Source organism: Dryobates pubescens, chromosome 21 (genome assembly GCF_014839835.1).
Source record: "Dryobates pubescens isolate bDryPub1 chromosome 21, bDryPub1.pri, whole genome shotgun sequence".
NCBI lineage: Eukaryota > Metazoa > Chordata > Aves > Piciformes > Picidae > Dryobates > Dryobates pubescens.
In genome coordinates this window covers 17,826,524-17,945,268 of record NC_071632.1, presented here as the reverse complement: position 1 = coordinate 17,945,268, position 118,745 = coordinate 17,826,524, and the positions used below count along the sequence as shown (strand labels likewise).

General features: G+C 41.9%; 1 protein-coding gene across 1 annotated transcript; it reads right to left on the bottom strand.

The window, feature by feature from the left end:
* Nucleotides 1-20,725: 20,725 nt before the first annotated feature.
* MINDY4 (MINDY lysine 48 deubiquitinase 4) lies at nucleotides 20,726-75,162 on the bottom strand. The gene is made up of 17 exons (XM_054171356.1): nucleotides 75,100-75,162; nucleotides 72,917-73,036; nucleotides 72,116-72,246; nucleotides 70,602-70,916; nucleotides 59,978-60,036; nucleotides 59,498-59,625; nucleotides 58,289-58,405; nucleotides 57,102-57,190; nucleotides 54,751-54,852; nucleotides 53,406-53,469; nucleotides 52,061-52,126; nucleotides 51,758-51,825; nucleotides 40,895-40,958; nucleotides 38,917-39,078; nucleotides 28,922-29,102; nucleotides 25,162-25,234; nucleotides 20,726-20,889 (listed from the first exon to the last, which is right to left on the bottom strand). Exons 1-17 carry the CDS (start codon nucleotides 75,160-75,162, stop codon nucleotides 20,841-20,843), a joined length of 1,851 nt encoding a protein of 616 aa, XP_054027331.1. The 3' UTR covers nucleotides 20,726-20,840.
* Nucleotides 75,163-118,745: the final 43,583 nt, after the last annotated feature.

Here is a 118,745-nt window from a genome sequence, read left to right as displayed (position 1 = left end):
TCAGAACTCTGAGTTTACTCATCCAGCATCGAATTCTTGCAGCTGCCCACAGGTAACCTGGTCTTGACAGCAGGAAATTTCATAAACTCCTCTGACAGGAATCACAAGAAGCCTTCTGCGCTTCCAGACGCAGCCTGTGATTTGTCTGTCAGCGTTATCTTCCCCTTTCCTTCTCTCTGGAAGCAAAACACTGCACAGAATTTGAGCACAGAATCTGAAGCAGTTCAATGTAAGCTGAAGCATCATCAGAGGCTTATTCACCAAGAAAATGAACTTTTCTTTCTACTCTGTGCTTTTGATGCTAAGCAGCTTTTGAACAAACGAAAACCCACTCAAGTTTTCATCTGTAGCTTTCCTGACAAGTGAAAAATTGACTAACTCCATGAAATAAATGTTGCTTCTATTTTATTTTTTTTTTTATTATTGTTTTTTTTCCCCTTGCATGTTTTCTTTCTGTGGTACAACTGAGATTTGGCTGGGACAGAGCATCATTCTGCCAGGATTATGCGGAAGGCGTAGGATTGATGGTATTTCAGATCCAGTCAAGGCAATTAAGCAAGCTTTGTTCTATTTTGAATTCACAGAACACGTCCATCACCTCAGAAGCAGCTTCCAGAAAGTTGTGTTTTGTTTGGTTTGTTTTGATCTCAAACCATGTTAGCTCCAGGCTGATTTCCAGAAATGCAAGTTTCAGACCCAAATGAGGCCTTCTGCAAAATCATCTGATCTAAACCTCCAGGTCTTTGACAAGAGTCACCTGTTGAGAATCACAGACTCACCCAGGTTGGAAGAGACCTCAAAGATCATCAAGTCTAACCTGTCACCACAGACCTCATGACTAAACCATGGCACCAAGTGCCACATCCAATCCCCTCTTGAACACCTCCAGGGATGGTAACTCCACCACCTCCCTGGGCAGCCCATTCCAGTGGCTAACAACTCTCTCAGTGAAGAACTTTCTTCTCTTCACATATCAGGCCTCCTTGTAAGCTCTTCTTCTTCTGGAAGTTCTTTTTCTCCCTGTAAATTCTTCTTCACCTTGTAAGTTCTTCTCCCTGTAAGTTCTTCTTCTGTCCCTGCAAAACTACTATTTACAGCAGTATCTAGACTCTAAGTGAAAAATAAGCACCAAGAGAATCAACAGCTATCACCAAGCTTGTTAGGCAAATGAAAAAATAAAACCATCTCCAAAGCCTTCCAGGGTTCCAATAGTGCTGACCCATGCCGAGGTAAATAAACCTCAGGTGCCACCAATGAAACAAATATGATCCATAGCTCTAGCTTCTTTTTTCTGTTCTGCTGCAAACTCATTCAAACAATATCAGGTTAAACCCAACTCAGCCTTCTCAGAGCTATAATAACCCCAAAGCAAATTACATCCTCAGTTTGTTGACAGGGGTCAGAACTCTAAATTCCATCATTTTGGTGTAGTGCCAGGGATTTTTGAAAGCCACCAAAAAAAAAAGTGGTAAAACCCTAGGAACCTTCCTATCCAGCTTAACAGATGCAAATCATTTTAGTACAACTACAGCCTTGCCTGGGCCTGTGTGCACCCTGGAGTCTCATCTGTGTTTTATTCTGATCATGTAAAATAAAACCTAATGGAAGTTACCACAGATTTATGAGAGGAGAAAAGAGATGATTTTTATTTCTTTTCCAAATTGTTGTGGAGCCAGCAAGGGATAAGAATGATATGTGCCAGATACTGTGATTTGCAGTTTAGGCTGTGGTTACTGAGCATTGGTTACTATGGAAAAGGCCTAATTGCAAAGAATTTGCTGGCTTTGCTGTACCATTATCCATTTCATTATTATTTACCTACTAACCCTTAATGATTCACTATTAGGAAGCCAGGTTCCATGTTTTCATTATGATACGTCTCAAGTGGAATGCTTATGTCTGCAGGTTGGTAAATGTTCAGGAAGGGGGGAAAAAAGAATCTGCAGATCAGATCACTTTCCTTGAGATGTTGGAGTTTGGAATAAAGCTTCAAACTCAAGAAGGTAAATTTTCAGGGTTTGTTTTTGTTTGGGGTTTGGGTTTGTGTTGTTTTGTTTTTTTTTTCCTTCTGGTGATTTAACACTGGCACAGACTCTTTTCTGATGTTTGACATGCAGCAAACCCACATTTTCCATTACAGTCTGCAGCTGGATCTTTACAAGGTGATTCTTTCCCACTGCTTTTCTCTGGTGAGGCCTCATCTGTCCAGCTCTGGAGTTCTCAGCACAAGAAAGACATGAACCTGTTGGAGCAGGTCTAGAGGCCACAACAATGATAAAGGGCTGGAGCATCTCTGCTCTGAAGAAAGGCTGAGAGAGTCAGGGTTGTTCATCCTGGAGAAGGCCCCAGGAAGACCTTATTGTGGCCTTTCAGTACTTAAAGGGACCTAGAAGAAAGATGGGAAGAGACTTTTTAACAGGGTCTGTTGTGACTGGACAAGGGGTGATGGTAAGAGGGAGATTTAGAACAGATAGAACAGACAAAAGGAAGACATTTTTTACACTGAGGGTGGTGAGACATTGGCACACATTGCCCAGAGAGGTGGTTGATGCCCTACACCTGGAACCATTCCACATTATGTTATCTGGAGCTCTGAGCAACCTGATATAGTTGAAGATGTCTCAGCTGACTGCAGTGGGTTGAGCTGGATGAGCTTTAAAGGTCCCTTCCAAGCCAAAGCATTCCATGAATCTATGATTCTTTGATTCTATGATTCTCAGCTGACATTCCCTCAGTTACCAGTGTGCTTTAAGGAGATTCTCCAGTCAGCAATGGCACAATTTGCTGTGAATAACAAAAAAAAGGGGCAAATTCTGGGAAATGTTTTGCTCACCTAAACTCTTAGTAGAGGGGAAACTGGGGCACTGGGACTCAAAGCATGGAAGCCATCCACTGGACTCCATTATCTGCCAACAAATTCTTCCTGCTTCCATGATGCAGTCAGTAGAGAAGAATGTGAAATGTGAATCATTTGTCAGATATAATACCTCTCTGGATATTGTTGGAAGCATAAGGTAACTATACCATAAGTTAGGCATCTCAATCAGATGTGTAGATGGAAATCAATCTGGAGCACAAGGGCAGAGAGGGAGTAGGTTCAGATTGGATGTTGGGAAGTTCTTCCTCATGAGGGTGGTGAGACACTGGCACAGGTTGCCCAGGCAGGTGGTGGAAGCCTCATCCCTGGAGGTTTTTAAGGTCAGGCTGAATGTGGCTATGAACAACCTGCTGTAGTGTGAGGTGTCCCTGGCCATGGCAGGGGGGTTGGAGCTGGATGATCCTTCAGATCCCTTCCAATCCCAACAATTCTATGATTATACCAACAGTCCCCATAGCTCTTTACAGATCTAAAATTGTGAAAATCAATTCAAAATGTCACTTGTTGTCCAGAAATGTCTTTATGAAGCGGGGAGCTTGGATGTCTCGGGGGTTCTGGTATTAGAGCAGACTCTGTGTGATAGATTTCTGTTCTCAGTTCTCATTTGTACAGAAAAAGCCAAGGGAGAGGTTGATTAAATGCAGCAGATAGAGAGTAATGATTCTTTTTGCTCCTTGGCGTGAGAAGGCTCCAGGATTACCCATTCCACACAGCTTCCCTAAAAGGAGAAGAGGAGAGCATGCAGTGCTCTCCATAAATTGCTTCCCAGGGAATGGTACAGGAGTGTTTAGGCAGTAATGATTCTCTCCTGACTCCCTGGGCAGGGAAAGGTCCCATTTGCTCTGGCCCAGACTGACTCTTCAGCACATTTACCTTGGTAGCAGCACTGCTATTTTCATATCCCTATTTTCTGGGGAATTAGGGATTTGGTTGTTTCAGTTCCAAGTTTTCTTGATGTTTTCTTTTCCTTTTTTTCCCCTCTATGAACTTTGGTAAATAGTCCTTCATTTGTCAGGTCCTGACTGATTATTTTCACCTGGCTGATGACTCCACATTTTTCCTTCTTTGGTAAAAACTGCATAGATTTAGAAATTTATTCCCTAGTGGAAAAACTTTTTGCTCTAACTGATAAAACGAAATACTTCAGTATAGTTTATTGTTTAGTCAAATGAATAGTTGTGTTTTTTTCCTGATTAAATCAAGGTTATATTTTATCTTGGAATCCCTAACTGCTCACCCAAAAGTGGCCAGATGATCATTAGTGCGGGGTTGTAGTTAGGGTGGGTGATGGTCTCTTCTCTCAAATGACTATAGAATAAAATAGAAATAGAAATAGAAATAGAAATAGAAATAGACCAGATCAGACCAGACCAGACCAGGCTGGAAGAGACCTTCAAGATCATCGTGTCCAACCTATCATCCAACACCACCTAATCAACTAAACCATGGCACCAAACACCCCATCCAGACTCCTCCTAAACACCTCCAGTAATGGTGACTCCACCACCCCCCCAGGCAGCCCATTCCAATGGGCAATCACTCTCTCTCTGTAGAATTTCTTCCTCCTAACATCCAGTCTGAACCTCCCCTGGCACAGCTTGAGACGGTGTCCTCTTGTTCTGGTGCTGGTTGCCTGGGAGAAGAGATCAAGCCCCACCTGGCTACAAACTCCCTTCAGGGAGTTGCAGACAGCAATAAGGTCTCCCCTGAGCCTCCTCTCCTCCAGGCTAAGAAACCCCAGCTCCCTCAGCCTCTCCTCACAGGGCTGTGCTCCAGACCCCTCCCCAGCTTTGTTGCCCTTCTCTGGACACCTTCCAGCATCTCAACATCTTTCCTAACCTGAGGGGCCCAGAACTGGACACAGGACTCAAGGTGTGGCACAAGAGGAAATGCCCTCATGTGGCTGAGAAATAAGAAAGGAAACCCAAAATTCAATCAACAAAGATTTTCCCAAATATCCTTCAGTATATCAGGACAGAGATAGATGTAAGACAATTGGATGGTGGTACTCTGTATGTCCTTGATTTGAAGTTAGGCCTTTTCTTCTCTGAATTCCTCCTGCCCTTACTGCAGTCACTTGGGTTGCTGTTGTCATTTTAGTTTTTTCTCTCATTTTCACCTTACAGAAGAGCAGCCAGGAAGTTTTGGTTACATACTTGCAATTTTGCCTCTTTTTTTTATTATTATTTTTACATATAGCCATATTCTCCTAAAGACTCCACATGGACTTGGCTCTCCCTTTGCATATTTACTGTGAGTTTGGGAGTGAAAACATTTAGAATATCACAGTTTGTTCATCTGTTTGTTTCACATGGGATTCTGAATCAGTAGTATGGAACTGCTGCAAATGTGGGGAAATGTATTCTTTGTCTCATCATCACTGTAGAGCTCCAGTGCTCTGAGCAAATGGAGTGCTCTGCTTTGTAACTTGCTGTGCTCAGAGATCATTAGAAGATTGGAACACAAGCCCTCTGAGGAGAGACTGAGGGAGCTGGGGTTGCTTAGCCTGGAGAAGAGGAGACTCAGGGGTGACCTTATTGCTCTCTACAACTACCTTAAGGAGGGTTGTAGACAGGCAGAGGTTGGTCTCTTCTCCCAGGCAACCAGCACCAGAACAAGAAGACAGTCTCAAGCTGTGCCAGGGGAGGTTTAGGCTGGAGGTTAGGAGGAAGTTTTACACAGAGAGAGTGATTGCCCATAGGAATGGGCTGCCCAGGGAGGTGGTGGAGTCACCATCACTGGAGGTGTTCAGGAGGAGACTTGATAGGGTGCTTCGTGCCATGGTTTAGTTGATTAGGTGGTGTTGGATGATAGGTTGGACTCGATGATCTTGAAGGTCTCTTCCAACCTGGTCTATTCTATTCTATTCTATTCTATTCTAAAAAAGCTTTTTTTCTCCCTGAAGTGCTCAGGTACAGAAGGCTCAATGAGCAAAATAATTCAGAATGCTGGGATTCCAGCACAACAACTTGCTTTAATCTATTTATGTCTTTATTGGGACCCTGCTAGATGTCTTTTCTCTTGCTTCCTTCCCCAAGCTTAATCAACTGATCCTTTTCATCACATGTGAGCAAGTTAATAACAAATTGTAGTGTTGTTTGCAACATGGAGTGCATTCAGAAAGGCATGCACATCTTAATTCAGGATGCCACATGCTGCCAGGTTTGGAGTTTGAGACTTCAGCTCTGGAGAATGCTGAGGCTTTCACAGCTCTTACTCCTAATTTACACAAAGGGCAACTGCATCATGGCTTAGTGTATTTGTTAGAGTAGCAATCATTTTGGCACACACTGGCACCCGCACTGAGAGCAAAATAATGTCACCAGAGGCTGTTTCCTACACACTGTGCTGGAACTGATCAAAAATCTCAGCTGGAAAGCAGCCTGCTGAGGCCCGAGATCATAAAGAGCTTCTCGTGCATAAATGACACTGATGATGCTGCTGGAACCAAGTTACTTAAACACTCCACAAGCTCAGAAAGAGCATGGAAGGGAGGGGGAAAAAAAAATCAACCAACCAAAAAACCCCACAAAAACCCAAACCAAATCAAACAAACGAAAAGCAAAACACCACCAAACAAACAGAAAGCAAAACAAAACCAAACAAACAGAAAGCAAAACAAAATCCAACCAACCAAACAAGCAAACAACAACACCAACCAACCACAAAACAACAGAAATTAGATTTGATTGTGTCAGTTTAGTTTATTTTGTTTCCACCAGCCTATGGTCTGCACAGAAATGCCACTGGCTATGACCTGTGGATAGAAAGGGGGAAGAATAAGTAGAAGATCTATATGGTCCCAACTGCAAGCAGCAGGTCCCTTGAAGCATCTTCTGCAGTCACAACCATCTTGCATGCTCTGCTCCACATTCAGAATCCTATTTGTGTTTTCCTAAAGCAGCTGGAAAAGGCAGTACAGAGGAGGCACCTGTTCCTCTGACCCTAAAAGATGTGTAGGGTGAGGAGGAGTTCAAACAGAACATTTCAAGAACCAAGTTAAAATTGACAGCTTCTACCTCAAAATCCAAAGAGCATTTAACAAACTCCTGTTATTCAGGCATCAGTGTGTGTCAGGGATGCTCCAGACCAGACCCTCACCTCAGACACAGACTCACAGCCCCAGAGGACCACAGGTATTTCACAAAGGGATGAAAAATCAAAGCTCTTTTCTTCACTTTACTAAGACAAGGGTGGTGGTGATGTGACCCTGTGACTTTCACATAAGCCTACACTGGAATGAAGGACCAGAGGACCTTTCCTGACATACTGTGTCCTACATTCCCTTTCAAGAACTTGGATTGTTGGAGAAACAAGTTCCCATCCATAGATTCAGAGCATGGAAAGGCCTCATGAGGTCCCAGTTGTTAAAACAAAACAAAACAAGACAATTATTAGCATAAAATCTATTTCCCTTTTCTCAATAGCTTAAAATATGTATCCAGAAGCTTGGTCTCTCCCTTAGTGGTTTACATCACCTTATGTGATTAAAAGCCAGCCATCATAAACACAGTGAGGGTGAGATGGGCAAAAACTGGGGGGATCATAGATGAGGATGACAGATCATAGAGGATGTTGGATCCAAGAACCCAGTGGATGTGAAGTTGCCACAGCTCCACATCTGTTCAGCCAGCTGTAAGGCTCAGCACATACTCCCAAGAGATGCACACACACTCACAATTTCTCCAGTAGTTGCTTCACACCTACAGACCCTCCAGCAGCTAACTTGCCAGCCCTCTGATCCCTCCAGGATTTGGCCCCAGAGCCATGCTCTCTCCCATGCCTGGCTCCCAGACCTCTTTACCCCTCTCACCAGCCAGACTGGCTGGAAGTTTGTTAACACATTTTGTATACTCACCTGCACACCCACACAGGGGACTGCAGTTCCTTAGGGAAACAGCCACACACCCTGGTCTCCAATTCATGGGTTCACAGACATACAAACCATGTGAGCCATGGCCCCTTCTCCAGCTGCTGGCACTCAGACCCCATACACACATGTGGATGCAGCATAGGGAGCCCCTTGCCCAGGGAAATACTTGGAAGTGGAGTTGGATAAGAAGACAGGACAGGCTGAGCGTGGCCAGCCCTGGTTTATACACATTGGACTGGTTTTATATCCTTATCCCTCTGATTTTGTACACTTGCCCCTCCCTGAGCCACACTGATTGGTCCTTCCTCCAAACATCCTGTAATAACTCACACACCTTCTTACAATTCCCATAAAATCATGCCCCACAATCCTCAAATGCTCCTCCCTTGCATCCCACTGGGTCCTGTTCCTGTGAAGGCAGTACTGCTCACAGCTTTCAAGACCTCCTGGGAAGCACTTCTTTGGCCAAGCCAAGCCATCTCACTGGGTCTGAGCCCTAACCATGGGCTGATCACCCTCCCTGGGTAGCCCCTGGCTGAGTCAGAGTACTCCGTTGGCACCAATTACACACTGGTGTTCCTCCGCCTATTGGAGGAACATCAGCATGTAGTTCCTCAGCTCCTTGATGAGCCTTTGTGTTTATGGTGATTAGCTCTTAATCACATATGCTAATGGTTAGGGAAACACCCTGCCTGCTGCCTAGTTTATTGCTCTTCTGGCCAGCCCTTGCATGGAACCTGGCATGATTTGCCCATCTGCTAATCCAAAAGTATCATGCTCTGCTGCTTCCCATTGACCAGACTGCATTAAGCTCCTGAAGTCTGGGGAATCCTATCTGGCCAACATCTCATTGTGCCCTCTTCCTTTCAGCCACCCTATGTCAATCACCCATATCTGTGATGGTTTTAAGATCCTATAAAACCCTTTCTGATATACAGCTTCTGTCTCATTTGTTATTGTGTGCCTTTCCCTTTGGCTCCTTCCCTCCAATTCAGACACGAGTCTTTCCTCTGGGTTCCTTCTCATTCACTTTGAGTCGAAGATGTGTGATGCCTGTGACTCTGCCCTGTCCATGTCCCTGCTCAAAACTCCTTTTCCCTGGAAGATTCACCAAATCAGCTGGTGAAACTTCTCCCCAGCTCAGTGTGAGATCCAAGGGGAAGAATGAAGAGTGAAAACCAGCAGATATGCTAGATTTTGCAGATGGGTTTGACAGTAAAAAATGTCAATTTTGAAGCAGGTTTCAAAGCAAGCTTCAGAGGTTTTCCCTCTCCTAAATCTCCTCTGTCCAGATTCATTCCAGCAGCCATGAAATCTGCACATAAAATTCTTCTGATGTCCTCAGGACTGACTGCCACCAGGGCAAGGCAAAGAAAATGCTCCTCATTACAGAGTTCTGTAGCATAAAGTTTAGCAGCAACCCTGACATATGCTCCCCAAAGCTAACAGCCAAAGAAGCCACCAAGAACAGATTGCTCAGCTTCTCTCTTTGTTTTACCAACCAGTTTAGGGCATTCTTTCTCCCTACTCTGATGCTTTACTACATAGAGACTACACTCAGAAGTGTGGCAGTGGCACAACCCCACTGAAGTCAGAGGATTTACGCAGTCTGAAGACCTGGCCCTACATTTCACCTTGGCCTTTCCAGCAGGCTGATTTAATTTAACCCAAGGCCAGGGATTACAATTAAAAAAAAAAAAAACAAACCAAAACAAAACTAACAAAACCCAAACAAAAAAACCCCAAACCAACAATTCATGCCTGATTACATTTGTGCTTGTGACCTACGCCTGTCCGAACAGGAGTTGGACAGGACAAAGCACAATGCACTTCCTTGCTTTTATTGCTTTCCTTCACTTCATGTCATGCCAAAGAAGGTTGATTTAGGAAGCTCTAGTAATTAACTGCTGATGTTTTTGACTGCTGTTCCCAAGAGGCTTACAACAACTTGTAATGGTTGTTCTGTAGGAAACTCTTTCTGGACCGATTGTAGATAACATATATTCCCCACATGGCTTGGCTTCTGTTCGATCATTTCTTAAGCAATGAACACAGATTTTCCTTTAAGCAAAAGTCCCCTTGTGCCCTGCATCCAGAAGCCTCATCAATAATTCTTCTCCTCTCAGACCATGCTGACACAGTGCTATCAGAGTCTACAGAAGAAAGAGGTTTCTTAATTCAGTTACAGGTCAGATACAGGATATGCAGGATGGACAAAACAAGCGAGGAGAGCAAAGATCAGTGCTGTGGGTTTCAGACTGCTCTTAGCAGTCAAGAAAACTTGAAAGGAGGAAGCACAAGAGCAATGTGTATTTGGAGGGCACAAGCTCTTAGACTAATATAAATCTAGGCTGGTGCAATTGGAGGAGACTCCAACAGCTTCTAACATGGTCTCATGGTTGTTTATTCTCTCACTCTTCAGGAGCTGCCCAGGGAAGTGATGGAGTCACCATCCCTGAAGGTGTTCAAAAAAAAAGGTGTACTTATGTCACTTTGGGACATGGTTTAGTGGGCTTGAAGGTTCTGTGATGCTTCCCTGTGTTTTTAACTCACTGTTGTGTTAGAGATTAAAGGATGCTTTATTTCTGTTGCAGAAAACCCAACAAATTCCATCCAAATTTAAAAGAAATACAATAGTCATTCTAATTCCTCTTTCTCTGCCCTCTGCTACTCATGCACACAAGTATTTTTCACAGCATATGGCATGCAGCCACCACACATCCATTTTCTCTCTTAGATGACTGAACAGTTGGGTATCCATAGCTATCTTTAAAAAAAAAAAAGCCTGTTTTTCATATTTCCACCTACTCCATTTCTCTGCTGCTGACACTGGAAACTCCTGCAAAACAACAGCAATGAAAGCAGAGCAGATTCTAATGCGTGCCCTGCGCTTGCTGGCTTTGCAAACTGGAATCAGAACTGCAATAAACCTGGAGGGTTCCTCACAGAACTGGCCTGACCAAGAGCAGCTCAGGAAGGATATTGTGCATGATAGGAATTCAGCCCTGAGAAGAAGGATGTCAGGCATAATAAAACTGCTCTGTACTGAAGTGCTCATAAACCGCTGGCTTTCTTCACACGCCACTGCTACTCATTTGTCACACTGTCCAGGAGTGACATTTACCAGCTGCAATTTGCTGTTGTGGTATTTTCCCCCTTTTACTTCTATTAACCAAAGGCAAGCAACACATGACAGCAGATTTGAAATCATATCAGAAATGCATTGCAGCCACTTACAAACAGGAATAAGGAGATGCATCACAGACAGGGACATACAAACTGTGAATCCTCTTTCAGCCAAAATGCTACAGCATGCAAGAGTTATCTTCCATGTGAGATCAAGAAAAACACAGAGCACACTGAAAGCTGATTTGCACTTGGCATGAGTTTGACCCTTAATGTGTTTTTCTCCTTAATTTCATAGAATCATAGAATGGTTTGTGTTGGAAAGGACCTTTAAAGGTCATCTAGTCCAACCTCCCCGCAGTCAGCGGGGACATCTGCAACTAGAGCAGGTTGCTTAGAGCCCCAGACAACCTGACCTGGAATGCCTTCCACCACCTCTCTGGGCAACCTGGGCCACTGTTTCACCACTCTCACTGTGAAATTCTTTTTCCTCAGATCTAGTCTAAGTCTCCTTTCTTTTTGCTTAAAACCATCACCCTTTTTCCCATCACACAAAGCCCTGCTGAAATGACTGTCCTCACCTTTCTTACAGTGCAGGTCTAAAGCTGTATCACCAAGAAGAAAAGAACAAAATCTGATTGACACTGATATCCATGGTTTGTGGTGTCCTGCAGCTCTGGATTTTTTTATTTCTTTTAATTTGAGTCACTAAAATTAATTCACTGTGGTTCCTTCTAGCACCACATGACACTTTTTTTCGCATCGAGGAGCCAAGCCCTACCAAACCTCACTAATGTGACCCATGTCATACACACAGTAACTGTGATCTTCAGCTGGGGCTTTGGCACCTCTTTGAAATGACCCTTGCAGGAAGCTGGATGTCCTCAGGGGAACTGTGCCACACACATCTGCACAGGTGGAGGCTGTAGACCACTCCCTTCCCTTAGCCAGAAACTCTGTTTTCCCCTTGCTCCCTGCAGCAGAACTCAAGGTCTGGAGACCTTGGCTCACATCCACACCACTTAGCAAACCAAGTACATCTCAGCAAAAGGTATGTTTGTGGAACATAACTTTTAACCTCCCATTCTTTGTGTATTGTACAGAGAGGAGCTGAACAGCTTTATTCTTTTTTTGGTTACACATTCCTTGCTAGTGTTTTGTCACTTGATAAATATTTGCTGAATTCCAGGGCATGGAGGATTTTTACAAATGCCCAGAATATTTCCTAGATTAATTTGGATCTCCTTGCCAAATGATAAGATATTGATAAGGAAATAAGCAGAACACTCACATAAGGTGCAGATATTGGGGAAGGGGGGTGGGGGTGTTATCAGGATTTGGGATTGTGACACAGTCCTAGTGCTGTTATACAAGGCATCCATGCTTACAAAATCTCATGTCCACAACACCTTCCAGGTGTCAACTCTGATATGCCTCCTAAGCACCCATAAGCAACCAAACTTATCATCATCTCCTTTTCCCAAATGTTCCAAATTCCTGCTGCTCAATCCTATGATTTATTTCACAAATAGATGTTTCTCTATCTCACAGCTAAAAGATGAAGTGGAAAACAGAGGTAAGAATGGTACAGGAGCCAGAAGGAATCTCTAACCCATCATCTCATGCCCTTGGACTCTGCCCATCTGCCCAGCCCATCAAGGTCCCTCTGCAGAGCTCTCCTACCCTCTTAACAGATCAACTCCTGCCTCCAGCTTGGTATCATCTGCAAATTTACTGATGATGGACTCAATCCCCTTGTCCAGATCATCAATATAGATATTGAACAGGATGGGGCCCAGCACTGATCCCTGGGGGACGCCACTAGTGCCTGGCTGCCAGCTGGATGTGGCACCATTCACCACCACTCTCTGGGCTCAGCCTCCAGCCAGTTCTTAACCCAGCAGAGAGTTCTGCTGTCCAAGCCATGAACTGACAGCATGGCCAGGAGTTTGCTGTGGAAGCTTTTGGGTGGGGATGACCAACTTCAGACACATAAAAGACCCTTATTTTGAGACTTTGGATGCTTACAAACACCTACTAGAAAGCAATGAATGGACAAGCTGTGAAAAGGAAATGTGTTGCATCTGAATTCAGTACCTTGATTGCATCTTGGCCATTTAGCCTCCATAGAAGAATGAAGGTTTGCAAGTTCAACTTCAGAGCCATAGCATGTCAGACTGCTGCTTCCACATTTACTGTTTCTGAGTAGCTGAATCTAGGCTCTGAGCAGGCACACCTCAGCTGAAGCCAACTCATAATACTCTTCTTTTCATAAATCATCTCAGGCTTTTTAAGCAGGACCTGAAATTTGAGGCACCCAAATCCATAAGCTGCTACAAGACAATTCATTCTGTGCAGACTAAGGATGTCCTATGTGAAGCATGCTGTGAACAGCATGTTATGTGTACAGTGCCATGGAAACCACACACTGGCTGACACTCACCTTGATGCCAAAAGCCAGAGATCAAAGAAACAGTGCTCTAGCTTGAGGGTCTAGCAAAAGTCCCAATGTTATTGTTCTTAGCAATAGCTAAGAGCTGTGTTTTTAAACACAACTGCCATGAAGTGTCAGCTTTTGTGGTTTAAGCATAATTCCTTCAAGCAGAAGGAAAATAAGAAAACCCACAGCAGATGAAACTTGAAATCTTGGACCACTGGTAAATATTTGCCTTAGGAAAAAAAGTCACTTTGCATACTTGAGAGGGGTTTTGCTTTTAAAGCCAGCACTAGTCAACAACTATTGTTAATGAGGAACATCACAAAAATAGGCTGCTTTCAACTGTAACAACAACCCTCCCCACCCTGGTTGAAAGGGCAAATAAAATACCTGATTGGAAATGGCCTTTTTCCTTCTCTAGTCTTATAAACAAAGCTGCTAAGGAGAAACCGCTTCCTCATTTCAGAGCTAATGTTGGGTTTGTTCTCCTTTAGCCAATGAAAACAAATAAATGAAGAGTGCTAGTATATACAAAGTCTTCTTAATGGGATGAATTTTCCTTAGTTTATGCAGCAGACTAGGCTCTGGATTCTGTGGGCACACAGGGGCAAGCATTTTCTTTCCATGAAGAAACCTCTCTGTCTCCTACATGAAGTTATTGATGAACCAAAAACAAAATACCCCAAAACAACATACATCAGTCACAAACATCCTGCTGCTTAAGTTATAAGTTTATGTGAACATGATCTATAGAGACAAACAATTAGAAGCCAAGCTTTGGTGTGGGTTAACGTTTTATCACCTGCTCCACAATGACTGTCCATACATGAGGTATGGTCGATGGGAAATCATTCAGGGCAGTTGCCTCCGTAAGTAAACTTACCTTGGGACAGGGCAAAAAGTTACCAAAATGATGGAAATCTACCTTTTGTATCATTATGTCTTTGAAATCATACCCCAGATCATGCAGGCACTCTCAAGAACTGACTATTTCACTCCTGAATAAAATAACTGGTTCCAGCATTTTCAGAAACCACCAGTGACTTGAGGTCCTTGGGGTTTAATGGAGCTCCCAAGCACCACCAGCAAATTGTGCCTTCTTCAAGTACTTCAGTTTCCACAACTGAATCTTTTAGAGCCCTCAGGCCACTTATCACTTATGAAAAACTTGGCTTATGGCTGTGTCATTTTTCCAAGCACTTCAGCTTGCCTCTAATTTCTAAAGTGACCTTTTCCTGCCACTTCGAATTAGCCCATTAGATAGATTAGGAACATAAACAAAAGCAAATCTGCCTCAGGAAAGTGAAGACTTGAAAACAACAGACTCTAGTTGTCATTTTTATTCCACCGGGGAGCCAACAAGCCAACAAGGTGTTCAAGAGGGTGTTCAAGAGGGGATTGGATGTGGCACTTGGTGCCATGGTCTAGTAGGCATGAGGTCTTGGGTAACAGGTTGGACTTGATGATCTTTGAGGTCTTTTCCAACCTTGTTGATTCTATGATTCTGTAAGTTCAATGTCCTAACATCAGAGTGACAGCAGAGATTCATTCATGGTAGTCCATCACCAATGTTTTCCCAGATTTGACCAGTGTAAAGGTAGATATGTAGAAAAACACCAGCAGGGTGACCAAATTAAGTCTGGATTTTACCCACAATGATTTATTTGCAAGTGCTCGCTGCTATAATGATAAACCATTCTTTTCTGCTGTAGAGTAGACCTACTGACAGTTGAGAAACCTACTCAGTCTGTGCAGACACTCATCCCCCCCAACCCCCAAACTCTGCAGCATGTCTGCTCTGGATCAGCACAGTGCGACTCAGATCAGACAAGTAATGAGCTCTTTGTTGATTGCACAACCATTTGGGTAGGAATAGAATAGAATAGAATAGAATAGAATAGAATAGAATAGAATAGAATAGAATAGAATAGAATAGAATAGAATAGAATAGAATAGACCAGGTTGGAAGAGACCTTTGAGATCATCGTGTCCACCCTATCACCCAACACCATCTAATCAATTAAACCATGGAACCAAGCACCCTATCAAGTCTTGTCCTAAACACCTCCAATGATAGTGACTCCACCACCTCCCTGGGCAGCACACTCCAATGGGCAGTCACTCTCTCTGTGTAGAATTTCTTCCTAACCTCCAGCCTAAATCTCCCCTGGCACAGCCTGAGACTGTGTCCTCTTGTTCTGGTGCTGGTTGCCTGGGAGAAGAGACCAACCTCCGCTTGTCTACAACCTCCTTCAGGTAGTTGTAGAGAGCAATAAGGTCTCCCCTGAGCCTCTTCTCCAGGCTAATCAACCCCATCTCCCTCAGTCTCTCCTAATAGGGCTTGTGTTCCAAACCCCTCCCCAGCTTTGTTGCCCTTCTCTGGACACGTTCCAGCAAGTCAACATCCCTCCTAAACTGAGCATGGTGGACATGCACACAGACAGTACCTCACACTTTAAACTACCTTCAGACTAACTGGCTCGAGTGTCTGTAGTTGTCTGGGTGGAACACCATTACCTTATCCCACTACAGTTCCTCTCAGAGGAAACCCAACTTCTTCTAGTTATTCTACTGATGTGATGGGGCTCATGAAACATTAATCTCCCAGATTAATTCCCACTGGCAAACTAATTATTAAAAACAAAAAAAAGTAGAGGAGGAAGCCTGGGCTCTTACCATTAGCATTGCTTCAACTGTTGTACTTGGATGGGACATGCTGTGCAAGGCAGAGTTAAATATACATTTTTGTCCAAAGGTGGCATACATGACACCCTATCAAAGCAATACCTCTGCTTGCACACTCATCTACACATGCAAAATGCCATGCCTGTTGTTAGCTAAGGGGTCCAGTTACAGCAGAGGGTGTTAAGTTTTTCATGCCACAGAAGAGAATGAAATCAAGGCATTATGCAGACCAAGTGCCAGCGTCGCCGGAGTGTCGTTTAATGCTTAACTATCAAACAGTTGCTGTTTTGCTCATTTCAGGAAGTCACATTCATTGGGCAATGAAAAAGAAAATGAGAAACAATGAAGAGGAAAACATAATTAAAAAAGGACACATGCTGCTGGAACAGGATGTGATTTTACACAGATCTGTGCAAAGGTTTTTGCATTGTCTTGTATCGTTTTGCATTGCCCTGTTTGTTTAACTCAAAAAGCCCTGTAATGTCTTAAGGGAAATGACTTCTGGTGCTTTATATCAAATAACAAAATGTAAGCCACCTTCTGGATGCAGAGATTGAGAACAGAATAGAATAGAATAGAATAGAACAGAGTAAACCAGGTTGGAAGAGACCTTCAAGATCATCGCATCCAACCTATCATCCAACACCATCTAATCAACTAATCAATGGCACCAAGCACCCTATCAAGTCTCCTCCTGAACACCTCCAATGATGGTGACTCTACCACCTCCCCAGGCAGCCCATTCCAATGGGCAATCACTCTCTCTGTGTAGAATTTCTTCCTAACATCCAGTCTGAACCTCCCCTGGCCCAGCTTGAGACTGTGTCCTCTTGTTCTGGTGCTGCTTGCTTGGGAGAAGAGACCAACCTCCGCCTGTCTACAACCTCCCTTCAGGTAGTTGTAGAGAGCAAGAAGGTCTCCCCTGAGCCTCCTCTTCTCCAGGCTAGGCAACCCCAGCTGCCTCAGCCTCTCCTCATAGGGCTGTGTTCCAAACCCCTCCCCAGCTTTGTTGCCCTTCTCTGGGCACCTTCCAGCAAGTCAACATCCTTCCTAAACTGAGGGGCGCAGAACTGGACACAGGACTCAAGGTGTGGCCTAACCAGTGCTGTGTACAGGAGCAGAATGACCTCCCTGCTCCTGCTGGCCACACTGTTCCTGATACAGGCCAGGATGCCATTGGCCCTCCTGGCTGCCTGAGCACACTGCAGGCTCATGTTCAGCCTACCATCGACCAGTACCCCCAGGTCCCTCTCTGCCTGGCCACTCTCCAGCCACTCTGACCCCAGCCTGTAGCACTGCCTGGGGTTGCTGTGGCCAATGTGCAGAACCTGGCACTAGAAAGGATGCTCTAGCAAATCTTAAGAGCCTTCTCTCTTGCCTAGTAAGGACACTGGCACCAAACTCCTGTGAATGAAGATACTGCTCTAAGGCTCCAGGAATAAGGATGGTAGAAGGAACTTAGCAATGCTGAGGTTCTTGGCAATCCAGCTTGGTGGAATTACTCTACACAGGTGGTAGTTTGCTGAAGTGGTCCAAGTACTTTATTTCTGCCTTTGTGAGTGAGGGCATAGGTGAACCTGGAGTTTGTCCATCTAAAGTACTTGAGAGGTGGGCAGTGGATTTTGCAGAACTACATGTGGACACAATGACACATAATTGGTAAGACAGATTTGCCTTGCTGAGGTTCTGTTGTTGTAGAAATTAAGTTTAAAAAAAATAAAAGCAAAGTACTCTTATAATCAGTGGTGAAGGAGCATCAAAATTCTTTGCAGCCTGTTCTATAGAGCGGGTCAGAGTTCATGGCCTCTCCTCATCTTCATTGACCCTTCAAGATAAACCATAAACCAGAGTCTGCTTCCAAATCCAATTCACTAATCTATATTTCTCTTATGCCAAGAGACAATCCTCTTAGGCTCCCTTAATACTCATAATCCTGCAGTCTGGCTCATAGTTCTTCTCATCCTAAAGTGAAGATACATCACACTCAGATATCTCCCCTCCTCTGAACACAGAACAGCTGCTCTGAACACATCTGCACTGTGGACATCCATACTTCAGTCAGATGTAAGCTGGCCTGTCACCGGGCAGCTCCCTCTTTCCCCAGATGCACACTTATCTTTGCTGCTATTCTATCAGGGAGTGGAAGGTTATCATCAAACTGACATACTTTAAAGCAGTACTTTAAATGGTCTAGCTTTGCTGGACTGGAAAACCCAGAGAGGAATTTATTTGTTAAACCTAGCTCCAAAAATCTTCCACCATTCATCATGCCTGCCCTATTTTTCTGTTCAAATGCATTCTGCAAAAACAAACAAAAAGCCCCAACAAAAAAATAATAATCTTATTTTACACTGCAGATGTGAGGTAGGTGGGAAAATCAAACTATATTGCTTCATAAGGCAAAGTTTGGAATATAGCTCATAGAAATTTCAAGAGGAAGAAAGGCTTTGGATCTGGCACTTGTGACTGTTTGAGATCTGCCACTCCCAGAAACACTGAAGCTTACTCCAAGGCAAGCTCTATCTGGGGAACTGGAGTGCCTGAGGTATGGATGATGAGTGTATGTTATAAGCAGTAATGAGTACACATTTAGCTGACCGTACAAACACATCCCCATATACACAAAGATGAAGGAGTCTGCCAAAGGCCATGTGGCATTCCTGTAGCAGAGTCGGGAATGAGCTCGGATCTGATGCTGCCTGCGCCTCAAAGGCTGAATGGGACATCTTAATCTCACAAAGTTTAAAGACATTTGCCTATCTCAGCTAAACCAAACAAACTGCAGTTCCCTGAATTAAATAACTGAAACCTTGAGATCTGTTACTGCATACAGATAGTTTGATGTGAATGGGAAGCAAAGGGGGAGACAAGTATTCATTCAAAGACTACCCAAACTTCTCTGGTACTCTGTTATGGCTTATACTTACGCTGGTTTTCAAGCCTAGCTCTTGTGTTAACTCCCAGAGAGTTGCATCTGCATAGCCACTTTTGGTATCTGCACACCACACACAGCAGGACAATGGATTTTTGTTGGGAACTGATTTTTGGGAAGAGCAACTGTTTGGAAAGGGTCCTGTTTATCAGGACTCAGAGGAGTTTGCATACTGACTAGGAAGATGCTGCAATGACAAATAAAAGTAACATTTATTTATTAAACTCTCATGGAATATTCACTCACTTGTGGGAAGAACAATTCTAGAAACACCACCTATCTGCCTTTTTTTCTCCAAGGCATTTCTTCCAATCTTCAGTTCAGCAACTTCTTCTGATTTTGGTAAAGTGCCACCAAAATATGTCACTAAGGGAATTAATTTCAGAATACAAACTGCTGTTTCACCACCTCGTGGTGCATCTCCACAGTACATCATTTCAGTACATGCACTTTATTTCATCATGAAAAACAGTTATCTATAACAGATAGGCACCATTTAAATTTCAAACCTAACAGCTCTTCTGTTTTCTTGTAACTATCAGGAAGCAAGCCACAGCTCTTAGCTATTACTTTGGTGTAAATAAACCCTAGTATGTAAGCAGTTAGAATGGTACAAACATAAAGACACTGATACAGCTATCTCTCATCCAGAAGGAAAATTGGGCTACATCAGTGTCAGGCACTGTGCATTGGGTTGGACTGAGCTGGAGTTAATTCTCCTCACAGCATCTTTCTAGTGCTGTGTTTTTGCAGCAGTAGTTGATAACATAGCAGTGTTTTGGCTGCTGTTGAGTAAGTATCCAGGCTGTGTCCTTTCAACATTTCCCTGCCCCAAGAGTACATTGAGGGGGCAAGATCTTGGGAGGGGACATGGCTGAGCCAGCTGACTCAGACTGGCCAAAGAGGTATTCCATACCACATGACATCAGCTCAGGTATAAGAATGAAGTGAAAGAAGGAAGTGTGGGGATTCGTCCATGGTGTCTATCCTCCCAAGTAACCACCAAGCTTAGAGAGCCCTGCTTCCCAAGACCAACCATCATCCTGCTGATGGGAAGTAGAGACTAACATCTCTCTCCCTGCTTTCTTTGCTTCTGCATGGTCTATTGCTCTTTGCTTATTAATGTTATTAAAATTGCTCCTATCCTATTCCTGGCTTCTGTTATATTTTTTTTCCCCTCTCCCCCTGTCCACTTTAAGAGGGGGTGCGACAGAGCGGCTTTGGTGGGCATCTGGCCTCCAGGCCAGGGCCAAACCACCACACACTGTTACACACCAGCTGCACCCAGTATAAGGAATTTACTAGTGTCATTATTCTGATTACACAAAACCACAGTCCTCACTGCAAATTTTATGACACGAGAACTTTGCAGAGATCAGGCTTTATCTGAAAAGCCACTATGGGAGCCAATCTGTTTAGTGCAAAAGAAGACTTAACAATATCAGGTAAAGAAGTGAACACATATTTCTTGGGAGTTTTGAGGAGGAAGAACAAGATGGTACAGAGAAGGCATGTCCAGTGACAGAAATCTGGGTTCCACATCTTTCATCAGATGTTTTGAAACAATAGCAGGATACAGAGTGGATCCAGAAAGAGACCTCAAGGGGACGTTGACGACTTCACTGCTTCATCTGTAACCTTGATTTCGTGGTGGAAACTCAGTTTACTCTCAGAAGCTGTATGATTAAGGCAGTGACAAGGAATTTACGTAAGTGTTGTTTATTTTATAAGCAAAATATCTGAAACACAAGGTGATTGAGGTGAAACTCTTCCAGCATGCAAACCATGCCATTCTTCCTCATCATAAACTGCACAAGTCTTGCCCTACTTCCTGCATTGGTGGGAATAGGAATGTGCTAATTCAGTCATTTCCTTTTTGTCTTTACAAATAAAGTACAGGTCAGGTCAATCAAAAGATTGGTTTAGTGCCATGCCAGTCAATAACAGCTCCTTGCCACCTAGAAAGGAAAGCAATGGTTTTACATCAATCATTTAATCGCATCATTGTAAAGGTAACCCAACATCCCTCAACAGCCCAGTGAACTGTAGAGAGATGAGGATGGACTCATTGGGGGTAACTAATCACATCTCAAAGGGAAAGGAACAGAAGTGAGGTATTTGTGCCAAGGTTTCAAGGCTCCTTACTCCTCCTCCAGTCTATTCTAGGCAATGAGGGATCCTCAGTAGAAGGTGACTCAGAACAAGTACCTTTGTTTTGCTTGTACCTACCAGGGTGGGTACAAGATTTAACCACATATAGCCAGATGAGTTGCAGAATCATGGAATGGTTTGGGTTGGAAGGCACCTTAAAGATCATCTAATTCCAACCCCATTGCCATAGGCAGGGACATTTCCTACTAGATAGGTTGTTAATGCTGGCTTTGAAAACTTCCAGGGTTGAAGCCTTCACAACTTCTCTGGGCAACCTGTTCCAGTGCTTCACCACCCTCATGAAGAATTTCTTCCAAATGTCTAAACAAAGTCTAGCTTCTTCCAGTTTGGAACCATCACCCCTTGTCATATCACTACATGCCCTTGCCAACAGACCCAAACCCCTTCCATGTCTTTAATTCCTGACTCTGTATCAGCTTCTCCTGCGCAGATGCCCTCTCCAAGAATGTGACCAACACTGGATGCAAAGAAGGTATCGATCCTACAACTGTTACCAAATGTTTCAAGTCATGTCAGAAGACAAAGATCTGAACAAAGACTTGGTGAAATCAGGGTGGTGCTCTCTGATGACCTTCCAGTGTTGACATGAGTCAACTAACTGTGTGGTCAGAGTCACTCACTGCATGAATCGCACCCTTCTCTGTGGCACTTCTCAGGTTTGCAAGCTCACGGTCCATATATTCTGAGAGTTAAACTGTTGCATTCCCAGTGGTAAGCATTCAGATGTGTTGAAAATCTGTCTCAGAGCGCATGTGCACAGTCATAAGACATTGGTGAGGGGGTGAGGACAGCACTGAGTTGCCAGAGTGCCCCATTCTTTCTGTCCCTGAGGAAAGAATGTGTCAGCAAGGATATGGCAGCTCAGGCCTTTCTCTGAGCAAGATAATTAAGTGTAAAACAAAACTAAAAGCTGAACTCATGCAGCAGTCGGTGCAAAGTCTCAAAGGAAGTGACCATCTGAAGGCTGTCATCAGATTTTTCCTTCTTCTTTTTTTGTTTTGCTGAGAAAATAAAAATAACAACTTTGCAGAAAGACTGTGCTCTTCCCAGGACTCAGTGAGAATACACAACAGTGATGCCTCACATCTCAAGCTGAAAGCAGAGTATGTTCTAGCTGGGGACATTCAACCTAGTTTGGTAATCACCAGTTGTGAGAACTATCCCTCCCAGAGGTTCAGAATATCACCCCCAGAACAACCAAAGGCAGGTGGGAAGTACAACTTTGTCCCCATTTCATGTCCTTCTGTTCCCACTGGATTTTTCAGGTAATGCCATTAAATTATCCTTTATCATTGTGTACAATCTTCCCAAGGCACCACCTTCTCTCTCACCAGGGCGATTAAAGATTTCAGAGGGATCCACAGAAACCCCCAGAGAGACCAAGAGACACCAAATGAAATCTGCTCTGAGCCTACACTGCACTGTGAAAATACTAACATGCATGGATACCATTTTTGCTGTTATGGCCCAGGGTGTTGCTAATCATGCTGCAGTGAGGAATTGGCCTTTTTTAAAATGGGCTTTCAATAAAGAGCTTAAAGAGAAAATGATATTTTGAAGCAGGATTCAAGATCACTTTCATAACTCCTGTGTTTATTTTCAAACCATTTTTGCTGAGCCATCTGTAGAGTGAGAAGCAGGCTTTGGCTGTTTGCTCCTGTGAGACAGTTCAAAACTTTTCCCACCGTCTGAGTATGCACAGGAGAAGGTGTTAAATTGTGAGGATCCTCACTCACAGGTGCTGAGCAAATCTTTTCTTCTCAGAGAGAAACAAACTGTCTGGACAATTCTGCAAGATCACTTCCCCAAGCTATTGTGCCACAATGTAATTCAAATGAAATCCAGATTCTAGCTGCTGATTCAATTATAATTCATCAGATTAGCAATATGCAAACTACATTTGACCCATGAGGTTCATCTGCAACCTCACCCAAGGGTCATGGAGTTACGGGAACCCAACGGGAACCCAAGAGGAACTGTTTCAGGCCCCGAACAATGCTCAGCCTGGAATAACACTCAGAGAGTATCTCCTGTACTAATCATTTGGTGTTGTTTTAGAGCACATCCATAATTCAGGATGAAATGTCCATGCTCTCCTCTTTTGTTATTCACTGAATTTCCACTGGATGTCTTACTTCAAAGCCAAATAGATGAACTAATGTATCATCCAGCCCCACTACAACAGGGAAAAGCTAGAGGGTTAACAAAATATACCACTGAATTCAGATGACAGTATCAGATCAAAGCTTTACTGCCCTCAGGCAGAGCTAACAGATGTTATTTCCTCCAGTGCAGAGAGGCGCCGAGGATCACGACTCTGCTATGAGAGTGTTCTTCAGGGAGGAATGGGATCAAACGTCTGCACGGCATCTCCCAAACAACCCAGGGATGCACATTCCAGACATCTCTTGGTCACAACCTGACTGCTTCTACAGATGTCTAGGGCTGAAAGCCACAACGAAGGCACAAGTGCTTACACTGACCCTTTGGCTGGTGTCTGCAGGTTAAAGTGATGCCTGCTGGTGACAAGTTGTAGCCATCTGATGTGTTACCTGCTTTAAACTCCTATCTTCCTCTTCTGACATTTTATAGAACAGGGACTGAAAACCTGAACCTCCTCCCCCCTGCAGAAACAAAACAACTTTTCTCCTCTGATAATAATAACAAATACAGCTAAAACCAGAAACAGCCTCTTACATATGCAGTTTTCCTTTTGGGAGAGGATAAGAGAACAAAGAGCAGGCAGATGTTGGGCATATAACTCATTGCACTACAGGATGGTGATGGTTGGCTGTTGGGTAAACACTGGGTAAAGCTGTTCATGAAGTAAACCAGAACTGAGTCATATGAATAAAAGGAAAAACTCCAAACAACATTTGGAAACAGCCATAAATCTTCTCAGATCTGATTGTTCAGATTGTGAAATTTTCCACACTGCATTTTTTGGATGAGAAAGGTTTGATAAGGAGCTTCAGCATGAATGCTTGGTCAAAATAAGTTAACAGATCTTTGCTTTCTTGCTTGCTTGATTATAAATTAGTTTATGCATGTTTTCTATGGTTGTATGGCAGAAAGCACTTCATTTTTTCCTCCCAATTTGTAAAATATTGTTTAGTTTGGTTTATTTTACCTTTTCCTTATATACTGTTTCATAGTTGGAAGAAAAACTTCTTAAAAACAACAACAAAAAAAGGCAGCATGCAAACCCTTTAGCAAGGCCATGCTTCAATAAATATGCTCAAAGTAAATGAAGAATACTGAAAACAAGGAGTCAGACTGATCAGGGTAAAGCAGCCAGGCCTGAGAATGGAACAAACAAAATAAACTGGCATTGGAATTTGCTGGTAATTTACTTCTCCAGTAGATTAAAGGGGGGGAATCAACTCCAGTATGACTTGCATAAATTGGTTAAAACTCCACCTTTTAATATCATATGGACCTCAAAATGGCCATGAAAATCCTAACATGACAGGAACTAGCGTGGTACTTAAGAAGAGAACATGACCTAAGATCTGTCAATAATGACTTCACAAAACAGAGTGTTTTGTGATCTTGTGAAGCTCTGTGCTGCCCATGGATGCGTGGAAAGCTTGAGACAACCAAGACTGCTGAGCACAGGGCTTTAAGCATCGGGAATAATACCCAGGTCCCCCAGTGCAACTCTGTTTTTCAGCAAAGACTGATGAAAACAGAAGAAACTTTTTCCTTTTCTCATTATACCTCTACAATAGGAATCAGTCACTTTTGGGAATCGAAATTTAGATCTACTGAAACCAAACTGTGCACTCAAACTGAATTTGCCTTAGTCAGTTCTTTCAGTGTAGTGAAGAGTCCTTTAAAAACAAAGTGAAAATCTTAGTCAGTTTGATGTTAACTACAGGAACACACAAATGTGTAACACATGCTATCACAGCTTGGTGTATCCAGATCTTCTCTGATTTTTCAGCAGTACTTTTGCAAGGTGACTTGCTGCAATGTTTTTTACCACCTCCAGCATTGCATATATTATTTATATCAACTGTGAATATATCTGTATGAAAAACTGGAGTTTCACTTACTTTGTCCTAATGCAGTGCTCAACCGGCGAGGTATGATCATTTTGTTTCCCTTCAGTGCACACCTGAGTCGTGTCTGCAGAGACATCACAGACATTGTTAGTGGCCGAATTATATTTCTATACTCATAGAACAGTGCAGGAATTTCTGGGAACTCCACCTATGGGCTGAAATATGCTGAAAGGTGAGCATTGCTGACACTTGAATACCATTCCATGCCCACATTCACACCATCAGGAAGGAGTGGTCACGAGCAGGGCCAAGAATACTCAGAGTAGATACCATGACTATGGCTCCTTGCAAATAGCATGGGCTTGAGAGACAACTGTGCAGTGAACAGGCTGGCATCTAGGCTTTGTCATCTCTTGAACCCTCTTGGTTAGTGGTCTATTGCTTGTTCATGTGATGGAAGGCTAAAGGCCTTTGGTGACTGAGCACACTGAAAAGGGGGTGGCTGAAGGCAGATGTTGTTGGGAATGATCCCCAGATTGTCTCCCATATCAGCTGGTTTGGACCAGAATCTTGTGCAGAACTGTGCTGACAACATCACAGTAAAGATGATCATGGGACAGTGTTCAGACTCATGCTCTGACCTAGGTTAGTTTACTAATAGAGATTGTTTCAAGGAAAAACATGAATTATCAAGTGAAAGAATAGGCATAAGAGTGGTCATGAGGTTTTTACTTTGTGACTGATGTCATAATTACCAAGAAAGCAATTGTTATTGTTGCTCTATACTAGGGACAGAGGTAGTCTACTCTTGAATAGGAAACTCAAGTCCAGTCCAAGCTGGGTTAAGATTCATTCACTCTTGTCCCTTGACTTTTGACAAAGCAATGCACAGATGGGAGAAGATGATGCTGTGTTGGATGTAAGAGAGCTATCAGAGGCTGTGAGCATTCCTTCGGGATGGAGAGGCAATTGTGCTGTTCCGGGGAAAACAGAGAGGTCAGTGTCTCAGACACTGGATCTGTCAGCAGTGAAAGTAGTCACTGAACTTCCCAGGGAGAAAACATCCTGTGACCAGCTTGGATGTCAGTCTGCTCAGCTGTTTCCTGTTGTGGACTGAAACATTTTAAACTGCAGCAGACTATGATTTTTTCTCTTTCTATTCTGTCTGTCACCCAGCCAATGGGTAGGCTGTGAGCAACAAATGGATGCCAAGACAGGGTGTAGGATATGGCTCTGCTTCAGTGAGACTGATGTAGACAGGACAGGAGGCAATTGCTCCTATGTTCACAGCTGCCAGTTTCAGATGTATCTGGCTTCCTCATGTCATAGAGATAACCTGGCTCTCCTTTTCTCATTGATGTTGTTGGTATAAATACATGCAGAAAGCTCTAAATGGCTCTAAGGGCTGGGGCAGTAGGAAATGGCCAATATTTAAAAGCCCATGAAGCACTGGAAGAGTTCTCCTAGATCCTCAGGAACTTAGAAGTACACAGGAATCTTTAAAGGGCCTTTTTTAACCTAATATTGAAGAGTTTATAATGGTTCATTAGAGGTCTCCAATAGTATTTGGACTTGTCTGGGAATTCTTGATACCATCATACTGATCTTCTCACAGTGTGAAGCAACAGCCACTGTCCACACCATGGTGTTGCTACCAGGATAGCCATATGGCACAGCTGCCTTTCCCAGTCATTGCCAGCTTGTTGAATTTTGTCATTTTTAGACTTCAGTTCTTTCAGCTAGGAAGGAAAAATAAATCCCTGCTCCTAGGCAGGACTTTCATACCTCCTGTCTATGTTTTGGCTAATGGCTATGACTATGAGCAGCAGGGCAAATTCTCAATGCAAAGTGGCAATTGTTATTACCCCCCAAAATGTAATTCTGCCTTTACTTTCTGGCTGTTTTGCCTTTCTTGCCCAGCGTAATTCCTTCAAGATTTCCTGAAATGTGGCCTTGATTATAAATGTTCTGATTATAAACAAGATTCCTATTTCTAGGAATTCACTTTCTTGCTGAGAAAAAGAGAACAGGTTTGACAAGCAGCACCAGCGAGAGGTGGCTGTGCAGCACCCAGGACCTCCTGTTGTATTTCTAGGTGACACTGCCTAACCATCACAGCTTGCTGGTATTTCCCCAAGGGAAATGCCAGTAATACTTGGCATTCTGATGCCTCCAGCTGGTCCTGTATGCATGGTTAGGTGTATGATCAATGTTACCTTTTGGATGTAAAGCAATCTCTCTTTTTTTTTTTCCCCCTCCAGACCTAGCAAGGGATTACTGTGAAGCCAGAGCTAGGAATGCTTCTTTTCTGGAATGATAAAATTATTTGCATTTACAGCCTTTTGCAGAATTTCACAGATAACAAAAGATTTACTAGAACACGTCCCTGGAAGAGGTTATAGCCACAACAAAAAGATATCTACCTCTCAGTGCAAATTTAGTCTTTGAGGAGAAACATACAGATATGTCATGACAGGCTGAACAGTAAAGAGAAAGATTTATATTATACTCTGAGAACTTTCTCATCCACAGATCTGAGTGCTTGGGGCTCTGGATTTTGGAAACACAACTGATTTATTCATGATGAAAAGATAGAGAAAGGCACCTGGTTTGCACTCTGTGTTGCATGGTACAACACAGTAGTAAAAAAAGATGTGTCTCCATCTCTCTAGTCCTGTGCTGCACTGTATCATCTGTGTCACTTACAAAGAATATTTTATCTGGGACAGATCATGTGGGAACCAGCTGACAATTATGGTCCTGCAAAGGTTAAGCATTTTTGGGGAGATAATATATAATGGGATCACTACAATAGGATGACAGGGATTAAAATTGAAATAAGAGGATAAATCACTGGCAGAAAGGTGATTGAATTCGCTACCAGATCTTGTGAGATGCTAAAGCGCTCAGCACTCCCAATGCTTTGCCACATGGACTCAATTAGAACATACACCACCTATGTATAACTCCTCCTGTCTAAGAACCAGAGTGTAAGAGCAAATAAGGAATTATTTCTGAAGAGTGGACTACAACAGAGTGGCTCCTTAAGATTCAGAAGGAATTTGATTAGATTGTATGAATATATCAACGGAAAGAAAAAAAAAGATAAGTAGGATATTATTAGCAAATAAGAGTTTAGTGGTCAAGAATGTCTTAATATGGCCTTAAGTAGGAGCTTTCTAAGCATCAGAGTACTTGTCCAAATGCCTTCCAGTTGGAGAGATGTAATTACTGTAAAAGCAGCTGCAAAATTTGGTGTGGTTTCCTGAAACGACGAGTGTAACAAGATGGACTATCTTTTGCATGCATGCATTTCCAGGTTGGCTTACAAGCAGGTATGACACTAGACTTTGTGGGCAGTTTACTGCCATCTTCTGAAGTAGCTGGCTGTGGAGGCAAGGATTTCACACTTCCTCACCCTCCCTGCTCATTTCATTATAGGCACGTGGGGTTGAGGAACAGAAAACTTGAACATTCTGCCTGTAGGAATGACATGAGAAGATGTGAAGGAGAATGGGAGTACCAGGCCAGGTCACCACCTGTTCCTTGGAAATGTGTCACTGGAAGATTTACCAGTTTGTGTCCAGTAGCACATGCTCACTTTAAACTCTTTCTTTGAGTCCATGCTCTAAATTTCCTTCTGAAAACTAATTTCCATTTAACCACCAAAACTAATTACAGAAGTTAGGAAACAGGCACACAAGCAATCTTTAATGCCTGAGACCATCACTGTATTACTGGATTCTTCCTTCAAACATGCTGCTATTGCCACCACCAGAGATGAGATGCAGAGTTAGTGAGTGGTACATACCAACTGTTAACCGTATTTCTTCTTCCTGGTTGGCCAAGCCATCATAATAACACAGATCAAATCTCCGTCCTGTTGTGCAGTCATCTGATAAATCCTCCTCCAAACAAAAAAGAACACTGAAGTGGTTTTCACTGCCTACCAACCAAATTGGATATTTAGGGGACTTCAAGTAACTCCCAACCTAGATAGAAGAAAGATATAAAACATTAGAATGTCGTGGGGGAACAGGGGGAGAAACAATGCATCGTGGAAAACGTGAGACCTGGATAGCTCTGGTAAATCGTGGAAGACATAGATCAAGTAGCAGACCTTGAGTTACAGGCAGGCAATTAAATCTGGCTGTAGTATTCTTACATGAAAAAGATCATATCCCAGATGACTTGAGCCAAAAGAAATGTTTTCTTTTACACTAGCTATAAAATCACAGGGAGTTTAGGTCAGGAATGCTACACAAGATCAGTGAGATATTGTGCTTTTATGCAACAGTACCTGGAAGCCAGATGAGAGATGCCATAGAATCCCAGATGACATGAGACACCCCTGTGTGGGCAACTAAGCCTTTCACTTTTGCATCTTCTTCTAGCTTCACAGTCCAGATACATAAAATATTTTCAGCTATGACAGAAAGTGCTTCTTTGGACTCATTATTCTTAAAAATTCAATATTCTCAGCTAAACCCCCCAATACTTCCTTTAACAGATGCCTTTTCTATGCCTTTTCTAAGCCTTTGCTCTCCTTTGGAAAGTTAGAAAGTATACTTATTTATAAAGAAGTAATAAATTCCATGTGTAATTGCATGTAAATGACTTTCATACTCAAGACCCTTTAACTAGAACACTCAAGAGCTTTAAACTAGAACTGGGGGGTTGGGTAGGAGGTGGCACCAATAGGATTGCAGTAGATAAGCCAAGGGTTGGCATGGCATTACCTGAGGGTAGCAACCCTAGTGGAAACATTTACACTGCTCTTGAGATTGCAGAGAGCTTAGCAGTGTATCTGAAATGTTTGCATATCAGCAAAGACTATGAGAAACAAACAGGATAAAGTGGAAGCACTGGTCAGCTCCCAGAGCTACAGCATCATTGGTATTAGTGAGACTTGGTGGAGTCCTGTGACTGGAGTGCTGGGATGGAGGGCTACAGGCTGTTCAGGAAGGGTAGACAGGGTAGGTGAGGTGGAGGTGTTGCACTATGCATAAAGGAGAGGTTTGATTGCACAGCCTTTACAGTTCGCGATGGTGTGGTGGAAAGCCTAAGGGTGAGGATTACATGGTTGCAAAACAAGTAGGTTGTACTGGGTGTCTACTACTGATCACCCAGCCAGGACATGAGTACTGATGAATTATTCCATAGGCAATTAGGATACATTTCTGGAAAAGCAGCCCTTGTCTTGTGGTAGATTGCAACTTCCCAGACATCAGCTCAAGTGGCCATGCAGTTGGACTAGATGACTGTTGTACACTTAGCTTTTCCTGCTGCTTCACCTCATAGTCTTTAAGGTTTAAGTCCAGCAAAGAATTAAGACTAATTCTATGTATTATATTTAGGGTCATATCTATTTTTTCTCATGGCATGTATGTTTTTATGGCAGGCATATATATGCTTTAATATCTGTAGTGTGTTAAAGTGGAGGGATGAATCTATGGGTTTGAAGCTTAATATATGCAGATATGAAATGAGTCATGGAAGTTTCTTGCATCTTCAGAGGTCAGTGAATATCCTGTAGTGTTTTCTTCACCTAAGACTAATGTGTTCTGAGAAAGATACCATCCTCCTATTGCATGCTGCTGCTATACAGCTGCAGCACCAGTTAATGATATTAGCCTCTTCAGTAGTAAATAATTGAGTAAAAATAGTGATTAGATTGCTTAGTGTAGCATACAAACCTTATTTCTTCCAGCTAGGCTTTTAATATTCAACTACAAACTATTTTTATTATCAGCTATATTCCTGTCGCTGAGAGCTGTATTCCCAGTTCAAACTAATACTGCTTGTTCTCCCTCTGAATTGTTGGGGTTTTTATCTTTAATAAATTCTTCAGGGAAGCTAAAACCAAAATACAACCTTTTGCTTTCAGTGGAATGTTTCTGAATACAGCTCTGCTTATTATCCTTATAGCAGACAGAATTACTACTGTACAGGAATCTCTGTGTAATCATCTTTATTTTATGACCAGTTTTATGTGTCCTTTCCTAAACAGACATTGCACTGCTGGCATGCTACCAATCTGCAAAACATGTAAGATCTGTTTCTGCCTCTGTGATACTGACACATAGGCCAAAGAAACTTTGCCAGTTTAGAGGCTCAGGTAGTTTTGATGGGGCTAGCATAGTAATAAAAGTGATATGTAACCTTAAAAATCATTGATGCCTGTTGATGGCTTTACCACTCTTAGGATTTAAATCATGCTTCAGCAGATGCAGTGGGTGCTAGTGGAAACTGGAAGAGTTTTAACAGAAAAATTCTTTGTGTGTTTTCTAGATGCAGATTTGCAGAAGCAGCTCCTGCAGTACAGCCCTCAGGTCTTCACCTCGAGCATACAGACGTAGAAGTCACCTAACACGCTGCTAAAAGGCAGAAGCCAACATACAGGCTGTTGTAGGTAAATATCAAAATAGCATCTTAAGTGATAAGGAGTGTGTGATGAGGTTTAGAATTCATATCTGAAGAGTTCCATTAGCGCAAACCCAATTCTCTTCCGCAAAGAGAATTTCTTCTGTTAGATAACGAGGCTATAGCTAATTAGGTAACTGTTCCCTGACTCATTACTGTGCTATTATTTATTTTAAATACCCTTTTATACAACAGTTTTGCTTTTTATGTAAATTCTTGGCTTAAAAGTAAAGAAAATGGTTTTTTTTTTACAAACGTACTCATAACAAGACTTCTCAAGACGGGAAATACGCAGATGCCACAAAAGATGGCAAATTAGAGGAGTGAAAGATCACTCTCACAAACATTCATCTTTTACTATGCAGACAAATCAAAGCCAAAAAGGAACAGCCAGCCTTCTCCTCAGAATGTGTGCTTCCTACACAGGTCTGCTAAATTAACTTCCAAGCTTTGTCAAACAACATTTGACAAAAGAAGATCAGAGAGATACTGAACCGTTTGGAAACTCACAGCCCCTCCAGTTCCTTACTCACATAACAGCCCCACTGAAGTCAGGACAAACTGTTCAGATGAACAAGGCCTGTAGGAACATTTTCCAAATGGTTTCAATTACAATGCTTGAAGGTGAGGGCATGAACTTTAAGACAATAAGGAGAGCATAAAAACATTGCAGGTCAGATCCCCGTCTCCCATAAATGGGAAGAAGCCTTCGTTTCAGTCAGGTCAGTTATCCTAATTGAGGAGTAGCTGCTGCCTTTAACATCAGGCTGCATTCTAGCTGTTGGCTGGTCACTGCAGGTTTGCTTTTCCCCAAAGCCTCTGTCCACTCACTGTCTTACAACCTTTGAGGGGCCTCTGGTTTTCCAGGTACCTCAGGTCATTCCTACACTCCCTTTAAGGTCAAGCAGCATCTATTTCTAGGCTCACTACCTCAGGCTGGCCCCTAGTATTTTTGTCTGCAAAATCAAACAAGGAAGGGATGAGCATTTTCAGAAATTTAGATCCCCCTCTTCATCACCTGTTAGTGGATTTGACTGGACTCTTACCAGAACCATTTTCAGCCTATCATAGCTTCACAGAATGCTTTGCTCTGGAATGGACCTTTAAAGGTCATCTCATCCAACCCTCAATAAAGGACCTAAACTTAGATGAGGTAAATCCAGATCCAAATGCAGGTATTTAAAACCTAGAGAGACATTTTGTGTTCTGTCTGCTTACAAAGCATGCAGAACTCTTTGAAACACGGGGAGCTTGTTATTCTTACTGCCTTAAATAAAAACTCTGTGATTCTGTTTTATTTGGAAGGCCACTGACAAGAAATCAATGCCAATATCCCAGCAACAGTAACTGGCCTCTGAGAAAATAACTGTCCATGGGCAGGTAGGAGGACAATAGGACTTCATTAAAGAAAATGTCTGTTTCAGGCTGGAAAAGGGAGATACAAAAACAAGGAATGGAGAACAGACTTTTTAAATGGCCAGAGCTTGCTCAGCCTTGTTCCAGTCAAACTGGTATGTATCATGTGCTTTTGCCCACAGTGGTGCTCACAAATGCCTCCCATAAATAGCAGGGTCCTTTGCCTAACTCATCTACGTGGCACAGTATCTACCACAGCCATTACTGAAAAATAAGTGGAAGACCAAACCCAACCATCAGTTTCCATTTGGCTCATGCATATTTTTGTTGTGGGTTTCTTAAACGAGATGGTTAAAAGCCTCTTTCTGAACCTCCCCCCTCCACAACCAACGACCTGGCTTGAATCCAGTCCATCTGACCGTGCAAGGCGCCTGTTTAGCAGACATAAGGTTATAGGAAGGATGTTCTACAGGGCAAATAAACAGGTGAGGTGCCAGAAAACAGAGCATGTGTGCTGAATTTAATAATTCAAGGAGGTCTTGTTATAGCACGGAGTGTGCTGGTTCCATCAAAAAGACCAAAGATAATATTTCCCATCTGTGGAATTTTAATGAAGAAATTCTGTTTATTTATGGTTCTCTCTCTTTTTGAAAAGAAATAGGAAACATGAGCATGACTTTTTCTGACAATGCCATGTGCCATGCTCCTCATTTTCAGAAATGCAAAAACTACATGCAGAAGTCTCTGGAAATGCTGACAGCTCAGGCAGAGACTTGGACATTGTGAAGAATCAGAGTAGGATGAGTTTGGGAGGTCAGTTGATAGGAGGTTTAACTACTCTAGCAGAATAGGTTAAAATCAGGAGAGAATCAGTGAAGACAAAGAAGAATTAGAGACAAGGTTCAAAAGAGTCCAGTAACTTTCTTGGGAGGCTTAGATTGAATATTAGGAAAAATATCTTCAATGAAAAGCTTGTCAAGCACTGGAAGAGGCTGCCCGGGAAAGTGGTGCAGTCACTGCCTGTGGAGGGATTTAAATGACATAGAGGTGCTGCTGAGGGACATGGTTTTGTGCTAGACTTGGCAATGTTAGGTTCATGGCTGGACTCAATGATACTAAGGGTCTTTTCCAATCTAAATGATTCTATGATTCTACCTTATGTACAACAGCACATACCTAAAGAGATTTCAAAAAGCATTTCAGAAGAATGGCCAAATTAATCATATTAACTGCAAAATGAGAGATTCAGAAGACTTGTACTCCCTTTCCAGTTCAGCCACCAGCTTGATTGATGACTTACTGGGATAACTTTTGTTCCTCTGTTTCCCTCCCTCCTTTCATGCCTCTTTATCAAAGCACACATCTGCTGATAGGAAATGACACATAAATGCTAGATATTATTACTTATTGTTATTATTATAATTATTGTAAGAATAATAATAACAATAAAATTTAATACAGATGTGAATCAGATTTGTTTTCCCTTTTGTCACTTTTAGTCTCTTCAATGATCTGTTATAAATATGAGGAGTATCTGTTTCCATCTGTTTCCAATTTTAACATCACAATAAGGTTTGAAAAGAGCATTTCATTATTCATTTTTATTCACCTGCAATTTTCATGTGGCATTTAGGACAAAGACTCTGATTCAAATGCATGGATTTTCTCACTCACAACTGCTATAAATTTGCCCTTACCTCTTCTGTGCCTCATCCCTTTCTCTGAAGTCTGGTCCCTGTTGCACAAGCAACTCAGCTTCCCTGAGACTACTGTCAAACTACTGCATGCTGCAGCCCAGCAAACAAAGGAAAACCTGCACTAATTTTATGTGACTAGCTTTTTGAAATGTTTCCCAGGAAACCTAAAAGCTGCATGTAGGTTTCTTAGTTACATGTGCAAGATCAGATGGAATTAATATAGCTTTAATACAGGCTTGCCACAACAAAAGGAAATCCAAAGATGTGCAACTTGCCTGCTGAAAAGCAGCAGAATGAGACTTGGAGCTTGTTCCATTAAACTACAGAATCTGACTACAAAACTAAACGTTTGCATATGAAACAGATTGAATGAACCCATCTGTCATTGTGAAACTTCTTGCAACAAGTAATTACCTAACAAAAAATATCCTGGGTACACTGATACACGAGGACTAAGAGTGATGATTAGACATTAACGATTCCAGACAAATCACACGCAGCACACATCTTTCTCATCACCATGATCCACTGGAAGAGATTAATGGATCAGCAGCAGGGGGATTCTTCAGGCAACCACTGGAGAAAAAAAAGACTGATCATTTTGTTTTGATTTGCTACTGTAGAAGTTTGAAAGAAGGATTAATCAGTTCACGTGCCCTCACGATGTTTTCCACGCAGAACACACACCAAGGCAATCGTGGATTATATACAAACACTCCACATGTTAGACAAGGGAGATAAAGTTTTATAGAAACCTTTCTCCATGTGGATTTACTGCATCTAGTCTGGAATCTTTCATATCTCTTCCTAAATGGGTTGGTAAGCTGTAAGAAGTCTAGAGCAGAGCAATAAAAATAAGCTCTGGACAGGATGTACTGATGAAAAAGGGAGGAACTGTTACATCAGCTTGTAAATGTCTAGCGGATGGGGATGAATTGTTCAGGGGGCAGCCTGGATTAGAAGTAAGAATGAGAATCAGAGGAAACGAAGCAAATGAACAGTCAGATGTAATAGTTATGAATCCAAAGCACAAGCTGTGTAGTAGATAGTAACATTTTCACAGTTTCAGGTACCTTCAAGTCTGTACTGCACTTCTTCACATTTCAAAGTAGAGACATAAGAGAAAAAAATATATCTAAGATCACAGTTACATGCACTCTAATCAACTAACAAATGACCCTCTGAGCAAAAAGGCAGGAACTTCATGGACACAGATTTTGAAGAGAAAGCCTACTATTTAACAGGACATAAAAATATCCTGAATTATCCCCTGAGAGACTGGCTGGATATGACCTAAAGGGAGTTTTCTGACTCTAGTGTCTATGATTCACCATATATCATGCCCAGGATTTTCTTACTCCTGGAAATGAAAAAAAAGTCAACCAAAAGTGACAATCCTTTTCCATTACTGGTTTCAGCTACCATCCTCATAGCCACAATGTAATTGGATGCTGAATCCACTTACTTAAACACTAAGAGGAAGAAAAGAGTCAGTTTGAAGGACTTGCAGGCAAATGCTATTCTCAGTTCCACTACTGCACAAAAAAAGGGTGACATTTATTTTTTCTTCTAAATTGTTCCAAACTTTCATCTTTGTAACAGAAAGCAGAGTCTGGCCTCCCGTGCTGAAGCCTCAGTGAAGACTCCCCAGACTTCATTGTCATCAACACATTCATCAATGGTCTGGAAGAGGGAACAGAGTGTATTCTCAGCAAGTTTGCTGATGACACAAAACTGGGAGGAGCAGCTGACACACTGTCAGGCTGTGCTGCCATTCAGTGAGACCTGGGCAGGATGAAGAGTTGAGGAGAGAGGAACCTCCTGAGGTTCAACAACAACAAGTGTAGGGTCCTGTATCTAGGGAGGAATAACCCCATGCACCAGTACCAGTTAGGAGTTGACTTGCTGGAAAGCAGCTGTGCAGAGAAGGACCTTGGGGTTCTTGTCAACAGATTTATCATGACCCAGCAATGTACCTTTGTGGCCAAGATGGTCAGTGGTCTCCTGGGGTGCATGAAGGAGAGTTTAACCAGCAAGTTGAGAAAGGTTCTCTCTGCCCTAGTGAGGCCACATCTGGAGTACTGTGCCTTGTTCTGGGCTCACCAGTTCAAGAGACAGGGGACAAATAGAGAGAATCCAGCAGAGGCTACAAAGATGCTAAGGGGACTGGAGCATCTCTGTGATGATGAAATGCTGAGAGACCTGGGGCTGTTTAGCTTGGAGAAGACTGAGAGGGTGTATTATCAATATGCTTATCAATGTCTAAAGGGCAGGGGTCAAGAGGATGGGGCCAGACACACTTCAGCAGTGCTCAGCAAGAGGATGAGGGGCAACAGGCACAAACTAGAACACAAGAAGCTCCACCTAAACATGAGGAAAAACTTCTTTACTATGAGAGTGACAGAACTCTGGAACAGGCTCCCCAGAGAGCTTGTGGAGCCTCCTTCTCTAGAGAAATTCCAAACCTGCCTGGATGTGATCCTGGGCAACCCGCTCTGGATGACTTTGCTTTAGCAGGGGGGTTGGACTAGATGATTTCTACAGGTCCTTTCCAAGCCCTACCATTCTGTAATGCCAAAGTGCACCAGAATCTGACTTTTGCCCTACTCCTTAAGGCAGGCAGTGCACCATGTGCTGAGACAGACAAACTGAAATGCAGAGCACTCACAGATGTTCTTAATAAAAAGCAAGACAATTTGCATCAGATGCCTAACTACTGCAGACTGAAATAAAGGAAACTACGTCTACTGGAGTTTCTGTAACTGATTAAGAGTCATCAGCTTGGAAAACACATCGATGCTAATGAGTCCAGCTCCCATGCAGAAGCACACTAGCAGAAGAAACAGGACCTCTCCACTGTATAATATGCAGAATAAGTGGAAGATGGTGTCTGATTCTCTGGGTAACTTTTTATTTTTAGAGGGCAGATGGCAAAGAAGTAGGTCATACCTACACTGACCTCACTTACCATTTTGCTCCCTAGAAGTAATTTTCCACACTAGAGAATGGAAAAAACGCTACAGAGGTGCATAACTATTTTTTGAGGGTTTAAATGTTACATGGTTTGTAGAAAAGGACAAGGAGCTTGAACTAAACACAGAAGCATTTTTAGTCCTGTTTGTTCTGAATTAATCTGATTTGGATACATTGACAGGCTGTCTTGACTGAATTTAAGCCTTATTATAACCTTATGAATAACTTAAAGAGCTGCTTTAAATCAAAGTAACAAAAACTGTCATTTGTCCGTAGCAGGAAAATGTGTCTGACTTTAGCCATATGGGAAACAGCTGAAACCAAGCTTTGTTTTCAGTCACACATTTGTATCAGTACAAACAAACCCTTTGCTAATCACTTTCAAATTTTTATAGAGGCACTGATTGCAAATCCAGATGGGACCATTGCAATTGTCTAACACGAGCAAGAGAATTTCAAATGACATCCTTGCGTCAAACACAAGATTGTCTGTCTGAGACAGAACGTGTCTTCAGGGAAGGTAGTCCATCTTGACCACAATTTCTGTTGGCAAAGAGCCAGTGAAACCCTTATACAAAATTTTCCAGAGCTAAATGGATGTCTGGCACTTCTTTGAAATTTCTAAGCCATCTTTTCATTTTCCTGGTGACTGCAGTTAAAATATTGCTTTCCAAGATATGCTAAAGGGAACACTCCCATTACACTGACAGCTACTTTTGATTTTCTTTACTGCTAATACAATATAATCACCATTACAGCAGGGAGTAGAGATTAAAATCAATCTGGCTCCCCATCACTTGTGCAAAACTGAATACTTACAGTGAGTTTCAGCTTCTCATTTAGTTGCTTACACGTACATGACTAAGATACAGGTGTCCACTTGTGAGCAGGGGGACTCAATTCCACTATGGTCAGTGGACACCTAATGAATACTGTCAGGGAAACTTACTCAGCTCAGCCTCAAGTGCAGTTAAGTTTTGTCAGCTGAACAGCTTTTAGCTCCACTGACTGCAATGAACAGGTCCTAGTTCATGTATATAGATCTAAACAGCAGCCCCTCAAATAGAAGTGTTAATCTGTAAACTGACCCTCACATCAGATCAGTTAGAAAAGAAGACAGGCATGTAAGATTTCAGATGCTGCAGACTACCAAAGTCACTTAGCAAGGGGTGGCAGACCTGACGCAGAACTAACATCCAAGGGGAGACCATGCTCTGCTTTGGGACATCTAAAATAGCATTAGGTACCTCTGAGTAAGCAAGTAAGTCTGTAATTTCTTCATTGCTGTATCATTCCCAGCCAATCTTAAATGTAATTGATTCGTTTTTACTTTAAATCAGAAGAATGGAACACATACCTGACAAACATCGTAGTGCTCGAAGACAGACAGCAAACCAATATCACTGCGGCTTGTGATACCTTTCAACATTGTGATATTGCCATTTCCAGAGTCCAGATACATCACGTCGTTGAAAACATTGGACACAGCTTTGCCAGTCAGAAGTAAGTTCACCAATTCCTGTTTGTGACATGTTTAAAAAAACAAAAGGAAACAGTAGTTACATGTCTTGTCTCTACCAGACATCAGTACAAGATTGAGTCAGGACTCAGAAAGTTATGCATGGAACAGACCCACGACTTATGTGGTGGCTTTAAGTTTAGCTTTAGAAGTAAGATTTCTTACAATATTTTTTTTCCCCCAGATATTCCAGTCAAATGAGGAAGTATTAGTGGAGTTTTCAGTGTTCATCTCTCCAAAGGCAAACTGCTGATGCTCAATGAACTATTACAACCAGTTCTCAACCTTCTCACATTAGTGTTGGATGGGGGTTTTAAATTAAAATATTTTAGTGTCTCTTTTTCACTACAGTGAAAGTCTGCCCAGTGCTAACTGAGGTTATTTTGTATATTGGACATGATTTGTTACCAGATTTTTTTTCCTCACTGATTTTTTCTGGATGAACTTAAGCCCCATTCAGTAAGACATTCGTCCATATCACTAATGTACTGAGACTTACTACAGCAGATTGTTGATTGTTTCCTCTCCAACTGAACTTAAAGAGTGTCAGAAGCTCCATACATGTGAGCTGGTGTGTGTGCATGTGAGTGTGCAAATGGGCATAAAGTTCAAGGGCCAGAGACACCAGACATTTTGCTTGCATGAGATCCCACAAGAGCCAACTAGGATGTCACAGCACACAACATCTAGCAGCAGACTGTGCAGCAGCAATGAACCAACTAGGTATTAATAAATAACATTTATCAAGAAATACTAAGGGAAATAAGAAGAGGAAAGTTTCCAGACAAAATGGTCCAAACTACCATGCCTGAAGACATGATTAGTAGTGGCATTGCCAGTTTGGACTTGATTGATGATTTTAAAACATTGCACACATTTACAGCCCCATGTTTCTCCTGCAGGACTCCTCAAAGTTTATAGGTTCTCAGTGATGTTCTTAGGACTTCATATCCACCAGCAATATCCCATCACCTTCTTAAGGAATTGCCACAGAACCACAGTATGAAAGCCTTCCAGCAACAGTACAAGAGAAGAACATGAAGCTTGGAGTTTTGAGCCAAATGGCAACTACTTTCAACAGCTGTGGACCATATTCAGACCACACAACTGTCCACGTCTTAGCTTTAGGAGAATCCATGTCCCAGAATTGTGGGACCTACATTCCACCTCTGTGTCCAAGGCAAACAGTTTCCAACTGGGTGGATGCCTCTGCAGGCAGTGAGAGACATTTGGTACAGGAAATGAGCTGGAATATAGACTATGTAAAATTGTGGTCCTAAGTGTCAGACAGAAATTGAGACTGCTTATGATTTCAAGCACCACGTCTTTTAGACACACCTATAATAAGTCACTGTCTCCACTTTGAAGTACCAGTTAGCTTCAGTTAGCATTAGCTCAGTTAGCTGGGCAGTGACCATTTACAGTGAAGCTGTACAATTGGACATGCAAATTCAGTCTCCTTTCTGAAATGGCAGAGAGGATACTCAGTTTGCAGTCTCAGCAGTATCTCAGCACTAAAACCAACTAAGAAGTTCAAAAGAGGCAGAGGAGAGGAGTACGAGCACAGGCACACACAAGCATAGACACATGTGGACCAGAGAAACAGGATAAGCATTTTGGTATTGGCGTCCTCTGGAAGCAAGGACACCAATATGCCACCACACAAGGAAAAAGAGAATAAAGGGCGAAGGTGCTTGACATTGTGGGGAAAAAAATGGAAAACATAAGGAACTTAAAATAAGAATTGCATCTCCTTGCAGAGGTCAGTTCAGGTGCAGAGGTGTATGGCATCCCCAAGCTCACATGCTCACCTTACCTGAGTACAATAGCCGTTGCTGCCAATCAGTTGGTTTGTAAGCACATCGAAATCGTTGCGCACCCTGGGAAGGAGTGGAGAATGGTGAAGCACAATTGCTTTTTATTTTTTCCATTAGAGTTAACATCTCAGTCTTAGGGGAGAAAAAGCCCCAAGCTGTACACCAACTATAAATGCAGCTCTACACTTTGAAATTACGTCAAATTGATGGTTTTGCACCAAACCCAAACTGCACCTGTGGCGAACAAAAGTTTCTGGGGAAGGGGAAGGGGAAGGGGAAGGGGAAGGGGAAGGAGAAGGAGAAGGAGAAGGAGAAGGAGAAGGAGAAGGAGAAGGAGAAGGAGAAGGAGAAGGAGAAGGAGAAGGAGAAGGAGAAGGAGAAGGAGAAGGAGAAGGAGAAGGAGAAGGAGAAGGAGGAGAAGGGACTCCAGATGCACGCATTTGCAATACCATTGTGTGGTTCTTTCTGTTTTATGACATCATAGTGAAACTCCATGTAATTGAAATAATGATAATTGTGGAGTAATATCTCCCCAAACCAAATTCCCTCTTCCATAACTCTTGGCATTATTGAATTAGTGAATGGTTGATGACCTAAAAACCGAAGGTTGTAACTGTGATAATTTTTATCCCGCAGATGCAATGCAATTGCAAACATTGAGAAAAAAAAGTGTACCATACTCTGGGAACTCCACAGATTAATTCTAAGGCTCTTAAAAAAGCTATTTCCTTTCAAGTATGAAATATGTTGATCTCAATTGTTTTTGCTACACTCTTATTTGGATATTGTTCCACAGGTAGAGAGAATGTCTCAACGATCAGTAGTTAAAACTTAGTTTTTCTGCATACATCTTGCCTTCTAACTCTCATCTGACTTGCAAACTCTTTTGTGCACCAATTGTTTGTGTTTTCTGGCAATTAGCCCAATTAACCTTTTTTTTTTTTTAATGAAAGCATTTTGTTTATGATTTGCACTGAGGTGGTCAGAGCAGAGCTAACTAGAAACGTCCCCTCAACACTGCTAAGCGTGCTTTGTTAAAATGTTGATTTCTTAAGTGAAAAGCTGGGCCATTCCCTGTCTCCACCCCAAACTTCATGCAATTATTTTCTCATGTGATTTCTCTGAACTCCAAAATCAGAATGTAATACATAATTTGCAAGATTTCCAGCCCTAATGATACTTAAAAATCATTCCAATCAAGTCAGAATTGCAATTCCCTTTTTAAAAACAACTCTTTTCATGATAGCTTACAAGTTGGTCTCAGTCATAACAAAGTGCCATAATAATACCTCTTGCTGGTGTGAAATCAAAGAAAAGCCCAAGGAAAGTGAGCCTGTGATATGGAAAATTCTCTCACGCAACATTGCAAGCAATGGATGAGGTGATAATCATCTTTGGATTTTGGCCATTTGTTAGTTTTAGAAACAGTTTCATCTTGCAAACGCCATCACCTTGCTTGAAACGAGTGGACTATACAATATGCGTCAGTTAGGGACGATGGGACATATGACAAAGACAATAGGAGGAAGTCCTCATTTCATCTGTAGGTACAAACAATATGGGAGTTCAGAGGTGTATCTCAGATTTTCAAGAAGAAGAATATCTGCCTTTCACATCATCTCTGCTAATGAGGAAACAAGCGTCAGGCATATAGGCTGTGAGATTTACACCTATTTGAAACGGCTTTAAGATTATTACTCATACCTGCCAAAGGCTTTCCAGCTTTTGTGCAGGTGAACTTACTGTGTTATAATAAATGGTGTCGGCTTTTAAGTGCAAGTACACTTCCTGCACTGTAAAAATATCAGCTAATGATAACAATGTGTTGTCTTCTACCAGGCTGTGAAGATACTCATTGATGGCATGCAAAGCTGAAGCATTTGTTTATACTGGTGCCTTGGTTATCTCATGTCAAAACAGACACAATGAATAAATTACTACTAACACTCCTTTATCCCTGCACATATGTTTTCATAGTTTTTAAATCACTTTAAAACAGAAAATCCCATCAATCTTAAGCCAGAAGACTTTTAAGTATCATGGTCACCATCAGCAATGAGTTAAAGGCTTGACTCTTCTGAATCCCTCATTCTTAATCTACAGCCCCTCAATTCAACATTACTGTAGAGCATGAAAAATAAGTTTAATACCAAACTGATCAGTGACGAACTCTACCCAGTAACCTTCCCCACACTGATAACTCTGAATCCCTTTTCTTTATCACCTTTACAATTCTTAAAAGATCTCTTACTTTCACATTGGCAAATAACATTTCATTTGGTATGATATCAAATACAAAACCCCCTTAATCCCTCTCCATTAACTCTTTGGGTTTTTTTGCAGTTCAAAGAGCAATTCTCCATTTGCCAGCTACCATAATTGCATGCTTTACTGGAGTTCAAGTAGAATTCATCTATTTCATTTCCCACTTTAAAAAAGCAGCTCTTCTAACAAAGCAGAATATTAGTTCAGTCTGGTATGATTTATTTTCTGTTAAATTAGACTGCATTCCCTGTCATTTTCCATTTATCTCTGTAGTTAGATACTCTCTTTTCAGAATTTTGCCTACAGCTGCTCAACCTGCTAAGATAAAGGTTGAGTTGCTTGATCTGATCTGGTGAGCTCTATTGTGAGAAGTTATTAAGCATCATTGTCGTTGTACCTGTGATTTTAGGTGCTAGTTATTTCAGCATTCAGAAATGGAGAACACCCATTTGTCCAGATGTACTGCACCAGACGTGAGTCTGATGGGTGTTTTAGCGGGGCAAGCACTACAGCATGCCAAGGAATGTAATCTCTTAGGACTGAGCCCATTCATAAAGTCTGGCAAAGCAAGAAACAGCTCAGAAAGTCTTACATAAGTTTAGGGATAAGATTTGGCAAAAATACACCCAGTTGTTTTCCTGCCCTTTTCAGGTTCAGTTCTATCTTGCACAAAATTATTTCAGTTTCCATACATAGATTCCAATTATCCATCCTGACTTTAAACCATGTTCTTCTTACTAAAGTGCTAGAGCTCTTTTTCATTCCTTTGCACTCTAGAGATCAGAAAATTCTCCAGAGAATAAGCTAATAAATTTCCTTCTCTTCAGACGTGTTCCCCAACTTTACAACTCATCCTGATCTTTCTAGAAGGAAGTGTCAGGGCAAAAATTTGATTGGTTTTTCCCCTTGTCGCCATAAGAAATCTTTCTGTTGCATATCCACACCAAATTTGCTGTCATCCAATATATAGTGCACTTCCCTGTTACGTGAACCAATGCTGGGGACAGGTCTCCTGAATTTTCTTTAAAAGGCAGAAAAAAGTCTCATGTTTCTCTCCATTAGTTGTGCAAATTCCAGGTTTTTGCCCATTACCAACATACCAGTCCCTTATGTAGAAAGACATCAAACAGAATCTGCACAATTACCTCTTTGCCTTCCTGATCTTTCCCTTTTTTGCTGTTAGTTTCACTTTTCTCATTTTCCTTTACCACTAATCTTTGTTCCATCTTCTTCAGTGCAACAAACTTCTTCAAACCTAATTCAGCTCTTCCTCTTCTTTGCCTTTGCGGTCATGTCTCCACCTGGGTCACATTCCTTACCTAACAAGCTATATAGCTTCTTTTGTTTGCAGATGTTATTTGACAGATGCCTACATATTTGTGCTAGACTCTACTCCTTTCACAGTATCACCAAGGTTGGAAGAGACCTCAAAGATCATCAAGTCCAACCTGTATCTTGTCTTCAAAATCTCATTCTACCATCAGTTCTAACCTTTTATCTCTGGGTCCCCTCTTTCTCAAATGTTACAAAGTGACACTTCATATAACAGATTCTACTGCATATCCACTTCTGGAATAATAGAAATTTCTATCTTCAAATCTTGTTGTCACATCCTAATTCAAATATTGCTAAAGCTGTCTCACTTATTATCCCTGTCTTGCTTTAGTATGAAGGAAAAACACTAACTTCTTTCAAGCAAACTCCCTTCTTTATTCCCTTTTAGCAGGTGAAGCTGCAATATGTGCTTCATTAAGGCTCTATATTTACAACATTATTTCTTAATGTAACAAGCAAATCTTGCCCAGTGAACACTCCAGCAAGAAGGGCCTCTGTCTAATTCACACCACAGAGACAAGGAAGATCCTGAAGATCATGAATTGCTTGCAGCCTATTAACAGGAGGTACAGAGGTTCACTTTAACCAACCAAACAAGGACTCAATTCTTCCCTACCAAGGACTGGATCCCATGTAAAGTCTCCTATTTACTCTCCTCCCACTGTTTTTAGTAAAGCTATTCTCATGCTTCCTCTAGGTTGTAGAATTACAAGCGGGTCTCAGAGAGGTCTGAGACTCTCAAATATGGATTTTTCAGTTAGGTCAAGCTGCTTGTATTTTAGCACAGTAATATAATTGACAGCTGTTTCCCCTTAAAAATAGCTGCTTCCCTACCTTTTTCAAACACCAAACGATGAAGCTGTAAAATCTGTGATGACATGGATTTGTATTACATAACAATAAACACAGAGTTAAAACTGCTCCCACACGTAATTTCCCTTTGCTGTTGGTTTCCCAGGCATTCTCAAGTGGAGGGGATCTGACTCTGAAAGTTTTCCCAGAAAACTAGCTCTTAGAAAAAGCTATTTCCATCAAGAGCTGAGTATGCCCCATGTGACAGCATCCTGTGTGTGAAATGGTAATTGCTTTTACCATTGGGCAAGCCAAATGGTCACTTCACAGAAAGCCTTGCATGAGAACAGTAGGTGCATTTTAGGTGAACTCTAAATTAGAGATTGGCTCTGAAGCAGGAAAAGGTGTCAGTTAAGGAAAGCGGATTCAGGGTGGAGGACCCATTGTTCCACCCATAATTCATGCACCAACAGAGCATCACTTTCCTCTTCAATGTCCTACGTGACAAAAAGAGTTTAAAAGGCAAGGAACCTATCAGAATCTGGGTTAAAACACAGTCAATGATGACACAGAAAGGATATCTGAGATAACTTTGTCCCATGTGAAACAAGGATGAACACACCTGCTTGCCCTACAAGTTAGTACAGACATGGTCAGAGCTCCTGAGGAGTGGTGGCATGCTGAGGTCACTCTGAATGAGGCTTGACTCTTTCTAACTCCTTGGCAAAGACAGCTTTCGATCTTTATTACAGCCCATAAGTATAATTGAATCAATATATGATATATAGATGATGTGTATATATATATATATATAACCAATACTTCTCCCAGTGAAATGCTGTCCTGTGGAGATGAGTTAAATCAGAACTTTGATGTTTTTTTTAAAGGAAGATTCTCAGAATAAGTTTTGCAGCCAGACAAATAATTACAGAAGTAAAACAGATATATTTGAGCAGAGCACAGGGCATAATAATGATAACAACGAATAGCTCATCCAGCATCCTCAGAGCATTTCAAAACCAGATCCCCTGGATGAACAAGTTTTCATTCGGGAAGGTAAACTAGTTCTGTAAATGCTGCAGCTATGCAGTCACTGACCCTTTAGCCAGTCTGATCAGGTTTTCCTCTCACATGAATATCAAACAAGTTAAAATATCCATTCCCTTTAACATGCCAAGGACAGCTCAGCCTCATTTATTACAGGAAGGATATTTTGGGGATGGAATAGGTTCACTGGACAGCTATTAACATGATTCGACGCTTGCATGTGGTTACTTCACGGAAAGGTTAAAAGGAAAAGTGAAGGAAATTTAACTTTCCTAGTTCAGTAATACAGTACCACAGGAATGAAGAAGTGCTTACAAGCACAGAACAATGTTTTACTTGTACGAGTCCCCTTAGTAAAAAACTGTTGACAGATTTCAGAGAACTAGATAAATCACTAGCAACTAAAGGCAGTCTTATCTGGTGTGACAAGTCCCAGACTAAGAAGGAATCAAAATTCAGGTTGCTCCATTTAATAAAAAGGCATTGGATATTTGCAAACCCAAACCAAACACAAATGACAAAAACCAACCAACCAAACCAAATAAGCCAACAACAACAACAAAACCCACAAACATAAAAACCATCCCAAACGAGACCAAGATTGCCACACTCAGAAAGGAAAACAGCACAAAGAATTTTGAAACGTGGCTGTACACATTCCTGGAGCAGCAACTATTACAGAAGGATATTTATTAGAGTTGCAGGATCACAATAAGGGAAAAGGTGTTGACATGTGTTTTCCTAGGTTTTCAAGTAGCCAGCCATAATGAAGAACACAGCCTCCTGTTGGTTTGCAAAATCACTCTCCTTAGTCTGCCCCCACAGATAAAGGCATTGTTTTCTTTATTCTCAGAGAATAAAGATTGAAAAGACACCCAAATGACCAATGCTGACTGCAGAATTACATTTGTGATCTGCTATCAGTATGTCATAAAGTATCCCCTAAGCTGACGAAAGAGAATGCAGACTCTGGTGTCTTGAACTTACTGGTCAGCAAATCTGTGAGCAGCACAATGAATCTGTGTTTCAGAAGAGGCTCTAGTTATTTTCTCCAGGTAGTTTGCAAACTGCTTTTGCACAAAGGAATTCAACCTTAGGAATTTTCTCATGCGTTATGCTCTGTGCTGTAATAGGTTCTAGCAATGATGGTTTTCTTCAGTAAAGTTATTGCACAGATTAAGGACAATTTGGCAATGAAAATATACAGTGTGACTGGTTGGTAAGAATGAAATTTAAAGAGGGCTTTTCAATGACTGGGTCGGAATCAGCCAGATCCCAATTTAGCAGTGGTTTTGCATGAGTAAGCAGAGTGAGGAAGGTGCCAAGTGTTAGAGGTAATGAGGCAGCATCGAGCAGAGAAAACCTGTGCGGCAGTTCCAGTATATGTTGTAACACATTATGCACATTCAGGAAGATTAGTGCTTGGAGCTAGTACAATACAGCCACTATATTGTAATTTTTCACTGGCTGCAAAAAAAGCCTGTGGGGTTTATTGAAGCTGCCATTACTGGCTTAGTGGAAACCTCTCCTGAGTATTCATAACTTTCTTACATGCAATGGTGAGGTCCACGTGGGGGGCTTGTGGCCCACTTTTAAACTCAGTCTCTCCCAGATACATGGAAAATATCTTGTAGCCCTTAAGAAGAAGAGTTGAGTACACATTATGCACATTCAGGAAGATGAGTGCTCGGAGCTAGCACAATACAGCCACTACTTGGTAATTTTTCACTGGTTGTAAAAAAAAAACCAAAAAGCAAGAGGCTACAATTGTTAGTGCCTAGCATTCCTTCCTGTACCAGAAACAACAACACGTTCTCAGCAACTTCCTCAGGAATTCTCACTCCTCGTTGGCCATTTGTTATCAGTTGTACCAGTGATGATCGTTAGCGCAGGGAGCTGTGATAAACTCATTACCAACATCTACAAAGCAGCGCAGAGGGCTGCACTTCCTGGCATGCGTTCCCATTCAAGCAAGATCCTCAGCTTGCCAGGGGCTCAGGACAGCTGCCCCACAGACCTCGCGGCAATCGGCCGTTTCCGTTTACAAGAAGAATCAGTAACAATGTCAGAATTATGGAGCCAGACCAAAAGTCAGCCTACCCCAGCATCCAGCCAGCAGCAGGAGCAAACATCAAGGCAGAACACTGTGACCGTTTGAGGCTGTGCCTTTAAGGAAGGGACATTCTGGCTCACACAAAAACAGGGCAGATGGAGATCGCATCTAGGCAGGTAGGTTTAACGGTGGAGGTGTGTTTGTTAAAGTAATTGGTCTCCATTTATTTGAACCGTGTCAGGCTTTTGGCCGCCTCATCTCCCAGTGCTCAAAGCTACTTATCCTGGGGAAAAAAACACTGTGGCTTGTTTTAAAAACAAAGACCAAGCCCCCAAGTTTTTGGACTCTCAGGACTAATGTATAACCACTTCTTATTAAATGTTACTCATGGATTCACAGAATGGTTTGGGTTGGAAGGGACCTGGAAGATCATCCAGTTCCAACCCCCTGGCATTGGCAGGGACACCTTCCACTAGACCAGATTGCTCAAGGCCTCATCCAGTGTGACCTTGAATGCCTCCAGGGAAGAGCCATCCATGACCTTCCCAGGCAACCTGTTCAGTGTCTCACCACCCTTATTCTAAATCATTACTGTCATCATGGATGTCTGAATTTTTATCACTTTTTATTACTTCCCAATGCTGAAAAGGAAAGATTTCAGCTGTCCTCATGCAGAAGTCAGTTCACACAGCTTGAGTGTTGGGTTCACTTCTCAGTGCCAGAGTACAGGAAGGACATTGAGGTCCTGGAGAGTGTCCCTAGAAGAGCAACGGGGCTAGTGAGGGGTTTGGAGCTGGGGTTGTTTAGTCTGGAGAAGAGAAGGCTAAGGGGAGCTCTTATTGCTCTAAAGCTGCCTGAATGGAAGCTGTAGTGAAGCTGGTGGTGGTCTCTTCTCCCGGGTAACTAGTGATAGACAGGAGGAAATGGGTTTAAGTTGTGCCAGGGGAGTTTTAGATTGGACATCAGGAAAAAACTTATTTACTGAGAGAGTGGTGAGGCATTGGAACAGGCTGCCCAGGGAGGTGGTGGAGTCACCATCCCTGGAGGTGCTCAAGAAGCATGTAGATGTGGTGCTTCAGGACATGGTTTAGTGGTCATGGTAGTTGGGTTACATTTGGGCTCGATAATCTTCAAAGTCTTTTCCAGCCTAAGTGATTCTGTGATTCTATGATACTGTGATCTAACCTCTTTAGTAAAATGTGCAGACAAAAATCAGGATAGCTGAAACTCCCATTGAATGTAAAAAGCTCCACTAATTTTCTGTCAAAAAGCTGATACCAAAAAAAAATCTCAGGGAGAACTATTACAGGATGAAAATTCCATTGTCTAAACCAACTCTCACTTGCCTTCAACTCTTCATCCAAAACTATGCCAGTTATGTAAATAATTACTTGCAATGCTTGTAACACTCACTTAATGGTACATATTTCTTGATATGGGCAGCAAGTTCTTTGTCTTGATATTTGTAATATCCTAAGAGAAGCACTATGGCCTAGCCATGCAGATCTGTTACTGAAAAATGCACAAACCGAAGGTGGTTTGCACTTCTAAAAAAATGTATGCCAAAGCCAGAAAACACATTCTGCTGGATCTAGTGACAAAGGAAAAAGTCCTGCTTCTTATAAACAAAAGATAGGTATCAATGCAAGGTATTACACAGTACCATGCTAGAAGAGTAATGGTACTTTAAAATGGAGTTCTGTGAAACAGACATGAATCTTCCTTGAAACTTTATAAACAGCTCTGACATTGTGGACCAGAACTGTAAAAATATTTAGATACCTCAAAATGCAAATAGGCAGCATAAGGAATTTTCATGCTCACTCTAGACACTTAGCTCCCCCAAACACAAACAGAGATGATTGATTGGCCTTGTCATAATCCATCTGTTACAAATTGAGAGGTGATGGGAAAAATAAGCTCCTTGCTTGTATTATTAAAGAATGTGTACCACTTTATAGCAAGTAAAGCCATGCAATCAATAGCAATTAGGAACACTGCTGCTTTTGGTGATCTTACCAAATGCCAAATGAGTTGTTACTTGCTCAAATGCCTCCACTAATCTAGAAATCTCTGCTGTAACTAGCTCAGAGAAGTGAGGATAAATGACATATGCTATAAAATGATGACGTAATTTGTGTTACAGAGCACGGTGGAGTCAAGCCAGTGGCCTGCAGTGTTACTGTAAGCAAAAGAAAGGAAGAAACGACACCTAAACCAAAAAGCAACCTATAAATGTTTGCAACAATCTCAGCAGGTGAGCAACTGAATGCACATCACAAATTTGGATTTATTTTCAAGACTTATTTATTTTCAAGACAATGCAGAGACTGAAGAGATCAAAGCTTACATAAATCAAACCCATGCTGCTTTCAAGCTGCTCTATTCATGTCAGTTGTTATTGCAAGCTGTCAGGGAACAGTTCTTTTCACTTACAGATTACTGTAGGAGATTTTTCACAAAAGTGGAATTTGACAAATTGAAGAAAGCTTTCATATCCTGACCCACCCTGATATTGACGGTACCACAAGACTACATTTAATCTCTATAAAAGCACAATTAAAAGGAGGCTAAAATTCCCAGAATTGCTTCACTTGGAAAAGACCTCTAAGATCATCAAGTCCAACTGTCTACCTAACACCCCCATGGCCATTAAACCATGTTCCCAAGTGCCACGGCCACACGTTTCTTGAACACCTCCAGGGACAGTGACTCTACATCTCCCAGGGCAGCCTGTTCCAATGTCTCTTTCAGTAAAGAAATTTTTCCTAATATCCAACCTAAACCTCCCCTTGCACAATGAATGAGTATTCCTTAATTAGAGCACAGCAGATTTATTACACTGAGACCAGACTGGTGTCCTACTTTGCTTAAAACCATCTACAAATTAGGTGCCTAATCCATTTGATGTTAGCCTTTCTTTATACCTGTCATTGGTGGGGAGATTTGGGCATCACAAACAAATTATTCATCCCTAGCTAAGAGAGATACCTGAAATATATGACATAAATAACCCTCTAAATGAGTCTTACTTTCAGCTGTCAGGACAAGGAGTGCAGACAACAATTAGACATGATGCCTGATGTTTAGATGGAGTGACTGATTATCAGATAGGGTGGACCAATCACTGCCGCTGTAACAGCATATATATATGTGTGTAAATATACATATATACTCACAAGTGTGCATGTATACAGCAAAAAAGCCAAGATTAGGTGAGTAAATCTACATAAATTCCCTACATTTGTCAGAATATACCTCAAAGATAGGTTAATAAGTCCAGAGAGTTTAGTACATCATGGTCATTGCCTCACTTTGCACAGCTTGTTCTCTTTGCAGTGTATGAAACGGGGATATAAAAGACACTCACAGATTGATAGATCTTGATAAAATGACAGACACAGTCAGAAGGATGCACCCACATGGACCAGTTTCAAACTGAAAAAGAAAAAGACTGGGTTTATTTTCTTTGTTGTCTACACTTTTTTGCCCAATCCTAAAGAAATGCAAATCAAACTAAAAGTAGGAAGGAATTGTTTCTTTCTGTTCTAAACTGCAAGAGATGTCCATGCAGTGTGTGCAACAATGTTCAGAGGACATCAGATGAGACAGACAAACACAGAAAGACTGGAAGTGAACTGTAATGTGTTTAGTATCTTTCTACACACAATACCTGTTGAATGGCCTGCTGAAGAAAGGCAATCAAATCTTCGTATCCTGTGGCACTATGTAGTATTAGCTGGGAAGAAATTTAAGAACAACAAACAGATAGTAACCAAAACCATAACAACACAGTTTTATAACCTGAAAGCTGAACTAAAGCAGACAAAACTGACTGGAAAGACCTGAGTTAACAAAATGGAATAAGGAGCCAATGAAATCCAGCTCTTACTGTTGTTACTTGGTGTAGTATCTTATCTCAGCACTTTGTGTATTTTGAGGTTTTAAATATTGGTTCTTGTTGGGTTTTAATTCATTGCACAGTTTGATTCAATTTTAAGCACTGTTTAATCAAGAAAAAAAAATATTCCTAGAAAAAACATGGGAATAATGTAGCTTTAGAAGACACAGAACGGGCAAGTAGCTCAGAGTTTTGCCAAAGCACTTCTCATACTCAGAAAACTCACATTTTACATCAAGCTCAAGACAGTTCACAGACACAGGCCTTACTTCAACATTCTTTGTTTATTTCTACATCTCTGGATTTTGACAGATATAATGGTCTAGCAGTTAAGGAGTGAGGAATGACCAAGCAGTCTGGGTTATATTCCTTTCCATCATATTTTCACTGTCCACATGACCTTTGATAAGCAGAATTTAGAGGCAGCACAACGGTGTTAGTTACACACTAAATGAATAGAACATTCTAGACCATTCTAAAATAGTCATCAGCTCAGAATTATGTTAACATATTCATTAAATAATCTATCTTGTCACTTGGGAGAGCATATTACAGCCAAGGTTTTCTGCTGCAGTCAGGGTTTTAACTTCCAGTCATTTCCAAACTGTTTGGTTCTGAGAAGTTGTTGACACATCCATTCCTCCATTAAGAGGCTGGTAAGATTTCCTTACACCACTAACGCCTGGGGTTTGAGAGCTTCAGCTGGAAATAAAGGCATAACTGGAAAGTATCTTGCCATTTGGAGCTTCTGGAGGAAAAAATAAGGCAAAGCATTCTGTGTAAGACATGAAGAAAATGCTGCCTTTTAATGCTGATGGCCATGCTGCTTGACTTGCAAGGATTCCCGTTCACTCTAACTGCATATCAATAAAAGTGGGCATAGTTTATAAGCTTGAAAGGTAAATGGAACATAAAGGACTTCAGAGAGCCCAATTACCCACAGAGACTGGGACAATTTGAGCCAGACAGAACACAGACTACATTTTTCCTATTGAGTTTTGAATCACAATCAACTAATGTGACATAAAAGATTTTAAAATACCAAGAAAGCAATGGAACTCAGATTTACTGCACTAAAAGAAGAAAAACTAGAAAGAGATTATATGGAGAATATTACAGTTTCTAAGATTCCATCTGCCTTGTACTTTCCTAGGGGAGTGAACTGCTCTCTTCCTGATGGCCTGAAAAGGATATTCAGACAAAACCAAAGCTCAAGTTAAAAGGAATAAAATGGCATTAAAGAGAAATGAATATGAACTGAACAATGAGCCAAAGATTTTGCATTATTGTTTGTAACCACTTTCTCAAAACAGGGGCTCTTGTATAAGAAGTTCTGTGCTCTCTGAAGTCTATCTAATCTGATCACAAGTTTCTCTATACAGAAAGAGGATCAATATAGGTTTATGATGTTAATGACAGTTTTTATTGGAAAAGAGTATTAAAGTGATGACATTAAAACAAGCAGGGGAATATATGTACAATATCATCACAGAGGGAGCATTTTATAGATGCAGAAGATGCAAAATAGCACTTGAAATGTTTTTAAATTTGCTCTGTTTCAGATATGAAGAAGGACTTCTGTGCCCCAAAGCTTCTCTGTTATTTTTCAGCTGTCTTAGTTATCTAATAAAAGAAATAACCTCTTCTCATACAACCTGTCTCACTTAACAAGGTCACATAGGATCCAGTACAGCCAGTTAGTGATCTAAAAGTTGGATGTCTTGTGTACCAGAAGCTTAATTGCATAGCATTAAACCAAGCAACTAGTAAGCAGCTACAGCAAAAGATAATGAATCCCAGCCATAACAGAATATCCTGCAATGCAAAATTGTTGGAGTAAAATGCTGTATCTGGGAAAATAACTCTTGGTAAGGGTTTCTGGGGAAATCTGAGCCTTGGTGAAATCCACAGGACTTTTCACAGCAATTTCAAAGAATTCAACTATACTGTTCCAGAAGCTGGGCCAGCAGAAGTGACATTTTGCTTGTCTCCCTAAGCCATTTCAGACTGCAAAAATACATCTTCCAAAACTTTCATTTTGTGAACTATCATAGAATCACAGAGTGGTTTGGGTTGGAAGGGACCTTTAAAGGTCATGCAGTCCAACCCCCCTGGAGTGAACAGAAACATTTTCAACTAGATCAGGTTACTCAGAGCCCCATCCAACCTGACCCTGGAATGTTTTCAGGGATTAGGTATTTACCACATCTCTGGAAAACCTGGGCCATGGTTTCACCAATCTAATAGTGAAAAAAAAAAAAGGTCTTCCTAGCAGCTAATCTAGTTCTTCCCTCTTTTAGTTTAAGACCATCACTCCTTGCCCTGTCACAACAGGCCCTACTAAGATGACTGTCCCCATCTTTCTTATCAGCCACTTCTAAGTACTGAAAGGCCATACCTATGTACATATATAAGAGACACAAGTGTATGAGCATTGTGCAATAACTTCTTCTCCTACTTACAGTGCTACAACTGCTTTTTCATTGCCTCCTGCCCGCCACAGTATGCCTGCAATGGCCATGGTGAGGCATTTGGTCCTGTGAACTTCCAAAGGCTGAAGACAGCTACAGTCCAGGAAACAGAAGAAACAGACAAGAATCACAACATGTATTGAGAATTTTACTCATTAGAAGACAAACTGCCCTGATTACAGCATACACATACTCATAGCAGGTTTGTAGCTAGAAGAACAAGAGTATTTTTAGAGGCTATTTAGATGTCATGATGCCAAAAAATGAAGCTGCAGCAAAGTGCTGAGGAAAATTAGCATTTAAGTGTTTAGGTATCTCAGCTTCTTCTATAGTCAAGAAAGAGACAGCTTGGATTGCCAACTCAAAAATTCCTGCGAGTTGAAGAAGGAGCTACTAGTGTTACTGAGACTGCATACAAGCTATAAAGGTACAGCTGAATCCAACCTTTCTCTGAGGATTAAGCATCTCAATGAAACACCACTGCGCACACAGCATGAAGATCTCAGCACTGGACTAAGCAGGTGATAGGAGGATGTGGTGCTACTGTTCAGCACCTAAAGAGCTCTAAAGAGGGAAATTCAACTGAAGCCATCAATGGAATAAGGGCTTTCTGTTAGGTGAACTGGAATTTTCTCTAGTGGCTTCAAGAATGGCAGTCTTTGAAATCCAGATATTACCCGGTTTAGAGTGTCACTAGCATGGGAGATTAAGTCAAAACATGCTCCCAGCATTTGAGATCTAATAATTCAAAAGACTAAACAAGAAACACCAATCAAAAAATTAAACAGACTTTCAAGTTCAGTGTCTGCTTTGAGTATAATGTTTCTAGATAATCTAGATCTAGATAATGTTTCCTTCATCTAGAGAATGTTTCCTTCTCTGGAGGATGTGAGATACAGGAAATAATTGGTGAGAGTTTGCAAGTGAAAAAAAAAATAATCATAACTTTCTCTTCTCTCTCTGTGTCCTAATACAGACATTCGCTTATAGGAAGCATAGCAACCAATTTATGTGCCTTAGAGAGGTAGCAGAATAAGAAGAAGACATAATAATTATGTCAAAGAAGCCTGAAGTCAAACACCTCCTGTGAAACGGCTAATAATTTGAGAATGCAGGTTAGAGTTTGAAAGGAGTCTCAATTCTCTCATTTCAGCCTCTGAGACTTCCTCTTCTTTCTGCCTGACTATAAGTTTCTGCCCATGGCAAACACATCAGAATTAAAATACATTTATCTCCTGAATAAAACAGTCCATCTTGCCATTCATTGTGAGGAGCCTTCAAGCTTTGAGTATTTCTGTGCATAAAGGCAAAGGGCTCCCCTGCTAACCTGAAATTCCCTGGAGAATTTGTTCATACTTCAGCAGCATTTTTCATTCACAAAATATGTAAAACCAAAATCTTTTCAGGCCATGGAGATAATAGGAGGGGAAAAGCAGGAGAGACAAATATTGCCAAGTAAACAGGATAGGCTGTAGCTGGCAAGAGTTGGGACACTTAAACAGTCTGTACTCAATCTACTTATTTGGGTGCCACTTCATTTTATGACATTTATGACCACTGAACCATTTTAAAAGAGAAAAAGGTTAACATCTCTGTTTCTATTAAGAATGATTTGAGAGTCAAAGGCATCAAGGAGCAGATGATCAAAGCCTGTCCTCCAAGCTGAAACAAATTCTTGGTTTCCACAAGCAAAACTAATTTTTCAGTGAATTCTGTGGAGATTCTGATCATAAAATCTAAATGCATACTTATTTTCTTGCATGGAAGTTTCAGAGGACAAGAGTCTCACTCTGCCTTGAAAAAATCTACTCCTATTTCAATCTGAGTTAAACCAGTAAACTTTGCATAGCTAATTTTTGCACTTTCAAAAAGGCAAATTCAAACTCTGTTAAGGAGTTCTACTGTGCAAAACCAAACACAGTAGGACTTAAAAAACAATAAATAAAACATGCAATTTTAAGTTTTCACCTTCCCTGAGACTCTTAGTGTCAGAAACTGCATTAATTTCATTGCCTTGCAAACCTTGATTACATTTTCTTTGGAACCCTGTCTTCATGAGATCTCAAGATCAAATGATTTTCACTGGCCCCAATTCAAGCTGTTAGTTTTTGTCAGAGGTTTTGGAGTTAATCACAAGCAAGCAGTTATACAGATAAACCAACAAGCTTTAAATTCCTACAGTTGTAAAGGAAGTGAATACAAGTAAAATCATGTGGTACTTTCTCTCTTAGAAACAAAGAGGAGTTCAAAATCAAAAAGCTCCTGATCAGCTGCAGCAGGGGATTATATATTTTTTTAAACTTCTGTATGGAAAGTATTTTTGATGTCAGCTTCTGACTTACCAAGGGTCTTTATTGCTGTTACTGTCTGCAAAGATAAGCTGTTGTAGGACACAAGCTTGAACTGCAGCCAGTACTCCACATGGGCCACCCTGAGAGGAATAATGGGACACTCCATGAGCAAAGAAATTTGCACTGTTTCATGGTGGTGAAAACTTTTGCAAGCCACGTGCTTCCATTCACACTCTCTTTCCATTCATGACTTCTTTGTAGGGCTTTGTAGGGTGCAACTCTACAACGGATGTCTGATTTTTGGAAGCAGCTACATATCCTGTGCCCTGTGTGTGGTCCCTGGTCTGAGCATATGCATCAGCCAGATGAGAAACCAGGCTGACCAGCTGCATCTGGCACACAGAGAAGGACAGTCTGAAGCACTGCAGTCTCTGTCTGTAAGCATCAGGTGCCCAGGCAAAGTTCATAGATAACAGATCAGTGAGTCTCCCACTGAATACCAGAGAGATTTTTGTTACCACCAAAAATTTCAATGGATTGGGTCCATGCTTTCCAGCTATTACATGCTGGTTTTGCCAGCTCTGGTCACTATAAGGACCTACTGAGAACTTTAGAAAGGGCCACTTGATAGGTGATGCTTAGAAACTGATGAAAACGTTGGTTTAAGCAGGAGCTGGCATCTTGTGGCTGCAGTCCAGAACTGCAGAAACATAAATTCAAAAGATGTGGTTCCACTGGGACTGCAAAGGCATTTATTCCCTCTTATTTCAGGAAAGAACCTCACCATGTGACCCCCATAGCTGTAAGAGGAAAAAGTCTCCTTGTGTTTTCCCAGGCAGTTCTAGCTACATCCTTTCATTTTAAGTCGGATCAAGCCCCATCATAAGCTTATTAAACTCCATCCCCATATATCCTTTGCCTCTTAAACTCTGCCCTTCATTTAATTTATTCTCTTACCACCACTAGTTTTCAGCTGAAATAGCTTGTCTTCCTCCCTGTGAATAACTCCCCATCACACACACGTATGAACACTTTCTGTAGCTACCTTAACTTTCCACCAGAAATATTCCATCCATCTCAAGTCTCCTCACAAGGTGACACCATCCAGTGATAATCACAGAAGTTAAAGATAGAGAAGAGTCCTTAGAAGACTTTTTTTTTTGTACTGCTGAAACACAAAGCCTTTCCAAACTCAGTGTACAGAGTAGAGATTACTTTCAGGGAGTCATTTTCAGTACCTTTTCCTGCACAATGCCGTATTTTAAGGGTGGTGTGTTATCAAATGTAAAACTCTGTATTTTCCATTCTTCACTGAAGCAGCAAAGACTAGAGCCAAACAAAACATTTTTTAATTCCTATTAAAAATAAAGGAAGAAAAAATAGAAAGAAAAAAGTTATCCTTTTAAAAGTAATCCAAAATACAGGTACATCTTCAACAATTTGTAGAGAAGAAAGGAGGAGCGTGGAAGGGTAGTGACTAACTCACTGTAACCACCTTTTTCTGTTTTATATGTACTGTAAATAGCAACACTCAAATGAAAAGGAGCAATTTTTTCCTTTTCCTGCAATATTCCTTCAACTCATAATGCTGGGTGCTGCTCACCAGAGGAAACTGTTTATGCAGATCTGGGGCACTGTTTCCCATGAAAGCAGTATGGAATAATTCCTTGCATTTAACAGCTAGAAAAGCACAGACTACTAATGGCACATTAGGGAGAAAAGGACCCTGCAGGAACATAGTATGAAGAAAAAGCAGCATGTTTTAACTGTCAAAGTTGCTGGTGTGAGAGAAATGTTACTCAAATGTTTGACTGTTGTATGTTGAATTGCATTATCAGCATATGTCAAATTCAGATTTTGGCTCTGAACAACTGCAGACCACCACTATTCAGGAATGGCTAAACTGAAGAAATGGTGTTTATGCTAAAGGAAAGCTGAGCAAATAAGAACAGACTGCTGAGCATTTGTACAGCTACCCAGAACTCTTTGATTTGGAAATGAAATGGGAAGTCATGAAGCCAGACTCATTATCTTTTTCTTTCTGTTCAGGAAAGAAAACATGAACAGTTCTATCTCTGCTCAAAGTAAGGAATGATAAGCAAGGGAGAAATAGTGACAGAGAATAGTAAACTTGTTCTGAATCACTGTTAATTTGAAGGACTGGAGAATAAGCACATGAATGTGTCTGCAGACATTAATAAAATGATACAGGCTTTATTAATTGAAGCTGTTATCTGTGCTTCCAGTGAGCTGATGTATACTGGAATGCTTTTCTGGTATTGCTCTGAATTTTGGACAGGTATCCCTACAGTACTTTTTCACCTGAATATAGGGAATATACTCAGGAATGAATACAGTACACATTACATCACACACTAACATGCAACTTAGAGCAATCCACGGCAGCTCAAGTGAAGCAACATTTTCACACACCTATTTGTCTTTACAATCACTGTTCGTCTTACTTTTGCAAGAGAAATATCAATTGCCTCTGATGCTACTTCAAGTGTCGATAATGTTGCAAGATCCAGGTTCTTACTAACTTCCCCAGCTGTTTCTTCATCCTCAGCATGAACTGAAAGAAAAAAAACAAACTATAATCATATAATGTGTTGAATGCAAAAAATTGCTTCCCCCAGCAGGCTCAGTGCCAAGGGGTCATCAATATGACAACACTTCCTTGTCATATATCTTTTAAAGAAGGAAAATACAGTTTTAGCCAGAAAGGACAAATAATAAGTACATGAGCCAGCTTTTGTTGGATTGCTTCTTCAGACTTCTTTGCACAGTCTTTCCCAAGAAGTTAATAACAATGCAATTACTCTGAATCAACCAGAAGTACAAAAGAAGCAATGGATGTGTGCTTGGTTACAGCTGCTCTGAAAGAGATGATGGCAAAAGCCAAATTGAAGCTTTAAGGAACTTACCCAATTCCAGGACATCTTTCACCTGGTCTTCTTTATAATGAGTGGGTGTCGGAGACTTCCTGTATTAAAATGAATCAAAACACAAATGACCAAATATTCACTTTTAATGAGAGAAGTTGTTTGAATAATCAAGAACAACTATGGAGTATTCCCCCACAAAGATGTAATTTCTTCTGTGCGTAGATATACACAGTTGGGGTGTGAGGGGGTGTTTAAGGAGGGGGGGGGGGGGGTGTAGAGATTGATAATAAAAGATGCAGATAAAACCAAATTCAATGGTTCTCACTTTTACCTTGTAAAATGTTCTGTACAAAGGAGCTCAGTCTGACTAACATTTTTGTATAAAGAAATAAAGGGTGTTAAGAGCAAAAACTTTTTCAGTGGAAGAAAGCTGAACTTCAGAAGCTGTCAGGAAAAGCAGCCAGTGGAAAGCAGCACATTGCAACTGATTCAGCATTTCAGTCCTGTTCAAACACCAGTTTCACTTCATTTAGGTATTTTCAGTATATGTCAGATCCTGCAAGCTGATATACAGGGGCAGATTTTATACTGCCCTGAATTTCAGGTGAAGATATTCATGTTTATGTGAGTACCCTTGAGTTTGAAGGATCTGGAAATAGAGTCAAATTTACATCCCTCGTGAGAATCAGGATAAGATTCACATTAGTCCTTGAAGTACTTGAAATATCCAAATAATATTAGTAGGAATAGGTGTTAAGACTGGCTTCCTTTATTAGACTATTCTTTTAATTCCCTACTAAGTAGCAGTTGTTCAACTACCTTTGTCATTTATTTGTATGTTACACAAATAACAGCTTAAAAAGTCACATAAACAGTTACTAAAATGGCTAAGCATTGAAATTTGGCTGTGAAGTCAAAACTTAAACAGAATGTTAGACTTCCAGAGATGAGATGGGTTTATTCTTCCTGTTGAATGTGTACCAAGACAAGTTCAGAAAGAAAGGGAAGTTTCAGAAGATGGGGGTTTGTATGTGTGTGTTTGGGGTGCTGTTTTTGGGGAAAAAGGTACTGCACTGACGGTGCTTTCAAAAATAGGATGGAGTAATTTCCTCAGCAACATTCTTGGTAAGCACAATATTAATATAGCAACAACTGCTGTCATATCACATACTTTCCATTAACTTAATTTCCTTTTTCAGTGTGTGAAAGATGAATAAAACCAGAACACAGACATATCACACCCAGGACTCTCCCAGTTTAAAAGCATTTTGGCACCTTTCTTACTGATAGTCTTTGATACTATAAAAAAACCCCAAAGAAACACTTCTCTTTTTCTACATAAAGAAGTTAAGGAATTTATGTAATAAAATGTGGTTGACAATTAAGAAAAGACAGAATTGTAATTAATCACTCATGTTATTAGGGATTTGAGGTAAAAATAAAGAGGATTCCCAGCAGGTCAACATAATTAAGAGGACTGAGAGGAAATTTGTATAGTGGCATGAGCAGTATTGAGCTTTCACTGAATATAACATTATTTTCATTTAATGTTTAATGTACACTTTAAAACACAATCACATCTCCCCTTGCTGCTTCCAATACTGAATTTCAGCTGCTATTTCTTTCTTGGCTACTTGCTCCTATTTTCATCTGACCTGGTCAAGGAAAGAGCCTTGATGATACTGTGTTTGCCAATAAAACACCTTTCAGCCAAGAACTCATGTCAATTAATTGAACCTAAACATAGCCACGATTCACATTTTAGTTTTGCCTGAGATTAGAAGCCACTTTCCCCTGTTTCTTAGAGAAAAATATGTTTCTTCCTAGGTCAGCCCATTTCAATCTAAGTTTTCAAAACCAGAGCTCTTAACACTTCAGAATGCAGCACTACACATTACAGCATCCTATCCAGCCTCAGATGCTGCTTCAGATGGGCTTGGGTCTCCTATAGGAACTGTATCACATCTCCTAGCTTCATGGATACCGTAGAGTCTCAAATAGCACTCCTACATGCCTATGTCTTGACACTCAAGCCACTCCCTACACCAAATTAAGCATCCTTGACTCATTGTTGTCCCAAACACTTCTGGGGAGAGTTTCATCTGAAAAGATACATACATGGAAAATAAAGTCAGTAGTACAATTCATAGACAACTCATCTGGCATCAGCTTTTGTAGCATTACTGCCTTCTGGAAAGTCTAAAAGATTTTGTTTCTATCCTGATTCCAAAAAGAACCAAGCCTGGGATGCAAAGTGCTTTGAATTCTCAAGGTACAAGGAAATTCCCATCAAGCTGAGGAAAGTGCTGACATCAAAGATTGATGTAGGGTGTTTTCTGGTTAAGTGGGGTATTTTTGCAGGTGTAGGTTCCCCCCTTAAGTTTCTCAAAAGACTGTCAGGACATTGATTGCAATTTCCACTTTGGCAGATGGTTACTGTTCCAGCAAAATTTATTGTACACGTAAAACCATACAGTTAGAATACTTAGGAAGGGGGAAGTCGTCCATCATGGCAGGAAAATGGGACAGGAAGAAAATATGTCTCAGGGTAAACATACCATACAGTGCTTTCTCTAAATATTTGGATGTTCCTATCTGACCTTGGTGCACTGCAGAAAAACAAATTTACGTAGAGCAGTTGAAGTCACAGAGAAAGCACTTCTCAGCACAACAGTGCCTGTATGTTCCATCACTTCCTATTTACACTGCCACACAGAATTAACCAGGTTGGAAAAGACCTTCAAGATCATCAAGTCCAGCCTATCACCCAACACCACCTAATCAACTAAACCATGGCACTAAGTGTCTCATCCAGTCTTATTTTAAATACTTCCAGGGACGGTGACTCCACCACCTCCCAGGACAGCTCATTCCAATGGCCAATTACTCTTTCTGCAAAGAACTTCTTCCTAACATCCAGCCTAAACTGCAGAATTGTTTTAGAATCATAGAATTGTTGGGGTTGGAGGGGACCTCAAGGATCATCCAGTTCCAACCCCCCTGCCACGGAGACACCTCACACTACATCAGGTTGCCCAGAGTCACATCTATCCTGGCCTTAAAAACCTCCAGGGATGAGGCTTCCACCACCTCCCTGAGCAGCCTGTGCCAGTGTCTCACCACCCTCATGGGGAAGAATTTCTTCCTAACATCCTCCAATCTGAATCTACCCATTTCTAATGTTGGGGTTTTTTTTCCATTCCCTCTAGTCCTATCGTTACCTGACACCCTAAACGTCCCTCACCTGCCCCATTTTGCCCCTTTTTCCCCTCAAACCCAGAGCACCTGGGCTCTATTGGAGTCTCCTCCCACCCCAGGTGTGGCCACTTGGCCCTCCCCACCCACTCCCCTATTTAATCCCCCACAGGAAAGGCAGCAGCCCTAAGCTGAGCCCATTTGGGCTGAGGATCCTCCTCTCGTCACTGGTGAGTGCCCATGGTGCGCACTGGGTGATGGTGGTGGTGACAACAAAGGCCGGGGGGCCTGGTGGCCCCCCGGTTGTTAGGGCTATGATTGATGACTCCTCCAGTATCATCCACGGGTGCTAGCTGGGCCTCCTTACTGAGGCTGAACTCTTCTGTGTGGTATCTTGGCTGGTGAGGCTCTTGCCCCCAACTCTGGGATGGGTGCAAAAATGGTGATGGGGGAGCAGGAACTGTTTAGTCATATGGTATGATTCTAATTACACTTTTTTTTTACCTGGAGGCCCCTTGAGTCTGCTCTCATCATTCACTAAATCTCTGCTTTTGTGCCTCATTTACAGACCATTTCTTCCTCCTTACTGCTTCTTTTCAGAAATGAGGAAGGAAAGGATGGAAAAAAAAACCCAAAAAGCAATAAAGCATTCACTGGCAAATACATTCACTTATCAATCAACTCTGAAGAGGAAGCCTTCAGGAAGAGGGGCAGGTTGGAAAGTGAAAATCTCTTCTTATGAATCACAAGGCAAATTTCATAAAGAACAGATAACCACAATGGAGAAGATGCACTCTTTTTCTGTGTTTCATGGTGGTAAATTCACAGCAGGTCAAATAAACAAAGGGGCTTAAAAAATGAGCACTGATCAGTCAGTTCCTCTAGGACACTATGTAAAGCACTGGGAAGGGTTTCTAGACTTCCAACACTCAATCACTTACAATCAGTGGAGGTGAATACCACCCTCTGTTCTTTTTGTCCTACATCAAGTGCCCACTCCATCTGGGTTTGGCCTTCAATCTTTAGGCTATTTACTTTTAAGGATGTGGAATTTTCATGGCCTTATGTTTCCTGTCAGAAACCTCAGATTTTTAACGGTCCAAACCACTGTAACATGACAAATTCTAGCAAAATAAATCTCCCTGAAAGATAGTATCATATGTTAAATTGGAAGAAAAGAAAAACTGAGTGAGGAGTGAGATAGTTCTCTATCTTCTTATAAAAATGAAAGAAAGATGCCTATAGGTAACAGCCTCTTGGTGAGCACACACACTGCAAAGAGCAGTTTTTACCTCCTGGGAAAGTAACCACAGGGAGGAAAAAAACACAGAGGGGGAGAAAAACTCCTTGTGCTACCTACTGGCAATTGATTGTTTTTAAGGAGCAGGTAATTTCTGATGCTGCTTCCTAGTCTGCTTACCCCAGTGCTTGTATGGAGACAGCGAAAGGAAATGGTATGAAGCTCTACCAGTGAAACAGGATGTTCTTGTTTTATGTGAGATCTAGAACCCATCTATGTTTGAATGAACAGGGGAAATTCTCAATTGACTGAATGCTTTATGAGCAATGGGCTGGACCTTTCCAGTTTTACATCCTCTCCAAAAATAAAGAAATGGTAGAGAAGCCATTTGTCACTTCCAGTAATTGCAAAGTGCTTCTTCCTATGGGGTGCTGGAAAAATACTAAAAGGGGCAAATGGCAGCACACACAGATGTTGTGTCAAAGGCTCTAATGCCATAAATCCATTGGCACACAAAGTCCCAAGAGTTCACTACTTTAATTTTAGGTTCTCTTTTCTGGTCCAAGCATTATGTTATAAAAGATGTTATGCAACTCCAGAGACCTGAAGGTTTTCGCTCCTGAGTAACTTGGCAGCTACAATCAGTAGATGTAGCTACTTCAATCCATATTCCCAAAACATAATCCCATTTTGTTTGACAAGCATTCTTCTGATTGCTAATTGCAAGAGTCAGATAAAGGCTTATTCCCTAGCTGGCAGTTGAGCACAACCCAGGAAGGTTTGGTCTGTCTCTCAGGGAGGGCATGGGCTGCACTATTCTTACTGTGCTTCCTGCCTACAAAGCCACACTGAGGCGCTGACGAAAGCCTGAGACAAACCATCTGCCTCCTCGTGTGGCTGAAGGACAACGCCTGGTGCCACACACAGATCACAAATAGACAAAGATGGAAGGAAACATACAAAGGTAATTGAGCATTAGGCTGCTCCAGCTCTGCATTCCTTTCCATTCTTTTATCTGAAATGCTGCACTCTGACTAAACGCCTGCTTCCTAGAAATGCCACCATTGCCCAATACATCCTCTTCCTCTCACAGTGGGAAAAATGGAATGAATTCCTCAGCCATTGCTCACACAGACTGCATGTCACTGAGTGCACTGGCATATACTGAAATTGGAGTTTTCTGACTGGTCTTAAAGAGGCTCTAGTTTATAGCAATAGGGCCATCTGAGCTCAGATCTCATTTCACAGAACAAGGTTATCGAGGTGATGAGTACTTTCAGGAACTGCCCAACATCTCAGAGGACCAAAACTTTATTACTTACCAAAATGCTAGGTATTAGTTTAGACAAAGCAATCTCATCTGACACATTGATTGTCTATAGAAAAGTGAAATATTACAGCCCACTGGGCAAAGAGTGAAGAATTCTCTATTCCTAGAAAACCTATTTTTACTCCAAAATGCACAGTAGGAAAGACTGGAGCCAGTCATAACTGTTGGGTAAATAATGTCCTTTACATAACTTTGCTGTATGTACTTTACATAACTATTTTTCCTTTGAGTTGGAAATTCAATTTTATTTAAAAGTATAATTAAAACTGGAATGTTCATTAGCATTCTTTATGTGATCTGACATTCATCTATCAGCCTTCATAAGGCCCAGGCTTTTCCTGTTTCAGAGGTAGCTCATGTTTAAAAGAAGGCAGCTGCTTTGGCTCTCTTATTTCTGTCATGTATCCAGAATCACAGAATAGACAAGGTTGGAAGGGACCTCTGGAGCTCACCTTCTCCAAACCTCTGCTCTGCAGAGTCAGCTACAGCAAATTTCTCAAGGCCATATCCAGTCATAGTCTGAGTATCTCCAAGGACAGAGACCCCACAAACTCCCTAAGCATCCTGTTTCAGGATTTCCACACTGAAACATCACCTCTGTCAGTGTAGCCCAGAAACCTCCTGGATTACCTGTGCTCTGCTTGGTGGCTTACACTGATGGAGGGAACATCAAACCCTCCTCCTGAACTTGCTCAGAAACTCATGGCCAACATTCTCTGCCAATGTTCTAATGTGAAGCAGCACTGTTGGTGGCCAGGAATGATGCAGGATAAAAATGTGTGAGGATTTTGGCAGTTGCAGACATTCCATCATGTATAACTGACAGGTGTAAGTTTAGTCCCCACATAGAAAATCAGCTTGTGGATCCCTATTAGTAAAAAAAAGCATGAATATTAATCCTTTAAAGACTGCAACACCATAACCATGAAGTACCATTTTTTAAGTCTCACTAATCTAAAAGAATACAAATAATCTGCATGTATTTTTAAAGGACTACTTTGAGGATGATTAGTATTTTGTTTCTAGCTCCTAGCTTCATAAAAATTAATTTTCAAGGACTTGCTGTTGGAACATATGAAAAGGAAAAGGCTGACTTTTCAGTAATGCAATGAGTTCACCTAGAAAGGCCTCTATTCAGGATGAAGAAAGTCACAGGTGGTTCAGCAAGCAAAATGAAGCCATTTACTCCTTGTCAGTCTTAAATAAAAGTGCAGGGGGTTGAAGGGAGGTACCTTTTCTGTGGGAATATGTATTCCCTTACCACAGATGATTATATTGACTTCACAATTACACTATAAAACACACCAAAATGCTGAAGAGACATTTTTGCCTTATATTGAAAGTAAGAAGGCCTATGCCTGTGATAAACTACAGTGACAAATCTCCTTGTGATTGTATAGTACTGAGAATCACACAATGAGCAGCACCTGACTTTTTAACTCGGTGTTAGTGAGAACCACAGTGTGACAAAGATAGAGCAGCAGTTAAATACATGGAAAAAGTATAAAATAAATCAATAAACCCTAATAGAAAAAAATTACCAGCATAATTTCAAAGCAGGAAAGACAAAAATAAAAGCAGGCAACATGAGTCTTAGACAAAAAAATGCCTAAAGGAACATGAACAATGCTAGAAGTAGTTTAACAGAGGGATACACACAACAAGGAACAGAAAGATGACTTGAAAATCAATTTCAGCTATTTATTACTGGGAAGAAAAAGGGAAATGCAAGACAAATATAATGGGCTCCTAGACACTGGAATATATTCTCAGGGAAAAGGCCTCACTTGTGTCATTTATGACTGAACCAGACAGAATCCTGGAAAAAATATTTCAGCAAATATATATATGCATATATATAGAGTAATGAATAATCTGTCATAGAAACAAATGACCTTAAAAGGTCTTTTCCATCTGTAATTTCTAAGATTCTGTGAAACATGAGTAATGTTCCACTAAGGAATTTGGTATCTATGGCAATTCACTAACTCTACTCTATTTGTGTTAGAACGCAGAGCACTTGCTACAAAAAGGCTCATTACCAAATAATGAGTGATATTTTTGGGAACCACCAAAGAGTGCCCAGCTGAGGTGAGCTCAGTTGAGAGACTACTGCAGGAAGAGAAATTCTGGCTCTAAACCCACTGGCACTTGCTTTCCCGGTGGTGAAGTGCATCAGGGATACTTAGGTTTTGGTTGGAAAGGCGTTTGAAGCCAAACTACACAGTCGTAAAACAGTCCCCACTGTCTGAAATATCCATCTGTACTGGCACACTTTTGAAAGGAAACCACTAGCTCACATTCAGTTTGAAGCCAAGCCTGATGGCAAAGCAAAGGAGGCTATGGCAGATGCAATTAGAACTGGCTGAGTGACTGCTCACAATGAAAGGATGAGTGGAGAATCAGTTACCTTCCCTGCACCCAAAACTGTATTACAGATCTCTGTCTTTGGACGGTAGAATCCACTGCTGTATCCTGCTCACTAATGGCAGGAGGAAATTTTTGTTCTGATGTAACAACATTCCTTTTTTTTTTGGCCTTTCTGAGAGCCATTCCCTTTTAGTCTCTATGAAATTGGCAAAATGTTCTGAATACATCCTTTTGCTCCCATGGGTTTTTGATTCCAGTTTTAAACTTCTGCCTCCTTTCATTGCTCTGGACCCCTCACCACAGGAAAGACATTGAGCTGCTGGAGTGTGTGCAGGGAAGGGCAACAAAGCTGGTGAAGGGTCTAAAGAACAAGTCTTAGGAGGACTGACTGAAGGAACTGGGATTGTTTAATCTGGAGAAGGCTGAGGGCAGATGCCATTCTCTCTACAACCACCTAAAAGAAGGCTGTAGTGAGGTTAGGGTCAGTGTCTTCTACCCAAGTATCAGGTGATAGAACAAGAATAAATGACCTGGAATTGTACCAGGGGAGGTTTAGATTGGCTATTAGGAAAAATTTCTTTACTGAAAGAGGCATTGGAATAGGTGGCCCAGGGAGGTGGTGGAGTCACTGTCCCTGGAGGTGTTTAAGAAATGTGTAGACATGGCACTTGGGAACATGGTTTAATGGCCATGGTGGTGTTAGGTAGACAGTAGGACTTGATGATCTTAGAGGACTTTTCCAACCAAAACAATGTTATGATGATTCTGTGCCATTTTGCTTGGAATTGGAAGAGATAGGTTGTTGGTTTTATACATGAAAAACAGAAGCGCAAACATCACAGTATCTCCTTCTTCATCTTCTTAACCACCAGAAGTGAAACTGTGGTCTATGGATATTATCTGCCCACCTAATTCAGCTTAAGGTAGTTCTCCAACACTGCAGAACTGCCCAGTTAGAATGCAGCTGGCCAGCTGAGGTTTACTCATTTAGAAACTACTCAGCTGAGAACTGGATGATTTCCACATCGCTACCACACCTTACATTGATAGAATTAAGATGCATGGAAAACTAGGAGAGCACTTCAACTTCAGAGGCTGCACAAGCAACAACTGTAGCATGTCTCTGCAGCTGAAAGAAAAGCTGTTTCTCAACTGCTCTGAAGTGGGTTTCCTTGCCTTTCCTCAATTTTGTTTGCCCAAGTTGTGAAACATGAGGCAATCTTGACCTTCTAATGCCATTCAGCCTTCCCAAATAACTCATTACTTGCCACAGTTTCTCTGGAAAAGCAATAGAAAAAAAGAATATCCCAAATCCTGGCCATCAACTTTGACAGCTTTTTTCAGTTTGTTTGGTTGCTTCTTTTTAATTTCTAAAGATCATGAATTTCCTGAGGTAGCAAACACCACCTCTGTACTGTTAGTCTCCATTTGATTGATTCACTAACTTGTTTCCAGTTTCCTAAAAAGAAACAAGGAACTGCATGAATGGCAATGCAAGTAAGTGATACAGAAGTCTTGCAAGAGCCAAGCCTTATATTCTAATGACTGGTGTTTATTTGGATTCTTACTGCCAGTCTCTTTTACCTTCCAGCCTCTGTTAGTTTCACTTAACTTCAGGAGTATCAGTAGTCCTGATTTTAGCGAGTTTTCAGCAGCTCAGAGCTCAGCACGAATTCAAACGCTCTACTGGCTGTAAAGCAAGTCATACAGCAAAACATCCTCGTTTTGCTTTGGAAACAGATGACATGGGCTCTGCTTAGGAAATAGCTCCCTCTTCTGTTCCTGCTGAAACCAAGCCAGTCCTCTGAAGAAAAACTTTCAAACCACTTCCTACAGCGATGAAGCACAGTACTAGAGTGCACTGCACAAAATCGTGCACGGAGGCAACCCTCTTTCAGCCCAACTTCTCCTTTCCTGCTCACTCCACAGTTACTGTGTAAGGTTAGGAAATGTCAGAACATCCAACTACAGCTAAGTGCAATTAGTACAAGAGAAGACACTTCTTGGTCTGACACAGTCTTTTCAGAGAGTTTTGCACAGTCCAAGGCGTCATTGACACTCATAAATCATGTACTACATATTAATTGATTACAAAATAGGCATACAGTTACTCTTCTCAGCTTTGCTGAGGAGGTGTCAAAATCCCACTGATGCTGTATTCTTTAATTCAATGAATGCTGGGCATGAAGTAATAAACCAGCCTGAAACTGGAAATGATGACATCATGGGTTAGCACTACCTTACATGTTGTGTCAAGCTACCTGAAACAAGAGTTGTATGGAGTCAGATCTCATTGCTTCTGCTTTCACAGTGATTTGGGAGATGGATCTCTGCATTCCCAGAGAATGGCACAAGACTTATTAGATCCTTCTGAAAGCAGACAGTGAAATGTGGATGGATCTGTAGGTACTGGTACCAGTTCCGCAACAGCTCCCCTCAAGGAATTCAGAAGTCACGTGTCAGTCACTCCTATCCCTGCATCAGATTTCCTCAACATTTTCATATTATTATCCTACAAATATTCTTACCTTAATCCTGGAAACCATCTCACATGTTTCTTGGGAGATTTTTCTGTTTTCTCTGTTTCAGACCCTGAATGCCTGTGAGGGTCACTCACTTCAAGGCTTTTTTCACTGCTGTCTGTAGGACAGGTTGAAACTGATTTTCTTTCCTCTCTTTCAGACAGCATTTTGGGCACAGAGACACGTGAGGTTTTGAGGATACCTCTTAGTTTTTCAGCGGCTGAAATGTTACAAATGGTTGACAGAGTCTTTGATAGGACCTCCACATTTACTTGTGAAGATCCTTCGCTTTCTTGGAACTCATTCCTTGAGACACCGTATCTACAAGGAAGAACAACAGCAAAACTTTCTTATGCATATGTAAACTGAAGGGACAACAAGCAGTCTCTGGGAGCTGGAAATCTCGGGATTGTTACTCTGTAGAGGATTTAAAACCATATAGTCCACTCCAGTATAAAGCAGAGCAGCCCCTTAAAGCCTCACTTCCGGCGCAGGCAGGGCGGCTCCGAGCCGCCAGCCGAGCACTGCTTTGCTCTCGCCTTTCGCTGTAGCGAGCTCTCAGCATCTGCGGGGGGCACCCCCATTTTGTTAGGGGTCGGTGGAGGGAGATGAGCCCTGCTGGCTGCTGCTCTTTGGTGTCAGAGGGGGTGTTAGCGGGTTCCTCTGGAGGAGAAAGCTGTTGTAAGAAAGGTCTGCAGGCACGGGAGAGGCTCGCAGGATTAACGGGACAATTTGCGGTGTTCAGGGTAAGGGGAGAAAACGAAACAGGTACCTAGATCAGAGGCACCGTGAAGTCAGATAGTATGAAACAAGAGAGAGAGAAAGTCACTGATAACATGCTAAAAACTCCTGTGTCTGAGAAAGAGAAGCAACCAATTATCCTTTTGTCCCCTTTTCAAGTGTTAACTTCCAAAATCTTGTCTGTCTTCCCCTGTAAGGAAGGGAATGCTGAGGTTTCACAAGCACTGCTGCTCTGGCTTAGCTACTTAGTGCATGCTGGTTTTAGGAGAGGGATAAGATTTGCATCAGTACCCTGAGAGTCAAGGCTGGGAAGGTGAATTACTCTTCTGTGCCCATTTTAAAAGCTTTCTATTGCAGCACAGGGCTGTCAATCCACCTTGAAGCACTAAGAAATGAAGATGGAAATAACTTAAGCGACACTGTACCAATACTGCATTTAAGACTGTAGGCCTTGCTTTTGACTATGTAAGGCATAAATATACCTGGAGTTTGAGTGCAGGTGGTTAGATTCTAAATAGACTTCAATTTGCAAGGTGTAAGAGATGAGCTTTCTATGTGCTTTAATGACTGAGAGATGTAATTGAGATTATCAGTCTTTGTAATTGGTATGGAACATAAAAGAGTATTTTGGAAGAGTGGTTTGCAAAGAAGGTTTTAATTTAAAGCTTTATATTACTAGGATAAAGGTAGCTGAAAGTATAAATGATAAAGCTTTTAACATTATTTCTCTTATTTACTTTAAAAAAAATAATATGCAGGGCAAAGAAATAAAATCATACCTGTCTTGAGTTTCACTTTCACTAACAGCACTCCTATGTGCATGGTCTTCGCCTGAGAAGTCAGTCTCGTGGTGCTCAAGGAAGTAATTGGTCATAATTTCAAGGAGTGTTTTCAGTGGTTTCCCCTTTGCCTATTGCAAAGTAAAATAACGTTCTTGGTGACTGCTGAAACTCTCTTTTAGTCTTGCTGCAGCCTAAGACAGGATCTTCTTTTTGCACTGTACAGGAGCTGACATGTCAACAATTTTCTAGAGTTAGCTGCTTTTGTATCTACCTAGATGTGACTCTACAGACAATCCAGGAGACTGGAAGATACCAGCTAGAGGGTGTAAAGAGCTTGAAGGTGTTGCTGTGTTAAATCAAGTAAGTACAATACAGAAAAACCAACCTGTTAGGGTCATTCCTTAGTCTCATTTTAACTAAACATTGCAAAGTATGGTACCTGTGCTAGAATGCACCTTCTGTTGTCAGGTCAACCTCAGAAGAGTGTAGAATGAAATGCAAGGAGTTTTAGTACCTGACTTCAGTGTTTCTGGTTGATTTTCTCACAACATGGTGAGAATCATGGGCTCTAGGACTCTTATTTATGTGCTTGGGACAACTTAAGGATAGGGCAACACTCCAGCACAGCTGTTACACTGTTTTTCAACAATATTCTGGGAGATGTGTGCCCTTCATTAAACAAACAAACAAAACCCCAACAAAACACACAAGAAAAACCAAACCAAGCAGACAAGGTGGTTGCCCTAGTCTCATGGTACCTGATACCACATTTTCAGGGAGCACAATCTGTTTCCTTACTTTGTTCTCTTTGTACAGGGAGTGCAGATGTAGGACCCTGCAAAGTTCCTTCTTGTTATTGATGGTCCTTGAAGAACATGGAAACTCTTGGTCCATGACAGCGATGGTTTTCTTCGAATGCTGAGAAAGCAAAGTGTCAGTTTTTAAACTGCTTGAGACCCTATGACTTAGCAAGGCTTTTTTTTCTTGTCTTTGTTGGATGTAATATGAAACTTCTGGATGCATTAAAATAGCAGTAATTAGTAACGAGCTGAACCTTAGAATCTGTACTTGCATGGTACAGTTTTGCACTACTAGATCCCACAGATGGGAAGATAATTAAGGCAGCAACAATGTCTGTGAGGTGGAAATGATCAAACATCAACATAAAAAAATAACACCTCCATGCAGGTGAGTTCAGCTGTTTAAACAGCCTCCTATGACTTGCCTTGTCTGTATGAAGGCCCTTGCTAATACCAGGGTTTCTGGCTCTCGTAGTTCCAGAAATAGTTTGCTTTTTCCATCATGATGTGCTACAGCTTGTCACAAATGTCACTTCGATGGGGAATTATAAAGCCTCAGTATCAGCTGTAGTCGGTGTCTTGATGGGTTCAGAAAAAGTTTCAGAACCATTAGCATCACTTGAAGTTATTCCAGTCAGCCTCAGGCTAGAAATCAGTCAGATCTCTCTGGCTTCTTCTGGTTTGGGGTCTTCAAACTTTTTCAACTACTTTTTATCTGTAGCCAACATATACAGATACTTCAGAGACAAAATCTTTGGTCATCTCATTTTCTGGAGGGAGAGGCTGATCTACTGAGAAATCAGTTAGATCCAAAACTCATTCCAGTGCTACAACAACAAATCACTGTTTTGAGAGAGAAACTCCTGATTTCTTTGCTGAAGGGCTATTGTTACAAGAAAGGGTTTATTTTTTTTTCTGCAGATTGTCTGGCCCAGATTTAGGGAATAAGTTGTGGCAAATAAAGGATCATTATCACAGTTGGCTCTCCTGTATATTAGAGATTTGAGGGGAAGCAAGGGAACATTTGTGCAGAATCATGAATGATCATCAGTGCCTCTTGTTTTGACTCCAGAGTATAGAATATGAAATAGATGCAATAGTTCAATACATAAAATGCTAATAAATTAAGTGTAGGGTGGTCATGTAAGCTGTGTGCTCTGTTTTACCTGCAGGGCATTCCCTTCCCTTTTACACCTTTAATCAGTTTTCCATTTACACGTGTCTCAGTCAGAAATGTGACTGTCTTTCATTTGAAAAAATCTTTGCAATCAATTGAACAGCCTTTGGCCTCTCAAACTGCTGACAAGCAAATGGCAAATCATGAATTCTGCATCTGAAATTCTTTTGGCAAATGTTTCCACTTTATTCACAAACACTGAAAACATGCACTTGGAGCCTGGGTGCAAAACAGATGAAAAAACCCTGAGGTTTGTGTTGCACTGTGGCCGTGGCTGTTCAATTTCTGACACAACCTAACTCATTCCTGACAGTGGGGGAGTGGCTGGGCTGGCCATCAGCAGTATTTCCTTAGGACTGATCATCAATACAGGGAGGTACCTCATTTCACCTGGAAATGTGGGGATGCCCTTTCTTCTGCTCAATCCCACGCTCCCCACACCCACGTACAAGACAAAAGGGTTTTTTTACAGTATTAAGTTTGTGAAAAGTACAGTGGCCTCTTTCCTTCTTTTCTTCTTGTCCCCTTCCCCCAGATAAACCTGCTGCCTGAGAAGCTGTTAAAGAAAATTGGGGGTGGGAGGGCTGGAGAAGGGAGGTGGTGTTACAGTTCCTCTACCACCAGTACCTTTTGCCTATTGTTTTCCCGGTATTTGTCCTGGAAAGCTGTGTATGCCTCTTGCTAAAACAAGAACAACAGTGAGACAGGCGAGTAATGAGAAATGGTAATGAGAAACTTTTTCCTGATTTCGTCTGGAGTTTGGCAGGGATGTGGCAGGCTCTCTCAAAACGAGGAGAAAGCTGGCTTCCGTCCTCGGTGCTCAAACGGCCTTGTGGGAAATGTAGTGCAGCTCTTTACCCGACAAGCTTGGTTTGGTTCGGGTCTAGGTGCTTTAAGGCTGGCAGAAGCACCACTCTCCGCACCCCCTCCCAGCGTTCCTCAGTCGTTGAGCACTTAACCTTTTCCGTGTGTCATTCTCGAAGGAGAAAATCGAGACCAGTTACCTTTCTACTGAGAAATTCTCTCACGAGTGACAAAGCCACTTCTTCCACAAATGACTCGTCCATCTTTAGCTTCCGAGCAGGCTTTCTTCTTCACGTCTATGGCACTGCAGCTCTCGGGGCGGCGGTTCAGCGCTGCAGCCCCGAGGCGGCAGCAGGGCTGCGGGCAGTCTGCTCGCCGGAGCTGTGTTGCTGTGGAAACCATGTCATCGGAAGCAGGGAAAACTCCTCCTCCCGGGAAGGAAGCCGATGAGAGACTTCCATGGCAAGGGCTTTTCCCGCTTTTCGCCTTAGGGATAAAATGCCCACCTCTGCCTGTCTCACAGCCCCGGGGCTCCTCCTGAAACTGATGAAATTAACGTTTGCCTCTTTTCCAGTGTCCCAGTAAGGGTTTGCGCTGCGACGCGTTCAGAAGTTTCAAAGAATCGATAGGTTTAAGGTATTAAAGTGACAGATACAACAGGCTGGGGTTTTCTGCTGTTAAATGAACTGACTGCAAGGGATTGAGGTCGAATTAAGACATTCTGGGTACCCTGTGACACAGTTGGGAATGCAGATCTTCGCAGTAGCTCTAGTATAGCAGAAATGGTAATGCAGCAAAAGTTCAGCTGTATGGTGAATGCAGAGTTCTGCCCAAGGAGCCTCTGTCTTGGATGAAGAGGTGCACAGTCCATTGCCCATCCTTGTCTCTGCTAAATCCACAGTCTTTCCCCCCCAGAGTGGTGTTGCTTTTCTGATTTATTTCTTTATTATACCCTGTGGTGGGTTGAAATTTTCCCCAACATTAACTTTGCCAGACCAGCACAGTTGGAAACAGATGGAAGCTGTCTCTGACTTGTAGGTGATATTTAGCGTGATATAAGCGGAGAGTTGATTAACAAAGTCATGTATGTTTAGTGTGAGTACAGAGCAAAGGGGAATGATAATTTCTGTCAGTCACTTTCCCTTGATTAACGGCACTGCTCCTTTTAATACAGCCCAGGATGCTGTCAACTGCCTTTGCTGCCAGAGCCTGCTACTGGCTTATGTTCTGCTTGCTATCTATCAAGACCTCCACGTCCTTTTCCACAGACTATTCCAAATAACCACTACCTCCTTCATGCACTCAGAAGGGTGTTCCAGGAGGTCTTGTTTCACCATTTCTACACAAACAGAAGGAAAGATGAACAGCCTGTTTGTTTCTTGGTAGAACTTCTAGCCTTTATTGAGGACAGGAGCAATACTTGTCTTTCATCAGTGACTGAGGAACTCCCTGGTCCCCAACTTTTCCAAGATGATAAAGAGCAACCTTGCTGTGATATCATACAGTTCTCAGCACTCATGGGTGAAGCCCATCTTGTCCTATAGAAGTGGATGAGTCAGCCTCATAGATAATCCTTGACTCCAACCCTCTCCAAGCTCATGTTCTCCTTGGAAAGAATCTCAGAGACATGAGAGAATTGGTCAGTGGCAAATGAGGCAAAGAAACGATTGGCTACTTTAATCTTATGTGACTTTGCCATTACCAAGTCACCTGTTCCATTGAGCAAAAGACCCACATTTTCCTTGGTCAGCCTGTCATCACTAACATGAGAGAAGCAGCAGTTCTTTTAGCCACTTAAAGTCTCCTACAAACATGAACTGTGAGTGGGCTCTGGCTTTTCTAACACCGCCTCTATAAAATTTGGCAGTTTCTCATTCCCTCCATTGTAACCTGTAATCTATCACAGTGCTTTAGTCATTCAGGCCTTTTGTTTTGATGTGCTCAGGAGCTCCCTTGATTGTATCATTGCTGCCCATGCGAATGAGCAGCAAGTGTCCAGGGGCTGGATGAGCCTTGTCAGTCTCTCTTCAGCATCCCTGATTCAAGCCCAGGAGAAGCAGCAAATCTCCCTAGATGGGGAGGTGGTTCTTTGTCTTGTCATCTGGTTCTGGGGTTCTCCACATTAAGGTACCAGATCCCAAGGTAGGGAGTCTGAAATAATTTGGAGTCCTGGTCACAAATACTATGAGCAATTATACCAGCCTCCTCTAGAGGAGTGGTTTGATTCTTGGCACGTGCTGAAATTTCCTTAGGAACAGCAAGAAAATGGCCCATTGAGACTTCACAGGAGGTCTCAGTTAATTTTCAATCATCATCTAGGATTACTGATAAAAGTCAACACTCTGGTCCTTTTCTTGCTGAGAAAGTACTCCTGCTAGTTACCCTCCTTGATTTTGTCACGGGACTAACATTTTGTCTACATGACATGGGTGTGGATTCCTCCTTGGAACTTCTAGGGGTCTGTGTATGTCCTTGGTCATTTGAGTCCTTTGGAAGGAAGAGTATGTATTGAGAGTACAGAGGTACCTGAGTTGGTTTAAAGAGATTTCCTGGATGACATGGTAGCAGCTTGGCTGACTTGACCAGAATCTGGGGTGAACTAGAACCCTTTCTGCTTAAAGGCAAAAGAAAAATTCAAAGTACTGTATGTAGCTATAATTTTACCCTGCAATTCAAATCTCTTTTCTTTGTGTCACCTGGTATAATGGCTTGATCTTTGCACGTCTGCATTATATAGATACAATTTTCTCTCCTTTGTGATTCATGCTCTCTTATTCACATGAATAATTGTCTTTCCTTGTTCTCTGTATTTTTTTCCAAGAGAAATTATTTCATGCAACAATACTTGAAATGCTACATTTTAAGCATTAAATTAACCTTGGATGTGAGACACAGATCAGCAACATTGTATTAGGAAAAGATTTCTATTAAATAATTGACACATTCTTTTGAAGCAGTGCTTGAGATCTTGAAGGCTGTAACACCCACTTCAATTTATAGAATTTGAGCAAAATGATGCATTTAGCTTGAACTTGGTTCTTTAGTGCAGATGCTCATTAGAAAGAACTTCATTTGAGCTCTACTATACATTGTATTTAAGAATGCAAAGTAGTGTGTGTTGGCTGTTGACTGTTCTGCAGCTGCTGTGAACAGGAATATGGGCAGTTGCTGCTGGTGAGCTGGAAAAGTATTAAAATGCTTTTAAAACTCCAGGGTGGTTGTTCTAGGAAGCACTGTGGTGCACTTTGCTCATAACCTGGAGGTGGTATTAGCATGTTTCCAAGCATGGATGCTCTTTTGTCATGTCCTGAATGTGATACCTTCTCAACCTTGAGGCAATGGAGCTTATTAATGAGTTATTTCAGAATACAAATATATCATGCCCATGGGCTTCTCTTTACCCCAAAACTGACTGATAACACTCATACAAGCCCAGCAGCTCAATGAGGCTTTCCAGCTAGAGGGAATTTCTGCATTTACTCAAAATTTGTTCTTTGTTATGTATTCTGTCACTGTCAAGAAGGTCACTCATGAGCCCATAATTCTAGGATACCTTCTGGAGTGCTTCTTCTATGTGAGAGTTGTTTTAGCAGCACTGCAGGCTGCTGTCAGAGCAGCCCTTTGTAAAGGTGGATAATGTACTTTTGCCAGCAGTTTTGCTGATTCATACTTGAGCTAATGCTGCCCAGTTCTGCTGGTTTATCGCCATTACCAGTTTGGTCCAGTGTTTCTTGTGTAGTGAAGATGATTGACTATAAAAGGTGTCAGAGATGTGAGAATCTTGCCAAGGTTTTCTATCAGAAAAGAGCAGTGCAAGACATTCCTGGAGTGTTTTTACCACCCCTCAGATGCTCCTGGTACGCTTGCTTCATCAAGCACTCCTGTTGATTCCTCAGCTGGCCTCCTGCTTTTAATGATTTTACAGAACTTTTCATTGTGGAGTTGAGTATCCATTGTAAGATGCTGTTTGAATTGTTTTCCCCCTTCTTAATGTCCTGTTTACTTTCAACCTGCCATGTTGTATGGCTTTTCTGTTCTCTGCATGTGGGCAAGCTTGGCAGTTCTTTAAATTCTGACCTTTTCTTTCTGACAGCATTCTTAACTCCCTGTTGAGCCAAGCAAGAATTAATTGTTGGAGGTGTTTTGGTGTTGTGGTTTTTTGTTGGGTTGTTTTTTTTCCCTTTGATGCTAATTCAGTAGTCTGTATAGTTTTTAGACTGTTTATAGATTTGATTGCTCCTGCTTTTGGGGCTCTTCATCTTTTTCTTATCTAATAGCTTTGGAGTTACATTGTTCTATTTCTTCTATTTCTTTTTTATCTAGTGCTTTCTTCACTCACCTGCTCTTTGCTATAGTAACCTAATTTTGTTGTGATCACCACTAAAGAGCAGCTCTTCTGGTGATTCTGCTTGCACTGGGAACAATTTCTTCACTGAAAGGATTGTCAAGCCCTGGAACAGGCTGCCCAGGGAAGTGGTGGAGTCACCAACTCTGGAGGTGTTTAACAGACCTGTGGATGTGGTTCTGAGGGACATGGTTCAGCAACAGAGTTGGTAGTGTTAAGTTAGTGGTTGGACTCAGTGATCTTAAAAGTCTAGTCCAGCCTAAGTGAAACAGTTCTAAGGTAGCTTTCTGCTGTTTTCTTGAATTAAACCACCAGACTCTACTTAATCCACGTGTGGATTCTGTTTATCTTGCTATCTATCATTTAACAAGCATGGTAAATCAAAATGTTCAATAAAGCTTGTTTTAATAACTGTCTTGTTGGAGACGATTTGGATTCTTCCAGTGTGGTTTGGCTAATACTTTCTTAAGAACTTTATTGATGTGGGATTGAAAAGCTCTTTCATTTTATAAAAGTGGGGGTTTTTTTCAGCATTCTTTAGTCCCCATCACTTTAAGGAGAAAAGAAAAGAAAAGAAAAGAAAAGAAAAGAAAAGAAAAGAAAAGAAAAGAAAAGAAAAGAAAAGAAAAGAAAAGAAAAGAAAAGAAAAGAAAAGAAAAGAAAAGAAAAGAAAAGAAAAGAAAAAAGGAAAAGAAAAGAAAAGAAAAGAAAAGAAAAGAAAAGAAAAGAAAAGAAAAGAAAAGAAAAGAAAAGAAAAGAAAATACAAAACCAGACCAGTTTGGAAGATGGATAGGGCTTCAAAAAAGCATTTATTTCTGTACTGCCTGGTAGCTGTGGCTGTTCTCTAAAGGTCTGTGCAGTTCTGCATGTTTCAAAGGACAAAATCACAGATGCCAGATGCAGTTTGAAACACAGTAATATAAGCCCTTGTATAACTCATGAAGTGTGAGTTGTGGCATTGTTTCAGCTGCATCCGTCTTTTTGTCTTGCTGCTTTGAAAAATGAGTGCTGGTTTAATGGGAGCCTCAGCTTTCTGCTACAGAGAAGGTATGAAACACAGGTAGGAATTAAATTTCTTAGAGGCACACTTAGGAAAGCAAACAATATCTACTTTCCTAATCCCGAGTTTTATAATTGCATCTGGGGCCTTGAGAGTAAGCAGCTGTGTGATTTTCAATACTGTTGTAATACTTCGTAGAGGAAAAGTGATGGGTGCTTTGTTCTTTGTCAGCTGTGGTTTTAGGAGACTCCTGAAGCATGCTTCACTGTTAACTACACGTGTGTGTGTGTGTGTGTGTGTGTGTGTAATGGCATGTATATCTTTTGAGTAAGCTGCTGGTATTAGTTTCCTAATATCAGGTTGTCACACTCCTGTGAATACTGCATTTTAAATAGTTAAAAGCTAATCTAGTCAAAAATCTCTGGGACTATTTGCCAACGCAAGATGTTAAGCAGCAGGAGTCAGAGTCTTACCTTAATGTCTGGAAAATAGTTATAAACAAATTTGCATCATTAGCCTGTTGGAAATGTGGAAGCAATACGACTTAACAGCGGGGCTGTACTTGGGGTGTTCACACAGCATCTGCTAACAGTAGGCTTTGTTGCTCATTCTTTGCCCAACTCTTGTGAAGCTGATTGCCCTATTTTTCTTGTATTCTCCTTCTTTTTTTTTCTTTCATCTTGTCTTACTGTACAACTGCCCTGGTGTCTGCTGAGATTCCTACAGAACTTTGTTGTCCCACAAGCTATAAAACGGGAGAAGAGAGAAGGCACAGAGGCCATAGGTAGATGTGTTTTGTATCAGCCAGCCTCTCTTCACTGCAGTCTATTGTAGATGATTATACTTCAACCAAACTCTTGTTTCCTTCTCGTGGTATACATTCGTTGTTTGCTGGAGCAGTTGTGTAGGCATAGAAGTATTCCTGAGTCCATACTGCCATGGAACGAGCTCCTCTGGCTTGATGCTGGTCCCCAAATGGTGCCTCTGGTCACCTCTGGAATTTGGCCATCTCTCACATAACTCCCTCTTCATCATATGTGAAATCCAGCCATGCTTCTCAGTGCAGGGTATGATTTCCTCAGCAGTCTCTAATGTTGTGTCCAGTAGTTTTTCTGGTCTGTTCACTCAAACAGACCTCAATGTAGCTCTCAGTCTTCTACTTAACAGACCTTAACAGAAGCACTGTAAGTTTGGTGGGTCACATGGGGGTTTTTTCTACAATGTTCTGCCTCTTAAAGACCCAGAGAAATCGATACACTTTGTTGGAAGGTTTCACTGCTTCTAAATTCTCTCTCGTGACAGCAGTATGACTGTGTGGAAAAGCAAAAGTGTATTTTGTTATTTAACTAAGGAATTGGCACTGTTGTCGGGAAAACAATTAATTCAGGTCCGGTAGTAAACAACAATGTGCTTTGGCACGTAGACTGAGAGAGAAATAAAATGCAGAATTACAGGAACCAAAGATATGCTCTGACTGCCAAGACAGTTTTCAAATATCCTTTTCCTCTTCTAAGATGTTTTTCCCTTCAGATACAACATTTGCTTAATGCAAGAACATGAATCACAAGAATACAGGAGATGTTTCAAATGTTTCAATGCTTATCATTGTCAGCAAAGTAAACTCTTGCCTTGACTCTGTGACACTTTTGCTTGTTTTTTATGGATTCTGTAGGACTTCCTCTCCAGATTAACTTTAACTCCTTATCTTCCTCTAAAACCTTTACCGTTGAGCAGTCACTTCTTGCAGAATCCAGTTGTTCAGACTGAGATATAAATGAGAGATTTTTGGTTGAGATTGAGATGATCTTTCATTGTTTTTTTATTTCTCCTTTTCTTTGGGAGAGGATATTAGGAAGGAGTTAAGATCAAGCAACCAGAAGGCTCTGACTTAGCAACTTTTGAGACACCTTTAAGGCTGTTCTGAAGAAACAGATGTTCTCTCCTTTTTGTAGTTTTGCCCTCAGATTTCTCTGTCTATTTCAAGCTTTTCCTCCTGCTCTGTCTTTACAGTGATTTTTTTGTCTTCAGGTATGAGTTGATCACTATCATCGCACACTAAAATGTTGCTGTTCTGTATCTTTTATACACAGTGACACTGATGTATTGCCACAGTTAAAAAGTCCTGGTGTCATCCTGTTGTCCCTTTTTCTAAGGGAAAATACCATAGAATCATTTTGGTTGGAAAAGACCTTTGGTAACCCAGTAGTGCTAATTCCACCACTGAACCATGTTTCTCAGCACCACGTCTATATGTCTTTTAAATACCTCCGTGGATGAGGACTCCATCAGTTCCCTGGGCAGCCTAAGACATCTCCCATACACTTACAGAACATTTTGTCTGCCTCTTCAGCCTTGCTGGGTAATCTATAACAGACTCCCACTATGACTACCTGCATTATTGGCCTTTCCCTTGATTCTTTGCCCATAAAGACTCAATCTTTTTGTCACCATTATTAAGCTCTAGACAATTAAAATGCTCCCTGGAATACCAAGGCTACCCCACATGACTAATAGCTGCACGCCTTTGGAGCGCAGTTCTGTCTCAGGGAAATCACAGTGTTCCCCCTCCATCTCTGCAGGGCAGCTGTTTGAGAACAATGCTCCACATGCTGCAAAACACTCTTCTCTTCCCCTAAAATGTACAACCAGCTTCTAATTATTAAAGAATGTACCTGCTGTGGTGCTGCTCACTTTTTGTTTTCCTCTCAACAGTAAGCAAACTGCAGAGGGTTTTGCTTCTGTCCTTGAAAAGCTTTTCCTGGTGTAGTTTTCAAAGGCTAGATGTCTCCTTCTTTTCCTTTTCTCCCACAGCTTGCAGCCCACTGCACACTAATGTTGAAACTAAAGTGTGTGCCATCCCACTGCTCATCACACTTTCTGTCATCCTCTTCCTAGGCAGATTGAAGAGAGTCACTTAGCCCATTTGCAGGTGATAAGCATTGATTTGCAGAAACCCTCTGCTTGTTTATTTTCATTTCAAAGCTGGAGTGCATCATCATTAACAGCATCAACCTATGCTTGGAATTTATTGCTTTATTGAGAAATTAAAATTACAAGGGCAGGAAGAGGAACTAAAATCAGAAAGGCAGCAGGTAGCTGCATGCAGACTGTGTATGTAAATGGACTTGCTTCTGAAAACCAGGTCATGAATGAATTGGGAATTTCTTACAAATCCCATGTGAAATGCTTCAGATTTTTAGCTAGTGCTTTTCTTTCTTCTTCTCTCTTCTTTCTTTTGTCTTACATGATGCTATAGAGTAAAATTTTAACTGGCAATTTACTAGGGGGCTTGGACTAGATGACCTTTGGAGGACCCTTCCAACCTAAACCGTTCTGTGATTTATAAATACTGAAGTATTTATAGTCTGCAAAACAAGCAGTAATTCACTGATTTGACCTTAACTGATCAACTGACTTCAAAATGCAGATCAACATATTTGAGTATGCCTAATGTCTTGTAAGATCAGAGATCCAGATGAGTAAGCATTTGTTGAATACTATCACAGAGTTTAGACCAGTAAGTTTTGGCTTTAATATGGAAAAGGCAGAGCAGTAACACGGTTTATGAAAATGCTGAGTGTAACAGGAAGGACTTTTTAGTTCTTCACTGCAGTCTTACTTTGAAACACTAGGGTGAGCTCATGGTTCATGGTTTCTTTTTTTCCAGATGCTTGTTTGGAGAGCTGAGCCTCCTCATCTTCTTCTAGCCATAAATAAAAGATAAACTTCAAACAAAATATTACCTTAGACTCTATATTTCCACTTTTTTTCCCCCTTTTTTTCTCTAATTGAAGTTGAAACAAAACTTTAATACGGGGTTTGAATGATAGTCTCAAGAATGAATTAGCAAAACTCTTTTATTTCTTTACAGGTCCTCTTCTTCTGCTTATCCAAACCCATCTATTATTTTGGCCAGTAACAGTTGCAGGTGTTTCAAAACCCATTTAGCATAGACTTTTTTATTCTTCCCCCCCCACACTCTGAGAGCAGCACAGTGTAACACTAGAATAGTTATCATGCATTTTTGGGATATTTTCACTGTCATAGTGGTCCCAACTATTCTAAATTTCCGTTGTGGCATTTGGGTGAAGGAACCGCAAACAGTAGTAGCATTTCCGTTCTGTTGACTGGATGAGCAGTTCTGGCATGAATAGCATACTTGTGTGTGTACAGATAGTCTCTGGAGCCTCAAATATGCACCCTTGAGATCTTGAAACTTATTTCATAGGAGTAATTTTTTGGCTAAAAAAAAAAAGAAAAAGGAATGCTTGGGTATTTGCTGAGAGCCAATACAAGGGGATGTCTGTCCCAGGCTTCTGCAGGGATTCAAGCCCAGTCGCATTGGGTTACGCTAATTTGGATCGCTTCCAGTCCAGCAGTTTACAAACACGTCTAGATTTTTTTAGCCAGGCTCCATGGAAAATTAACTTTAGTGAGAGATCTGCAGAAATGACACAATAATTGAAAATGCTTAATGGCTGAAGTTAGCCACAGATTTGCAGGCATTTACCTTGAGTCGTGTGTATGCCTGTATTAAGAACAATCGTGGTTTCTGTGGCTGCTGTCCTGGCTGGATTTTCATCCCTCAGCACTGCTGCCACCAAATACAAGGCAGCTGCACTGTGTATTTGCACCACAGCCCTCGATTATGGCAAGCTCCCAAATGGTCTTGTTAAATGTGTTTGACACAGAATTGGATAACTGATCTAGACCCTACTGCAGGGCATGGAGTCCAGCTTTTGGAAATAATTCCATAATCTGGACTACTAACTGGATAAAATCATGAGTTTGTTGGTTTTTTTAAGACTAAATGTATCCAGGCTATTTCAAAAGAAGGTGTAAGAAAATCCACAGTGAACAGATCTGGCAAAAACCTTACTTCTACTCTTATATATGCTTTTACTGGCACCATAGACCTCACTTTGGCTGGATTTTCCTCATACTAACAACAGTTCTGATAGTGGGGAAATCTGTCCTTGTCTAAAAGAGAAGGACCTTGTCTAGAAGAGAAGGATCAGAGGCGACCTCATTGCCCTCTACAACTACCTGAGGGGTGGTTGTAGCCAGGTGGGGGTTGGTCTCTTCTCCCAGGCAACCAGCACCAGAACAAGGGGACACAGTCTCAAGTTGTGTCAGGGGAGGTTTAGACTCGAGGTGAGGAAAAAGTTCTTCACTGAGCGAGTCATTCGTCATTGGAATGTGCTGCCCAGGGAGGTGGTGGAGTCGCCGTCCCTGGAGGTGTTCAAGGGGAGATTGGACGTGGCGCTTGGTGCTATGATCTAGTTGTGAGGTCTGTTGGAACAGGTTGGACTTGATGATCCTTGGGGTCTCTTCCAACCTTAGTTACTGTGATACTGTGATACTGTGATACTGTAAAAGATCTGAAAAACAAAGAATCACATAAATTAAGTAAGGAATGACTTAAATGAAGTCCATGAATGGAAGGTGCTATGAATTGGAGAAGTTATATCTCATGCATATCTCACATGCATCAGCTTGGCTGCCACAGGTTCTTGCTGCACAAGTGAGCCTCCAAAGGAGGTGATTACTTTGGATGTTACCATTTCACCATTTGCTTTCTCCACGGTTTCTATGAGACTGAGGGAGAAATCCAGATGCATCTTTAGCTTTCAACAACAGAGGCTTCAGGAAACAGGGTTGTAAGTGCAGGAAATCAGAGTATTATACTGTGTACTTGCTTCCAAAGAGGTGTTTATAGTTGGTTTATTTTCTCTGATTTTTTGTGGATGTCCTCAAAGTTTAATTCTGTATTTATTGAGACCTCAACCCTCCTTATGTTTATGCATGAGCAATTATCTATTTACTCCAGAGTGCATGAGAGGCTGTAAGGTTACTGTCGCTGCTGCCATTCCTTTGAATGTCAGTCCTTTGGATTGCTCTGTTTTACAGTGTTTGTTTCCCTCTAACAATGCTGCTCACTTGATGAACAACTGTTCTCATTAGTGTTATGTTGTTTAACAACAATATCTAATTGTTAGAGCCTCTGCTTCTGCCAGTATTCATCCAGGTGTGTGGGGAGGTTGTGTTTGTCTTACAGGATTGTTTAGTGGAAAGCTTCATAGAAGTGGCATTGGATTGGAAAGTGGAGTAGGGATTAAATAACTGATTAAAGTAAGAACATTCAATTGAAATTAGGCACAGAGAAATTTAGGAGGACGTGGGGGAAGTAAAAATGATTTTTAGTTGAGATTCTGTAGAAAAAGGAAGGCCAAGTCTTTCCATTTCAGACAGTCTGTAATTTACAGTTAACCTACAATTAAACCTTCCAGATGTTAAGAATGTTCATCTTCTATAGCATCAAACTTCTATTTTGACTCCAATGTCAGTTTTGTTCTTCCCTCCTCCAACAGACAGTCCCTGAACCTCGAATCTCCTTCAAAATTCAGATATTTAAAATTTGGATTTAAAATGTTTGGTGCCTGAGGGCTATTCCTACTTCACATGTTCATCTCATTTGAATGAAGACCTTGAGGTCTGTCCAACCATCAAAGGTATTGGAATTTGCTGGTCTGGAGAAACATTAAAATCTTTCATCAGGAAGAAGGGGAAGGTAAAATTCCAATGGAAATTGTGTCCTACCTTTCCAGCAGCCCTAGCAAGCATTTCACTGTCTCGTTTCCACGCTTACTAAAGGCATGCCTTCAGCATTAGAAGCTTGTTATAAACTACAAACACCCATAAGGCAGCTTGGAAACATTTGTGGCTCCAAAATGTTCTAGCGTTCTCTTTAGGATCAGCACTGAAACTTCATCAAAAATATCTGCAGACTTATGTTCATATTTTTTTTTTTGATAGAAGCTAATTATAGATACCCAAACTAGCTGAAGTGGAGGACTTTTTATTTCTTTTTTTCTTTTTTTTTTTTTTTCTTCTTTTTTTTTGGTGTGTGTGGAGGCATAAAGCCAAGCTCATCATTACAAGGTTGCACAGTTTGTTGCCTGCGTAGGCCCGGGGAGCAGATGGAGGGAGGTATAGGGACTCTCTCAAGTAGAGCTGGCTGGGAAACGGTACATCTGCTTTGTGAAAAATAGGGAGGGTTTTGAAATATGTGTGGAGCTAGACGTGGTGCTTCCATGAGAGATGGGGAGAGAAAGCAGCCTTCCTCCAGCAGCAGGCTTTGCTGCTGAGGACAAGCTCATAGTGTTGTCAGATGGTGTATTCACAGGGAGACTTGAGCCCAGGTGTCCTCTCTGAGTGATATAACATAGTGGGGGGCTGAGAAGAGCGTGTTTGTGTGCATAATTTGTTTTAAAGCTTTTTTCGGTTGTTGTTCTTCATGGTTTTGAGCAATTTAAGGAGGACAGTGGCTTTAAGCCTAAGATGTCACTGGAGAGTTGCTCTACCCAAGTTTGTAATGAATTCTGACTCTGTGATTAGCTTCACCTCAGGTACACCCACTTGATGCTGAAGAAGTTTCAGTGATCCCAGCACTAAAGATTCTGTTCATGGAGTTTGACATGTGAGCAGGAGGAAGCTATCTAGCTTGTGTCAACCTTGCTTCTACTTAGCAAGGATGTTAGAAATACAGAACTGCAGCATTCTGCTTGTTAGAGTTACAGAACTTTAGGCTACATGGTGTCTCTGGAGGTCTGTAGTCCAACCTGTGCTCCATGCAGGATTGATTTCAAAATCAGATCATGTGGGTTGAGGTTTTCATCAGCTGAGTGCTGAAAATCCTCAGGGACAGAGATTCCACAAACATTCCAGGCACCTGACCTAGGGCTGCACCAGCCTCATTATAAAAATAGCTGTTCCTTCACTTCCTCCCCAAATTTCCCCTTACTGCAGTTTGTATCCATCACCTTTCAGCATGCACTTCTGAGGGTAGTCTGGCTTTGTCTTCCCTGTATCCTTCTACTAGATAGATGAAGGCAGACAGACATTTGATTCCTTGCAACAATCTTTCTTATTTTATGCAATTGGAACAGAAAAGGAGGATGAATGCAGCCAGAGGAAAACTCATTTTAAGATGACCATATATTCATGGACATTTTTGACTGTTGACCTAACTCATCCAATAGAATAGACATCATCAGCCTGCTCATATCCCACAGGCTAATTCCTCTGAGCAACACACATGAGAGAGTGGAATTTTCTTGCCTTTTATTTGAAATGTTCTAAATTAGATAATTACTTAGAGCCCTGACAGATTTACAAGAGTAATTGCCTAATTTTATGATGCAGCACGACTGAAAACAAAGATTACTTGATGTAAATCATGTCTTGAAAAGGAAGGTCTTGCTGACTGTCTGACTAACAGCTGAGAAATACAGTATCTGAAGTCCAGTCAGTCACAGTTTATCATCTGACCAAGCCAGTTCCTAGGAAGCAGCACAGAGGAACTGGAGATGCATGAAGTATGAGACCCCTTGCTACATACAGAAGGAAATGGGGGAAGTGAAGGACTATAGAGGGGACACAAGTAAGGGGATCTGGAGAAAGGATTTAAGGATCTTGATGAATCCTTCATGCCAGCCAGTAAGAGCTGAGTTCAATTTAAAACAGTCTCTTTTTTATTCTCCAGTTCCAGTCATTCCACACAATTCTGGCAGTATTGACCCCAAGACGAATTTGATCTACTGTAGCTAGTGCAAGGATCTCCATCCTATCTCATGTTGACTGGAAGCATTTGTGGACTGTTAAATTGCTAAGGTGCTGTAGAACAAGCACCTCTATTGGAAAAAAATATCAACATACAGAATTGTAGGACATTTGTCTCTTGCCATTGTCACACTCTGCTCAAGTGTTTTTCTGACTCTCCTCCCAACCATGCAATGCCATAACGGCAGCTGTAAAGCAGACAGCAGGTTTTTGTGCTATCTGGCCCTTCTTGGGAAACTTGATGTGCAAGTGAGAAGTCCCAGGTCCTCCTTACACATGGTATTTTGTCTCCTTGCAATGATTCCAAGCCAGAACAGTACCCAGCTAAATTTTTTATTTGCTTTAGTACTGCTCTCAACACATCAAAATGGATTTTGGAGCCAAGTGGTTTTAGCTTTGGGTCAGTGTTATTGTCATTTGATTGTATTAAATCACTTCAGGGACAGTTGTTCATGTTGTTTGCAGAATGGAGATGCTGGGAGAGCTAATGATGGGCTCTTCTGCACATCCACTAAATGTGCACCAAAATCAAGCTGCATTCAAAATAAGAGGGCCTTTTACACTAAGAGCTTCTCTCCTGAAGATGAGATCACATTGTAACTCTGCAAGTGCTGCTGTTTCTGTGCCAAGTGAATCCAGTGGACTGAGGACCACGCACGACATATCAGAGAACCTAAGGAGCTAGATAGAGTTCTTATTGCAATAGGGATCATTTGGCTTTGAATAAGATGCCAAACTTCTGGGTCGCTGAGGTAGATTGTCTTGCCAGTACATGAAGAAGTTGGCATTTAGTGAGTGATTTGTGCCATCTGTTCCAGAGAAGAATCTCAGATAGTTACCTTCTGGAGGTGCTCATCTCTCCAGTTACTGGTAATGAAGTCTAGAGGAATAGCTGGGACTCAATAGCCAGATTCACCACACTGACTGAGCAGCTGGAGCTTACTGTTCACCTAAAGAGGAAGAAAATTCAATGCAATTACTCCTTCTTGCATCTCCTTTTAGTTTACTGGGCAAACTTTGGGCAGGACAGACAATTAAACAAACATGATATGTCAGTGAAGATTAAAGGAAGAATGTAAATGTTGCAGAAGAGTAACAACTGGTCTCTTGTCTTACTGAAAAAAGAGATTGTCTTTATCTTGAAGCAGTGATTTGTAGCACTTCCAGTGACAGAACTCAGAGATACAAAAGTCTATGATATCTTTTGGTGTCAGAGTTTTTACTGATTGCCAAAGAATTCTAAGTGACAGCCTCCCATAAAATAGAACCCTGCGTTGCTTAGGGTTTGGGGTTTGGTTTGCTTTTTTTTCCTGCTGTGGCTCTCTAATACAGGGCTGTCTTTGCTGCTGCCAAATAGGACGTCTAACAACTCATGATTTGTAGAAGATTGCGGGAGAAAAGAAACTGGAGCTCTGTTCCACCCTGGCTCTGGAAGATGAGGACAGCTGAGGAACATTGGCAGAGCCCCCTCTTTGTGGGGAAAGACAAGGAGACAAGCAGACATTAACAGCTTTGATTTAACCGTTCTGCTTTACTAACTCAGATGTCTTCTTGCTACTGCTCTGATACTGTGTGCTGCTATGTCTAGACATCAAGATACCGACACTGCTGCTCTTTTAATACTGCCTACTGTTGTGGTTCCTCTGCTGAACCAGTGTTTTTTCAGTACCAGCCATCCCACTGCAAATTGCTGTGCAGTAGAAACCAAGCACAAAAGCAATCCTTTTCAAACATAAAACAGTTTATTTACCCACATTAATTCAATGACATTTTCTCATGAGTGTTTTTGGGCTATCAGTCTCAGAACTGAATGAACTAGGGGAAAAATGCACTAGGTATGTTCAATGTAGATCACAAAATAGGATAGAATAGAATAAACCAGGTTGGAAGAGACCTTCAAGCTCATCGTGTCCAACCTATCATCCAACACCACCTAATCAACTAAACCGTGCAACCAAGCATGGTTTGGTGCTAGGTGCCCAGGTATCCTGAGAGGATTGCCTTGCAAAAAGTAGATGTTCTACATCTTTCAGAGACCAAAGATCCTTCCAGCAACATCAGGCCACTCAGTCCCTGATGGACTAATTTACTTCTTTAGCAAACAGGTGGCTCCAGGGTCCACTGTACTAACACAAGACATGTCAATACTGTCATCTACCTTGGCTGCTTGCATTGTAGGGCTTGTGACTGACCATGTTAATTAATTCTCAGGCCTTTTATAGGAGTCAAAAATTAGCTCCTTCTGGAATGAAGCATGGGTTTGATTCATTCTAGGATTTCCATGATCAGCAGAGGTATACCTGACCTTCACTGGTCCTCCTGTGCTACCTCAGCAAGCTCTGTGTTCTCAAATCTTTGTCATGTGCCTTCCAATTTACATCTTAAAAACATCTGGTCAGCTGCTGTTTAGTCTGTTCCCATCAGTATTTTGAGTGGTGAAAAGCTGTTCCCTACAACAGGCACTGCCTCACAGCCCCAGTAGTGCAACCCAGTTGAGTCAAGTGCTCCTGAAATGAACCCACCCATTTGAGAGGAGTTTCTCTGAGTACCAGAACAAGGGGACACAGTCTCAGGCTGCGCCAGGGGAAGTTTAGGCTCAAGGTGAGGAGAAAGTTCTTCACAGAGAGCGTTGTTGGCCATTAGAAAGTGCTGCCCAGGGAGGTGGTGGAGTCACCATCCCTGGAGGTGTTCAAGAGGAGATTGGACATGGCACTTGGTGCCATGGTGTAGTCATGAGGTCTGTGGTGACAGGTTGGACTTGATGATCTTTGAGGTCTCTTCCAACTTTGGTGATACTGTGAAACCTTGGATTGCTTTCTACATTTATCAATATAGAAGTAGCAACATGGGGAAAAAAATCAGTAAAAAGCCACCCAAAACTGCTTTTGGTGTATTCAAAGAAGACTTGCTCTGTATAAATTCCATGCTATTGCTGCTGCAATGATAATCATTCCAAATGCACTGCTCTATTTCAGATAGGCTTCCTCAGCACTACTTTAAGTCCTTTAAATCACCCTATATTGTCTGACTGCCACTACTGAATCACAGTCTGAAGCTTCTCTTTCCTTAAATCATCTTAACAGAGGTGTACTTAAAATGCTTTACTTGTGTACCTTCTCTGTGAACATAAGCAGCAGAACTGAACTGCGGCCGAGCGCTTTCCCTCCAATTAAAGCCACCGTGTAATTTGTCACTGCTTATTAACAAACTCATATCTCAACAAGTGATTTTTCATATCATCTTTTAATTGAAGCTGATTTGTGTCCCCATGGAAACTCTTGAGATAAAATCCAATCATCATAAGCCCATAATCAATCACTCTACCACGTGAACGGACTGGTGACTGCAGGTTATTTTTTTTTCCTGACTACTTATTAAGAAACAGTTTTAAATTTCCCTCTTTACAAGTGAACCTCTGCTCTGATAATGCAGCTCAGAAATCAACCTGAGTCTAATCTCTTGGAGTTTACAGCCCAGTCAGCAGAGCAACGATGCTGGCTTGTATGATCACTGGAAAGTGAATTTATACCATACTTAAAAACTGTCAGGAACAAAGAGTGGAATAAATGTGTGATTTGTTTTTCTACTGTGATCATTTTTGATGTATTTTTGCATTGCAGTGGCATTGACTGAATTTCTTTCCATTGCTTTTTTCATCACCACAATAAACTGACAGTAATTAGGGGATGGATGAATGGGTATGATTCCAGCAGAAGAGCTCAGCTGACCATGTGTGCAAGAGACTGTCAAGTGTTGAATAGAATAGAATAGAATAGAATAGAATAGACCAGGTTGGAAGAGACCTTCAAGATCATTGTGTCCAACCTATCATCCAGCACCACCTAATCAACTAACCCATGGCACCAAGCACCCTATCAAGTCTCCTCCTGAACACCCCCAGTGACGGCAACTCCACCACCTCCTCGGGTAGCCCATTGCAATGGGCACTCACTCACTCTGTGTAGAACTCCCTCCTAACCTCCAGCCTAAACCTCCCCTGGTGCAGCCTGAGACTGTCTCCTCTTGTTCTGGTGCTGGTTGCCTGGGAGAAGAGACCAACCTCTGCCTGTCTACAACCTCCCTTAAGGTAGTTGTAGAGAGCAATAAGGTCACCCCTGAGAGGATTATGCTTCTTTTTAATGATAAAGTAGTGATTTATGGTTCAAAGACAGTTTATGCTGTGCATTAGGAGTACTCCTTTACCAAGAGGATGCCCAAACAGTGAAACAGACTTCCTAGAGAGATGCTGCAAGCCTGTCAGTACTTAAGAAGCATTTGGACAATGCCATTAATAACATGGTTTAACTTGGCTAGCCCTGAACTGGTCAGGCAGTTGGACTAGGAGATGACTGTAGTTCTCTTCTAACTGAAACAGTCTCATCTCTAATTTGTGAGCTAATATTTTGTGTGTAATTTGGGAAAGGTAAATTTTTTGTTAACAAGTTATTTTTTCGTTAACGAGTTATTTTTTCTTTAGTTTCCTATCTGTTTCTCGTTAATATCCGTAACAGGATTGCATGAGGCAGGAAGGGGATCGGAAATCCTTAGTGTTCCTAAAAGTGCTGTGAAAGTCAGTGGCAAGGACCTAGCCCACATCAACTCTTTCCTGAGTACTGGGAGATCAGAGCCATTAGTAGTTTCCAAAGAGCCTGTCTGGGAGAGGAATGCTATGAATGCCCTGAGAGCAGGAGAACTTTGGTCAGAGCTGAGCCTTTCTTGAAGCAGAACCTGAAAAGAAGATGTAAAAATCACACTGCGTGAGACTCCCTGTGACCCTCTACTTGCAAACTACTTATGCTTCTGTTTTGGGATGAAGTTTGCTCTGGAGACAGAGTGCATGGAGATTGTGCAGTAACTTTCTTCTTAATTGAAAGAGCAGCATTGACCCAGGGACTTGCAGTTGCTCAGCTGTTGTAGAAACGTGCCAAAAAGATGCAGTGCAGCCTGACTGAAGGGCAATTCATGTACAGTGAGTAAATAGGCCTGCCCATGCCATCAGCTCTGTGAGCTTAGAGGGCTGTAGCTGGACACAAACCAGCATCTGTGTTGCAATTTTCTTTGGCTGCTTTTGTAATCTAATGAGTGAAATCATGTAGCCAAAGACTGGGATTGTAAGCTGTTGAGTGACAGTTTGCCAAGCACACTGTAATAGTAATTAAGACACAAAAGGTAATAAAAATGTGGGTAATTACATCATGTGCAGCATGGCTCAACTGCTCTCTGCAAGAGCCAGAAAAAAATTTCTTCCCTCATGAAGTGTTATTTTCTTGACCTGGAGGTCTAGTCAGGTATTGTGTTTTTCTTCAGAGGATCATGTTCTTCTCTCTTCGAGAGGTGATGTGTCAGAGAGCAGTGATTTCTCCTACCCAAATCATATTTTTGACATGCATTTGTGTGCCCTGAGGAACATGGAGGGTGTGATACACTCTTAAAATGATCACTAGCTGCTATTAGAAGCTTGGATGACGAAACATCCATTTTCAACTATTGTAATAGGGTTGATCATTGGCAAATCTTGCTTTGGCTGTGGATGAAAACACCAGAAAATTGTTTCCCCCCCACCCCCTGATTTGTGTCCTTCCTGCGTGTGGTGTATTTGCTGTGACTGGTGTTCTGGCTTCTGTCGACCTTGGCAGCTTGAAAGCAAATGGCAACTTTGTTCTGCTACTGCAAATCTCCTAGTTGATCTTGTCAGTGAAAGCTGTGTAAGTAGCAGGTTTATTATCCAGATAACACGGTAATAGAATTGCTAATAGGTACTCCCAGGAGTTAAGCACTTACTGCCGTGGGGCAGTAAGCAGAGGAAGGTGTCTTGTAACTGCTTCTTGAGCCTTTGTTTTACTGTGATACAAAAATACCAACGTCTGACTCCTGACAGTAGGATGAGATCTAATCCTTCTCAATGCTCTGTGAAGAAGAAAGATGCTCGACTTTTAAAACCTTTTCCAGAATGAAACCTGTGGTTCTGAGTTATTACCTCTCAGTTTACTGTTACTATTCTAACAAGCAGCTTTATATGCCTCCCAAATGTCAGAGGAAGATTGCTGACTTTACAGAGCATTTTAATCCACACCAAATGTTGGAGCTGGTCACCAGAGCTTGACCTTAGTGTAAACGTGTACTACTACTAATCTATTCATATGTCTGCTCGTGCTAGATAAAAGCAAACAAACAAACCAACCCACAAAAAACCCCAACCCAACCCAAAAAACCAGTGGTCAGGAGCCAGAACACCACTGCTTTAGAAATGGGATAATGTAATTCCAAGTGAATCTGCCTACGAAATGCAACGGCAGTTTCTCAAGCCTTCTCCCAGGCAATTGGATATCAAATGGGGAGTCAGATAAAACAAAAGGATGGAGATTAGGATACTGAGGACTGTGATCCAGTCTTGCTTTACTCAAACCCAACCCCTGTGCCAGAGTGCTGCCAACTAAGTACATTGTGGCATAACCCTAGAGTTACATCAGTGGCAGACCTTGCAGCTTTCCTGAGAGTGGTAGTTTTTATGGTCATGGGTACAGAAGGATTTAACTGTAACTTAGAACTATGTGATCAATTCAGAAGAGACAGACATTTTTAATTAGCTGTAATTGAATTTGGGAAGGATTACATCAGTGGTCTGAGATGATAAATCACTGGGAGCAGCTAATTGTGCTGCTGCCTGACTCAGTTGTCACAACTGCTCTGCCTTTCTCTGCCACATTTTTATAATTGGGACTGGGATGACTGAGAATTTCCATCTCTGCCCTGGTGAGAAGCTCCAGGAGGGCCTGACAGAAAACAGTGGCTGCCTGAGGAATCATGTTCTCATTCTCAATGTGTTGTTATTTGGTGTGAAAACTGCCCAAACTCGGGGCTGCCTGCCCCATGGAGCTGACCGCTGGGCATAGTGATTGCAGTGGGAGCTGGAGGAGGTGGAAGCAATTGAATTGAAAAGAATAAATACAAGCAAGAATGAATCAGCCTCAGATGCACTAAACTTCATAGTCCCTCTCCTTGAGACCTGCACTTCTTTATCACTTTCTCAGACTGTGATATGTCATAGTGTACTAGAAGTTGCAATATTAGGTATGAGTTATACTGTGGATTATGCTTCCTTGCCCTTCCCAGTGTTCCCAGTGGGAACAAAAAGGAAAAGGCAAAAAGAGAAATCCATGCCCAGAAGGCATGCTAGAATCTGTGTCAAGAAGTCAGTTAGAAGTTTCTCCTAACACGCATCTTGCTGGAGCAGAGCAGAATAGAGACTGCACCACCACTTTCCCTGGAGATTGGGCAGGATGCAGCAAGATGCTCTTGAACCCTGTCAAGGAGCTGCAAGGATCACAGATGATCAAAGTACAACCCATTGGTTTATTTCTCTCTCCACTTGCCATCCCATTGTAGCACCCTTCCACATTACTCTCTTCTCAGCCAAGATGAAGGTGCTATTGTCACTTGGGTGTTGTGTGCCTCCATTTCCCCCAAGCCCATCGGTGCTCTGCACTATGCAGGGTCTCCATGATGCTGTGCAGGCCACAGGAAGCATTAAAAATAGAACTGTTCACCTCAAGTGACAGTGCTAGGGTGAGCAAGTTCGCTTTTCACACTAACACTAACTGGAGTGTGAATGCATCTATATGCAGAGGAAATGGGGGAGAAGAGTCAGTCACCTTGGCTAGCCTCTATGTGCCCTCTATTCAAAAGTAAGTCTTCATACTGCACTTGTCACTCATGGTTATGGGGCAGGCATGGGACCTGGGTGGTTTAGTGGCTCAGGCAAATACCTCCCTGGCTTGTGCTCTTCCTTGGGATGTGCCTGGTGCAAGGGTGTGCTTGGGAGGGCTGTGACACCCTGAACGTGGTACCAAGACTGAGCTGCACCACTGGAAAGCATGGGTAATTCCTGATGTATATAGTTCTCTCACACAGGGCCCTGGGGGAGCTGTTTTGAAGTCTGCAGCTGTGCTTTCATTCAGGGCATCCCTGTTAAGTGCTGTTCTCCCTGCAGAACCCTGTTGTGCCTCCCAGCCTACCAACATCTGCAGAAAAGCATCGTGTTCACTGGGAAAAGGAATCTTGGAGGGGAGAAGCCATTGCAGGGTGCAGCAAGCCCCTCAGTCCTGTTTGGTTTTTATTTCCATTCTGTCATTAGTATTGAATGTTTTAATTGTAAGTAACCACTTAGGTGAACTTTCATTGCATGCAATGATCTGATTTTTTTGTCTTGATGTTTCTCATCTCTTATTCAGGTACCCCACTGAAAGTGATGACTTGGAGTAAAACCATTCCATCTTATCAATTATTTCTTTTATGAGCCATAACTACCACCAGTTTTGTCACAAAGATAAAAACTTGTTCCTTGGATCTTATGAATTATTGACATTATAATTTTAATGTTTCAAAACATTAGATGTCATCACAGCTGCTGCAATTTCTTTTGCCTGTAAAGCTTTTCTATCAATACCACTTATGCCAAACAGTCTTTGCCCTTTCCTGGCGGGGGGAAAGGTCTGTTTAGATAAGGGAGTTGCTTTCTGGGTTAGCCATCTTGACACCTCCCAAGTGATAGTCTCATCAGCACAGTGACCAAAAGCATTGTGGCAAATCTAATCTGGTATAGACACAGAATCATTTAAGTTGGAAAAGACCTTTAAAATCATTGAGTTCAACCATTAACCCAGCACTTCCAAGTCTGCCACTAAACTACGTACTCCAGTGCCACATCTACATGTCTTTTAAATCCCTTCAGGGACAGTGACTCCACCCCTGTCCTGTGCAGCCTGACAACCTTTCAAGGGAAGAAATTTTTCCTGGTGTCCACTCCAAACCACCCTTGGTGCAACTTGAGGACCTCTCCTGTTGTCCTTTCACTTGTTGCTTGGGAGAGGTGAGGTTTTATGCATATGGGAGAGATATTTGGTGGTGTTTTCTAGAAGCTGTCATAGGTACCTAAGCTGGAGACCTAAACTGGTTCTGTGTGGTTCACAAAAGGATACACTAGCCCTTATGAAGCTTCAGTGTCTGATGTCGTATCGGGCCAGTCTGGCCTATTCTCTCTCTGGGTTTCCATTTTGTCACTCATGCATCTGTCATCTCCCTCACATGACATGTAAGCTTGTCATGGGGTCACTGGTTTGACCCCTTTGATGTCATTCGATTATTCCTGATGTATTTCTGCAGGGAAGGGAATTGCAACTCCAAAGGAGGATGTAATCTTTTAGAAAACTCAAAAGTTTCTAAAAGCCCAGAGCAGGGCCTGTTGGTTACCAAGGGCATGACTCTCTTGTCAAGCAAAGCACATCTTCAGGATTCAGTTATGGCAGAATTAGTAGAGGAGCTTTAATAACATCAGGGGGAGAAGTGACTCTCTTTAGCTGCCAGCAGTAAATTGTTTCATCCCTGAGTGTGACACTTCTGTGTGTGAAATGCATGTTTCCTGCATATATTGTATCTTGATTTGATGTGAATAAAGAGAGAGGGATACACTAGATACAAAATACTTGTGGTTTTAGTTTAAAACAAAAGGACACTTTCAATATGTTTATGCTGGGACCAAGTGAGGTATTAATGTTTGGTCAAGCACAGTTCTCTTGGTGTCATGTGGACCTTCATTCTGCTGTAGGGCTTGTGTATCACTTTTGAGTAGAGGTAGCAAATGTGAATGTAGAAAATGAAGGATTGGATTTACATCAAGGGACAGATTAGATATTCTCCTCTAGAGGCTCCAAGTATGGTTGCTTAAAGCATTCTGATGGTAGGGGAGAGAAGGATTAGATTTTTATTATGGTTCTGTGGAAATAGGTTGTTATTACTCAAATTTCAGTAAAATTTTGCAGCTGTGAAATGTGATAAATCCCAGAGAGTATTAAAGGGAAAAAATGGGGTGGGGGTGGGGGGGGGGAGGGAATCAGTAATTCTGGCAAGGATGGACTGGTGGCCAATTTATGATCAAATTTGGGAGATAAATTTCAGGCTGCCCTGAGAACAATGACTATAAAGAGGAGACAAAATTGCCAGTACTAAGTCCATTGCAGTTTGCATTTACTGTCAGGGTTAGCACTGAATCTGTTACAAACCCTCCCTTTGCTATTCCAGACCTCCTGAACACTCATGCAGTGGGTCAGTGGATGGGTGGCCCTTCCTTTCTGCAGAAGGCTTTAGATGTGACTGTAGCTGGTGTGTAAGGAGGGCGGGTACGACTGTGTTGCTGTGCTGGTGGTGATGAGCAGTCTGTATGTTGTGGCTGCAGTGCTGGTGTCAGACACACTTGTGTGTTGTAGGAAGGCTTCAGGCTGTAGTGCAGATATAAGAAGGAATTTTCTGTCTGACTTGAGCAAAATACTCTAAAGAGCTTTACCAGATTGATGTCAAGAACAAGTAGCCTGCAGCTGTGAGACATCTGGATCAAAGACATCTGGACTCTGTTCTCAGCTTGAAGATAGATTTTCTTGTGACCCTTTCTGGAAGCCCTTTAATTGTTTTGCCCCTGAAGTCTTCCAGTATAAGACAAGAATAACCATCTCTTTCTTGCTCTCTGTGACTCTTGTATACCTTCCATCAGAAACCAAGCAGGGGAAAACAGTTCATCATTAAAAAGCTAAGCCAGCTTGGTTTAGCAGAATTCCTAGGGAAGTGCACCGGTACTGAAGCAAACAACTAGGCAGATGTGGGCTGCTTGAGCTGTTCTTCCAAAAGCAGGCTGCTGCAGGTATAAAATTAGCAGCCTTTGACTAGAAACCAGAAGTTACACTTCTTTGTGGAAACCACAACCTTTCATAGCAATCCCACTGCACAACGCATCTGGCTGGCGGCTGATATTTAACAATGTCTCCAAAGCCTTTTCATTTTGCTTATGGAAGGAGGAGAACTGACAGACATCTGCCTAGAACAGCTCAGCTTGCTTATACTTTGGAGATTTGTCATCCTCCTGGCTTGTGCTTCTTCCCTGGCAGGAAGGCACAAGCCTATTCCTTATCACTATTCAAGTACATTTACGTGTCATAGCTGTGGTTGTCAGTAATTTTGGGGCCATCTTGAGAGCCTATCCCAACGTTCATTCAACCTTACCCTAATTATGTGCAGAAATGGAAGCCCATTTATGCCTCCAGGTGATTCCTATAATGCAACATTTGAGTCAGATATAGGACCTCAGCTGGCTGTTGTGCATTATTCTTTTATTTTGCACATGTTCCTCATCCATTTCTGTCTTACAAAAATCATACTGTGCACTTACAGCTGCAAGTGTGTGCAAAGTTGGAGTTCATGAACTTAAGCTGATACAAAAAGTAGGAGGGAAAGTTGAGAAAAACATCTGGAGAAGAAGAGTAATTTACTTAGCTGTGATCATTACTACTTACTTGACTGTGTCACTGTATTCATTTACACTCTGCATGCCTGAACCACTAGGTGTTTAACCTCAGCTCATACAGTAGTTGCTACAGCCCACTTTGCCTAGGGTGTGTCTGCTTTCTGGGTTAGCTTTCTTCTCTTGCTGCAAAGGGGAGGGGGTTGTGAGAGACAGAGACAAGACCTGCAGAAATAGTGAGAATTGAGAAATCCAAGCTTGCCAGACAAAGTAAGCTCTTTATATCACTTCTGGTATTTCAAGAGAGAAAATATTTGGAAACAATTCAATTTTTTTCCAGCTGGAAGGAAGCTGCTGAGCTCCCTGCAGGTGTGAGCTAACAAGCACAGGCTTCCTCCAGCTCCTTGCTACGCAGTCATGGATTTGTGGAATCACAGAATATGAGGTCAGAAGAGCCCTCAGGGATCATCTAGTCCAACCTTTCTTGGCAAAAGCATGAGAGACAAGACAGCCCAGCACCCTGTCTAGTTGAATCTTACAAATGTCAAATGCTGGGGACTCCCCCACTTCCCAAGGGAGGTAATTCCAATGGCTGATTGTTCTCATTGTGAAAAATTTTCCTCTTGTGTCCAGTCAGGATCTCCCTAGAATTAACTTGTACACATTACCCCTCCTCTTCTCTATGGCTCTTGTGAAAATGGAGTCTCCATCTTCTTTATAGCCATCCTCTAAAAAGTGGAACTTACTTGGAGACTAAGGTGTCCCCTAAGCCTTTTCTTACTGAGGGCTGAGTAAACCCAGCTCTCTCAACCTGTCCTCCTACAGCAGCTTCCCAGCACTTGGACCAGCTTTGTGGCCCCATCTCTGGGCCTTCTCCAGCCTATCCACTGTTTTTGGGGAGCTGCATTCACTTCCATTAGCTAAGAGCCAAATCAGGTTTAATGTAGGCTGGGATACGGTGTTTGTAACCAGTATGTGTATGAGAGGAACACTGGCTGCTGGTTAAAGCACTAGGCTCAACCCTAAAATCATCCCCTTCCATCGATGGCTCTGCCAAGAGCAAGGTGAGAGATCCTGCACAAAGCCACTGTGCTGCAGTTCCCCATCTTTGTAGATTGAAAGATGCTGTTTGCCTGAGAGCTGTCTTTGAGCTCTCCTGATAAAAAGACAGTGCATAAAAGCTAAATGACATGATAATGTATTTCTCACCCCATGTGGGAAATACAAAACTTCCTGTTGCTCTTTATAAATACTATATGTATGTGTGCCATAAACACTTGCTGTGTTTCTCAGTTTTATAGTAAAGGTGGGAAAGAACTGAACAATTTTAGGGACAGGAGGTCTTGCAATTAAGAAAGCTCCAAAAATTTTTAAGTCTCTGACTTCATCAGAGTCTCTTCTCACATCAGACTGTCTGTATTTGGTGTGGGTCTGTATTTCCTGACAGCACAAAACTGAGGTAATATGTAGCAGATCAAATGAGGGTTTGTTTTTGTTGTTGTTTGGGGGGTTTTGTTTGTCTGCAGAGCCTCTAGCTGCTCTTACCATAATCTATGTAAACTCACCATGACATTTCTAAATGCACTTCAGCAAAGTAATCCTGAAAGCAATTTGTTCCTCATGCTGATGTAAAGCCAAGCTCAGGTAATCCTAACTAAAGCTGCTATCAGAATCTGCAGAGTGTGGCCCTGTTGTGACTGAGCCCCAGCCTTTTTTTTTTTTACATAGAAGCTTCAAGTCAGCTGCCAAGAGTAACTTTAGTTCCCATCTATCAAAGGTGAAATAGCAGCCTTCTGCCCTTGGCTATTTGGCTCTTCAGCTGCACGTGGAATAAAGCCAAGTGTAACAAATGGAAAGACTTGAGCCAGGAAATGAACACAAAATAGACCCTGCCATTGCTCCAGGGGACAGCTGAGTAAGAGGGGCTCAACTACCCTAAACATGATGCAATAGCACTGCTGGTGACAGCATTCAAGCTGCCTGGGCAGTATTTTCAACTGAGGTGTCTGCCTGGCCAAGGATGGTTTGTGGGAGTGGGCAGCGGCCGTCAGGTTCGATGGACAGCCACGAACCATGTGCTGTGCCAACCTTGTCACGTCGTCATCAATGGGCTATGTGCTATTTCTGAGCTGACAGCTACTCTGATATTAACCATCTGTCAGATGGGAGTGAAATGGGCAGTCAGCTGCTAGAAGGATTTTGCCTCTGGTTGGTAATGGTGGATCTGAAAATCGCTGCTGGCGGAAAGAAGCCATTAGGCTCTGGATAGGGATGGAAATGGTGCTGGGAGAAGGGTGTCAGTGTTGGTATTGAAATGAAGCCATTAGGCTCTGGATAGGGATGGAAATGGTGCTGGGAGAAGGGTGTCAGTGTTGGTATTGAAATGAAGCCATTAGGCTCTGGATAGGGATGGAAATGGTGCTGGGAGAAGGGTGTCAGTGTTGGTATTGAAATGCACTCACAGTGAAATTCCAGCTCCTCTGGCATGGTGGGAAGGTGGCTCTGTCCATGGTCTGGATACATATCACTCATCACACAGGAGAGTTTTTCCATTCCAGAAAGAAACAGTGCCATGAAAAGTGCCCTGCTGATGGGGATTGAAGAGTTCAAAACCCAATAGATGCTTTTTTTTTAAATTATTATTTGTGCTATAAAGAGGTTTTTAATGCTGACACGTGTCAACAGTCAGCCTTGTGGCATGGCTTAAGAACACCTCTACTCCTAAGCTGTTTTGACTTCCTGCCCTCATCTTAGTCCTCTGTTTTCTGTGAGTATTTCATCTGGACATGACCTTGCATTATGCCTGCATCTTCTAATAGTTCTCTTTCTGTTTTTTTATTCCATACAATTATCTTATTTTCCTGTTATTCCACACCACTACAGCCCTTGTAGTGCTCTTTTTAATGTTGTAGCTTGTAAGAATGGCTGATTAGAGATGTTGTTGAAGAAAAACATGTGCTGGAAGAAATAGAGTTCCAACATAGTTATTGTGGAACTCCCTTTCCAAGCTCAAGAATTAGTACCTCGAGTGTCTCTCTATGCTGTTCAAAGTGCTGTAGATGGCTGATGCTGCTGGATGTCACATTTGATCTATAGTTATGGTGTTAGAACTATAGATTATAGTTACAGTGGTTCAGAACATGTGAACCAAGCCTTTAAACTAGATGTCAATCTGCATTTCTGAACTCTAGAAAAAATGTGCTCTTTTCCAAAGCTTTCTGATTCCAGGACTTGCTGAGTTTACAATACCACCTTTCAGAGAAGGTCACTGGGCTGGGCTGTAGAACCAGCACTTTACCCAGAAGTCAAAATCCAGGTGAAGGCACATTGTGTCCTTACACACAGGGACCGGTGCAAAGAAATAACTTACTTAATGGCTTATCTTTAAGGACCTTATTATACCCCCTGACCTTATGGATCCATTGTTCTTCTGAAGCCCTTTCTCTAAGGAAAACATGGTGTGCTTACACGTTTCCTAGCCACTTCCACTTCAGAGCATGTATCAGCTTTTTCATGGGCCTGTTTATGCACCAAGTGCAACTCATTTCTTACAGCCTTTGCTAGGGCCAGGCTACAACTTTTGAAGGTCTTTTAATTTAACATTCCACTGCACTCCAGCTAATACAACTTATTTGAAGTATCTGTTCCTTTTACTAAAGGACTTTGTGTCTTCTGTGTAATTATACAATCATGTAGCCTGACAATTATTTATACAACTGCTGGCTGACGTGGTACTTAAAGCAGGATCAAAGGCTATATACAATAGGCTTTAGAGTGTAGAGCATGGTGTCCTCAGGGCATGGCACAAAGCTTGCCTAACCCTCTGAGATTTGTTACACACTGCATAAGTCTCTTTATCCACATTTTGCAGATATCAGAAGCTGAGTTCCTAATACTTTCTCTCTGCCATGAAATACTTTGAGAATTCACAGTACAGTGTTATCTCAGCTCAGGAAAGGATTTGTCTTCACTTCATGGTAGATATGGGTAGGCCAACTGTGTCTGGGCTGGAGGATAGCTCAGAGGATGACTTTCAATTTTGCCTACTTCTGTAGCAGCAAGTGTGTTTCTTAATCTTTGATAGAGAGAATTGTAGTATCCAAAATGCATGTAATCCCTGAAACTTTTCTGGATAAAGATTCTCTTCCTTGCTGTGACTGCAGTGATGTTTGTGCTATTTGCTGTTCTTTGCAGTTACTGAAAACTTATCTCCTGATTTTTACTCTTTCCTCTTTCATTATCTGGAGGCCACATTAAAACAATTTGAAGTTTAGAAGCAATCTGTTCTGCAAGTTTCCTCAGCCTTGTGCTTGGATTTTAGCCACTGTGTTTTCATCTGGGGTTTTGGGAGAATGTCTTGTGAAGATAGGCAGTCCTTAGGTTTTGGGTCATGCATCCATGGGGTGTGACAAGCTTGGCAGTAGTGACCACATAGTAGTTGAGTTCAGGATCCTAAGAGGAGCACAAAACAAACCCTGGATTTAAGGAGAACAGGTTTCAGTTTTAGTGGTATAACTCTTTTTGACTGTCTCTAGATCTAGACCTTATCTACAGATCAGAGACTTTTTCTGCTAAAAAAAATTAAACCAAACAAATGCAAAAACAACACCCCACCCCACCCCCCCCAAAAAAAAAAAACCACCAAAGATAGGAGGACACAAATATTTTTAATATTCCCAGTAAGTGTTTCTACTCTCATGAGAAAGTCTTAACATGCGAGCAGAGCTCCCTGAAGCTGTGAGACAAAGCTGTTCACAGTGCAAGAAGCAGGCTAAGTCATCCATAAATACAGATATTTCTCAAAGTCTTCCTCATGGTTATGAGTTCACACATTTGTGCTTCCTTGAGCTTGCAACATCAGTGTGAAGTGAGTAGCTGTGAGGATTAATGCAGAGGTAAGCAGAGACACAGATGAAGGATTCATCCCGAATACAGTTACTGAAGTCATAATCTTATTCACAGACTATAGTATTTTGGTCACTATGGTGATGGATATAAAGTTATATAGATGGCTAAACAAAGTTAGATTTGTGTTAAGGTGCTGAAGTGGCTGGGGAGTTGGGAGCACCTTTTAATTTCAATCTCCCCAGCTTCACTGCAGCTAAGTCTGCCAGAGCCCTTGGGTTGGAGCCCTACATCGCATTTTTGAAGTGGATTAACAACTTCCAAACACCTGGAAGGGCTCAGGCATTTCATCTTTTCTGGATTCAAGGGGATGTGTCATAGCATTTTTGAGAACTCAGCAAGGAACTAATTTTAGATGTTTAAGTATCAGATAACCCAGTTAACTACATGCCAGCTTATTGGATTTCCAGCCCTGGGCAGAATTATGGAAAAGCTGATGTGAGATTTGATTAGTGAAGACACAGAGGAAAACAATGCAATTAGAATGTTTGTCAGCATGGCTTTATTGAACATAGGCCTTGCCTGACATTTGATCAAGGGAAATTGGAAAGCTTTGTGCTTAAATATAACAAAGCATCTTTCAAATGCCTTTAATTAGCATTGAGCAATAGTTTGGACAGCAGTGAGCAATAGATCATATAAGTAGATAGGCTTTTCTCTGGAAGCACTTTGAAGTGATTAAGAACAAGGGAAACAGCATTCCTGTAGCTAACAAAATGACTTTTTGAGATGCTTTACTGGCATTTCACAAGATTGGCCCTGAGCCCAGCACTAGTCAACAGTGTCGTTAATGGCCCAAAAGTAAATATGCAATCACAGCTGATAAAATTTGTGGGTGTCAAAATGATGAAGCACCTATAAATAATAATGAAGACAAGACATTTAGAGAGGGCAATTTTGACTGCTTGGCAGTGTGGCCTGTGCAAATGGTCTTTTTATTACAGACAAATGCAATCTGCTGCCTCTAGGAATACAGGTAATTCTTGAAGAATAGATGATAGTGTTCTGAAAACACTGATGCTGGAGATGATTTTGTGAGCTTGAGGCTGAGCAGTTCAGTCTGTGCTGGCAGTCACAGCCTAGGTGGGGTGTGGGTGTGTTTTGGGGGACTCACACTCATTTGAACAACCTTTGATGGGTATTGGGAGAGGAGAATTTGGTTACAAAAACACCTTGGCTGGAAAATGGAGAGGCCTACACTGGTATCTTTTGTGGTAAGGATATGCATAAACTAATCGAAGAGGAGAAGCAAGGCAAAAAATTATTTGAAGACTGCAGAAAACTCTTTTGATAAATGATTTAATGAGGTCAGTCTCTTCACTTTGTCAGAAAGCTGATTGAGAGGTGGCCTGATTGCATCCCAGAAGTGCATTCTCCACAAGATAGTGTAAAGTGTAAAGGCTGTTCAACAGCAACATAGCAAGAGCCAACGCTGAATGGCAAAGGAAAACTCAGGTAACAAAACCTCTGGTTTTCACAGAAGTAATTTTGGTTGCAGCCAAGGAGATGAGAGGTTGAACTCTTGATATCTCAAAACAAACTCCAGATACTCTCTGTGTGAGAAATGCTGTTAGCAGACGTTGCTGGGCTTTGACCCAGGGTAGCAGTGACATGACAGATGCTCAGAACTGATGGATGACAAATCTTTCCTGGTGTTCACACTTACAGAGCCTTTGCACACCAAGCCCTGCTTTAAGTCTTGGCCAAGTATCCTAACACATTGGTGTTTTGGCCAATGTCACCACTGCTGTAGCTGTAGCCTGTGCAATGAGCTCCCACAGTACATTAAAATTGGTTAGAGGAGTGCAGGAAGAGCTATATGATCACATTCCCTCCTGTGCTATCCTGAAACAGCTTCCAGAATTGCAGATGGGCAAAGCCATGTGTGAAGCACCTGGCCATGCTGAACAAGCCAGACATGGGACTTTGCTTGCCAAGATAAACCACCTTTGCTCCATCATGCCTGCATGGTGGAGCCAGCTGGACCTGGTTTTAGGAGGTATGCTGCAGACCTAGCTTTTAAACACCTTTCTTTTGGACACATACAATACAGGTGCTGTCTGATCAATTTGATGCTGACATGCTGCTTAATGCTTCCCTCTAAGCAGAGAGGCTTTCAGACTCTTTCATTTTATATATCTTTGTAAAAGGCATCTTTTTATAGCTGAAGCTGTTCAGCTTCACAGCAGTGGTGAGCTCTGTCCTTCTATTTCATTACTCTTTCCCTAGAGCTTGGTTATAAAACCTTCCTGTTAGTTGCTCTTAATGTAGTCGCAGTCTGTTGTGCTGTGTTAACTTGTGAATGCATTGTCTGGCAGACTCATTTTTATGCTAAAAGACAGGAAAGAGTGGGGAAAGGAGGGGAGAAAACAGTGTTAATGGAAGTAGCAAGATGGGAGCAAGCCAGAAACAAGAATATGCAACCATTAGTGCTGGAGCACTCAGACAGCTCTGGTTCAGATCAGTCTTCTTAGTGACTCCAGTGGCCTTGGGATAAGGCTTTTTGTACCACAGTTGAGTCTTAATCTCCTGTAGGTAAATCATGTCTTTGAAGCCATTCACTCAAGTGCACCCCTGCTTCCCTGAGGGACCACTGGCAGTGACTCCCTCTGCTGATGGGCCCTCAAGTGTCAGCTCTTTCCTGCTGGAAATAGCAAAGTTGCCTTTAGACCAGGCTGGGAATCATAATGTTTTGTTGGGACTTCTGTATGAAGGTCCAACTGGCTACAACAACTTCCAGGTGTTTGAATGGTTAGCAAGACCCATTACTGCCACAGGAGCTTAATCAGAAAATAGCCCAAGTGACCATGGAGAGGAAACAGAGAGGTAAGTCCCTGCTGAAAGCTATTAGACATATCTGGTTGCTTTTTCTTGGAGAGGGTGGTTCCCCCTGCATGTCCACTATTATTTGTCTGGCACGCCAGTACATTTTCTGTATGTTTTTTAAGCTGTGCATTGTGCTTAATCCTAGGTTTCTAATTCTATCTCCTCTCATAAAATCACTAAGGCACTCTTAATTAGAAAAGAACAAAAATTCCTGTTTTAAAAATAGTTCTGGTCTCAATTAATGCCCTGAAAAAAGCCTTGTGATATGTAACAGCTCTGGAGGAGCATTAAGAAGTGAGACCAAGTATTCAATTTCTTCTAATGAACTTCGGAACTTTTATATGAGCCTCTTGCTTTCTTTCCCTTTCTCTTTGCCTTTCCCTTACCCTTTCCCTTTCCTTTTCCTTTTTTTCTTCCCCTTCTCCTTTCCTGACTGAGTTGGTTACAGTCAGTACCCAAATCACTTCAGCTGCACCAACTGTTCTTTCCCTCTCGTGAAGACATTCATGTCACTCAAGAGTGACATTCTTTTGTCATTCTCCTGCTGGGGACACCCAGTCATCAAGTACTTTGGGGCTGGGAAAAAGTGATAGGAGAAAAAAATTATAGACAAAAGAGGGAAGGGAGGTGAGGATCAAGGGCTCAAACATGGGCTTAGCCCAATCTGCAGGAGGACAGCAAGCCAGGCATTCTTGATGATGCTTATTATTCTACAGAAGCACCAAGGGAGCCATCTGATGCCACCAATAGGTGCTGTGCTTAGGTACCTGAGAGTCTGGAATATAGAAATGGCCTCTGTCATCTCCTCCATTTTCTCCATCACTTTTCTTCCTCTTGGTGCTTGGAGGACATGTTTGACCAGGCTTAGGAAGAGGTTAGTGTGGTGATTCCGTGGCCTTGCGTGGAAAGAAGGCAATAAAGAGGGTAGGGCAGGAGTAGAGCCAGGACCAGGGGATTAGGGAGAAGCCAGAAAGAAGGACCAAAACTGGGAGCATTTGAGGCTGCAGTATGGAGCTTTAGTTAGCAGTCAAACTGTCACAAACACGTTCAGGTGTAGCAGTAAGAGGACAGTAAAAGTTCAGAAAATGCCAAATCATTCCCTTCATCCCCCAAGGAGCTTCTAGGGCATGTGTTTACAGCTAAAAAAGAGGATGGAGGAAATGGAAAAAGCTTTGAATGATTTCAGTGAACCAGGCCCAAAGGCAGTTTTAGAGATGCATCAAATGCAAAGACTTCAAAGAGGAGCATTTAGGAGATGCACATTAAGCAGAGCGTTGGCCCCAAGCTCCTCAACAGTACATTCCAGCAACTTTATTGGCTCTATAGACTCAGAGGCAAGCTGTATATTGTTACAAGCTAACACATGGTAGACTTTTATGCACACCTTGCTGGGAAGAGGCCAATTCTCCTAGAAAAGATCCAAAATAACTAGTCCCTTCAGAAAAAAAAATATGTTGGCTCTTGCCACTCTGTTATTTTTATTGGTTTCCTGAAATACTGAGAACTTCAGAGGAGAAACAGATGGGCAAAGATGCCTGTCACTACAAGCTCTCATTTTAATGTTAAATTTAGTGCAGTTTTTGGAGAATGAGGAGAACAGACAGCTTGGAGGTTACAAGGGACAGTCTTTGCAGGAACGTAACAACATCTGTGTGCCATTGCTGCTCTATCATTTTATGCATTTAACTGCCTGGCTTGTGGGGTTTTAATTTGCTTAAAGCCCAAAGCTACAGGATTTTACATTGGAGGCTTAAAGGTCAGAGAGCTACTAACAGACAAAGCTAATTTATACCCTATAAATATGACCTTAACATGGGAGCTCTAAAACAGGATGCAGCTTAGCCTTTAGGCACTTAATTTTCCCCAGAAATCTTTCTAAAGCCAGGATGGTTATAAAGGTATTATCAAGGTTCATGACCTTTCCTGAGAAATCTGCCTCCAATTTGAAACAAACCTGAACTGTTCAGCAGGTCTGCAAGAAATTGCAGTTAAGATCTACAGAACATTCATAATCCTTATTAACACTGCTTTTTGGAAACCAGCCTCAAAAGGAATTTCTAGGGTTTATTTGTGCTAAAAATCAAAGTGGTAACACCAGAACCAGGTGAGTAACTCGTGTGTCCCAGACTTAGTGCTTTCAACTCAAAGGTCCAGTGAAATCTGGCTATTTTACATGATTACTTATTAATCCACTACAGTAACATGTGTTAAAGAGTTCAAGAAAATGGTGTCCTGGACAATACAGAGAGTTGACAACTATTTCCAGGTGTTTGAAGCAACAGGACAGACAAAGACGAAGTAAGGTCTCGCAGCAAATCTGCATTAGATATGAGAGTTAACTCCCATGTCTGGTGTGTTAAAATCACAGAATCAACCAGGTTGGAAAAGACCTCAGAGATCATCAAGTCCAACCTATTACCTAATACCTAACACCTCATGACAGCTAAACCGTGGCTTCAAGTGCCACATCCAATCTGCTCTTGAGCACCTCCAGGGATGGTGACTCCACCACCTCCCTGGGCAGCACATCCCAATGGTAAATTACTCTTTCTGTGAAGAACTTTCTCCTCACCTCAAGCCTAAACTTCCACTGGCACAGCTTGAGACTGTGTCCTCTTGCTCTGCTGCTGGTTGCCTGGGAAAAGAGAGCAGCCCCCACCTGGCTACAACCTCCCTTCAGGGAGTTGTCATACAGGATCAGTGCTTAGGCAATGTTAGCCACATTCTGGCATCTTATTTGTGATTGTTCCTTTGTTCTTCAGCAGTGGATGCTGCAATTCACAATTGCTTGAAGCTGTCAGAGCGCTCAGTGCAGAGATACTTCAAGAACTGATTGATTTGGACTCTTTAATTGATTCTGTATTTTGTTCTTAAACAGTGCTTCTCCTGGTCCTCGCTGTTCTCCCTCCAAGATGAAAGTTCAGCTCTCGCATGCAAAACCAACAGCCTTGTCCTCTGTGCTGAGTTTACAGCACATGTACTCACACAGTGCTCTGACACATCACTAGCCAATCCTAGAGACTGCCAGGCAACAAGGAAAGCACAGGGCTTGACTTCATACAAGCAAAGCAAGTGGCTGTTGATGGCTTTCTTCTGTTTCTGGCCCTTCCATATGTGCTGCCCTGTGACCTACTTAGCCTGCTTGCTGCAGCAGAGGCTTTTCTCATTGCAGTATCACAGGGCTCAGCTCAAGCCCCATACTCCCTAATAACTTTGGGAAGGTTGTCAGAGAACCCTAGAATCACAGAAGGGTTTGGGTTGGAAGATCATCTAGTTCCAGCCTCCCTGCTGTGGGATGGGACACCTCGCACTAGATCAGGTTGCTCAAAGCCCTGTTCAATCTTGCCTTGAACATGTCCACAACTTCTCTGGGCAATATGTTTCATCACTTTTACAGTAAAGAACCTGGGACAGCTCAGATGCTTTAAATGCAGGCTGAGGGTACCTAACCCACCCAGCTCACTTCCCCACTTCTTCAATAAGTGATCTGAAATCCAAAGCCCGGCAGATGTTAGAGAAATAGTTGCACAGTTCAGCTGTTCAGTTTACAGCCTTTGCTTGGGGACCAAAACAAGTCTGAGCTCCAGATCTGTACTACTTGATTTTAAAGGGGAAGACTCAGTTTGAGATTTGAATGTCTGACTCTGAAATGGTTTTGTGCTCAAGGGAAATTTAGTCAATGCAATCCTTGGAGCCTAGAGAGCAGTTCAGCCAAGCAGATTTGAAGATCAAATTTAGAGTGAGGTGAAAAGGTCTCTAAGTTTCAGTGAGTGCAATTCCATTATAGTCAGTACAACCAGACCCCAAACACAAGTTCATGCAACCTGCTTTGCACTGTAAGATCTTTAGGAGTGAAGTACTGATAAAGAGGAAATGGATCAAGCACCTCTCTCTAATACAGAGACCTAAAATCCCTGTAAATTGGGATTTTAAAACTGAATAAGGGCCATCTGTGGGTCAGGAATACCTTTTAGATGTTGTACAGTCAGCATATGGTACATTTAAGTCTGAACTAGAGTGCTTCTGGGCCAGCTCTCACACAAGTGGCCTTTCACACATCATCACCTTCCACATAAAGGGGGAAGAGAGCTCTGTGCTTACTCAGGTGAAAACTTAAAGTTCTAAGCAGTCACAGTGAGGAGCTGAATTGCATTCATGTCTTGGATTGATTTTTCACACATCTCAGTACTGCAGCTCCCAAACTCCCTGCACTCCTTTGCGGCACACAAAAATTGATGCACCTGTGTGCCAAACCTCTGTGAAGGCATTGGATGTACAAAGGAGCTAAACAATGCCTGCTAACATTCCTTCTAGCTTTTAGAAAGATGTATTTGTCCTAGGCAGTGGCTGTGATGGGGTTTTGTGGTCTATTGTTCCTGCTCTAAAAGCCCTCTCTTTCACTTTTCCTTCTGTTGTGCTCTTGGGTTAGTTTCTTTTTCACCAGTTACTGGAATGCAGAAGTGAATGACCTTGTGATTGAGGCAGAACTGGGACAGGTGAGGTCTTGGAAGTTCAGCCCTGATATCTGTAGCTCTCTCCTTGATCAGCAGCTTCCCAAGAGAGGGAGAAGCATTTTGCTGTCATATGTGGCAGAGGCAGAGGCTTGCCCTGTGAGTTACTCACTGTGTGTTTCTCCTGTGGTGTTTAGTAACTTTTAGCATCCTTGTGTAAATGGTGATTTTTACAAGGGATTGTAAAAGGATGAGAGGGAATGGCTTTAGGGTGGAAGAGGGGAGGTTTAGACTGGAGATTAGGAAAAAAATTCTTTACAGTGAGGGTGGTGAGACACTGGGACAGGTAGCCCAGGAATGCTGTGGATGCCCCCTCCCTGGCCATGTTCAAGGCCAGGTGGTATGGGGCCGTGAGAAACCTGGTCTAGTGGAAGGTCTCCCTGCTTGTGGCAGGGGGGTTAGAACCAGGTGATCTTTAAGGTACCTTCCAAACCAAACTGTTCTATGATTCTGTGATAACAGTGGCACATAATCAACCTGGTTTCAGTCTATCATTGCTGTTGACAGTGCACCTCACAGGAAGGATTAGGCAAAACGCAAATCCCCTTATACCAAGAGCTTTTGAGAGAGAGGTTAGTGTAGAGGACCAGGAAGAAATCTGTTGTCCTTTCAGAGAGGAAAGACTGGAAGTTTTTCAGCCATGGATGCAGTGCTAATGGGGAAAGAGAGAGAGACTTAATACTCCACAAACTGGTATTTCTATCAATACCAGGATTTTTTGGACCTGGCAGGCTTTAAGAACTCCCACTTTAACAGTGTAGCACACCTTTGGGACAGAGGGTATTTTAGGAAGGAATAAGAAAACACTACTTGAAGCTGAGGCAATTGTAGCTTCACAACAAACACCCTGGTTTTATAGCACTCTTCATTTTCCAAAGAGCTATGTGATACTGCTGTGCCTCCTGCCAATGAGAGGAACTTCAGAAAGAATTTCAATCTTTTACTGACTTTTGGCTCCCCCTGACAGGGACCTTTTTGAGGTTTATGAAGATAAATGTGCAAGTACAAATGTTATTTTTCTGCAAGACACACTTAGGGGGAAAAAAGACAAGTTGTTTTCAGGAACCTACTGCAAGTGAAATTCCCCCCTGGCTAAGTATGATTTAATTTTATGTTGCATGCCAGAGAAACAATGGGCTTGCACACAAGCTTAAATGTGTTGTCTTGAGGGAGTAGTGCATCCAAGGTGAGGCTGGAAGCACTCTAATCCTCCCACCATGGCTTTCTGGCACTAACACACAGCACAACAAATAGTGACTTGATCCTGTTTGCTGTTTTTCTTCTTGTTCCACTGACCAGTAAAACCAGTCTCTTTTTGATGCCCAGTGATAAGAGGAGGGGCAAAGGGGACAAACTGGAACCCAGGAAGTTCCACCTAAGCATATGGAAAAACTTCCTCCATGTGAAGGTTCTGGAGAGAGGATGTGGTGTCTTCTCTGGGGACTTTCAAACCTGCCTGACTGCAATCCTGAGTGACTCTGCTTTACCAGGGGAATTGGACTAGATGATCTCCAGAGGTCCCTTGCAATCCCCATCATTCTGTGATTCTGTGGCCTGACCATGAGAGACACCAGTATGGGTTTAATCCAGCAGCCTTTATGCTTGGAGTCTGTGCATTGTATAGACAGAGAGAGATGACATACAGATCCCTTCTGGCTTTATGACCTCTGTGAACTTAAATGCTTTGCACATTTATTTTTCAGTCACTTTATTGCAGTCTCATTTTCTAGATGCAAACCCCAACATGAGATCCAAGTGTTTGAACAAAATGGCTTGTGTTGATTCCAGGAAAAGAGAAACTTCAAATACATTACAAAAAGGCATGGGTACATACCACCCCAAAGTGTGACCACAACAGAAGAGGTCAAGGCAAACTGCACACCTTGGTGTGTCCTCTGATCCAGAAAACTTCAGCCAGCTTGGGCAGTAGAAAGGTAGATAGCTTCTGAAATCCCAGGTCTGGCCATTATGAGATGATGAGCATCACTCCCTTAAGAAGAGCCACTTCATCTGTTTTCTATGTCACTGTTGGCTTTTTCTTGGGAGCCTAGCATTGGCTGGCTATCAGGTCATCTCTGCATGTTGCTGTCTTGCTGCATGGCCTTTCCAGAAGGGCTCCACCCTCTCTCTAGTGAGGCTGTTATGAGGAAGACCTCATATTTTCTGCTAAAGGAGGTACCATCCACCCATACTGCAAGAGCTGCTATGGTGTGCAACTTTGGCCTTGGTTCCACTTAGAAAGAAAGACTTAATCTCACTCCTATCAGGCATAAATGTTTGTTGCCCAGCTCCAAATGTGGATACAAGGTAAAATGACACCCAAGAGAATGCCTGCTGCCACTTAAATGACCAATTTGGATGCACCCTAACTGTTTACAAGCCCACAGCAAATGTGCTGATGTCAAGAGGTGATGATGAGTGTGCCTGCTCTTCTGAAAGTGGCTTGTTATCCAATCACATATAGATCTTAACCTGAGACAATATTGGGTAAGGTAAACATGTTGATTCAGTGGAATTTGGTATCCAGCAGAAATGCATCTAAGTGAGGAAGCACTTCAAAACTAAATTAACAGCTTTCCTTTGACTCTGGTATTGACATTCCCTGCTCAGTAATAGCTACATCAAAACAATAACATTCAGTTTTGTCACAGGGAAATATCTGGCACCAGTGCAGCCTGAGAAGAAGCTTGGAACTGCTTTTCTTAGGATGAACATTCTAATATTCAGCAATCTCTCTCACATTTATTTTTTTTAATGACAACTTGAATGAAAATTAGAATCTTGCAGCAAACTGCACAGGCAAAACCCTCTGTTTACCTGGGGAATGTGAGTATATTTGAATGCCATTATGGAATCTGGCTGTATTAGTGTGTCCAACTTCTGTTAGTCCAGACAGGCTTATCTGTGCTGAGTCTGATCAGTGTCTTAAATGTGCAGGAGAGGTACATGGAATTAGAGGTTTTGACCTAATTTGCTGTATTCCACCTGGCCCATTCTGTACACATGAGAATAGAATAGAATAGAATAGAATAGAATAGAATAGAATAGAATAGAATAGAATAGAATAGAATAGAATAGAATAGACCAGACCAGACCAGACCAGACCAGACCAGACCAGACCAGGTTGGAAGAGACCTTCAAGATCATCGCGTCCAACCTATCAACTAATCCAACCCACCTAATCAACTAACCCATGGCGCCAAGCACCCTACCAAGTCTCCTCCTGAACACCTCCAATGATGGTGACTCCTTAGGGAAAGCTTTAACAATTTATCAGTGTCAATTAGAGATGCTTTTACGCTACCATTATTCCAGGCCCAAATGCTGTGAGATTTGCACAGCTTTCTACCTCAAAGGTAGATTTAATTCCGCTCTCGAGTGCAATTTCACAGTCTGCTTCAGGGTCCAGATGCTTCCCTCTTCCTTTGGCACTGTGAATTCCTTCTACTGCCTAAAATACTTGCCACAGATATTGCAACTTGCTAATAGTTTGGAGAAATCTGAGCACCCCAGAATGCTTAGATAGTCCTTAAATAGTCCCTATTTAACTCACAGAGCAGATTTTCGTGAGCTCCAGGGGACTTTAGGACAGGATTCAGTTGCCTGAACACAGACATCTGGTGCCACTATCCTGCATGGGTATCTGTGGGTGGCTGGCAGAGATGTTATAGGATTTATGAGAAGCAGCAGAGGCTCTAGAGGTTGGGCAGGATACGCCCACAGTGCCTGAGATCACAATAGATGCTAAGATGTTTAGGCAGCTGAGCTGGGAGTTGAATAGGGCTGTGTGTTTCAGTTCTTGCCACATTTGTTAGCTAAAAATGGTTTTGAAAAGGTCTTTTCCCTCCCATCTCGTCTTTTAACGTGCTCATGCAGGGATCAGGCAGAGCTTGTGCAGCCAAATTTTGCTTCATGCATCCCATAACAGCAAGGTTTGTTTTCATTGTCTGCAGCTAGATCTGGCTGGGACCAAAGAAGTTTGGGAGCAAGTTTACAGTGACGGGAGGGGTGGTTGTTTATTTTTGGGGTTGTTTTTCTGAAGTTACCAGTAGGAGCAAAACAAATCCTTGAATGGAGGTATAACTTGGTTTAAAATTGCCCCCAGGCTGGTTTTTCACTCATAACTGTATAACTCATCTGTAATTCTCTTGGAGAGCAAGTGAGATGGTAGTTCTGCCACCTATTCTAGCTTACATAGCTGCTTGGTCATACTTCTTTTATTTGGTGTGGCAGTTAATTAGAGGCAGAGAGGCTCTTCCAGTGGGTGATTAATTACTTCCCCTCCCAATTTTGCATCAACTGAATCACTCTCTGGAGACAACTGTCTCTGTCCACTGCCTGGGAAACTTGTTTAGGCCAGAGTCTAAACTTAGGGTAGAGAAATGTCCTCTAAGTGATCACAGTATCACAGTATCAACAAGACAAGTTGGAAGAGACCAAGGTTTCTCAGGGGGTCAGTGAGAGAGAAAGAAGTGCAGTCCAAGGCACTTTACCATCTGCTTTGCTTGAAAGCAGCCTAACTTGTATGTTGCAGCATGCATAAGCCTCATAGAAATATCTTTCCCATGGAAGTTCTTGTCTGGAGAGGGGGTTTGGGTCTCTGTAACATGCCAAAATCATATAATGGAAATAGGTCAGTGGCAAAACACAAAGAGATGCTGAATTCAGTTCAGAGAATGGAATCTGAGCCTATGTAGTATCAGCATCTGGGGAAAAGGTGGCATATCAGATGAAAGGCAATTTCAAGTCATTAAAAATGCATGTGCACTCTCCAAAGCACACTGCCAAGGGAAAATTAGCAAACACGAAAACAAACTCCTCAGGACTATTGCTATAATTGAGTAAAGGATCCTGTTGTTAACCTGAAACACAGAACTAATTCAGCAAGCTCATGTCACAGTCAGACACCGTGGATAATGTGATTAACACATATATATGTGCACTCAGGCTCATTACTGTGCTGACTCTTTCAATTTAAAGACCCTGAGTTATCACCTCATTCCTCAAAGGTAACATTCACACCGTTCTTAATTACGCCTGGTTAAGCAAGAGTCAATGCTAAGGTGATTCATCAAAGTTATAAGGCAGGAAAAGTGATTGTTTTTATTACTTGTCTCAGTTTTCCTGGGCTGATCCTACATCCTATCTCAGCTTTAATGGACAGGTCTTCTCAGCTTTTGGATACCAGGACCAATGCTGTCCCTTTTCACTTGTAAAACCCTAGGCTCAATTTCCGAAGTGATGTATGTGCCTGGGATCGTTGTGAGGTGTGTAGGCAGGCTGGGTGACTTGTCCCCAGTGACATTTGTTGCAGACCCATGAGGGGTGGTTACATTTCAAAGCTGTGCCCAGCAGCTTCACCCAGTACCTTGACTAGTAGGGTCAGCTCCTGACTTGCCTTCAGGTGCTCACATCTTTGGTCCTGACTATTCCCAGAGGCAAATCAGAAATGTAAAACCTGGGGAAAAATCTCTCCCAGAACAATGTTTGGATCTATATTCCATTGCATGTCGCAGTAGGACAAGCTAAACTGTGTAGCCATGTCTGGTGCAGCACTTCTGTGCCTCTGGTTGCACAGAAGTTGTGTTGTGCAGCCAAGACTCATCACCCCGTACGAGCTAACTGAATTTCTCTAGCCATAGCACGGCTATGGGGAACCAATTTCCAATGGCCAGGGGCTGTTAAACTGATCAGCAGACTGCCCTTTCTTCTTCAGTGGCTAGGTTTGGGATTCATACTGTGAGCAATAGCTACCCTGGAGGTACCTGCTGCAATGTATTTCTTCCAAGGCCTACAGAGAGCATTCTGGTGCTAATGAAAACACTGTCAGATTCATTGGATGAAGGCTGTGAGCTACTCTTGAAGTTGTTTATGAGATACAGCCCTGAACTTTTATAGGTGCCTGGTAGGATTTTTCCAGACTGTCTTTCTCTGACTTGAAGGTCTGAAGTAGCTTTGTGCAGTCTGTAGCCGAGATCTAAATCATGCCCAGTCCAAATTCCCACCAACTATAAGCAAAAAACCACACCCAGGTAAAGCATCAGGTCAAGTGTCCTGTCTGTATGAGAAACAACAACAACAGCAAAGTCCTAAAAAGACCTTGTTAAGGTAAAATCTTTAGTTGCTTTAGTTGCACAGCTTGATTTTTACCTACCTGCTTCGAGTGTCAAATACCAGCTGAAAACCTGACCCTGTGTCTTGAAGGCTCCCTGTTCTGCTTGCTTTTCCTGGGCTATTAGCTGAAGTTGAGTGTCAAGCCAAGTAAAGCCAGCTAATGAAAGCATCTCTCTCTAGAAGGGTTGGTGTCTTTCTGTTGCTGTGCATGTCTCACCAGGCAGTTTGGAGATAG

Bases quoted from the DNA above. Each gene is read 5' to 3' on its own strand.
- MINDY4 (XM_054171356.1), bottom strand. From the start codon at position 75,162: ATGGACGAGTCATTTGTGGAAGAAGTGGCTTTGTCACTCGTGAGAGAA. The intron at 73,037-75,099 runs GTAACTGGTCTC...TTGCTTTCTCAG, and splicing joins GAGAATTTCTCAGTAGAAAG to CATTCGAAGAAAACCATCGC. The intron at 39,079-40,894 runs GTAAGGTGAGCA...TGTCACAAACAG, and splicing joins GCAACGGCTATTGTACTCAG to GAATTGGTGAACTTACTTCT.